The sequence below is a fragment of the Cibotium barometz genome, chromosome 29 (assembly GCF_041138505.1).
Source record: "Cibotium barometz isolate CiBa-2024 chromosome 29, ASM4113850v1, whole genome shotgun sequence".
Taxonomy (NCBI): domain Eukaryota; kingdom Viridiplantae; phylum Streptophyta; class Polypodiopsida; order Cyatheales; family Cibotiaceae; genus Cibotium; species Cibotium barometz.
In genome coordinates, this window is record NC_141074.1 from 16,398,412 (window position 1) to 16,542,590 (window position 144,179).

At 46.2% G+C, this 144,179-nt stretch overlaps 1 protein-coding gene across 3 annotated transcripts; it reads right to left on the reverse strand.

Moving 5' to 3' along the window:
* Positions 1-9,796: 9,796 nt before the first annotated feature.
* Positions 9,797-110,042, reverse strand: LOC147621904 (Nucleolar histone methyltransferase-related protein). Of its 3 annotated transcripts, none has more exons than XM_086822923.1 (16): positions 109,955-110,042; positions 71,106-71,248; positions 70,911-71,009; positions 16,510-17,317; positions 15,443-15,759; positions 15,160-15,220; positions 14,303-14,356; positions 13,253-13,312; positions 12,279-12,329; positions 12,007-12,060; positions 11,617-11,673; positions 11,255-11,311; positions 11,068-11,118; positions 10,920-10,976; positions 10,811-10,840; positions 9,797-10,705 (listed from the first exon to the last, which is right to left on the reverse strand). In XM_086822923.1, exons 2-16 carry the CDS (start codon positions 71,214-71,216, stop codon positions 9,948-9,950), a joined length of 2,625 nt encoding a protein of 874 aa, XP_086679049.1. In that variant the 5' UTR covers positions 71,217-71,248; positions 109,955-110,042; the 3' UTR covers positions 9,797-9,947. The 3 variants fall into 3 exon arrangements, with proteins under 3 accessions (XP_086679049.1, XP_086679050.1, XP_086679048.1); XM_086822924.1 differs by lacking the exon at positions 109,955-110,042 and adding an exon at positions 103,593-103,732 and having other exon boundaries at positions 15,160-15,217; XM_086822922.1 differs by lacking the exon at positions 109,955-110,042 and adding an exon at positions 103,593-103,732.
* Between the last annotated feature and the right edge of the window lie 34,137 nt (positions 110,043-144,179).

Here is a 144,179-nt window from a genome sequence, read left to right on the forward strand (position 1 = left end):
AGAGCTATAGGCAGATAGGAAAGTCATTATCCCAGATTTATGATGATGTATTCATTCGCATTATCATTATAGATTTATGATGATATATTCATTCGCATTATCAATATAGATCATGATTCATTTGATGTATTCATTTCTCATCATACTTCAGACCGGGAGTAGCATCAGACACCTCAGTGCTCGTGGTCAGTCCACCTACTAGCATGGTAGTCTGCTGGTGCTAGGCGCAAAAAAGGGCCTCTACTACGTGAGTACTTAATTGCTCTTAATTTCATTCTCTTAAATTGCTCACTCATGCCATCTTCAGTTACATAACTCATTGTTAATCTTAATACTATGCTCAAAAATTCACTTACAATCCCCTACCCTATACTCATTGCTACTCTCTTTCAATCTCATTGCTAAAAAGATTATCATGATGTCTATGGCATAAGATTAAACCGTGGTGGAAGGATCACTGTGTAGAGAATCAATGTGCATTATATAAGAGCTCAACATAAGAGGAACTATCAAAACAGGACTTATGAGGAACTATCAGATCTCCAGACTCCGACGGACCATAAAGCAATTCACTCTTCTTTCATGTGAGGTTGACCATGCGATAGAACTTGTACTACGAGCTCACCCAGTTGCTAAACGGCCTTATAAGATGTCAGTTCCCGAGGCTATTGAATTGAAAGAACTATTAAATCGACTTCTCAATCAAGGATTTATACAATCGAGTGTATATCCATGGACTACACTGGTTCTGTTTAACAGGAAAAAGGATTGCACACTGAGACTATGTATTGATTATCGTGGTCTAAATCAATTTACAATTAAGAACAAGTACCCGATTCCAACAATTAATGAGTTACTCCTCCATAGATTGATTGACTTAAAGTCCGAGTACTATCAAATGCACATAAAGGATAAGCATATTTTGCAGATGGGATTTAATACACGTTATGGGCACTATGAATTTATGGTCATGCCCTTTGGACTCACAAATGCACCGGCAACTTTTAATCGGCTAATGACGGGCATATTCAAAGAACACTTGGATGACTTTTTTCTCATACTCTTTGATGATATTCTTGTGTTCTCAAACAATGAACAGGACCATGAGAAGCATATTCGCCGTGCACTAGAACTACTCAGACACAATAAGCTCTATGCAAAGAAAAGTAAATGCACATTTATCACACTGATCGTGTGGAATACATTGGGTTCGTAGTCACTAAAGATGGTGTTACCACCAAACCCACGAAGATTGAGGTTGTTGTCAACTAGCCTACACCTAAGTCAATATGGGAAGTGCATAGATTTTTGGGACTCACGGGTTGGTACTATGTGTTTATTAAGAGTTATGCTAAGATTGCTTCACCTTTAACTGGTACTCTCAAGAAGACTAATATATTTGTTTGGACTGATGATCATGAGGAAAGCTTAAGTATGCTTTGGTTACCGCACCAATTCTCAAGTTACATGATTTTACAAAACCATAAATACAATCATACCACGGATGCATGTGGTCAGGATATTGGGGGAGTGCTTACGCAAGAGGGACGTCCGATTGCATATACGAATCTTGAAATCTTAGGCCTCATGAGCTAAATTATCTCACACATGATTCGGAGCTACTTGCAGTTGTCCAAGGTTTGAAGATGTGGCAACATTATTTACTGGGAAGACAATTTGAGTTGCATACAAATCACAAGAGCCTAAAGTGCATTTTTACTCAGCCAGATTTAAATCTGAGATAGCAAAGATGGATGGAGCTTTTGCATGGGTATGATTTTGTTATTGAATATCGCCCTGGTAAGGAAATGTGGTTGCAGATGCGCTAAGCAGGAAGAGTACCTTAGCATCTATTTCTTTCTCGTCGCAAAGTTTATTATTAGATGATGTAAGGAAAGTAATGGACACTGATGCACATTTCGATAAGATATGGAAGTTGATATTATGCGGCGTGATGATCTGAACAACAAGATAATATTATGGATGGATCCCATTTGGAAAATGGCATTCTATATTTTAGACAACGCCTTTGCATACCTAATAACAAGGACCTTAAGACTCGTATTTTAAGAGAAGCCCATGATATTCCCATTGTTGGGCATCCATATTACATTAAGACTTATGCAGTGATGCGCCAGAGCTTTTATTGGCTAGGGATGAAGAGGGATGTATTACAATATGTGGTAAGATGCTTTTGACTTGTCAAAAGATCAAAGCAAAACGGGTGCGCTATCCAGGTAACCTACACCCTATAGAGGCACCGTAGATGAAGTGGGAATCCATATCGATGGATTTTATTACTGGCCTAGCTAAATCTAATGACTATGATTCAATTTTTGTGGTGGTTGACATGCTCACTAAAATGACTCATTTATTTCCAGTAAGGAAGGATTATTCAGCTAAGGACGTTGCTCACGTGTTTATGAAGGGTGTTTTCTTACATCATGGATTGCCTAGATGTATCAAATCTAACTATGACTCTAAGTTTACTTCCAACTTTTGGAAAGTGTTGTTTCAAGCTATAGGGACTCAGTTGGAATTTAGTTCAGCCTATCATCCTGAGACGGATGGTCAAATAGAGAGGGTAAATCAAACCATTGAGGACATACTCAGAGCTTATTGCTTGCGAAGTGGATAAGATATTTATACTTGGTCAAATTCGCTTACAATGCATCGTTTCAGCGTAATATTGGCATGCCTCCTTTTAAAGCACTTTATGGGCAAGAGCGTTTAACACACCGCTGCGATGGTTTGACTCGTTAATTAAAGTACAAGTATCTAAGGACATGCTGTATGAAATGCAACAACAAACTAATTTTATTCGTCATGAAATTAAAGCTGCACAAGAAAGACAGAAAAGCTATACTGATTTAAAGTGCAATCTTCGAATATTTCAAGAAGGAGATATGGTATTTCTAAGAGTTAAACCCAAGCATAGCTCTTTATCATTAGGAAAATATCACAAGCTAAGCGCAAGATCGTGTGGCCCATATGTTGTTACAAAGAAGGTCAATGACCAAGGTTACGAGATACTTCTGTCACCGTACCTTAAAGTACATAATGTGTTTCATGTCAACTTGCTCAAGAAATATGCGCTAGATCCATCTCATATACTTGACGACCAACAATTAATCACATCACTCGATGGCACTTTCGTTGTCAAACCTAAACAGATCCTTCAAAGTCGTGTAAGGACTTTACACAATCGTACTCTCAATGAGCGCCTTGTGAAGTGGTCTGCTTACCCAACCGCGACATGAATGTACTTGGGAGGGCAAAGAAACCCTGCTCACAGAGACTACCCCTTGTTTATGTCGAGGTAAGGACACCTTGATTTCTTTAGGTGTGGAAGGATGTAAGATTCGTGTTTCTTCGGCCTACCTGTGTGGGAAAATGGCTATGCTACTCAAGATAGGTTTGTCCATGTGAATCTACCCCTAGCAGCTTTTAAAAAGTGAATTCACTTTTCCTAAAAAGAGTGGCACGAGAGAAAAGTGAGAATGCTTTTTTTTAATATGTAAAAAGTATGCATGGAGGGACACGTGTGTGCGTCCAGAGAGGGAGCAGCGTGAGAAGGATAGCAATGGGAGGGAAGAACGCAAGAGAAAGAGCGGGAGGGTGAGTTGGTGTGTGCGTGCCATCGGTAGAGGAGGAGGGGCGAGCAAATCAGGTGCACATGTGTGTGGGGGGGTGCACAAGCGCGTGTGCGCTAGGTAGCAAGGCGGTAAGAGAGAGGGAGGGTGTGTGTGGGTACGTGTGTGCATGGGAGTGTGAGTGTGTCGCGTGCGCTAGGATAGCCGGCAGAGCAAGGCAATAGTAGAGAGACCGAGGCAAACAGTAGGGGGAGGGAAGAGGTGTGTGCCTATAAGCGGTAGGTACATGGGGTGTGTGCATGTGGGGGTGCGCTGAAGAGTAGGGCAGCAGGAGGAGAGAGAGTGATCACGGGTGTGTGCATGGGCACGTGTGCATGTTTGCACGCTGAATGCACTGCGCGCACAGTTGGGAGGACAATAGAGGAGGAGGGGTACCTAACAACCAAAAGAAGCGAGAGAGAGAGAGAGAGAGAGAGAGAGAGAGAGAGAGAGAGAGAGAGAGGAAGAGAGCACATGTACATGGTCACTATCAGGGTAGAGAGAGAGAGCGAGCAAGAGAGAGAGAGAGTGAGAGAGAGAGAGAGAGAGAGAGAGAGAGCAGGCACGTGTGTGTGTGTGCATACTTGTAGGCTATGATCGGATAGCGGTACCGAGAGGGAGAGATGTTGAGATGTCAAGCTTAACATGAGCTGACACTCACGAGGCGCCTGCATGACCGTTTGACAATTACATCACTGGTGGGTTTGGTAGTTGGCACCGACATATCTTCGCCAGAGATTCTACAGTTGGACTACACCGACTAGTCCACACCTGCCCACTTCACTTAACGTGTTCACATTATGGACCGCTTGTATATACTCTATTATATGTGTTATCCACTTTATCTTCTTTGTAAACCTCTTTTGTTGTGTGAAGAAGAAGAATTTTCAGCCTCTCATCTTGTGTGTTCTGTTCTAGGGTTTGTATGAGTGTGTGTGCTTGCAAGAGCTCAAGTTCTCTCCTCCCCTGCATCTTTTCATGGTATCAGCGCGTCTGGTTCATGCTAAGGGTTGAGCAGCAAGCAAGAGAAGCATAGGAAGCGGTGCGAGGGTAAGAGCTTCATCTACTCTTCCCCCGTTATGTTGACCTACTACACCCTTGTCATCGGGATCTCTTCGGGAGGCACCGACAAACGAACTCTGATCTTTCTTTGCGCAAGCAAAGCTATAGGGTAACTATAGTGTCTGTTGTTGGACAAACATTTTTGGGCCGAAAACATATTTCGACCACGTCTGGACCTCTGTTTTTCAGTTCGCACACGTTCACGGGCACTACGGGTAAGTTTTGATTCTATGTAGAACTCTGTTTTTGGAACTACAGGAAGAACGATTGGTTGTGAAGACATTGTGTATACTACAAAAAGGTCTCAAAGTTACTATTGGGTGTATGTATGCAAATTGAGGTAGCTGGCTGTGACAGTTTGGGTGCAGTTTAGTACCGCTCCAGAAAATACAGCAGTTTATGGTGTAGGTCAAACAAGAGTGTTGTTTTTGGTGCAGACAATATGTAAAATGATGGAATAAACCAGATTGGTGTAGAAAATCTTGACAAGAACAACTTCCATGCTTGGAGTTTTAGATTGATAAATTTCTTGATGGGAAAAGGATACTGAGACTACATTGAAGGTGAACATGAGGAGACACCAGAGATACCGGAGATTAATCCAACTGGTGCAGATGTTAAAGAATTCAAGGATTGAAATCAAGAAGCAAGGAAAGTCATGTATTGGCTTTCTATTAGTATACAGGATACCATGATTGGGCATATACAGGATGCCAAGTCACCTAAGGGGATGCATGGGACACATTGGTGAAGCTATATGAAACCAACACCAAGGCATGAAAGATTCAATTGAAGAATGAGCTTCATATTGTGAAGAACAAAAATATTTCTATGAATAATTATGTCTTGAAGAACAAGAGCATTGTGAAATCCCTTACATCAATTCGTGTTTCTGTTGTTGATGATGATAAGGTGGAAGTGTCGTGGTCTCGGGGCACAATACAAGGCATTCAAGACGCCTATTCAGACTCGATAGAATATTCCCAACTTCACATATTTGGTGTCAATGAAGAGAAGAACTTGGGAAAAGATCAACAGTCTTCACAAAACAAAAACAGTTCAGAGCAGCAGACCTTCTACACAAGTGCTGCAGGTGGAAGACGAGGTAGAGGTTGTGGATGTGGCCAAGGTGGTGGCCGAACAGGTAATCGAAATTATGGTGAGCAGAGCAGCAACAGTCCCAAGATTCACAACAACACACATGTGAAAGAGGCCAGTTTAGAGACAGGGAAAGTCAATATTGGCAAAGGCAGCATAATGATACACGAGGGTGTTTTTATTATGGTAAGCCTGGATATGTGCAGGCAGTTTGCTATAAGAAGCAGAGTGACATGTAAAATAAAAAAGTGCAGCAAAACAACTATGCATCCTCTAGCAGAAATAATGAGGATAATGAGAGGTTGTTTGTTATGCAACATGTAGTTAATGTTGTCTTAAAATGATGTAGCAGCATGTAAGGATGATGTATGGTATGTTGCTTCAGGTGCTTCGAACCACATGACAATTTATGATGAGTGGTTCAAGAAAATAAAGAGTCTTAAAAAACCAAGTTTTGTTGAAACAAGAGATGACACTGCTCATCCGATTGTCCATGTTAGAGATGTGCCATTGTCTATGCAGGATGGTAAGGTGAAGTACCTTGCAGATGTACTTTATGTTTCGAACATTACAAAGAATATGATTTCTGTTGGCCAGATGATTGAGCAAGGTTTGCAGATCCAGTTTGATGTGGCTGTTATGTAGAAGATTTTAAAAATAAGTGTAGGTTGATTGCAAAAGAAAATAGAGTGGACAGAATGTTTACATTAAATGTAAATATGCCTGAAGTGAGTGCTGCAATGTTTGCAAATGGTTGCAGATACAAATATTTGACATAAGAGAATTGGACATATAAATGTGCAAAGAATAAAGTCTATGCAAACTAAAGAAATTGTGATAGAGCTGCATAAGTTTAAAGTTGAAGATATGCAGAAAGTTTGTGAAGCATGTCAATTTGGAAAGCAAACAAAACATATATTTCCACATGACAGAAATGTGAGCAGAAATGTACTAGATGTTATGCATTCAAATGTACGGAATCCTGCGAAGACTATGTCTATGGGTGGTTGCAGGTACTACGTAACATTCATTGATGACCACACGAGGAAAGTGTGGGTGTACTTCATGAACGAGAAGAGTTAAGTGTTCACTCATTTTCAGAATTTCAGAGTGATGACTGAAAAACAGAAAAGTATGTGAAGTGCCTAAGGTATGAAGCATGAGCCATTACTCCATCTTGACCTTAGGCACTTCACTGCCTTTATGTCAGATGGAGAGGAAGAATACTTCTCTAATGAGTTCTCTGAATTCTTGCGAAAGAATGACATTCAGAGATAATTTACATGTAAATATACTCCGCAGTAAAATGAAGTTTCTGAGCAAAAAAATAGATACATCGCAAAGATAGTATGAGTATTGATGGTGACAGAGAAGAATATGCCGCATAGCTATTAGGCTGAGGCTATGTCTACAACAGTTTATATCATGAACAGGACTCCTACTGCAACCATACATAATGTAACGCCAGAGAAGAAGTTTACTGACAAGAAATTTGATTTGTCTCACTTGAAAGTTTTTTGATGTATTGCATATGTGCATGTGCCATATGAGTTGCGTACTAAGTTGGATCCAAAAGCAGAAAAATGTGTGTTTATTGGGTATTCCCTTGAGTGAGCAAGAGGAATATAGATGTTATAATCTTGCTACACAAGAATTTAGGATAAGCAAGGATGTTGTATTTGATGAGATGAGTTGCTGATAACAAAAATAAAAATTAAAAAAAAAAGCTTAATAGACACTCGAGAAAAAAAATAGTAATAATAACTTACAAAAATAGACAAATACATAACTAAATCACACAAAAACAAATTCTTTATTGAACCACAATAAAAGAATTTCTAACAAACAAGCTAAATAAATTTTTAATAACTAATTAGCAAAAACAAACTTTAAATAACTAATTCACTATAACAAAACAAGTAAAGACAAGAATACAAAAAATGTAAACTTTACCTCAAAGATTGTCCAATCATGAAGTATAAGATCATCAACTTCATCATGCATAGCATGGACTAGGTGCTACGACATCCCTACTCACATCATTAGCGCCCTAGAGTAGGGACACGTTTACATATACAAAATTTTGTCCTAACCAAGAGGACACAATTTTTATATAGAGACCAACGAGGTGAGTTTCTATCACTTCTCCGAAGATGAAGGACAGACTCAACCATGATGAAGGCTAGCACTTACAACTAGACTAGCAAAAACAAATCACTACTCTATTAAAGCAATGATTAAGCAAGACTAGAAGCAACGATAAATAACAACTAAGAGCTAAAATGATCTAAACAAAAAATGGTCTTTTAAGCTGCCCATTTTTGTGAAACTTATTACTTATAATCTTAAACATTCCAAAAGAAGAAATCCCAAAGATATATCTGCTTCGATTCAAAAATCAGGTAACTCTGCGTAATATCTTTTTAAAGCAATAATCCTTTTGCACAAGCGAATTGATGAGTTGGCAAACTTGAGTAATAAAAGTAAACTTGTTTGAACAAACAGGAGAGAATCTAAATAACTGAGAAGAGACACGAGTGTGTGCGATCCGCATAGGCGTGTGTGAGTGTTCAAACGTGCATGTGGGTGTGTATCGGGGGTATATTTAGATAAGAGGAGGAGATTTGGGCCTCTAAGTGGGTAGTTCGATTGCGTGTTCCTCTGGAATCGTAGTTTTCGGTCCAGACCTGTTTTCTTTGAAGTGAGGTCAATGTTGGAGGCAGGTGAAGAGAAGATATATTAGCATGTCTCCTCAACGTAAATGATGTTATCTTCAAGGGAGGGGGGAGGGAGTTGCATCTTCTTTGATGAACAAAGGGATGAAGTATATTTCTCCATCTTTTTCTTCAATATTTGGAAGAACCCTTTGTTAGGTCTGCCTGACCTACCAACCCACGAGTTTTTTATGCAAAGTTTCAAATTGTATTTCTTCATGTCTTATAATCTCTCTTTTAACTTGTAGGAGCTTGTCAGCTAAAAAATTTCAAAGGAGACTTTTCTCAAGGGAGGTTAGTATCTCAAGGTTTTTCTTTTGGGTGTGGGCTATAATGGTTTGGGATTGTTTTTTTGGCTGAAATCAGAATTTTTTGAGAGTCTCTAGTAGTGCAGTTTCCAACTTTAAGTTGGATAGATGTCAGGTTGGAGATGAAAGTTCCAACTGTCAGGATCAGCATGGAACTAGGCAGAGCAAACTTTGTTCAGATTGAATGATAGAGAAAAGAGTGAAAAGGTGAAGGAGAAAGAATCTAGAATGACTTTGGGGATACATAATCAATCAAGCCAAGCTTTTCTAAAGATGATTGAATGTTTTCTTTTCAGCATCATAAAGAGTTTGTCCTGCATTGAGGAACTTTCACTAATATCTTCAACCATGCTGAAGTCTCCAACTAGAATGGGAAGATTTAGAGGGAGAATATAAGTCCAAATGTTTTTCCTATCAATAGCCGAACCAGTGTCAGAGACAAACTACTAAAAAAGTCAAGTATTCAATTTATGTCAGAGACTGAAGTGAGTGGGAGGATTTTGCATACCATCATAACCACTAGGAAGCATAACATTGATATACCTAACATGAACACGTGTGTGATTTAAAGCAGATAAGTGATTGTGACACAACTGTTACATAAAAGTCACTTGCGTGCAAATAATCAGTTCAGCTTATGAGTGCTACAGACATAAGCTTATAATCATATTCTTGTGAGTTTATGATGCAATATCTGGCCAACTTTGCAAGTGTACTTTTGCGAGCTGTCCCATACCGAGAACTCTTCATGACCACACAAGTTTACAAGTATATGTGAGCTAAGCGCTTGATCACAAGCTCACATATTAATGTGAGCTGGTGATGCATTCTCTGCAAAACTTTGCACAGATAAACCTTCGCATATTGTTCCAAAGCATGAACTCTTAGTGACTACTTTGAGCAATACTTAATGTGTGTAGAGTATGATCTCAAACTGAGAATGTGTAGAGGATGATTTCAAACTGAGACAATGGCTTATCCATTTGGTTTGATTTCATTGTTTAAGCAATTCGTGACATCATATTTTCTCTTCTTACACTTACCAGCCATTACATAAGTCAGGTTGTCCCATCAAAACTTTGGCACAGATTTTGTACACAGGAGCCGTATTCTATACAAATTTCTGGCTCAATCTATGAGCCAAGGCTCACTTGTGCTGCTCTAGGCAAATATGTCAAATTTCTACAGACAAAAAGAGAGGCACTAATTTCCTCCAGATGCTCCCTCTCACTAAGGCACCTAAGGAAGAATGTCTCAGCAAGAAAGCTGGATGAAATGTGGACATACACATCAGAGAAGTCAGGAATGGTGTAGACAGAAAGTGTTTTGGAGGTCAAGGTGCTCTCCCGCTCCAACAGAGTGGAGATGTGAGATAACAACTTTTTCTCATTCTGCCACTCGGGCGGAACATTTCCAAGGTAGAATACATTGTGGGGATCTAGCGCCTGACCCCTAAGCCTGTCAGTAACAGCACGCCTCAACTGAATGTCCATCTTCATCAGATGCAAGCTCCTCGCAGCAAGGAGTTGCTCCCCATCAATCCGCAAGACCGATGCATTTGCATGATAAGCATCCATAAAAATGCCTGCCATTGCCTCACAACAGAACTCAACGAAGGCATGATCTTGTGTGACCTGTATCTTGCGTGGAAGTGTTGCACTTATGGGCACAGATTTAAAGCCTCCTAAAATTTCTCTAACAAGGCTGTATAATTTTTGCTCAGCTCCTTCATAACCGCTTGGAATGTTTGCTATGAAGACCTGCTTTGGCGGCGTACCTTTGCTCTTGGAATAGTTTCCAAAGCACTCCTTTCCTTCTTGACGAGCTTTTGCTGAAACTTCAGGACTGCTAGTCACCCATAAGCTAGTTGTTTTCCGGACCGTGCATTTTGCTACAGTAAGCACCATTAAATTCATTGGTAAAACCAACCTACTGGTTTATTTTTTCAAGATAAAATTCCACCATACGCAAAGTTTCAAGACACAAGTTTACAAACCTGAAGGAAAGTTGAGGCCTGCTGCCCTGTCTGCGGATAGCAAGCAAACAACAAGCAATTTGTCAAGCCTAAGAAACATGGCAAGAAAGTTTTAAGTTATGAGCACTACCTGGAGACTTCCAAAATCCAGGAGGCACATCAGGGGACAATCGTGATGACATTCTTTCTGCAGCTCTTATGGGCTCAGTTAGCACACATTATTGCCCTAAAAATGATATGAACACTGCTCGATGAAATAAAACCAAATCTATTCTTACCTTCAAAATTGCAAGCGTCGAAGCCTGGATTGTCATGTGTTGGTGCAGAATCTACACAGAAAAAGATTGGACTTCAAGGAACATTCCCTCTCTAGTAAAAGTGGCAGGCTACCCAATGGAATTGGCAATTTTAAGCATGTTTGTTTATGTGGGAATGTCAGGTTACGATGTAGAACAAAATTCTCACCAGGCAGCTCCCAAAACCCTGGAGGCATTGTAGTGGACTCTTGAAAAGAAAATGGATCTGCACAAACAAGCCAACGAAAAATAGCAAGCATTCATGAGACATTATTAATCCAATCGGAAACAGCTACCAGTTTGCTACAAGGTTTTTTTTTTTTTTTTCAACTGGCCTTTGGCCCAAGATCCTCCCATAGTTACCAATTTTCACCCCTCCCATAGTTACCAATTTTCACCCGTTCGTAGGCGCTTATTTGCCACCAAGGAAGCACCAAGGGGGGTTTTGAACCCAGGACCTCTTGGTCCTAGGCAAACACCTTCACCACTTGAGCTATCACCTCATTGGCCAGTTTGCTACAAGGTTCTTACCATATAGCTCTGAAAATCCTGGAGGTAACCTGGGGGACTCGTCTGATGAAATTGTATCTGCAAAAATAGACCAATAGAGAACAGAAAACGTCAATAAAGCAGTTTTCATCTATTAATAACCAGGCAGAGAGATAGGATACAGCACGATTGGCTGATTAAAACGAGTCCGAATACTTGTCACCGGAACACTGCTAAGAGTCAAATGCTTAGATGAATAATATGCATGTATTAAAAACAAGTGTTCTATTACAAACATAAATTGAGCATGTTTACAAAGTGAAATGATCAAACAGATAAAAAACATGTCAATAAATTGATGATGCAGACCTCTCATGTCACTTAATCCTTGATAACTTACAAAAATAACTGTGTTGTTAGGTGATGACTGACCTCTAGTATCTTCATCTCTACCATCCAAAGCAGGCTCTTGCGATGCACATCTACCTGAAAACATGTTCAATGCATTGATCAAATGGCATGTTTGTATGCAAATATTTGCAAACATAGCCACCTTAATATGGCAGTAACAAACAAATCAATAGGAAAAGTGCAATCACCAAACTTTGAAGGGATTGAGGGCTACTTATCCCTCATTGTCTGAATTCACCACATTATTCCTGTATGAATCTTTGTTAATTCATAGTATAATCCAAGGCTCTCACCGCATGGCTTCCAGAATCCTGGAGGTAGTCTAGGCGACTCTGGTGATGAGACTGGATCAGCACACAGTTGGACAAAAGTTAACAACTCAGACTAGTCGGTGATAAGAAAAACACATCAGACAAAATTTAACAAAGAAAAATATGTCAATTGAACGTAAAAACTCCCAAAATATCATTACAGTCCCAGCACAAATCGTCAATTTTCTCTTTCCCTAGTGGGTTATTTTAACTACAAATCTTGGGTTCTGAGTTTAAACCTTGGCACCTTAGGTGTGTGGTGTGTGGTGTATGGTTGTAGTAAGGGAAGAATTGCAAAAAAGACCCAACACATGCCAATGTTAGAGAACTATATCAAAGATGGAGATAGATTTGCATTTACACCACTATAGACCTAGGGCCTGCACAGTAAGGGTACTAAATTGTGTGGAAAAACGGCAAAAACAGACAGACAAGAAACACCTGTTAAGGCAGCTATCCATGTGCCAGCAAGACTTAATTACTTTGAAGTGGCAGACCTGCCTGGTGACTCTTAAAAAGGTCTCTACACCACGTGCATTCAAGCCCCTACATTAATACCCCCTTTTCGAGTTTTGAAACCTCCACTGTATATCTCTTTAAGACGGGAACAAATGCATATATACATGTATCCTCACACCCCATATGTATAAACACTACAAAGGAGACCTATATATTCGACCCCACTATACAATGTATATTGCACGTTGGTTAACTCACAGAATGTTATACATTCCTAAACAATGACCATTCCAGGGTGGTGAAATGCTTTTGTTTGTGAAGAGAAGATTGAAGCCATGGGCTACTACATGAACTGCGGTAATCTTTCCGATCCATAACTTTATACATCCCATAACTCTCCAACCCACAATTTTATCTGAAGCCTTAAAACGTGTGAGTTTGTCAAACCAGCAGCTGAAATGTTTGCAAAGTAAAATCTAATCGTCGACGGTTCTCACCAGATGGCTCCTCAAACAACTCAGGAGGTAACTTGGGAGACCCTTGTGCTGGGGTTCGATCTGCACAAAACCAAGTAAGAATAAGAATTCAAATATTGAGTTCAGCAAGAGCCTTTCAGACAATATTGACTACTTCACCACTGGAGCCCCTACAGTATGTGTAGACTGGGGTGCTACGCACACAGAAACACATGTATGCTACTACGCGTGTATGTTTTTTTGTCATGTGTACAGAAAAACACATGGATGCTACCATAGTTGTTTCTCGTACCGGTACGAATGGGTTCGTACCGTACGGTACGATACCGCACGATATCGTACGGTACGAGCTTTTTCCCCTTTTTTTTTTTCTTTTCCAAAAAAAATTTTCCTCGAAAAAAAAAATTCCAAATGCTAAAAAAAAAATATAGAAACCCTACTTTACGAAGATCCCAAATGCTCGCAATGCTTCGCAACTTTTGTGTCCACTCAGTATTCCATATGGGGTTGTTGAGAGACCTAAAAAATCTGGCGAGGTAGACTGGTAGTGTACACTTGATTGGTAGGATGAGAGAATCTTGCTACATCACTTGGGGATCCCTGGTATAGGTAGGCTAGACAATTAGATTCTCAAGTTATGTACGAGGGAGAAGATTTGGACATGGCCATTTTGATCTAGAGAGGAGTCCCTAAACTTATCACCCTAGATGCACTCCTTGTATTTGTGCAAGGACGGTCCCTTGGTCATAAACGCTACATTGGGAGACCTTTGGTATTGCATTACCCATCTAGGTTCTTTTTTGGAGACAATCGGGAGATCCAACCGGGAAAGACACATATCCATGTTCTGGTTCCTCAAGCACTGTAGACTCCTCCCCAACCTTCCCTCACATTCAAGCTTGAAGCTCCATAGGTTGTAAGTGTAAAAAATAAAAACCATATTTTTTCATACGGTATCCGAAAATTTCATATCGTACCAAAAATTCCTGTACGGTATCGTATTTTCGTACCGTGACAACCATGGATGCTACTACACAGAAAATGTCTTATACTGGGATATTGAAAACTTGCCTTGAGTTTCTTCTGCTCCATCTGGTATGCTGAGTGCTTGCGATGTACGTGTAGCTGCAATATAACGCAAGTTAAACTTACACATTTTAACTTACCTCATCTTTACAATCCTTATGGTACAAGTATTGATTGCCGTTCTATAATTCTTTGCTACTAGTACAAAAGAGTTGTTTAAGCTGGCACTTGACTGAGCATACTTGTTCTTTACCAAGTCAATCAAGGCATGTAGCTAATTTATTGCATTTACATGTTAGTCTCCCTCTCACTTATATATTTATTCTCTCCCTCCTGGTGTTGCAGAAGTTAAAATGGCTATTAAAGAGTAGAAGACATGAACTCTAGTCCAAGCCATAGTCACAACAAGGAAACGGAAATGTTTTGGGGAATGGGCGACTGTTTAGAACGGATTCTACATGATGATACACAGTTCACTTAATTCCTTACACGCTCCTTGGGGCTATTTTGGAATGGGGTCGGGAACGGCCATCTCTATGGAACACATTCCCCCGTTCCAAGAGCTTGTAACGGCACCTATGGTCCAAGTACACATGCGCACTTACATTTTGCATTTGTGGGGTAAAAGAGGAGAAAATTTATAAAAGAAACAGGAAAGGAGGAGGGGGAGGGGGCGTGCTTCTCTCAGGATAGATAAGCAAAGAGGATTGTTGTGATCTCTGTGATAGCACTGGTTCTGTCCAGTAACAAAAGAGACGTAAGTTAACATCTCTCATCTCTTCATTTGTGTTTCAGGATTCACTGAAAAAAGGATAGACAGGAAATGAATTACACAAAACCTCCATAAAACTTTGCAGGATAAAAAAAGCATTTTACTGTGTTTAAGAAAGAAGACACTCTACCTGTCAATGAATCCGATAGTGCTTCCCCACATTGACTTGAATTAAAAACTGAACTTTCCTGCTGCATTCAATATATTGACTAAGTAATTTTCAAGGTTCAGAAGAGCATTGAAATATCTTTTATTCTTCAAAGATAACAGATTTGATCCCCCTCTATTGGGCAGTTCAAGTATATAGTCAAGCCACTGGCAAATTAAACACCCAAACCACTTATATCCAAAACATACGTCTTTGGAAAATTTTCAGCATGATTAGTCAGCCTTGTGTTCATTTCTCTTCTTACTTGATTATTATTTTGTGAAACACTTGCTCCTGTGCCCCCTTGTTTAAGCTTTTGCAATCTGGAAAACATAGGATTGGGGCCACCATCCCTCCTCCGGGTTAATTTAAAAGCAGACATCCTAGCAATGTCCAATCTCTCAGCTGCCTCGAAAGTACTTTGCAGGTTATTAGCTGTGTGTGTTGTAGACTCTGTCCTTGGTCGTTTGGTTTGAGCTGCAGTCGCAGGTTCAGAAGTTCTCTCACAACATTCTTGCGACACGAACACCCACTTTCTTTTTTTCAAACCTTTTCCTGCAGTACCTTTTCTTTGTTTGATGCCTAGACAACAAAGCCATAACTTAAACTCAACAACAAGAAGATATCTATGATGCACTTTAAGTTAACTGGGTTGAAGCTTCAAAAAAACAAGGAACCAAGACTGTGCAGTGTGTGTGTGCATATGGCTGTTTATGTGTGCCTGGGTGTGTGTGAAAGTATGTGTGAGTGTCTATATGGGTGTGTGTGTGTGTGAATATATGTGTGAGAATGCACATTCATGCCTTGCTAGGGTTTGGTTATGTGTGTGTAAGGGTGTGTATGTATGTGTGGTGATGTGTATATGGGTGTATGTGACCTGTGTGTGTGGGGGGGGGGGGGGGTGTTCACAAAAAAGAACAGTTTATGTGTGTATGGCATAGACACAAGGGAACAGGGAGCGGGCGACTGTTTGGAATGGAAATGGGAACGCCACATCATCATATAGATGTGTTTATAAAGCCACTTCATATATGAGCAAATGCTTTGGAAAGAGACACAATAAGGAAAGAACCTCAAACTATCTCATTAGAGATCATGGTGATGCATAAATGTGTTCTACATGATACATAGTTCACTTACATCCTTACATGTTCCTTGGGGCCATTTTGGAAGGGGAACGGGAACAACATTCCCCCATTCCAAGAGCTGGGAACTGCATTCCCTTGTGACTATAATGTATGGGTGTGTGAAAATGTATGTGTGAGTGTGCACGTTTGTGCCCTTGCTAGGGTGATGTAAAGTCAGCTAAATTCAAAAAAGTAACAAGCTAACCTGTTGGATCCAAAGCAGCATGATTGATATCGTGCTGTGTATGAGAAACATCCGCCGACTCCTGAGCTTTGAGCACTTCTGGAATCGACTCCGGTTGTGAACACAAAGTACTCGTATTACAGGTCTCTGCAACATGTGTATGTAAAACCTCTGCCAGCTTCTGAGCCCTCAATATTTCTGAATTTGACTCCTCCTGTAAACACCAAGTAGCCATATTACCGGTCTCTGCACTGACATGTCTCTCTTTGGGACACTCGCCTATGCATTCTATTTCCTCATCCTTTACGACCTTGCAATCGCAAGAATTGGCGTGTCCCTTTTTGAGACACTCTCCTATGTATTCTATTTTCTCATCCTTTGCAATCTTGAATTCAAAAGAATTGATATGGTAATTTTCTGAGTTCTCTGCCTGTTGAGTGCTATCCTTGTCAAGACTCTCGTTAAGTGCACGAAGATGAGAAAACTTTTGCTGCGCCCCTTTTCTGGATACATTCAATATTTTTAGCCATGGAGGTGTTGGAAATGATCCATTTCTGGTCCATGAATTTCTCTGATGTGAGTGTATGTCAAAATTTTCTACATCCAAAGTAGGCTCTACGAGCAAAGATGAGTCTCTGCTTATATTTGCAACAGGGTGCCCAATCAAAGTAGATGTGACAGGCAAAGATGAGCCTCTGATTGTATCTACAGCAGGGTTTCTGTTATCAACGCCCCCTCTATCATCTGCAGCAGGATCCAGACTGCTTGTTTTTTCTTCTTTGTCATGCTCACCATGGCCTCGAGTCTGCATGCCATCCTTTCTTTGGGACTAAGAAACATTTTCCATCCAAAAGAAAAAACGTCAAGTTCAAATCAAGAAGAGCATAATATTTGAAACATCTCACAAAACCTGCGGCCTAGTTTAGACTGCAAGAGAAGAAACAGACTGAATTATCTCAAAGCAAGACTGTATTTTACATTTAAACAGAATCCACTCAAGAAGGCACCCAGAGCATCTAGAAGAATTTTTCGAATGTTTACACCTTACTCTTTTCACCCCAAATCCACCCATTCCATGTTGGTTCTCAATGCTCCACCCTCTTCAGGTAACTATGAAGGTACTGGCTAGCTCAACTTTGTAAGCCCCCCTTTATGAGGAGAAGGCATTTATGAGTAGCACAGTTGCCTGGTAGGTCTCGGTTTTGACACCGGATGGTGGCTGAGTGTGGCCAGATAGCATGAGACGATTCTGGAGAAAGCTGGCAGCCACTTTGTGGTTCGCAAATTATGGGTGTGTTTAATCTCGGCCATAAATTTGCAGACCATAAAAAGTCATTAAAAGTCTTCATATTGTGTCCAAAACCTGTCTCAACTATTGGTCCATGTCGTGGGCACCTTTTGGCACTTGTAGGGCTCCAAAAGAGGCTCCAAACTGGCCATATTCTTCCACGAACTTTGCTCTTCAAGCGGTTGAAATAAATAAGAATGTCTACGTGGCACCAAAGCAGAGTGTGCACGTGACATGTAATACAAGGGGTGTAAACTCTGCAAGAAAGCTAGGGCGAAGTGTTGAATACAGGCTAAAAAGAGGCCTCGCTTGATATAGCATCCATGCATGCCTTTTCTGGAAAGTTGCCATTAAATAACCACGAAAGGAATGGACGGGGGCTGGAAGGTTATGGTTCCAATGGCGCACCGTGACGCTACAAGCCATGTGCGGTAGGTACAAAGATAATGCACCGCACATGCATATAGTATCACCACATGAACTCTGATAGGTGCTGGCTCATGGGGGCCCTCCGCTCCAAATAGACGTGTAAAGGAGTAGTCGAAAGCCTCCGAGCGCTGTCTAGTGTCGAGACTACTCAGCCGACTGCAGATAGAGGATATCCGTGAAGCACGAAACGGCATGGTAGGTCTCCTCTGCGGTACACGAGCAAGGTCGGTGCTCAGTGCCCGCCGGGACTACAGGTGAGCGCCACGGCCCTGCTAGTGCCTCCCGGGGAGCTGAGGCGAGCGGAGGGGGAGGAGGGGGGGGAGAAGGGGGTGGGGAAGGAGACGCTGAAAATGCGGGAGCGGGAGGAGGCGAGGGTGGAAGCGAGGTGGGAGGGGGGGACGGGGGAGGGGGGGTGGAGGTGGAGGTGAAGGGGGGAGGCGCTGGCATCTCCTAATCCTTAGTCTGTGCTGGGGTCTCCTCCTGGAGGGGAGCGAAGCTGTTCCGCACTGGAACCCAATGATGCTAAGGCTGTGTCTGTTGCTGCGTCGATCTCGGGGCATGCTGCTGTGGCTGTCTCCCTCTACGGCACCCTTGTCCAGGCTGCCAATCAGAGGTCTCTGCGGGCTGAGCAGGCTGCTTGCCAAGCCACATCTGTGGACGGGCCATCGGAGGTCTGCTGCTACGGTGAAGGTCGGGGTCTCCTGCGAGGGCAGGCTTTGGCCAAGTGGCGGACCTGCCTGCATATAAAACACTGGTTCGAGAGCCCCGAAAACTCCACTCTCTGATCGATCCATCCCCCCCCCCCCCCCCCCCCATCCTAGGTAACTGAATGACCTTCGGAAGGGAGGAGATGTCAGGAACCAAAACTCTAACCGAAGGCAGGCCCGCTGCTCTAGCCACCACTGAAGCTGCAATGGGGCCAGTCTCAAGCACCGAGCCCACCAATGATCCTATCCTGGAGAGGAGCGGAAGGTACTCGGGCGAAGTCCAGGAAAGCAAACTGTGACATGGAATAGGCGCTCTCCCTGTTCGGCTGCTGCTGGGTCGAAACCATGTGGCCAATGTCTGAAGAAGGCTCGAGCGCCCCTGATGTCAAGGGGACTCATGGCTAGGACCTGGGCCACGCTCTGGGCTGTCTCAAATTCAATCTGGTAATGGCCGCGGCCCAGTAACTGAACGTCCGGGATCTTGCCCACATCTGCAAGAAGGCGGGCCTGGAGAAGATGCCAGATCTCCCCTCTGCTGGGGCGGGTGCCAACTATACGGCAGATGGTGGAATGTGCTTGGAGGCATTCCACCTCCGCGGCGAGGCTCGCTTCCTCTTCTGGTGAAAAAGAAAGCCTGATGGGGGTTATCCTCAAGGGCGGGCGAGGGGGCTACGAAAGAGTCCCTCTGAGGTGGGGCGGGAGGGGCCTCCATCAGAGTCTGAAGCTAAGTCGAGGGCGAAGCGGGACGGGGGGAAGCGCGGAGCGGGGAGGGAAAGACCGAAAGCGAGGGGGGGAGGGGCGGATGACAGAGGAGGGGGAGGCGAGGGGGAGCGAGAGCGGAAGGGCGCGAGGGGGGGGCGGGAGGGGCGGGAAGGGGGGGGCGGGGAAAGGGCGAGGGCAGGCGGGCAGGCGGACGCGAAGGGGGGGCAGGAGCAGGCGGGCGCGAAAGGGGGGGAGGCGGGCAGACGGGTGCGAAGGGGCAGACGGGCGCGAAAGGGGCAGGCGGGCGCGGGGGGCAGGCGGACGCGAGAGGGGGGGCAGGCGGGCAGGGGGCGGGACGCAGATGGGGCCGAAAGGAGGGGCAGACGGGTGCGCAAGGGGGCGGGGGGGCAGACGGGTGCGCAAGGGGGGGCAGGCGGGCGCGAAAGGGGGGGCAGACGGGTGCGAAAGGGAGGTGGGCACGACAGGGGGGGGGGGGGGGGGGGGGCGACGGCGCGAGCAAGCGGGACGAAGGCGCGAGCAAGGGGGGAGGCGAGAGCTTCAGCGAGCGCGAGTTCTAATTCTCTATATTCTCTATGTAATCTCTTGTCTATTAAGCTTTTATCTTCCGCAATCTGTAATTCTTACATTCCAGCCCTCCCTAGTGAGAACTACCATCAAGAGAGCCTCCCCCCATATAGGGGGCATGCCCATACAATCTTTCAAGATATTCAAAAACCTTTATTCTTATGAGGCGTATAGAGATACCATTATAAGGTATACTCCTGAATAACAAGGGTCATCCCGTGCGCGAGCTACTGTGTATGATAAACCCTGTACAGTCCCCCTTTCCTCACCCTCGCTCCCTCAGCCTGCCTCTTCCTCGCCTTCGCGCCCTCAACCCGCCCCTTCCTACTCCCCGTCGTGCTCTCAGCCCGCCCCCCTTCCCTTTTCCTGTTAGCGTTGCAGCCCCCCCTCCCTCCCCTCTGTCGCGTTTTCAGCCCCTCAGCCCGCCCCCTTTTTTTTTCGAGAAAAGATCCTTTCATTAGTTCTATAAAGACGCCCATAGGGCTACAAAAGATCCTCTCCTGCTCGCAAGAAAAACAGAGCAGTGGACAAAGCAAGGCAGCTCGGGAGACTCTCCCTAGGTGCTGAAAAGTACAAGCATCAGTACAAAGAACTAAGGGGCTAAATCATACAATAGGAGGGCGGAAAAGCCAAACAGGTGGCCTGTAATGCCAACGGGGGGACCCCGCGTATAGGGTATAGAAGGGGCCGCTGCACCAGGTGGTGTGGAAGGCCTGGCGTCGCAAGAACGCCTCATCCGAGTCACCCCGGATGCGGTCATACTGTCCTCGCAGGGTGTGGATCAACTCCTGCCAAATCCCCCATACAGTCTCTGCTGGTGGCTCCAATCTCCCCTCAAAGGCCCTGAAACATCGGGCCCTCCAGGTGAACCAGATGGTGAGGTTGCTGAGGAGCTCCCATCGTAGATCCCTCTCCTGTGTCCAGCTGGCGGACGAGAAATCCGGTGAAGGAACAAGGCGAGGCTGGCCCCTAATGAATCTGATGGCCTGGTTGTCCTGCTCCGTCTCATAGCCCATAGCAGGCCCTGACGCAGTTGACCAAGCAGCGGCACCCCACGTATACAAACCCTCTGGAGAGAGAGGGGCCAGAATACGCAACATCCGTAGCCAAATCTGCTGCGCCTGAGGGCAATCCCAAAGGCAATGTCTCTGTGTCTCCATAGGGTGGCCGCATCGGACGCAAGCCGCCGGAAGACCGCTGTAGACAAGCCAAGTGCCAACTGCTGATCCCCTGTGGTGGGCGACCAGCCACTGGAAAGGCGAGATTCTGCGGGCCTGTCGACTAGCCCAGAGCCGGGCCGAAAAATCCTCCAAGAACTCCTGTGAAAGTCCCTGTAGCCGCTGCAGCTGGAGAGACCATCCTCCTCGCCGTCAAAATATGCCGCCCCAGCGGAACAGTATATTGGAAAAAGGTGATCTCTGTGGCCTCAAGGGCTGCATAAGGATCATGCCACTCGTACTCACCAGGGTCCCACTGTAGCCGGGCCAAGGGGCGCGCTGCATATGCCCATATGCGCCAATCCGGGAGCACATCTGCAGGGTCTGGGCCAATATGCCACTTCCGAGAAGCGGCGGCCACTACCCGTATCCTCTGAAAGGTGCACTCTGCAACCAAAGGCGACTCCACCTCCACTCTCTGAAGTCTGCCCTCATCCTGAATCTCATAGTAGAGGCAACTGCCATCCTCAATGCAAGCTCTGACAGCAATCAGGATCTCCAACTGTGTAAAGGCTCCCATCCACCGTGGGGCCACTAGCTCGAGAGGCGTAAACCACTGCTCTATGAGTGCCTCCTGAATGTCATCCCTCATAATCAACCCCCCTCTGAAGTGACTCAGCATCTCCACCTGTATCTCCTCTGGGAGACTGCAAAAGGCCTGCCAGTCTCCAAAGCTACGTGCTGGGCCTGCCGCCAAAGGTCCCCAGGCTAGACGAGGCCGAGAACCCAGCACATGACCCTCAGCCCGCCCCTTCCTCCTCACCGTCGCGCCCTCAGCCCGCCCCCTTTCCCTTTTCTTGTTCGCGCTTCAGTCCCCCCCTCCCCCCCTCTGTCGCATTTTCAACCCATCCCCCCCAACCCCCTTTTTGTTCTAAGTCCAACTCCCCCTGGTGCAGCCCGTCCTTCCATCTCCACCACCCATTCTTGGCTTCTACAGGTTCCTCACCATGGAGAATATTGTTCTGGTCTTGGAGAATCCCAATGCCGCCGAGATTGGCGTTCCTCCCAGAGGAACTCTTCCAGACCCCAATGTAGCCCTCCGACCCTCCCCCTCCATCTCGGCACTCGGCATTCGGCTCTCTCCAAACACTCTACACACCATTCACGGATCGGTAATGAGCCTCGAGTCTTACCCTTCAGTTTGGAAAGTGGTTGGAAGCTTATGCTCGTGCAGACTAGTGAAGAACAACACACAGGCTTTGCTTCTAGTTTGCACATTCAAGATCATGAATGTCTCCCCCAAAAGGGAGGGTACTCCAAAGTGCAAGTCAGGCTAGTGAGGTTCTAGCACGGAGCCCTATGGACTTTCACTTTGCCATTGGATTCTTCTCGCCAAATGGACACACGGCATGGACGCCACTGACCTGGATGGTGGACTCGTAGTGACTGTCAGGTTTCCAGGGCTTCTCCTAGAGTTTGCTCCGCATGTAGAAGAGATAGGGAGATGTATGCGATGTGGTTGGGGATGGATGATGCAGACCGCACTATCTCCCTTAGGATGGTCCTCTACCCATCCTTGGTGAAGAGCCCTCCTCAGTTTATTTCTCTCTCGACAATTCATAGTGAGTGTTCTATATTGGTCTTCTTGGCCACTGCTTTGTTTGTGGCAGGAAAGGCCATGTTTCTGCAGAGAGTACCCAACACGGTAACTCCAGACCAGAGGCAACAGGCAATAGAGCACTAGGCACAGCAAGCAGGACAGGCAGTCAAACAAAGTTCAGATGCAGAAAGAAAGAAAGATATATTAAGCGTCTACTAAAGACCCATGGGCCTATGAAACCAAAGTGATACAATAATGTCCATGGCATATCTCATCATGGAATGGAAAATAAAACAGAAAGAAAACATAAACATAGCTATCTCATTGGGGTGATACAAAACTGCCCATGGAAACTCATCATGGAATACTAAGAACATAGAAACATGAGAGCAACATCAGCTCCGAGTAGATGGTATACCACTCTCCAAAATATCAAGCATGGGACTAATGAGTATAGCCGAGAGGTCTCCCTCAGCTATGTCACATGGAAAGGTAGCTCGATGGCGGTGGAGCATGTCCTGGATCTGGAGTTGATGAGGTGATCGTGGCCGACGGGGGGGGGGGGGGGGGGGGGGGGGGGGTTGGGCACGCTAGAGTGCAGAGGTTCGGTCCAAGGTAATTCCTCTCGGGCGAGGTAGGCCAGAGCAGCTCATGGAGGGTCCACAACATCCACAATGTCGGTGTCCTCCACCTCCTTTTTCCAGAAGAAACTGGTTATGGTGGGCTGGCGAGGGAGGGGGTGGGGTGGCTGGGGCCGAGGCTCTCTCAAGAAGGTGTCCTTGTGTCTGTGGAGCTCAAGTAGGAAGAGGCCCAAGCAACGCTAGTCCTGGAAGTCAATGATCCTAGAGAGCGAGAAGAAGTGAGGCAAAGACGAGACAAAGACAGGCTTAGAGGATAGAGGCCTCCAAGTTTGTCTATAGATGCAAAGCTACTCTTCCCGACATCCCTTCTTCTTCTGCTCACCCATCGCATCCCCAGACCCTGAGACAGAGATGCAGAGTTGGAGTTCAGATTTTTCCATTAGTAGCAGCTCAGAGGGGATTGACTCGGCTTATGCGAGGCATTTCCCTTCCCTAGCTGAAGCTTGTAAGAAAGCTCCACAGGAGCTTAGGAGATCTTCTAGGCTCAAATTTAAAACTTAGCCTTGTAATCAAGGCAATCCCGTAAGAGCTATGAGCCTGGGATTGCCTTTCCCGCCCACCCCTTTTTAGGTGATACCTTTTGGTTACACACCTCTATTGCAATCCCATCATTTTGTATCTTGCCTTGGGGTCTATGCCCCTAGGGTGTTTTTAATAGAATGATCTCTTTTTGAAAACAAAAAAGATACCATCATACAGTCTGTGAGCCTATGAATAATCATAATGAAGAGGAGTGAGAAAAAAGAATAAAAATAAACAAGTGAACATAAATGAGAAAATAAACGTATCCTCCATCTCACATGAAAAGCACACAAAGGAAAGTTTTTGGGAAAAAACACTAAACCAAATCGACAGCTTCATTAACTATGTTGGATATATCCAACAAGCCTAGCTAGCGTGGGTGTTGAAACACCACCTTCCAGGGGTAGTGCAATGATGTCCATGTCTTAACGTTACGAGGTGTGTGTAGTTTCTTGACTCCAAAGATGAGGCCATAAACTCACAAAAGTAGGTACTTAAAGCTCAGCACAATGCAATAAAGCTAGAACATTACATGCAATTCTATGGAGTCTTAGTCCAAGGATAAGGTTTCGCTCCTCGTAAAAAGCATATACACAAAAATAACACATCACAATCTGATAGGTAAGATTTCAAGGCTTTCATAACACATCACAATCTGATAGGTAAGGTTTTGCAGCTTTGTTTTACAGGGCTAAAGATATTCCAAAATGCACATGATACAAATGCTTCCATAACTGTTACAGCTTAATAAGCTACCACAGTGCTGATGCAACCAAAACCTGGGGTACAAAAACTCAATGTCGCGTGGAACCATCCAAGACAGAAAAGAAAACCTCATTTCTACCTTCGGTCCTCAAGAACTGAAGTCTCCTACTCTCAAGTCTCTACAGCCCTAGAGAGCCTTGCATCTGATCCCAAGCACCCCTCAACACATGAACTGTATCACTCCAAATGTCCACAAGACCATGCATCCTGGAAGGTGTCTCTCCTCCGATAACCTGAGAGCGTCTCGCCTTCCAGATATGCAATCCCACTATGTTGCTCAGAATGGACCACGTCTCATCTCTACTGTGTAAATCCTCCTGAATCACTGGTAGCAAACTCAAAGAACATGTACCACTGTGTATGTGGAAAATAACATCCATCCCCTCTGCCTCCTATAGTTTATGTCTCTCTCTGCCAGTAAGTTACCAGCAAAACGTTTTGCGACTCATAAAAGCACATACTTGGGAAGGTTTGTTGACACGTCACAATCAGAAAGGAAGGAAAAGGCCGTTTTGGTTGTACTTTTTGTGCTCTTCTTATTGAAAGATCTACTGCATCAAAAAAAATTATTTTACTGGTTTAAGAAAAGCTGATGTCTCTTGAATACTTTGTGTAGTTCTTGACTAAGAACTTTGTTTTGGACAAGAAGGTCCCAGAGGGCTGGCGAACCCTCAAACAGCTTAAAAGGAATCTTGAAACCATGGATTCTCAACTAACTCGTGGCCCATGAGTTCAGAGGTCTTGCGTTTGGCTTATCGTCAGTCACACCATCAGTCTCTTCAAAGATAATAACACAAATACTATCTCGGTAATGGGATAAGGGGCCCTTCAGTGGGTAATTCGAGACCCCATACGGTGTACAGTTCTCATCTCTCTCTCTCTCATATCTCTCTAAAGTTTGAAGTATTAAAGTGGAGTGGATTGCTAAACTCGCGAAACTCAGGATACAGAAGACGGTGTGAGCATTTGTGTGACGAGATCCTCCAATACGAAGACTTCTGCTGCATGTTACAATTCTTCGGCTGCTTTCTGGGCCCCGAAGGGGCGACAGAATGAATAAAGAGTTCTTCCGAACTCACGGCCAGAGGAAAGGAGGAGAACATATTAGAGTTTTGAGAGATCCCTCTGGGGAGGTGAGATCGGATCCTGAGGATATTATGTGCATTGCCTGTGACTTTTATGCATCTTTATTCTCAGCAGAGACTTGTACGGAGAAGGTGATGAGAGTTAGACAGATGGTTTGGTCTTGCATGCCTAGCATTGTTTCAGCTGAGATGCGGATCGCCTTGATGGCACCTTTCACAGAGACAGAGCTTGCATCTGCTTTTCACTCTCAAGGCGGGCAGAAATGCCCAGGATAGGATGGCTTGTCTAAGGCTTTCTTTATTACCTTTTGGAAGGAGGTAAAGAAGCCTTTGTTGCTAACCTTTCAGAGGATCTTCAGTGTTGGCAGGATGCCTGAGAGCTTGTCTGCTGGCTTAGTCTATCTCATCCCGAAAGGGAGAGATAAGCTAGAGTTGAGACAGTGGAGGCCTATCACTCTGTTGTCAACCGCCTATAAGGAGTTGGCAAAGATGATAAGCGCCAGATTGAGACCATGGTTGCCAGAGATCATTCATGATACGCAGACTGGCTTTGTCCAGGATCACAGTATTTTGGACAACATCTTCACCTTCTTTGAGGCTGCAAAATGGGCACAGCATGAGAGACAGCCTTAGGCCATTATATTGCTCGATTTCAAAAAGGCCTATGACAGAGTAGATTGGTCTTTTTTGGAGGGCACTTTGTTGAGGCTTGGTTTTCCACAGGAGTGGATAGCACACATCTCAGCCTTGTATAGATCCGCCTCTAGCAGATTAGTGATTTGAGGCAGACTGGGAGATGCCTTTTTCTTGGAGAGAACTGTGAGACAGGGATGTCCCCTGGCACCCTATCTTTTCATCCTATTTGGTGAGGCTACGCCTTACTTCTTGAGGGATAGAGCTACGGGCATTCGTGGATTGAGACTACCACCGGGAGTAGAGGAGGATTTACTTGATGCGGAGTATGCTGATGACACGTCCTTATATGTAGAGAATAGTGAGGAGACTTTTGAGACTGTTCGAGTTGCCTTGGACACCTTTTGTCTTGCGGCAGGTGCCAAGATCAACTTGAACAAGTCACTTGGATTTCTCACGCATCCAGACTCGACTTTGACTTGGGGGCATCGGTGGGGATTCTCTTGGATTGAGAGGGGATGTACCACCAGATATCTGGGTTTCCAGGTTGATTTAGATGTTTCGCCGAAGCAGCATTTCATACCGGTCATTACTTCCATCAGGAAGAAAATGGCCTTCTGGAGCGCTGCGCGATTCTCTCTTGCTGGTAGAGCATTGGTGGTGAATCAAGTCTTGCTTGCAATGGCTTGGTATGTCGCTTCCTGTTGGTGTTTCTCCCGAGCTTGCACAATAAAGTTACGAAGGCTCATTCGTAACTTTCTTTGGGCAAGACCTCATGGCACTAGAGATACGAGGGCTAGTGTTTCTTGGGATTCTATCATTAGACCTCAAGCAAGAGGGTGGTTTAGGGATTCTGGATCCTGAGATGCAGAAAGTCCTGTTGGGAAAATTGATTCTCAGAGGACTTACTCCACGAGAGCATCCCTGGAAATGCTTGTTACAGGAGGGGATCAGTCATTGTATGCCGAGATTAGGAGGGGAGTGCAGACCGTCCACCAGATGGATCTTTGCTTTGGCCCGTTTGAGATCCCCCAGATCTCAGTTTCTTAGATGTCTCATCGGAGTTTGGTTTTCGTTGTGACCCTGTCACGCAGAGGAGTCCATCCTTACCAAAGGAGATGGATAGACAGCCTCTCATTTGGAATCCTTTGATACGGGATTCTAATGGACACATGCTGGGAGAGCGCTTTCATGTAGGATGGACCAGATGGGTGTAACACACGAAAGCTCTGGGGGTCTTCTTTCAGCCCTAAACACTCCTGGAAACATGCTGATGCAAAACGGAGATATGAAGAGAGAGTAGAGAGAGAGAGAGATGTGCTGGAAATTCAGTATATTAATATAGTACAAAAAGGTACTCTTCTACAACCCTAGGCTGCCTCCTTGGAAAAGGTGAACATCACCAAAATCTGTCCCTATCTGGGACCCTAAAAACCCAACTCCTAAGTGAGTTGAATGAATCAATGAGGAGCACCACATGTCTATTTATAGTCTACTTAAATACATGGCATACTGGCCGACTGCTGGTCGGCCAGCCTACAGTGCATAAATGCTTCAACGTTGTCCGACTCGCATTCCTCCACATATCTGAAGCGCCCCTACATCTAACAGCCCTTCTGGTTCAGCCGACTCCAATTTTTTTTTTTCGAGAAAAGATCCTTTCATTAGTTATGTAGAAAAAACGCCCGTAGGGCTACAAAAGAGATCTCTCCTGCTCCTAACAGAGAGAAGAGCAGTGAATACATCATGGCAGCCCGGGAGACTCTCCCTAGGTGCTGCAAAATACAAGCATCAGTCTAAAGGACTGAGCGGCTAAATCATACAATGGGGGGGGGGAAGAGCCAAACAGGTGGCCTGTAGTGCCAACGGGGGGATCCCGTGTGTAGGGTGTAGAACGGGCCGCAGCGCCAAGTGGTATGAAAGGCCTGGCGCCGTAAAATCGCCTCATCCGAGTCTCCCCGGATGCGGTCGTACTGTCCTCGCAGGGTGTGGATCAACTCCTGCCAAATCCCCCGAACAGTCTCTGCTGGTGGCTCTAATCTCCCCTCAAAGGCCGTGAAGCACCGGGCCCTCCAGGTGAACCAGATGGTGAGGCTGCTGAGGAGCTCCCATCGTAAATCCCTCTCCTGTGTCCAGCTGTCGGACGAGAAATCCGGTGCCGGAACCAGGCGAGGCTGGCCCCTAATAAATCTGATGGCCTGACTGCCCTGCTCCATCTCATAGCCCATAGCAGGCCCTGACAAAGTCGACCAAGCAGCGGCACCCCACGTAAACATACCCTCTGGAGAGAGGGGGGCTAGAATACGCAGCATCCGCAGCCAAATCTGCTGTGCCTGAGGGCAGTCCCAAAGGCAATGTCTCTGTGTCTCCATAGGGTGGCCGCATCGGACGCAGGCCGCCGGAAGACCGCTATAAACAAGCCAAGTGCCAACTGCTAAGCCCCTGTGGGCGACCAGCCACTGAAAAGCCGAGATCCTGTGGGCCTGTCGACTAGCCCAGAGTCGAGCCCAGAAATCCTCCAGGAACTCCTGTGATAGTCCCTGCAATCGCCAATGCCCCGCTGCCGCTGGAGAAACCGTCCTCCTCGCCGTCAAAATATGCCGTCCCAGCCGAACAGTATACTGGAAAAAAGTGATCTCTGTGGCCTCAAGGGATGCATAAGGATCATGCCACTCGTACTCTCCGGGGTCCCACTGTAGCCGGGCCAAGGGGCGTGCTGCATATGCCCATATACGCCAATCCGGGAGCACGTCAGCAGGGTCGGGGTCAATATGCCACTTCCGAGAAGCGGCAGCCACTACCCGAATCCTCTGAAAGGTGCACTCTGCAACCAAGGGCGACTCCACCTCCACTCTCTGGAGTCGGCCCTCATCCTGAATCTCATAATAGAGGCATCTGCCATCCTCAGTGCTAGCTCTGACAGCAATCAGGATCTCCAACTGTGTGAAGGCACCCATCCACCGTGGGGCCACTGGCTCGAGAGGTGTGAACCACTCCTCTGAAAGTGCCTCCTGAATATCATCCCGCATAATCAACCCCCCTCTGAAGTGACTCAGCCTCTCCACCTGGGTCTCCTCTGGTAGACTGCAGAAAGCCTGCCAGTCTCCAAAACTACGAGCTGGGCCTGCCGCTAAAGGTCCCCAGGCTAGACGAGGCCGAGAACCCAGCATATGACCCTGCTCTGTACGAACCGCTGGGCTCCAGATGAGCGGCTGCCTGGCCCGCTCCTCAACACAAGACGGAGGCCGCTGAGAGAGCCCCGGTCTCAGCAACTCCCAAGCTCTCAGGATACTCAAAGCAAATCTGTCCTCCCATCCTCTACTGAGGCCTGTCCTCCTCATCTCTATGAATATCCAGCGAATCTCTGGTGCCCAAGTACCCCCTGCAGGAGGCGCCCGGGCCTGCAATCGCTGCAAGAGGAGCTCTTTCCAAGGCTCAGCGCCTGGAAGCAACCCCCGAACAATAAGCTTCCCCAATAAGGCTCTACTCTGATCGACTGGATCTATAATGCCCAAACCGCCCTGAGCCAGCGGGAGTGTAATAACTGCCCATGCAACCTTTGCCCGAGCTGGCTGACCGTCCCGCCCAGACCACAGAAAGTTCCTGATCAGCCTCTGTACCTGGCTGATGCAAGAGCTCGAAAAAATCCAGCAAGACGTAATGTACCACATGGTCGCTAACAGCACCTGATTTGCCACCACCACCCTCCCAGCCAAGGATAGTCGAGCTGTACTCCAATACAATAGCTTCTTCCGAATGCTCAGAAGAAGCGGGGCAATCTGCTGCTCAGGTGACAAATCGAGGCCAATCTGGCATCCCAAATACCGCACTGCTGTGCCGGGAGGAATCCATCTAAAACCGGGGTCCGGACTCCATGCCGGAGTGGGAGCACTACTGATCCAAAAGGCCACTGTCTTGCGCCAATTGATCAATGCTCCCGAAGCTGCACTAAAAACCTGGAGCGACTGCTCTGCCCGAATAAGATTGGCCTCTTGGCCATGCAAAAATAAGCCCGTGTCGTCTGCAAACTCAGCATCAAGCAAATCCTCCCCCCGGACTGGGAGCTGAAGTCCTCTCAAACCAACCTCCTCTGCCGTCAAATACATACTCATAGCCTCCGCAAAGAAGAGAAAAAGGAAAGGGGCGAGAGGACACCCCTGACGGACTGATCTGGTCAGCTCAAAACTCGGCCCCCGACCTCCTGCAATCAGCACCTGGCTGCGAGCTGTGGAATACAAGGCTGCCACCCCTCTGATCCATCCTGGCTCAAAGCCCAGGCGTAGCATAGTGCCCTCTAAGAATCCCCAATCAACTCTATCGTATGCCTTCTCAAAATCGAGAAGCATCACGACCAAGTCCTCGCCAAGAAACCTAGCTCGGGCCGTCGCCTCCCAGAAAGTAAAGATGTTGTCAAGGATATTGCGCTCCTTGACAAATCCTGTCTGAGTAGCATGAATCAACTCCCCCAGGAAGGGCTGGATCCTCAAACTCAAGGCCTTTGCCAAGACCTTGTATACAGTATTGAGGATCGTAATAGGCCTCCAATGCCGAATGTCATCCGATACTCCCTCCCCCTTGGGGATAAGATAGATCAAGCCCTCTGAAAAGCTCTGCGGCATCACCCCAGTGTCCAAAACATGCTGAAAGCCCCTGCGGAGGCCTGGCCCCAAAAGGTCCCAATAGCGCATAAAAAAGGCCGGCGTCAGTCCGTCCTCCCCTGGGCAACTATGTCGCGGCAGGACCCTCAAGGCCTCGGCAAGCTCAATCTCTGACAGAGGCGCACCTAGAACTGTGCGCATATGGTCTGTGACCCTCCTCTGCACATGGGCCCACACAGTCTGTCTGCATACATCTCGATCCTCAGTGGCTGGCTCCGCTGAAAGCAAGTCACGATAAAAAGCAGTGGCAATGGCTCTGATCTCCCCGAGCTCAGTAGCTATCGATCCATCCGGTCTAGCAAGCTGGCGAACCCCTGCTCGCGCATGACGGGGTCCAGTGATCTCAAAAAACTCCCCAGTCACTCTATCACCAAGCTGCGTCCACTGAGAGGCCTGACGACGATAGTAAAACTCATGTCTCTGCTCCTCTGCCTCTCTAACCTCCTGGCGTGCCTGGCTCAGCTGGGACGCCACCCACTCACATGCAGGCTGCTGCTCCTGAAGGCGCTGTAGCGAAGCAAGGCTGCGTCTCAGCCGTTGCTCCCGCTCGCGAATCTCTCCCAGTCGTGTCAAAGCTGCAGCGTGTAGAAAAGAGCTAAGATCAATGAGTCCCTGGGCACACTGGCCCGCTGCATCCTGGTCAGAGCACTGACTATCATGCCAGATCCTCTCAATGTCCTCAGCGAGACTGGGGTCTGCAAGTACCCTCTCTGGGATCCTCAACTGCAAGCTGGGCTCCCGTGTCCCCTCCTCCAAAGTCAGTATAACTGGCGCATGATCTGAAAATGAGGTGCCAGCAAGAATGCCGACGGAGCCCCCTCGCTCCCCCAACCAATCGCCCACATAAAAGCGATCAATCCGAGATAGATTAGTCCCTCCCTGCCGGCGATCCGACCGAGAGAAACTAAGACTGTCCTGAGACCGGGAGAAAGCCCCATGCTGCCATGCATCAGTGATCCTCAGTGTCATACAAAACCGGTCCCAAGCTGCAAGCTCCGTGCCGTGCACTGTAACATGACTGCCTCCCACCCTATCTGCCGGGTCCTCAAGCATGTTGAAGTCTCCCCCAACACACCAATGTGCGGCCTCTGGCAATGCATCTGTAACCTGAGTCCAGAACTCTGCTCTGGCACTAGCATGATTGGGCGCATAGATGTTGAGCACACCCAATAGCTCATCATGCATCCTCAGAATGACATACTGTGCTCTACCAGGCACAATGATCCCTCGGTCCACAATGGCCTGCCGCCATGCATCTGCAATAACCATGCATACTCCTCCCTGTCCACCCAACGGACCAAACCCTGCAGACCAGAAAGTGTCCCATCTACCAGGCATCACCGAACCATATCTCCGGATCCTGCTCTCACCCAAGTGGTGCTCCTGCATCATCAGAATGTCAATGCTGCCACCAACCAGACATCTCTGTAGCTCCTGCCTCAAGCAGCCTCGATAGCGTATAAAGTGTGCTCCGCCAAGGCCCTGTACATTCCATGAGATGATCCTCATGGATGTCCTACTGAGGTGGATGCTGTCTCAGCCGTACGGCGGGCCTTCGCAAGCGGCTTGGATGGAGAGTAGTCCCCATCCGAACGGCTGCGAGTCTGCCCACCCGGTGTACTGCAAGAATCCCGGATCAGGCGCCAGTGGCTGTGACCCATGGCGACTGCCTCCTTCTCTGACATAGTAACCTCGTGAATGCTCACATATCCTGGGTCGCGCGCCAAATCTGCAACTATGCGCACGACCAAATGTCGAATCCCGGATGTATCCACACCCTCGGGATCCAAGACAAAATGAGCCAACTCCCAAAGTCGGCCTAGCACATCTGTAACCTCCAAATCGCTCATGTGATGTGAAAACTCAACTGCCTGAGTCTTCAACGTGCTGAGAGCGAGCTCTAGAGTCCACTCCCGGTCACAAGGTCCACATAGAGGGAACGAGAAGGCCACTGCTGAGTCTAGTGCCTCCTCCCCGCGGGCCGGAGGTATCACTACATGCACTCGGATGGGTGCTGGCTCATGGGGGCCCTCTGCTCCAAAAAGCCGTGTGAAGGTATAATCAAACGCCGCCGAGCGCTGTCGAATGCCGAGGCGACTCAGCCGACTACGAATAGAAGAAATCCGTGAGGCCCTAATCGGCATAGGTCTCCTCTGTGATGCTCGAGCGAGGTCAGTGCTCAGCGCCCTCCGGACTGCAGGTGAGCGCCAGGGAGCTGCCAGGACCTCCCGGGAAGGCGAGGCGGGCGGAGGGGGAGGAGGGGGAGGCGAGGGAGGAGGAGAGGGAGCCGCTGCCGAGACCGGAGCGGGGGCGGGAGGAGGCGATGGTGGAAGCGAGGCGGTGGGAGGGGATGGGTGTGGAGGAGGTGAAGGAGGGGGAGCTGGCATCTCCTGGTCCTCGGTCGCTGCAGGGGTCTCCTCCTGAAGGGGAGCAAATCTGTTCCTCACGGGAACCCAGTGAGGCTGAGACTGTGGCTGCTGCTGCAGCGGTACCTGGGCGTGCTGCGGTGGCTGTCTCCCTCGACGGCGCCCCTGTCCAGGCTGCCACTCCGAGGTCTCTGTGGCCTGAGCAGGTGTCCCTGAGGCAGCCTGCCGAGCCGAATCTGTGGGCGGGCCATCCGTGGCCTGCTGCTGTGGTGAGGGCCGAGGTCTCCTGCGAGGGCAGGCCTTGGCCAAATGACCGACCTGCCTGCAAATGAAGCACTGGTTCGGGAGCCCCGAGAACTCCACTCTCTGATCTATCCACCCCCCCCCCTATCCTAGGTAGCTGAATGACCTTAGGAAGGGAGGAGATGTCAGATACTAACACTCTGACCGAAGGTAGCCCAGCTGCTCTGGCCACCACTGAAGCTGCTGAGGGGCCCGTCTCAAGAACCGAGCCCACCAGTGCTCCGAGCCTGGAGAGGAGCGGAAGATACTCCCGGCGGAGACCAGGGAAACAAACTGTAATATGGAAGAGGCGCTCTCCCTGCTCCGCCGCAGCTGGGTCAAATCCATGCTGCCAAGGCCTGAAGAAAGCCCGAGCACCCCTGATATCCAGAGGACTCATGGCAATGACCTTGGCAACGCTCTGGGCGGCCTCGAACTCGATCTGATAATGTCCCCGACCCAAGAGCTGTACATCAAGGATCTTGCCCACATCTGCAAGAAGGCGAGCCTGAAGTAGATCCCTGATCTCCCTCTGCTGGGGCGAGTGCCGACTATACGGCAGATGGTGGAGTGAGCCTGAAGGCGTTCCACCTCTGCGATGAGGCTCGCTTCCTCTTCCAGCGAAAGAGAAAGCCTGATGGGGAGGACCTCGGTGGCGGGCGAGGGGGCTGCGGAAGAGTCCCTCTGAGACGAGGCGGGAGGAGTCTCCATCAGAGTCTGAAGCTCAAGCGAAGGCGAGGCGAAAGCGGAAAACCTGCAAGAAGCGGGCTGCACACCAAGAGGCGGAAGGATGGAAGACGAAGAGGGAAAAAAACACAAAAACCCCCAAGGGGTGAGAAGCAGGGAAGGGGGGGGCGGCGAAAAGAGGAAAGGCCCAGAGGGGGGGGGCGGCGACAACGCGAGGAGGAGGAGGGAGGCGGGGCGCTGCTGATAGGAGGCGGCGAGAGCAGGCGAAAAGGCGGGGGGGCGACCAGGCGGCAGCGGGGGGGGGGATGACAACAGGCGACAGCGGGGGGGGGGGAAGGCGAACAGGCGGCAGCGGGGGGGTGAGGCGAACAGGCGGCAGCGGGGGGGTGAGGCGAACAGGCGGCAGCGGGGGGAGGGTGGCGAAATGGCGAAGAGGGGGGGCAGCGGCGAGGAAGGAGGGGGGGCGGCGCAGCAGCGAAGAAGGAGAGGGGGGGCGCAGCGGCGAGCAGAGGGAAGCAAGCGGGGGGCGGAAGGCAAACAGGCGCGAGGAGGGGGGGGGAGCGACGGTGCGCAGAGCAGGGTGAGGCGGGGAGCTTCAGCGAGCGAAATTCATGAATTGAAGGGGCATGTGTATTCTTTTGTTCAGCCGACTCCAATTGGCTCAGCCGACAGCCTCTTCCACAACTGGCTCAGCCGACAACCTCTTCCAACACAGCCGTCAGGTCCTATGATAGCATCGCCTTTGTCTTCCATGCTCCAAGTCCACACTACTGCCAAATCAGCACTGTGTGCTCCAGCTTGTGGTTCTATCTGGTTCATACTCTTTATTTGGCTGCCTCTTCTGGACCAGCATCTGAGAATGTCCATGGCATCTTTCATGAACATGACAATGGGAGAGGGGGCCCGCTAGATCTATCAGTTCTTGGAGATGCTCCAGACTTTTCTTATACTCCCAAGATCGGTGCAGCAGCCATCTCTGCTCAAATGATATCATGGGGGACTGATGGCTTACTGCATATGCAATCATCATAACAAGAGGTCTCTCCATCAATCCTCATCAATTGTATGCCTCTCCTGTGCGGTGGTGGTGGCGATCCAAGCTCGGTCCCCAAATAGGAGCACCATATAGTAAAGTGGGGGAAACCAAAGTATTAAAAAGCCATAATTTGGTCTTGGGCTCCTGAAACTGTACCTGTGAACACATCCTCTCCAGCATCCCTAGGGCTACATATCCTCGTGTCAGCCTTGCCTCAGCGGCTGCCCTCATGGATAAAGCTCGGCCCCTAAATAGGACTCCCAAGTAAACATAAGAGGTAACATGCTCTACAATCTCTCCTCCATAACTGAAAGCGGGGCCTGATCTGCTAATCCACTGCGCTGAGGTATTAAAAATCATAACCTTGTTTTGCTAAGGTTGATTGTGAGATCTTTGGCCTCTGCATAAGAGTGTAGTGCCTCCAATTGTCTATGCAACCCTTCCAGAGAGTCTACTGTAAGGACTAAATCGTCAGCATAGATAAGCAATGGTATCCAAACTCCTGCTAAAGAAGCACCTCTCCCCCCATCTCTGTCAATGAAATCAAAAACCTCATCAATATATAGACCGAAAAGAGTTGGAGATAGAGGGCATCTTTGTTTCACCGCTATGGTGCTGCGAATCAAATTTGAAGCTTCCTCCACAGACTTCACTCTACCAGTGATGACTGACTCATATTAAGTGAGAATCCCCCATGTAAGCTCTATCACTACCCCAATGTCACACAACCTTCTCATCAGCCTGGCCCATGGCACCGTATCAAAAGCTTTGTTGAAATCCATAGGACCACAAAGCAACAGTATATCCTCCGACCATGTGCTATGCTCTCCTCAATAATAGCTCTGAGCGTAAAGATATGGTCCAGTGTCGAGTATCCCCATCTTGGTGAACGCAACCCCTGAGTCTCTGCCCAGATTCTCAGCTCATGCTCGAAAGCTTGGCCAAGGTGTGGCCAATCATAATGGTACGGTAGTTACTGGGGTCTGTGGGATCACCAAACTTCAGTATGGGCACAATGGTGTTCTCTCTCCAACTAGCAGGAAAACCCTCACACAAAGCCTTGTTAAACATCCGAGTCAATAGGGGTGCCAAGAAGTCTCGCATATGCAAAATGCTGCACAACTAGGCCATCATGGTCCTGAGCCTTCCCTGATTTCATCCTGTCAATATCATCACATACCGTGCCCAACCGAAAGAAATCAGAGGTCCATAGCCGGGGCTCCAAAGGATATGGGAGATCATGCTGGTCAGGCACCTGGTAAAATGTAGTGGCATTATGCATATTGTCTCCAAATAGCAGGTGAGGTAATGGGAATAGGAGGGCGCTACTCTCGAAATAACCTCCATGCCTCTCTAGAATCTTGCCCAAGGAATAACTGATAAAGCTCTTGCTCTAGCTAGGCTAAATATGCTCTCTTCTTTCACCGTATGAGTTGACGAAAGACAATGCGCGACTGCCAGTGGGTAATGACTCCTAGAGAGAGAGAGAGAGAGAGAGAGAGAGAGAGAGAGAGAGAGAGAGAGAGAGAGAGAGATTTACGTCTTCTCAAGGCCAAAATGACCTATGAGACTGAAAAGGCTACAATCAACGTCTGATCGATACATGTGTCACTAATGTGAACAAAATGAAGTAAAAATGGATACAAAATAAGATCGGATAGGGTCAAAGCTAGGTACAACAAATAACTGAGCATCCTAACAATAGCAAGAAGCAAAAAGTAAAACTGATGCATCTGGAAGAACTCAATAGATGAAGCCCCGCATAGGTTGCTCAAGAAATGTAACAATCTCCTTTGGAATGAGCTGCCGAGAGGGCCTCCGCTGGTGTTTGGTGATGATCTCGTGGATCCTCCCATGCCATCTGGAACTGTGACGTGGACCACGAGGGCAAGGGCATCTGGTCTGTCTTAGTTGGATAGTGCGCTCTAGAGTAACCCCTCTGAAAGTGGATGGGTCGGGCGCTTGGGTAGGATCTAATGCGGAAGTGGTGGTGGTGGTGGAACATGAAACGCACGCGCACACGTGTGTGTGTGTGTGTGTGTGTGTGTGTGTGAGAGAGAGAGAGAGAGAGAGAGAGAGAGAGAGAGAGAGGACAAAGTTCGCAAGGAAAACGCTCTTGACATAGAGAAGTTGAGGATGAATCCTCGAAAGATGTCTCGTCTCAAGACCCCTCATCAAGTCCTTTTTCCGATTGTGATAGAGGAAACAATTGGCGTGGTGATTGATGCCCACGAACATGAACCGCTTTCAAGATTCTCTCAGCAATCTGAAGATGTTCCACACTCTCAACACTCACCCTGACACGAAAGACGCTCCGCTGCATTGCTAGATCTCACATTGGGCAGGAAGTCAGCTAAGTTCACCTCTTTCAATGGAGCCATCAGACGTGATAAGTGTGAGAATGCACAATGCGGAAGCGGTGGTGGTGGAGCATGAAACGCACGCGCAAACACATGTGAGATGAAGAGAGAGAGAGAGAGAGAAATAAAGAAAGAAAGTCATATTAATGTCCACGGAATGCCTTGAAGGCATATGGGACCAAAAACCGGTGCCTCACAGTCATTACAATCCGCATCGGGGTGCACTTAGGCACAAGCAAAAGATTAATGAAAACCCTAGGATGATAAACAACTATCTGTGATACAAAAAATGCCAATGGCATATTAGAATGCTAGTCAATTGGGTTTAGGCTTACGGAAGTCCTCGATTGTTGCCCTTCCGTCACGGTAGACTGCCCACTTTCCAGCTTGGCGGGCTGCTCGGACTTTGGCGAGTTCTGCACTCTTGTTTTTAAGCTGTAGGGGAGTGAGTTCATCAGCTAACTAGAGCCTCGTGCCCTGTAATGATTTGGACTGTCGGAGAACTTGGATCTTGTCCTGTTTATTGTGATATTTCGCAATGGCATTCTTCCCTTTCTTGACAATGGTCCATGGGTTGCCTATATCAATGAGGGGGAGGGCCTTACTAAGTCGCCTCCTCATAATCTCCATGTCTGAGATGCATTCATCTTCATCAATTTCCATTTGCTCTTTGACTTCTTGCTCGTCCCAACCCTCCGGGAGTCCACCTACTCGGAGATGCTCAGCAATGCTTTCTCAGAGTTCTTCCTTGATGGTTGACTCAAGAATGCTTGCGGGGAGGGTGAAGGGTCTCCTCAGTGGGCGACAGATACACTAGTAGATGATGGAATACTGAGAATGAATAGTGCAGGTCCCATTTGTAGGCACTTGCCACCAGCACACATCTCTAGAAAACTCAAAAGAACCAACTGGACTAACTGATCCAACTGGACTAACTGGACCTCCTAGGATAGGAAAGACATGGGTGGCCAACCGAGACAAAACTAGCCGATACATCAGTAAAAGGCTAAACTAGGACACATGCTAGACAGCAGCAACAGGGGATGAAAACACTGCTCAACACCCCCTCTCAGCGCCTGATGTTGAGCAAACAAAAAGAAGTCGGTGATGTGACGCAAGGGTCGCCTGGGGGACTGCATTGGTGACGATGTCCACTTTGTTGTCCGCTGCAGGACAATACTCCAATCTCAGATTGCTTGCAAGAACACGCTCATGAACATAATCGTACTGGACCTCAATATGTTTGGTGTAGGCATGAAACACCGGATTCTTCGCTATGGCAATGCAACTTTGATTGTCACACCAAAGTAGAGTAGAGCAAGGCTGTGCAAAGCCCAACTCCAATAGCAATCTCCGAAGCCAAATAGCTTCACAAAAGCAGCATGGCTTGCTGCCCTGTACTCCGCCTTTGTAGAAGATAGCGCAACCGTGGGTTGCCGCTTGCTGCTCCATGAAATGGCTTCCGATCCTAGCGAAAAACAACTCCTATAGTAGACTGCCAGGTACCCAGATCACTAGTCCAGTCAGAGTCACGCCAACCAACTTATGCACACCATTGCCATAAAAGATGCCATAGTCCAATGTACCCTGTAGATACCTCAAAGTTTGGTTTGCTGACTGCCAATGTCACTGCCGAGGCTTGGTGCAGAAACTGCTAAGAAGATTGACGGTGAAGCAAACATCTAGCCAGGAATAAGTATGCCATACCAGACATCAAACTAGATTACGGTACTTTCCTTGATCAAACTGTGGAGAGGGATCATGCAGAGAAAGCCTCTCACCCAGATCCAAGGAGTAGAGATCGGTCTACAACCGGACATGTGAAATCTGTTGAGGATCTCCCTTGTGTACGTCCTCTGAGAGAAGAAGATACCATCTTTTGTCTGCCATATCTCGAAACCAAGGAAAAAATGGAGTCATCCCAAGTCGGTCATTTCAAATTCTCGCTCAAGAGAAGTCTTGATGAAACAGACCTTCTCTGTCCATGAACCCGTGAAGATGAGGTCATCTACATAGACAATGACAATGGCTACCATCCCCCTTTTAACAATGACAGAGGTTGGAATCTGCTGAAGTGCGACGTAGGCCAATCCTGATGAATTAATCATCAATCCGCTGATACCACACACATGGTGCCTGCTTCAAGCCACAGAGGGCTTGCCTCAATCTGTACACCTGATCCTCCTTGCCTGGAACTGAGAATCCAGGGGGCTGCTCAACATACACCTCCTGTGTAAGTTCCCCATTCAAGAATGCACTTTTGACGTCCATTTGAAATACCGGTCAACTGTCATGTGCTGCCAGTGCTAGGACCGTCCTGATGGTAGTCGTCCTCGCCGTGGAAGCGATGGTCTCATCGAAGTGGACACCAGGGCGTTGTGCATAGCCCTTGGCAACAAGGCAGGTCTTGTACTTCTTTAGTGTGCCATCTGCTTTGTACTTCATCTTGAAGAGCCAACGGACACCGATTACCTTCTTCTTTTTAGGCCGTGGTACTAATGACCAAGTGCCATTCCGCTCAATGGCGTCTATCTCTGAATGCATAGCACGCCACCATGGCTCATATCTCATGGCCTCGTCCACCATTGATGTCGGATCAACTGGGGCAGACTGAATCTGCACCATCAAAGCGAAGTTAACAAAATGATTACCATTTGTTATCTGTCTCTTGGAAGCTAACTGGGTGGACCGCCCCGGCTGTCCAGTCTCATGAGATTGTGGTAACTCCAACAAACCTCATGCTGAGTAGAAGTCAAAGCCTTGTTCTCATCCTCGGATGAAGAATCTGCTGAAGAAGCGGAAAATAGGGTTGCTGATGTGAAAGGGTAGCATGTGGAGAAATAAATGATGAGGTAGAAGGAGTGGGTGTAGGAAGGTTGACATGGGCTGCCGGAGGTGGAGCCAATGTAGCATGCTCCAAGATAGCCCCCTCTTAAGAGGAACTGGTGGTCTCATCAAAGACCACATCTCTATTTACCACAACAGATTGGGTACCTGGATCGGAAGGCCTTGGACTTTGAACTGTATCCAAGGAAAATCATCTTCTGTGATTTGGCATCTAACTTCTTCCACTATTCCTTCAGGACATGCATGAAGGCCGGGTACCCAAACACCCTGAAGTGAGCCACAGATGGCTTTTGTCCATGATAAGCCTGAAAAGGTGTAGAATCCTCCAAAGCCACAGTTGGAGACCTGTTCTGAATATAAACCACTGGTGAGTTCACCTCCAAGAGCTTTCAGTAGTATTGCAAGTCAAATGGCATTCGACACCAGTTGACTACGTCATACACTCCATCCCAGAATGGAATTGCAGAGCGGAAGAAGAGGACTATCATAGAGATGGCTCAAGTCATGCTTGAGCATGTTAGTCTTTCACGGGAGTTTCGAGCTGAGGCTTGTTCGACCCCTCTGTCTGTGCGAAGAGCTAGAACCTGGACATCCTTTTCCTTCTCCACTGAGATCTTCCAGTCCTTGAAGACCTCAAATGCATCCGACTTGGCCTTTAAGAAATAGACCCAAGTGTACCTGCTGAAATCATCCACAAGCACAAACATGTACAAAGATCCACTGAAAGAAGGTGTGGACATAGGACCACAAATTTTGACGTGTACAAGTGCAAGTGGTGCCGAAATTCGATGTGTCGCGTCCTTCAGAAATGTGGCCCGGTGTTGCTTGCCCATCTTACAGGCTGAGCAAATAGCCTGTGGGTCACAAATGGTTGGTAAGCCATCGACTAAGCGATCCTTAGCCGCCCGCTGCAGCAATCCATAGCTCAAGTGGCCGAACCAAGCATGCCAAAGAGCTGAGGGAGTAGCACCAGTGATGTCAACTTGAAGAGTTTACCATCATGCTCACCCTCTGCTAGGATGGAACCAGATTTAGCATCCCAGATGGTTACTTTCCCATGTCCAAAGATAACCTCAGGCCCTTGGGAATCCAAGGCACTGCCTCAACTGTGGAATACTGTGGATCAGAGGGAGATTAGAAGATAGGAATAGTACCTGTACTGAGTGACAGCAGTCACCAAGAGTAATTTCATCCTCTTGGGTCAGGGTGAGCATCCTGAACCAGTCCTTTTGCAGCGCCATGTGGGCGGTAGCACCGCTGTCCATGATCCATGCTCTAGAATGAGAGGCTAAAAGAGAGAGCTCCTGGGATGCAACCAAGAGAATGCCATCCTCTTTGACTGCAACTGCCACCAAATCCTTGGTCTTGTTCTTATCACCCTTCTCTGCGGCCTCGTCCCACTTCTTCTTGCGGCACTCATGTTGTTTGTGCCCTAGCTTGTGGCAGTAATGACACTCCACCTTGCTCTTGCCCGATTTGGACGATTCATCTGATTGGGAAGGTGTAGAAGCCTTGCCCTTACCTTTGTCCTTCGAACCACCCTTTGCTACCAAGGCACCATCTGCTCCAACTGCACCACCTGCCCATGTTTAGAGTGGCTCTTAATCGCCATGAGCTGGGGAAGCACCTCTTCGCAGGTTGGGGCAAATCAGACTCTGATTTTAGGTATCAAAGCTTGCTGGTAACTTGAAAAGACGATGAGATGCTATATGCTGGGTTGTGACTGTAGAACCCGCTGCAACAAGATCATCCCAGATCTCTCGCATCTTCTTTGTCAACCCGCTCAGCGAATTAAACTTGCTATACTCCAAAGTATACAAGTCTCCTTCCAAGTTGAGGATTCGAGCAGCCTTCTTATTCTCGTACAGGTCAGTATTCCTCTTCCATACTGCATGCGCTGCCTCAGCCACACGCACCTCCTGGAGAACGGAATCCCAGCAATAAGGTGTAGACCTTCTTGTCTTTGTCGACCCACACATTCACTTGATCGTGTGTTGACAGTAGCACTCACAACAGGCTTCGTAGCATTCGTTGTAGCATCATTAAGCCAATCCCATACATCATTGTATCGAAGGATTGTCTTAACCTTCATCTTCCATAGACTAGCTGGAGCCATCCAACTTGTGGGCAGATGGAAACACAGTAAAGCTGTAGGAGCTGGCCACGGCCATGACACCTACCTCTCAATCTCGAAGAAGAAACTCTCTGTAGATGGATCCAACAGTCCGCAGACCTGCTGGATGTGGATGCCCACCACAGGTACCAGAAAACCGGATCAATCGAGCGGCCTGGATTCCGAGAACCGATGTTGATCGATGTTGGGACGCCTCAAATCAGCCACCAAACGGCCAAGAAACTCCACGGAATCTGCTACAATCACCGAAAGATCGCTGGATTCAGCCGAGAGAGGGCTGCCCGAGCAGAAACACTGATGAAGGAGAGTTGCCGGAGGGGGGAAAGCTGAAAACGCTGATGAAAAACGCTGCTGAATTTGTGTTTTTCTGAAAACGCTGCCATGCCCCTGCGTTCTGCTGAAAACACTGCTGTTTTTTCAGAAAACACTGGCGTTTTGCTGTCCGGAGTGCGTATGCGCATGGGAGGTAAAAACACAGCAGTAGTTGATGAAAATGCTGATGTTCTGGGCTGTAGCAGGCCGAAAATGCAGAAAATTCAGCGCTGAAAACGCTGAAGAAACGCTTGAGGAAGGCTCCCAGTTGAGTAACGTCGGTGATGATACCATGTGAGAATGCACAATGTGGAAGCGGTGGTGGTGGAGCATGAAACGCACATGCACACACATGTGCGAGATGAAGAGAGAGAGAGAGAGAGGGCTGCGAGAAAGAGAGAGAATGCTGATGAAGAAACCACCAATGTGGGTTGATTCAAGAATGCTTGCGCAGAGGGTGAAGGGCTCCTCAGTGGGTGATAGATACACTAGCAGATGATGGAATGCTGAGAATGAATGGTGCAGGTTCTGTTTATAGGCACCTTCCACCTTCAACACACATCTCTAGAAAAATTCTAGAAAACACTGATCCAAGTGGACTAATAGGACCTCCTAGGACTAGAAAGACATGGGTGGCCAACCCAGACAAAACTAGCTGATACACCAGTAAAAGGCTAAACTAGGACACATGCGAGACAACAGCAGCAGGGGATGAAAACACTGCTCTAGCAATAAGGTGGACACGACCCTTTCTTTCATCGACCAACTTCACTTTGAGAAAAGAAGTGCAGCATTGCATCTCAGCATCAAATGTTGGCACTTCACATGACGGGAGCAACTTCCACTTGGTGGAATGCCCTAGGACTGAAAGAATCAACGACCAAACACTTGGGAAGAGTTCAAGCAAATGTTCTTCAAGACTTTTCTTCCTGCACAATTTCAAGACAAGGTCTGACCACTTGGGAAGCCCCGCATTAGTAGAGGCTCTTACCAAGTCAGTATCTTTCATCCACAGTTTATGGGAGCTACCTTGACATAGATATGCAAGGCTAGCACTGGAGTCATCATGACAACTTGCAAAGAGGGGAAATGAGACATACTGGTATGTACAGATGACTACATGGTTTGGTTTGCATGGGATCTCAATGGGTAGACTGCCACCCTTTCAGTACTCTCTAGATGCCCCTTCCTCGTCTCTACATCACTCAGAGGTGAACAGGATTATCAGACAGGATATTATTAGATTGGATACCAAGAGGACATGGGTATCACCAGTGACCCCCTTGGGGCCAAAGATGGGTTTCTACAGAGACCATCTTCTTCGCCTCACCAACGATGGATTCATCACTCGCCCGCGATACATGGACACCACCAGTCACATGGCATCAAATGCGCTATCGGTTAGATCCGCACTTCTTCACATCAGTTGAGGATTGCGACAGGTAGATATAAACCACAGAGAGTGCTAGCAGAGCAGCATATATGTCAGTTATGCCATTTAGAGCCAGAGACAGAGGAGCACTACATCTGCCAATGCCCCGTGTACTATGAGATCCGAGGGAGATTTCACTGGCTTTTCAGAGAGGATTTTGGTCCTCTTGCCAAAGTGATCGACTACAATGACCAAAGATGCCTAGGACTCTTTCTGCTAGAGATTCGCCGGCATAGAGAGACTCTCATACGCAGAGTAGTAGTACAAATAGGGCCTGTGCAGAGACAGTTGTTAGAAGTCATCTCCTATCTAGATTTATACACCAGGGCCTTTGTTGTGGGTGTGCCCGCCCTTATCAGGTGTTTTATCATTTTTCCTCACTCCCATTTTTCCCCTATTTTTCCCATTTTTCTGTGGCTTGGGAGGCAGCCCTGAGTTGGCAGGAGGATCCATTTGCTGGCCGACTACATCAGATGTGTGTACTGGAGCTGGCCGACTGTACTTGATGCAGTCGTGGACCCTCAGAGCTGGCCGGCTGGCTGCATGCTGCTGGCCGACTGTAGATGCAATCGTGGAGCTTTTTTTCAGCAAGCCGACTGCACATGTGGGGGCATATAAATAGGCCCCCACCCCCATACCACTCATTGTATCATATCGGGATCTTCTTGTGTATATCAGAGCAGAGTTACACGCCTACATCTATCTCTCTCTTGTGCTGTTTTTCTGCATGCGTTTTTTGCTCTTGTGTTCCCAGATCTAGTCATCATCTCCGCTGCGTATTCTGACATGGTATCAGAGCCTTAGGCTCTAGATAGGTCTTGGGATTTGTGTGAGCAAGAGGGGGACTGTTTTTTGTGGCTGATTGGTGGACTGTTTTGGACTGTTCGGGAACAGGAGAAGCAAGAGGACGGCGGGCTGATTTGCTAGACAGCCACTTGCAGGTTTTAGTTCTTCTCTGTTCCCACCCACCCACCCTATTCAAAGTACATCCCCGCAATGGCAGATCTGTTTGAGATGGCCGAGAGGCATGTGAAGATCCCGACACTCCCCATGTTCCCGGTGGACCGTCAATTGGATGGGAGCAACTACGGCATATGGAAGGTTATGATGGAATCTGTTCTAGAGTCTTACGACCTCACTGATTTCGTCGTTGTTGGGGTTCCACGGCCGGAAGTAGAGGAAGGGGAGTTACCGTCAACCCGAAAGGACCGGGAGGCTCAGACACAAATGTGGGATCGTGTCAACGCCAGGGTCCGTTCGTTTATCTTTCTCAACTGCACACCGTAGGTAATCAATCATGTAAAGCATATGACGCTGGCCAAAGGTATATGGCAGCATTTGACCTCTCTTTACAACAGGGTATCGCCCATGAAGAGGATTTCCTTGGAAGTACAGATGCGGGTTATGAGCCCTGCAAAGTCGTCGACGATGCGGGAGCATACGTTGCTGTCGCACTTGCCCTCTTCGTACTCAGCATTTTACTTTACTCGTCTTTGATTACCAGTGGCAGCCTCAGCACCATCACGTGGGAGGAGCTTGTGCCCATGGTCTTGGACCAAGAAGAACGATTCACGAACCCTCCTCAGGGTGGAGGTTCGGAGGCCTTAACTGGCCAACGGTCGAAAGGCCGTAACTCGGGCACATAGCAGCCAGGTACGGGACGGGACGTATAATACGACAAAGTATAATACGCGTATTATACGTCTTTTTCGCGGGGTCAAAATAAAAAACGCCGTTTTTTTTAAATAAAAAACACTAGTTTAATTACATTTGGTCGAGACATGTCACATACATGTTTAAAGTTGAAACTTGAAGTGTTGAACTTTAAGACTCAAGAGAGAGAGAGAGAGAGAGTTATGTTGCTACCTTGGGGGCCTGAGCAAGGGTGGGTGGGGAAAGGGGGACGACCAGCACAGCGAGGAGGCGAACAAAGGGAGAGAGGGGGAGCAGGGTGGGTGGGGAAAGGGGGGCGACCAGCACAGCGAGGAAGCGAACGAAGGGAGAGACGGGGAGCGACGAGCAGGGGCGAACGAGCAGAGATGAGAGAGAGAGTACCGTACCGTGTGAGGTTGGAACTTGGGCGTGCAAGTTCGGGAAGCAACGGAGCGCACCAGAGCGCACGCGGATCCCAAAAAAGCCCAAGCATAACATTAAACGTTAGCCTGGCAAATTTTTTAATTAAAAAAAAACCTCACGTTTTTTTTCAAAAGGACGTTTTTTATCCAAAAAGACGTCTCGTTGAGTATTTTTTATAAAAAACGCGTTTTATAGCTCCTATGCTCGGGCAAAGGGAAGGCTTCATCGGAGAAGTCTTCTGAGAAGAAGTCCGACGCTGACCGCGAGAAACTGAAGACAGAGAGGACCTGTAATGATTGTGGCGAGAAAGGCCACTATTGGAGGCAGTGTCCCAAGCGGAAGACCGAGAAGGGTGAAGATTCCTTAGTAGCAATCATGAAGACTCCGGCTTTTCTACACCTGGAGGTGATGGACACCGATGTTTCATTTTCTTCAGGCAGGGAGGAGATTGGAGGACTCTCCGCAACGGATACTCGGGAGTGGATTCTCGATAGTGGTGCTTCCAAGCACATGACTCCTTCCCGTTCCGGTTTACAGGATCTCTGTAGGTGTTCTGGTCATATTGTTACTGGTGATACATCCACTATCCCAGTTCACAATGAGGGCAGGATGGAGATAGTTCCCAATGGCAGAGGGGGGAAGCATTCCTCCCAGGTATTGTATGTTCTGGCACTTGGTTTTCATCTGTTGTCAGTGCATCAGGTTTGTAAGACTGGTGTACGGTTGGAGTTTGATGAGCATTTTGTTGCTCTCCGGGACAAAGCAACAGGCCAAGTGGTTTGGGAAGGCGGAGTGGAGAATGGAGTTTACAAGCTTTCAGCACTCTCTCTCCCAGGTCCTCAGGTTTGTGATGAGTGGCAGTCTAGTAATGGCCACTTAAGTGTGGATACGTTGCAGGTGCGGGCTTTCCGGGACCAGATGGTGGATAGCTTGCCAGTAGATGGCAGCAGTTGGCAGGAACTTTCCAGTACTGATGTTGGTAGTTCTTGTGTTCGTCAGTCAGAGGAAACTGAACAGGTCACTTATGCTCTGATGTCTCGTCGTGTTCGAGACAAAGAACCTCCAGTAGTTGAGGATGTTCTTTCCACGGGGACCTTTCGGAAAGCCAGGCAGGTGGCAGGTGATTACTTGCAGAAGGAGGTGGTTTCGTCAGGCTTTGTGGTTCCGGATTCAAAGGGGGTGGTTGACAGGAATCAGAAGGCCTTGCGTGGTCTTCAGCAGGTTTCCAGGACTTGCTTGTGCACCGTAACAGGTGTTGATCCTTGTGAGCAGTGTGATGCCTCTTTGACTCAGAAGCAGAATGGTTCATTGATCTAGTTGATGGGCACCAGTTTGGACGAGAGCTTCCTGATGAGGCAGTTGAGCTCATGGTTACAGATGTCTCTTTGGGAGGCAGGATTGCGCTTCTTGTGGTTTCTGCGGCATGCGAAGGATCATGGACTCTTGTACACAGGAGGGGGATTGATTGATGGAGTCCGACTCCACGGTTGGAGTGACTCAGTTTGGGGAGGAGATCCGGACACGAGGAGATCTACTTCAGGCCCAGGAGCAGTTTTACGGAGCAGTTGGAGACAGTCTTCTTTTGTCTTGTCGAGAACAGAGGTAGAGTACCGGGCTGTTTGTGATGCTATTTGTGAGGTGGCGAGGATGCAGAGGCTGCATAGCAGGTTTGGGCTTCCACTGGAGGAACCCATGGTCATCCAGAGGCACTTTGTTCGTGAACAGATCGTTGCTGATGACATCTTGCTAGAGTTCTGTTCAACGGAGGACAGTACGGTGGACCTCTTCACGAAGTCGCTCTCTCAGGATTTGCTCAGGCGGCACCCCAGCTCCATGTGGTTGGTTTCCCAGCCAGGAGCTGAGAGGGGGTGTGAGAAGTCATCTCCTCTCTAGATTTATATGTTGGAACATGAAGTCAAGGTGTCCTAGTGTGTACTAGGAACTAGTCTTTGTGTGTGAGTTGCCATGTGGCACTCTTTCTATTATCCCATATAGTTGGGTGTCATTGTAACACTTGTACTTCACTTCTATATAAGTGAGGTCTCTATCATGAATAGATTATCCAGCAAGCTCTCAAGTCTTTTTATGAACACAAGTCTCAATCTTGTGGCCTAACTGAACTTGAGTCTATGTCTGAGTAGTTAGCTTCTTCATCATGCTTGTCTTTGTGTTCTTTCCGCCTTAGCTTAGCCTTGCTCAGTTCTTCCTGCTTTCTAATCTAGCTTAGCAGTAGCTTCCATGTTCCTTCAAAACTCTCTCTCTCTCTCCATCTCTGTGCAATGCCATAGCCATGTTCCCCTTTAAGCCACCATAGCTCACAGCCTATATCAGGACAAACACACAAAATATAATAGATACCTCTGAGAGGTTCAAACAGATAAGACAAGATACCCTTGCATACTCATAGCGGTTGCAACAGGTTTACAAAAATCCTTTTTGGAAACATGATCCAGGCAGGGAACCCTAGAAACAGAAATCTTTATCATCTACCATATATGCTTTTTCATCACTTGTGTCCTCCACCATATTTGCTGAATTTTTCTTTGAGAAACAGTTACTTTCAGAGTGGCCATTCTTGCCACAAATCCCACATGGCTTGATGCGAAAACAATCTTTCTCATCATGATTGTTTTTGCCACAATGTCTACAAGCTTTAAAAGAAATCCTTTTGAACTTGGTTGCCAAAGCTTGTTCTCCCTCCACTTGGTGATCCTTTCGCTTCTCCCGCTTCCTTTCTTCTTCCTGCAATGCACTTATGATCCCTTCAAATGAAGGATTGGGACCATATTTCAGTGTCGTGACCAAGTTGTCATAATCTTCAGGCATGCTTGTCTTTGTGTTCTTTCCGCCTTAGCTTAGCCTTGCTCAGTTCTTCCTGCTTTCTAATCTAGCTTAGCAGTAGCTTCCATGTTCCTTCAAAACTCTCTCTCTCTCTCCATCTCTGTGCAATGCCATAGCCATGTTCCCCTTTAAGCCACCATAGCTCACAGCCTTGTACCAACATTATACACCAGGGCCTTTGTTGTGGGTGTGCCTGCCCTTATCAGGTGTTTTATCATTTTTCCTCACTCCCCGCATTTTTCCCCTATTTTTTCCATTTTTCTGTGGCTTGGGAGGCAACCCTGAGTTGGCAGGAGGATCCATTTGCTGGCCGACTACATCAGATGTGTGTACTGGAGCTGGCCGACTGTACTTGATGCAGTCGTGGACCCTCAGAGCTGGCCGACTGGCTGCATGCTGCTGGCCGACTGTAGATGCAGTCGTGGAGCTTTTTTTCAGCAGGCCGACTGCACATGTGGGGGCATATAAATAGGCCCCCACCCCCATACCACTCATTGTATCATATCGGGATCTTCTTGTGTATATCAGAGCAGAGTTACACGCCTACATCTATCTCTCTCTTGTGTTGTTTTTCTGCATGCGTTTTTTGCTCTTGTGTTCCCAGATCTAGTCATCATCTCCGTTGCGTATTCTGACAACAGCTTACTGATTTCTTGGGAGGCACGTCTTCAACACAGGGGCGGGCCCAAGATACAGATGCATCCACATCCAGAGGAATCAATCTTCAGCCAGCTATTCAATTGTGCCAGGACCGACGTCCTAGACCCCGAGGTATTCATCGTCGCAGATCAAGATGGCTTGGGAGGATTAGCGAGATCATCGAACGTCACCAACAGACACCTCCCAGACAGTTCATCCCGAAGGAGATTGTTTCCTTGCTTCGGCGACCTATGAGGGAGTCTCCTTTCAGACACCCAGTATAGTCTATAACCTAAAGATTATGATGCCCCAGCTTTTATTTTATTTTATTTGTACCCTTTTATTTGTTCAGATCACTGACACATGTATCCATCAGACAATATGTTTGTCACCATTTTGGCCTCTAGAACACATAACTCTAACTCTAACTCTCTAACTCATAGGCCGAGTTCGGTCTTTTGGAAGACGTTAATAAAATCTTTCTTTCTTTCTTTCTACTCGGAGCTGATGTTGCTCTCATGTTTCTATGTTCTTAGTATTCCATGATGAGTTTCCATGGACAGTTTTGTATCACCCTAGTGAGATAGCTATGTTTATGTTTTCTTTTTGTTTTATTTTCCATTCCATGATGAGATATGCCATGGACATTATTGTATCACTTTGGTCTCATAGGCCCATTGGGTCTTTAGTAGACGCTTAATATATTTTTTTTCTTTCTTTCTAACTCTCTCTCGGGAGATCATAGCAGAGGATGTTGGGTTGCAAAGCTCAACACAAGATGAGGGGGAGATTACAGATTATGGCAGGCATTTTCTCACACTCAGGAATGCACATGGGTTGGTCATATACAATGGCCTATCGAGATGGCACGGATCAGATGATCTCACATGCTGGAACTCAAAAGGGGGAGCGAGCACAGTGAACTACTTGATGGGATCTCCTTCATTGATACCTGATGTGCGGGATTTCACGATTTCCAGTCGGCCCATTGGCATAGCAGCCGATCATGCATACCTAAGTTTCAAACTAGTAGGTAGATCCCCGAGAGTTGAGCCAGCCACTCATCTACCTAGGTACCCGAGATATCAGTTTACAAGTGAGATAGCTGGGGTTTACCGAGATCCAGTATTTGATGGCTTGTTTGCCTTAGACCCGCATAGCCCTCTCAACGAGATTACAAGAGGATTGGCAAGTGTACTACATGCATCTGCCTCATATGCGTTTCCCTACACTATGATCCCCCCCCCGCCCCCCCGCGCAGCACCGCCCCACAAAACAGTTGGTATGATGATGAGTGTCATGAGACACGAGCACAGCTACAACGTGAGATTGCCATTGGGACTCACACACATAGACAAGCCAGGATGATCTTTCGGCCCCTTGTGAGCAGGAAGAAACGAGCCAACCAAGCTAAGTTAGAGGAGGAGATCTACCAACTCTTCCTGGGGAAGGACAACAAGAGGGCATGGAAGATGTTTCAGGAGAGACAGCCTAGTACTCCGATTATTGCGCCTGAGGCATGGCATGCTTATGCTAGAGAGCTATATGATGCACCAAGACAGCCCCCCACCCCCCCTCCACTGGGAGCTAGACCAGCTAGCAGCACCTTTTTTACTATACGGATGGTGCTAGATGCGATAGACAGGTTACAGAATGGAAAGGCACAGGATCATGATGGGCTAGTTGGAGAGCACTTCTCATATGCGCATGACACTTTGGCTCCACTGATTGTACATGTGTTTAATCGTGCCATTTGTGAGGGTTTCCTGGCAAGCTGGACAGAACATACAATTGTACCACTCTTTAAGAGTGGGGACCCCATGGTACCAGGCACCTACAAGACGATCATGATTGGTCATTACTTGGCCAAACTATATGGCTCTATATTGGAGTCGGAGCTGAGCCGCTGGGCAGAGAGGCATGGTCACCGAGCACAAGGACAAGCTAGCTTCAAGAGAGGATTTACTACCTTGGATCACATACTTACACTTCGGGAACTTATTGAAGAGGGCAAGGCACAAAAGAGAAGGATATACTACTGCTTTGTGGACTTACGCAAAGCCTTCGATACCATACCACGTGCTAGGCTTATGCACAGATGGCATGACATTGAGGTACCTGAGGATATGCAGTGGGGGATATATGCTTTGTAAGAGTCTGTGACAGGCAAAGTCCGAGCTCCAGGCGGACTACCCGATATGGTTACCAGCACGATAGGGGTGAAGCAACGATGCCCGCTATCACCCACCCTCTTTGGACTGTACATGGACTGTACATGGATGAGATCTCCGATTATGTAGACAGATTGGGAGGCCCAGGGACATGCCTAGCAGGGGTGTTGATACCCATCTTGTTATATGCAAATGATATTGTTCTAATCTCACACCCTCCAGAGGGATTACAGAGACATTTAAATGCATTACAAGCATTTTGTGCAGATAGAGATCTGACAGTGAACCTTGGGAAAACCAAGGTTATGGTGTTTGACACCACACAGGCATGGGTGACGACATCAGAGTATCAGTTCACTTTCCGAGGGGAGCCGGTTGAGTACGTCAGGTTATATGTCTATTCGGGAGTTACTTTCACAGGACCGCGTTTCTCCCTGAAGGAGGCAACAACAGCTAGATGAGCTCGAGGGCATGCAGCCTTGGGGGTACTTGAGAGGTAGTTTGCACACATGGTTTCAGGAGCCGCGCACCAAATTGTGGCTATTTGATACACTTGTCACACAGACCCTCCTGTACGGAGCTCCAATTTGGGAGCCCAGCATACATCACAGATTTCAGAGAGGGATGGATGAGGGATGGAGGCATATGTAGAGACCATTGATTATGATGATTGCATGCATGATCCAGAGCAAATCATCGGTACCACATGAGATTGTTCGGGCTGAGTTGGGTGCCGCACCAGTAGAGTGACCGAGGCCCTATTCCAGGCAGTTACCTTTTTACAACGGCGATGGGAGCTTCCTCAACAGAGGTATACCTAGACAGAGGATCCTGACAGATTTCTTCAGCACCAGCACCCCAGCCCACACACTTCTTGATACCTCCTCCATCGGGCCATCAGGACACCAGCCACGCTCCCAGGGAGTCACCATTGATAGAGCAGTCGTCTTATGTCGTGCTCGTCAGCCACGCCCACCAGGATCCCGACCACTGCATCCTCAACATGGCCAGATCAGAGCCATTATTGCTCGGAATCGGAGGTGCCTACCTCGTTTCTACGACCTCTCCATTGTAGACAGCCCCATGGCAGAGATATTTGATCTGAGGAGAGGGTAGCACTTCAACTGATCAGCATACATGGATCTACTTGATATACATTTTCTAGTATTTTCTACTCAGCATCATCTAGGAGTCTTACTTACAGTTCTTATAACTGTAAGATAGTCAATTTATTGTACTTTTCAGTTTCATTTGGTTGGAGTCTTACTTACAGTTCTTATAACTGTAAGACAGTCAGTTTATTGTACTTTTCAGTTTCATTTGGTTGTTCTCTTTGATGAGACACCAACTTCAGATGTACTCTCAGTTTTGGTCTCATAGACCATCATGGCCTCTTAGAGACGTTAATATATCATTTCATTTCTCTCTCTCGTATTGGTCCCGCTTGAGGAGGAGGGCTTGCATCATCAAGATGGGATCCTAAAGGCTCCAAAGCAACAGCCCAATGGGGACACAAAGAAGACATTCGCGGACACACTCATCACCTGTCCCTCACCGATGCCTCACGAGAAACCAACCCCATGGGAGAAATACCTCCTGCAAGAACTCTAGAAGATGCACTAAGGAAACACATCGTTGAAGGAGAGCCTCGCCCTTATAGAGCAACATATAATCAAAATCGAAGCACGGTTAGCAGTACTCGAAAGCAAGGAAGGAGCAGCGGCCCCCCGCCGCCTACAATATAGGAGGAGACATATACTCAGGTACACAATGAAGCACCTATCATAAACAAAGAAACCCTAGTCCAAGAAGTGATCTCAGCCATCAAAGAAAAAGACGACATAGCCGGCATAGCAAAGTGCATTCGAGTTGGTGGGCTCCAAGAAGATTGGTCCGTTACCGATGTGGTGGAACCCGAAGAAATGGAGGCAGACATATACCTCACAGAGATAGAGGAAGTGTGCCGGAAAGTCACCCGAGCCTTACCTTTCGTGAACATTGGCGAACCGCTAAGAGTCCAAGCTAAAGGCCGGCATGCTCTTATATTGTATGGTACTATGAAAGACAAGCTTGAGGTGATGAAACAGTCAAAATTATTGGAGGGGACTAATATATGGATGGCACATAAGCTCACCTCTCAACAACTCATAAACAGGAAAGAAGAACTAGCAAAAGTAGCTGAAGCAAGGAAAAATGGGAAGTGGGCAATCTACCAAGGAGGGAAAGCTATCATCGAAGAGTTTCACAAGCCCAAGAAATATAAGGAGTCCCAATGACACCCATAGCTTTAATCTATAATCCCACCTAGTACATCATTTTCAGTTATATTTCAATTTTTCAGCTTCAGTGCTTAAATGCACTCCAGCTTCCCGAAGTGGAATGTACAAGAACTATGTGGATGTAATGTTTTGGTCCCATATGCCTTTTAGGCATTTCGTTGAAGTTAATATGAATCTCTCTCCCGATTGAGGATCCACACACATGGCACACATATGCAAAGAGCCTCTAGCATATCCCTCAGCAACCGCCCATACCACAGCCACCAGAGCCTTGCCCTACCACCTCTACTTTCTTTACCGCCTCGATGGTAGAGAGAGCTATCCGCCGGTTACAGCATGGGAGATCGGCTGACCACACTGGTATACAGAGTAAGCATCTTATTTATGCAGCTGACACACTGGCACCCTTTGTTGCTCACCTCTTTAATAGGGCACTAGTGGAGGGCCTACCAGCTGAGTGGACTATGCACACCATCGTGCCTCTCCACAAAGCGGGAGAGATGCTAGACCCCAGCAACTACAGGACTATCATGATTGGTCATACATTGGCCAAACTTTATGGCACAGTGCTCGAGGCAGAGTTGAGCTCATATGCAAAGAAGGAGGGACTGCGAGCACCAGGGCAGGCTGGGTTCCGACGAGCTTTCTCCACTATTGACCATATATTCACTCTGAGATGTCTAATTGATTAGGCTAGGGCACGGGAGAGGAGATTATACTGCTGCTTTGTGGATTTCCGCAAAGCATTTGACACGGTGCCACGGGAGAGACTCTTCCAGCGCCTCCAGTCATTGGGGATCCCATCAGAGATGGTTTGGGGCATCTATGCTTTATATGAGCAGGTCCTCGGGCGCATACGATGCCCCGAGGGGCTATCTAATGTTATTGCTAGCACCATAGGTGTAAAGCAAGGATGCCCACTCTCTCCTACACTATTTGGGCTATACATTGATGAGGTGGCTGACTTCATTGTTCACGGTGGTGAGGACGGGGTAGATATCTCAGGTACCACAGTCCACATTATGCTATATGCAAATGATATTATTTTGGTCTCTGAGTCGCGGATGGGACTACAGCATCATCTCCATGCACTCGATGACTTCTGCACATAGAGGGGACTTATAGTGAACCTTGGGAAAACCAAGGTCATGATTTTCCACCTCTCACGACCAGTTCAATGACAGGCCATCTTCACACTAGCACAGGAGGACAAGTAGACGTGGTAGACTCATATGTGTACTTGGGGATTACATTTGCGACTCCGCCAAGAAGATTTACCATGGCACAGGCAACCAAGGATAGACTCACACGAGGGTATGCAGCTCTGGCCATGCTAGAGAGACAATGTCACCAGGCACACTTCCAGGAGCCCCGCACGAAGGGGTGGTTGTTTGACACACTAGTCACCCCTGCTTTGATGTATGCCGCAGCAATATAGGCACCTGGGCTCGCCACCTCCACATGGTCTCAAATAGAGAGGCCTTAGATTCTCATGCTCTCACGGATGATCCGCAGCAAACCCTCCGTCCCAAATGACATTGTTTGAGCGGAGTTTGCTGCACCTCCTATGCTAGTAGAGGCCCTCTTCCAGACGATCTGCTTCATACAGAGGATCAGAGATGTAAGGCCCCCCGACCCGAAGGGCGGGGGAATCCTTTTGATAGGCGGTGTCTCGTGCTATTTTCCGATTGACGACACCTCGATCTCGTAGAAATACGAGGTTACGAGCAAACGGACGGACCTAACTCTATCTCGCAGGGGAAACGTAGTCATCCTAAAGGAAATTCTAATCCCCAGCACGAAATGTGCGTGGAGATGGAACAAGACCCACACTTGGTTCAAGGAAGCCAACGCCTTTTTCCCCCGTATTCATGAGGCACGGCCGCTGGCTCGGTCCCCTAAAACAAGTCTTGTTCATGACTCTACTATTCCCTAAGTATCGTAGGTTACGACTAGTAGAAAGCTACCCGACTGATCGGGTCCACCCATCCTTAGAATGGTACCGTCAGGGCATCCATTCTCCCACTTTCCACACACTCACCCGTTCAATTGTTTCCTAATTAAGTCCTACCACACTGTGAAACACTTAAAAACAAATTCCTTTGTTAATTAATTACACTTGATTCCTTAAAGAAAATCTTTCTTAGCACAACATTGAAATCAACGAGCATACTTACAGTGAAAAATATTTACAAAGACCCTGAAACCGGGCCGATATTCCAATCCAAACTCATGTCCAAACCATAACCATAACCACAACTACATCGATAATCTAGAATTCGATCTTCCAGCCTCAACCAGCTGGGTAAACCTCACGGACCGTCTCCCCTCGTCGTCAGCCAGCCGATGAGGGCCAAGCCGTCCTGTCACCCCCTCAGGTACTGACGCTTGTACCAAACCCTCTCGCTCTTCGGAGGGGACGTCTCCTCATGAGGTGGAGGTTAAGTCACCGCACTAGCCTGGACCCACAGAACTGGCAGCATATATTCATCACCCTGGTGGTGAAAACCAATTCCCAGTGGCATAGGAGGGGATTACCCTGGGCCGACTCCCGGCCTCGCTATATCCTCCGCCCGGCTACACAGGCAAGCACGGAGTTAGCTAAGGGGGGGAGAAGCTGTACCTGCATGTTAGCAATAAACCAACAGTATATCCAATAAAAAGAGACATAGCCTTAATTCAATGAATTCACGCATTAACAAAAACCATCGTTTCGGAAAGACAATGATTCAAAAGCAAGATTACTTTCCTATAACTTTACTTAAGAGTAACCATAAGGTACTTTAGGCCATCTATACTAGGGGTTTAACCTTGGTTCCTTTCCTATTATTACGAATCTTTGCATTAAGCTTCATAAGAGAGAATTTTACTTAAACTGTTTAAATGACCAACCTGGTTATCGTTTTCATGCCTATTCACTTCAAGAGGGGCGAAGTCGATTGCAGGGACGCGATTTGCTTCATTCCCTCCTTGGGCAGCGCGCGGTTCTTCAATTCGGCGGCGTTTCGGCGCCATAGGAGCGCTAGAGTTTTAAGAGGATAGAGAGAAAACGAGGTGAATATAAGAGGTTGGGAGCGTGGAGAGAAAAGAGAGAATTCTACTGGTTCAAACGGATTCGAAAACGGAGTCCGTTTGGGGTAGGAAAAGCTTGTTGGGCTTATGTGCAGGAACGACCTCTTAGCCTAAGTTTAAGTCGCCACATATGGGGGGGGGGGGGGGGGGGGGGAATTGAGAGGGTGTCCTTAACTTGGAGAGCTCTTGAGAAGAGTGTACGTCTAGGGAGGCCTAGGGAAGAGTAAGGCAAGGGTTGGAGGAGAGGCGCACTTTAAGTCTATTCACACGGGGGGGGGGGGGGACATGTCCTAGAGCTTGAGAGAGGGCTTGCGCGTAGGGGCTTGCTGGGGGCTTGTCTGGAGAAGGGGGCTGGGAGGGTCCTTTTATAGGTGCTGGAGGGTGGACGTCCGGGTGCGGGAAGGTGACACCTGGGTGGTGTAGGTGTCCGGGAGAGAGTGTGGGCGTGAGACACCTAGGGGTGGAGGTGTCTCGAGGAGAGAGAAAGTGTGACACATGGGGGTGGAGGTGTCCCCAAGAGAGAGAGCGCGACACCTGTGGATAGAGGGTTCTGGGAGGAGGGGGTACGTGTAGGGGTGTGCTGGAGGGTGCATCTAGGTCGTGTACACGCTTGGGTGTCCCGGGCGGATTGTCGGTTTTTTCACGGGCGGCGCCCGTGGTGGGGCCCACGCCGGCCGCCCGCCGTCGTCCGGGGGGGTCAAAAAATATTTTTTGACGGAAATGTCCGGCCTTGCCCCGTGACCATGGGGGCGTATTCCGTTCGTTGATTAGACGCCTGGATAGTTACTATTTTTGGTCGGAAGTTCGCAGATTAAAGGCTTAAAAGCTTAATTAAACCCATTCCGGGTGCCCGTTTTTAGTTCAGAAAAAACTATTTTAAGCGTAAAATTACGCGTAGATTCCAAATTTGGATTCAGAATTACAAATTTCTAAGCAAAAATGGCTCATTTTCCAAAAATAGAAGTTTTTTTGATCGAAAAAATGACAAGCTAAGTATATATTTTCAACTCTGAAGCAAGTATATTGTTATTTACAATGGGTATGTTACATCCTTCCCTACTAAAAGAACTCGAGATGTCCTCATCTCGGCACGAACTCTGGGTAATTCTTTTGGAGGGTTGACTCTTCCTCCCAAGTGGCATCCTCCTCAGGGTAATCTTTCCATTCCACTAAATGTTCCCTAAGGATTCTATTGCGAAGCACTCTTTCTCTAGAGTCAATGATTCTATTAGGTCTCATTTCAAGGACTCCCTGAGTTGGCATTACAATTTGTTCATCATCAAGAACATGATCAGGATGAGGCACATATGGCTTTAGTAAGCTTACATGGAATACATCATGGATCTTGAGGTGGGTTGGGAGGCGAAGTTTGTAGGCATGTTTTCCCAAACATTTGATGACTTCATAAGGCCCACAACACCTTGGACTCAGTTTCCTAAATTTTCCAAGAGATAAAGAACTTCTCTTTGGCCGCACTCGAAGAAAAACTTTGTCTCCTTGCTGAAAAATTCTTTCAGATCTTTTGGTATCAGCATAATGCTTCTGTCGATCCTGGGCGGCTTTAATATCCTTACGAATAGCTTTGGTTTGTTCTTCCATTTCTTCAAGCATCATCCTAGAGGCTTTAACCTTTAGTGTGGGGTCAGAGAAATTTAAGGGAGACAAACATTCCTGACCATAAAGAGCTTTGAATGGTGACATCCCTATGCTTTGGTGATAGGATGTATTGTAAGAGAATTCCACTAGAGGGAGATACTGAATCCACTTCTTTGGTTCACGCCCACAATAGGCTCTCAGGATGTCTTCTATAATCTGATTAACTCTCTCAGTTTGACCATCTGTTTCTGGGTGGTAAGCTGTACTGAAACAAAGTTGTGTTCCAATAGCCTGGAATAATGATGTCCAGAACTTTGAAGTGAAGTCAGAGTCCCGGTCACTGACTATTCTTTTTGGCAATCCATGAAGCCTAAAGATTTCCTTGATGAAAAGGCGGGCAATATCAGAAGATTTAAATGTCTTCTTTACTGGGATAATATGGGTGACTTTGGTAAGCATATCCACAACTACTAATATAGAATCATACCCTCCTTGTGTTGTGGGAAGACTTGTGACAAAATCCATACTGATACATTCCCACTTCATCTGAGGAATGTCCAGAGGTTGGAGTTTCCCGGGCATTTTGATTCTTTCAGCTTTAATCCTTTGACATGAAAGGCATTGTCTGATGTATTGAAGGATATCTCTCTTCATTCCAGGCCAAAAGTAACTTCTCCTTAAGGCATTCAAGGTTTTTGCATAACCTGGGTGTCCTGCTACGGGGCTATCATGAGCTTCATACAAGATCATCTTCTTTAGTGCAAGATCTTTGGGGATACATAACCTATGCATGAAGTAGAGGCATTCATCATCGAGGGTGTATCCCTTGATCAATATATTTTCCTTTTCTGTGGGTGCCTCCTTGTGAACCAGGCTTACTAGCTTTTGGTAATCAGGGTCATGAAGTGAAACCTGCTTTACCTTCTCTAGGATGGGGTTATTTGGCATAGAGATTGCACTTAGGAAGGATTTGCGACTGAGGGCATCTGCTACAACATTATCCTTTCCAGGACGAAATTTGATATCAAAATCAAACTCTTGCAGAATCTCAATCCACCTTCTTTGCCTCATGTTGAGATTGGGCTGGGTGAAGATCCACTTTAAACTCTGGTGGTCAGTTACAAGCAGAAACTTACGGCCTAGGAGATAGTGTCTCCATAACTTGAAACAATGAACAACTGCAAGGAGTTCCAAATCATGGGTGGCATAATTGACTTCATAGATTTTAAGCTTACGAGAAGTGTAAGCCACAGGCCTTCCTTCTTGAATTAAGACACCACCAAGTGCAAGGCCACTAGCATCAGTGACAACCTCAAACTCTTTGGTGAAGTCAGGGAGCTTCAGAACTGGTGCTGAGGTGAGGATAGCTTTAAGTTGGCTAAAACTGATTTGGTGGATTGGTAACCATACTATCTTGCATTCCTTCTTGAGGAGATCAGTTAAGGGTGCGGCTATCTTGGCATAATCCTTGATGAAGATCCTATACCATCCTGTGATGCCTAGAAACCCACGGATTTCTCTGACTGTCCTAGGGGGTGGCCATTCCAATATATCCTTGACTTTGGCAGGGTCTACTGAGATGCCCCTTGAGGAGACAATGAACCCTAGATATTCAATTTGGGAAGTGAAGAAGGTACATTTGCTTTTCTTGGCATAGAGCTTATGTTCGCGCAGTATTTGCAATACTTTGCGTACATGCTCCTCATGTTCCTCTTTTGACTGAGAATAGACCAAGATGTCATCGAAGAAGACAAGGACAAATTCATCCAAGTAGGGTCAGAAGATATCCTGCATCAGGCGGTTGAAGGTGGCGGGAGCATTGGTTAATCCGAATGGCATGACTGTAAATTCATAGTGGCCATAGCGGGTATTGAAAGCGGTTTTAGAGATATCTAATTCCTTGATCCTAATTTGATAGTAGCCAGACCTTAAATCCATCTTGGAGAAAACTTTGGATCCATAAAGTCTGTCAAGAAGTTCGTCGATGCGAGGAATGGGGTATTTGTTTTTGACAGTGACCTTGTTTAGGCCTCGGTAGTCAATACAAAGCCGAAGCGAGCCATCCTTCTTTCTCTGGAAAAGAACAGGCGCTCCCCATGGGGAATTACTAGGGCGAATGAATCCTTGCTCAATGAGCTGCCTAAGTTGTTCCTTGAGCTCTATGGCTTCGGGAAGAGACATTTTGTAAGGTCTCCTTGAAACTGATTCAGCACCAGGGATTAACTCAATCCCATGATCTACTTCTCGAGATGGGGGTAGTTTTGTAAGTTCCTCTGGAAAGATATCTGAAAACTCCTGGAGCCAAGAGGGTTCTAAATTTGGGTTGCTTTCTTCTACCTTGTTGAGTTTGACAAGGAAGATCTGTTGGCCCTTGCGCACTCCCTTAAGAAGACGATTAGCTTTGACCAAATGAAATTTGGGTTTACCTGTTTTTCCTTGGGCTGATACTACCTGCCCTTGACTATTCTTAAAGGTGATGCTTCCTTCAGCACAGTGAATGTCAGCATTGTTTGCAATTAACCAATCGATACCAAGGATTCCATCATAAATCCCTAATGGTAAGCTTCTAAAATACCCATGGGTTGATTCACCATCCAATTCAAATTCAAGATCCCCCACACAATGTCGGGATACTTCTTCTTTTCCACTAGCTAACTCAACAATCATTGCTTGGGCTGGTTTTTGATCTAACTGTAACTTACGCAAGCATTTTGGAGAAAGAAATGAATGCGTACTACCACAATCAACCAAAAGCTGGAAAGATCTACCTTGATAAGTAGCCGGAGCTTGGATAACAGAAAACTGCTGATTAGGTCCTTGATGTTCTATAGCTGCATGAATGGTGGCTTGCTTTTCTTCTTCCATCTCTAAAGTCGGTTCACCAATCATAGAGCAAACACGGGCAGTCACTCCACGACCTCTACCACGTCCACCACCACCTCGTCTAGCTTGGCGGTTATTAGGAATCCCACGACCTTGAACTACCTGGCCGCCTTGTGGAGCAGCAGTGACACTAGGATTGAGAGAGGGTCTTGCAAGTTTGGGGCATTCATTCCGGAAGTGGCCAACTTCATTGCAATAAAAGCACCTTTGGTCCCCATAGGATTCTGAAGTGGAATTAGCATAACTGCGGGGGACAAAATTATTGGGATACTGACCAATAGTGTTGTGGCGGAAATTCGATTGGTAATTCCTCTGAAGGCGCCCCCTTGGGTTAGACTCAGGATAGACTCTCTTCTTTGCTTGACCACTTTTTACTTCTTTAGCTAGAGGTTTGGCTCGGGTAAGAGCATCTTGTAAGGTAGTTGGCCTCATTGCTTCAAGGCGAGAATCCAAAGGTTCATTCAGCCCTTGGCAGAATCGGGCCACTTGTTGAGTGATCGACATAGGTGGAGCATATTTGCCAAGTGTGACAAATTTTGAGTAGTATTCCTCCAAGGTTAAGCTAAGCTGCTTGAGGCTGAAGAACTCGTTCATCTTAATAGATTCATGAGATGGGGGAAGATAACGGCCCTTCACAGCTTGCTTAATGTCACTCCAGGTTTGGGTATCTTCAGTGACGCCCTTATCTCGGCACCATTGCTTCCACCAAAGTTTGGCGTCCCCAGTAAGACGGAATCTGGCAAGCATGGATTGATTCCCAATTCCTGTACCAGCAGCCGAAAAGTAATCGTCCATGGCTTCTATCCAAACTTCTGCATCCCTTTCAATCTTTGAACCTGCCCCATTAAATGAGGGAGGTTGCATTTGTTTGAGGAGAAGCTTCTTCTCCTGTGTATCTGTATATAATGCATTGGGAGCAAGAACTTGACGATCCTGGTTATCAATAAGAAGCTAAATTTAGAATCATGTCACTTAGGCGGTTTAATACACATAAGACAATGAGTGTGAAAATCAAAACCTTTTATTCCAAGCTTTAATATTTACAAGTAAACCAAGCCATTTACAAGGATTGGACTAAATCCAATCTTATTTATTTACATGGTAGTCCTCTAGGGAACCTAATAAAGATCTGCGGTGGTAGCATTGAAAAAGTAGGGGGGTTCTCCCATGCTTTCAAGAACTCGATAAGTCTCTGGTAGGGGAGGTAAACCTCGTCTAGAAAGACGGGTAACGGCTACTCTATCAGGGGATACAACTTGAGTCACCTTATCATAAACCCAACGATTCTGCAGCATGCGATTCCCATCGATAGTGACATAGGTGTTACGAGGAGTGCCAATAAACCAGAACAGGCGAACCATCCGCAACATCTCGGCATATCGGATCCGCCTCAAGTCGTTGGTGAGATTGCCGACGTGCTCAGCTCGAATGATGAAGTAGGTAGATCGACGATGCCAATACTCAGTTCTGTTCCATCCCCTTTCAATGCGAGTGTAAAGAGGAAGGGTTAGCTTGTCTACAATGTGCATCATAGTGTCACGGAACTCGAATTCGGAAGAGCGACAAGCAGTCATGAACATGCATTGGAATACCAGGAAGCGAGAATAGGGATCCATCTCGTCCTCCTGCATCCAGCCGTAACTAGATTAGTTTAACAAGAATTCCTAGAGCAACAAGAGAATACAATATAAAATCTCCCAAGTCTAAACCTGCTCTGATACCACAAGTAAGGCCCCCCGACCCGAAGGGCGGGGGAATCCTTTTGATAGGCGGTCAAGTCTCGTGTTATTTTCCGATTGACGACACCTCGATCTCGTAGAAATACGAGGTTACGAGCAAACGGACGGACCTAACTCTATCTTGCAGGGGAAACGTAGTCATCCTAAAGGAAATTCTAATCCCCAGCACGAAATGTGCGTGGAGATGGAACAAGACCCACACTTGGTTCAAGGAAGCCAACGCCTTTTTCCCCCGTATTCATGAGGCACGGCCGCTGGCTCGCTCCCCGAAAACAAGTCTTGTTCGTGACTCTACTATTCCCTAAGTATCGTAGGTTACGACTAGTAGAAAGCTACCCGACTGATCGGGTCCACCCATCCTTAGAATGGTACCGTCAGGGCATCCATTCTCCCACTTTCCACACACTCACCCGTTCAATTGTTTCCTAATTAAGTCCTACCACACTGTGAAACACTTAAAAACAAATTCCTTTGTTAATTAATTACACTTGATTCCTTAAAGAAAATCTTTCTTAGCACAACATTGAAATCAACGAGCATACTTACAGTGAAAAATATTTACAAAGACCCTGAAACCGGGCCGATATTCCAATCCAAACTCATGTCCAAACCATAACCATAACCACAACTACATCGATAATCTAGAATTCGATCTTCCAGCCTCAACCAGCTGGGTAAACCTCACGGACCGTCTCCCCTCGTCGTCAGCCAGCCGATGAGGGCCAAGCCGTCCTGTCACCCCCTCAGGTACTGACGCTTGTACCAAACCCTCTCGCTCTTCGGAGGGGACGTCTCCTCATGAGGTGGGGGTTAAGTCACCGCACTAGCCTGGACCCACAGAACTAGGCACCATATATACATCACCCTGGTGGTGAAAACCAATTCCCAGTGGCATAGGAGGGGATTACCCTGGGCCGACTCCCGGCCTCGCTATATCCTCCGCCCGGCTACACAGGCAAGCACGGAGTTAGCTAAGGGGGGGAGAAGCTGTACCTGCATGTTAGCAATAAACCAACAGTATATCCAATAAAAAGAGACATAGCCTTAATTCAATGAATTCACGCATTAACAAAAACCATCGTTTCGGAAAGACAATGATTCAAAAGCAAGATTACTTTCCTATAACTTTACTTAAGAGTAACCATAAGGTACTTTAGGCCATCTATACTAGGGGTTTAACCTTGGTTCCTTTCCTATTATTACGAATCTTTGCATTAAGCTTCATAAGAGAGAATTTTACTTAAACTGTTTAAATGACCAACCTGGTTATCGTTTTCATGCCTATTCACTTCAAGAGGGGCGAAGTCGATTGCAGGGACGCGATTTGCTTCATTCCCTCCTTGGGCAGCGCGCGGTTCTTCAATTCGGCGGCGTTTCGGCGCCATAGGAGCGCTAGAGTTTTAAGAGGATAGAGAGAAAACGAGGTGAATATAAGAGGTTGGGAGCGTGGAGAGAAAAGAGAGAATTCTACTGGTTCAAACGGATTCGAAAACGGAGTCCGTTTGGGGTAGGAAAAGCTTGTTGGGCTTATGGGCAGGAACGACCTCTTAGCCTAAGTTTAAGTCGCCGCATATGGGGGGAGGGAGAGAGGAAATTGAGAGGGTGTCCTTAACTTGGAGAGCTCTTGAGAAGAGTGTACGTCTAGGGAGGCCTAGGGAAGAGTAAGGCAAGGGTTGGAGGAGAGGCGCACTTTAAGTCTATTCACACGGGGGGAGGGGGGGGGGGACATGTCCTAGAGCTTGAGAGAGGGCTTGCGCGTAGGGGCTTGCTGGGGGCTTGTCTGGAGAAGGGGGCTGGGAGGGTCCTTTTATAGGTGCTGGAGGATGGACGTCCGGGTGCGGGAAGGTGACACCTGGGTGGTGTAGGTGTCCGGGAGAGAGTGTGGGCGTGAGACACCTGGGGGTGGAGGTGTCTCGAGGAGAGAGAAAGTGTGACACATGGGGGTGGAGGTGTCCCCAAGAGAGAGAGAGCGCGACACCTGTGGATAGAGGGTTCTGGGAGGAGGGGGTACGTGTAGGGGTGTGCTGGAGGGTGCATCTAGGTCGTGTACACGCTTGGGTGTCCCGGGCGGATTGTCGGTTTTTTCACGGGCGGCGCTCGTGGTGGGGCCCACGCTGGCCGCCCGCCGTCGTCCGGGGGGGTCAAAAAATATTTTTTGACGGAAATGTCCGGCCTTGCCCCGTGACCATGGGGGCGTATTCCGTTCGTTGATTAGACGCCTGGATAGTTACTATTTTTGGTCGGAAGTTCGCAGATTAAAGGCTTAAAAGCTTAATTAAACCCATTCCGGGTGCCCGTTTTTAGTTCAGAAAAAACTATTTTAAGCGTAAAATTACGCGTAGATTCCAAATTTGGATTCAGAATTACAAATTTCTAAGCAAAAATGGCTCATTTTCCAAAAATAGAAGTTTTTTTGATCGAAAAAATGACAAGCTAAGTTATATATTTTCAACTCTGAAGCAAGTATATTGTTATTTACAATGGGTATGTTACAAGAGATATGCCATCAGATCGACTCTCACATAGAACTTTTGAGGCATCCAAGCAGCTCGCAGAGAGTGGAGATAGGAGATCATGGTATTCCAGTGGCTCACTCAGCATGGTCTCAACATAGATCACCTGCCACCTTTCCAGTATGATATACATGCACCACACATCCAGCTCTCTCACAGTGAGAGGAATAGAGTCCTTCGGCAGAATTTATGGCAGCGATACACTCAAGAGAGATGGATTACACCCAGTCAACCTCTACCGCCGAAGATGCTATACTACAGAGATCAGTTTATGCATATCTCAACGGATGGATTCATTCAGCGACCCGGATATATGGATGTGTACATGCCTCACAGTGCCCGAGTGGCGATTGGCCAGCTCAGAGTGTCATCACACCAGCTTGAGATTGAGGCAGGTAGGGCAGCACAGATTCCCAGAGCAGAGAGGATATGCAGACTATGCCGGGAGGAGGTTGAGAGTGAGGAGCATTATGTATAAAAATGCAGAGCATATAGTGACATTAGAGAGAGATACACCACCATCTTTAGTGGACATTCCTCACTCCGCCAGATCATGGAATCCGCAAACCAGCGCAGATTTGACCAGTTCTTGCTAGAAACACAGCGCCACAGAGAGGCACTGCTACGGACTCATACCACAGGGAGAGGTGGGCGACAGCTCCAACTCACTGATTTTTTCCAGAGATCTATCCCAATGCCTACCCTGACACAGGAGGGGGTTACACTTCAGCGCGCTGCAGACCGAGAGCCAGACGAAGACCGAGAGCACCAAGCTACCAGACTCCCAGACTACATCAAGGGAGATTGCAGAGATACGGGCTCGACATCAGCACCATATCCGGGAGCGGCTAGCTCACTTACACTCACACTCGAAGATCATGCTCCGAGGGATTTTTGTCTCACCATCGCCTATGTATCACATATTACACCCCCATTATGGTACTGGTTGAAGCTAGACAGATCTACATTGCATTCTTGTATACCCTACGCATATAGGTTACATACTAAGCCTTTAGCAGTAGTGCTCCATCCATCACACCCCCCCCCTCCCCCCCCACTAGCTTAGTACTTTCATAGTTTATTTCATGTTTATTTTGTCCTTTTTTTTTTGGAGATCTAGAGGACATTGACAGATGTACATTGATTTGTCTCATAGGTCGAGTTCGGCCTCTAGTAGACGTTAATACAGCTTTCTTTCTTTCTTTCTTTCTCAGAGAGGGTGCGGAGCGACTGGCTCGCTTCAGAGCACACCCAGGCATGTTCTTCAGGGAGCTGTGGACACCCCCTTCACTGATGTATACCATTTTATACCCCCAGTATGGTACAGGATGGAGCTAGCTAGGTTGCATATCATGATTGTATACTCCATGCATATAGCTTTGCATTCTCCTAGTAGTAGAGCTCCATCCCCTGCACACCCAGATTCAGCTTTTTTTATTCAGTACTTTTTCATTTTGTTGGGATGACAGAGGATACCCCATACAGGTACTCCGATTTGTCTCATAGGCCGAGTTCGGTCTTTTGGAAGACGTTAATAAAATCTTTCTTTCTTTCTTTCTTTCTCTCGTGTCTAGGAGCGTTGCACCTCCGCTTCCCTCATTCCACGAGACATGTTCCATGTGCTTTAAGCGCTTCCTCAAACCATTTAGGTTCTTCATGAAAAGTGGTTATGGCACTCGTTTCTTCCCATTCTTGAATCTCCTGATCTTCACTTGGATCGAGGATATATCTATATGAACATGATCTTCATAGAAGAAAGGCAGTGACCTGCTCTAATACCACTATAATGGGCCTTCACTTGGAAGACACGTGAATTAAAAATAATAAGCAAGCAGGGATTTGATAGTACTTAGATACTTAGGAGAGAATATATTTCAAATAGAGAGAGACGTTAAGCCAAAGGAATCCTTGCAGTCTAGCGCCTCCCAAAGGAAATGTCTTTATTCTTTGCCCAAAACTTACAAACAGTTACAAGGCTTGATTACAACTGGCCCAAGGGCCTTACCTTTATAGGCTGGCAGCCTGGCACCCTCTCTCAACTCTTTTTTTTGTCTCTAAAACTTTTGCACAAAGCAAAAGCAACTTGCATGTTAAGAAGCACTCTCCAAAAAAGACATCTCACAAGTGCCATGTCATAAGCGCATACTTGCCACGTCATTACTTTTTTTATGGCAGATAGCACAATGAAAGGTTCACCCAACTTTGTCCATTGAGGCTATCCACGTGGCAACCCTCCTTTTCCTTTCTTCTCTCTATGTTTCCTTTTCCTTTCTTCTGTCTACTTTTCCTTCTCCCTCTCCTTTTTCCTTTGTGGTTTTTCTTTTCCTCTCACATGCCTTTTTTTTTTAGAGAAGCAGGTTTGATTATAATATGAACTTGTGATTGTCGGTGGAGCTAGAAACATGCATGGTTCCTCGTGTAAGTGAAGTGTCCTTCTGCTTAGCTTTTGGTACTAGTAGATGGACAGCATGCATGGAAGATTCTCCTAGCGGAGGAGGCGGAGCTATTGCTACTAATACTGAGGCGTCAGCGGCTTGTCTTGCTTAGTGGCTTTCTCTTCTTGCCATTTTGACAATCCTTCTTCACATGCCCAACTATTTGGTAGAAGAGCCATTTGTTCTTTGCCTGGTACTATTTGGGCTCCTCTTTGGCAGAAAAGCTCTCGTGAAACCATCCGGTGTCTTCTCTTTTGGTGTCTTCTAAGGCATGTCTACCTTTTTCTTAGAGGACTCGTTTTCACTGCTCCCGGCGTTCTTAAGCCCTTCACACTAGGTTGCTGTGAAGAAGAGGCTCCTGGAAGCTGTTTGGCTTACTACCACTCAGCTAGTTTCCTTGTTCTGAGCTAGAAACAAAGCATGTGCATAAATTCTTACTCGAATCGCAAACCTATATTGTCCATTCCCTCGCCTAAAGTATCGAGTTTGTCATCCTTAAAAATTTTCAAGTGGAGAGGAGGGTGTGAAGCTTGCTGGAATAAATGAGAATTGGGTGGTTTGGCAGGTGAAGAGCCGCAAACACATCCTTAAGGTTGATTAGATATTGGGGTGGAAGAAACCACAATTGAAAGCTGGATCTAACCATATCGGTCATCTAAGGAGGCTAGCTGCTAGAGGGCTAATATATGCAAAAATCTTAGATTGTGGCCTAGCTGCCTGAAACCAGTCTTCTCTCTCATACATGGTGCAAAAGTGGGCTAGGGTTAATGCCACCAGATTGGAAGGCAGCAGGGCAGTCAGCAAACCAAAAATCTAGGGGTGAACAGGTAGCATGTGAGAGTTGTATTGAGTTATTTAGCATTTTGGCTAGTATCACAGGATGGTGCATCTAGAGGGCCAGGTGTGGGCGGGTTCTCGGAGCTCAACATCACAACAGATTATAGCCGAGTCTTGGGTGGTTGAGACCATTCATACTCTTCGTGGTGAATGGGACCATCTCTTGACGCTCTCTTCACGAGCTAGAGAGGCGAGAAGGGAGCCTTTCCTGCACATATAGAGTGGGCAGCAGATCTTCCTCACGGTGAGGGATGGCTCTCCCCGTCGGGAGTACATGCCCCCACGTTGGCTGCTTGCTCACCCTGATTTACCTCCCTGAGAGATTGTACATAGCTTGTTGAGCGTCAGCCCTTTCTAGTGCGGTTGGACACACTTGTATCTCTGGTGCTGGTAGCGGGTCCTTGTACTGGGGTTTTTTGGTTGTTTGGTACACACAGTTTCAAAGACGTCAACACTCCTCCGTTAGCATAAAAGGCCGTACCATAAAAAAACCCTTATCACTTAATTTGGATGGATTTACTCTACGAGTCCCCAAATCAGTCCCACAGTACTACAAATTTAATTTCAAGTTCAGCAGATATCATTTCACCAGACATTCTGATTGCTCCTGGTATGATATGATATAAGACATCAAATGGTTTTACACTTCCTCAATTGAAACCAAACCCCTTCACTCTTATGGATATTCGCATGAGCCCGTCAAGATTCACACGGATTGGAGTAATTCCATTAGTCCTTGAATATCTTGCTTGAAATCTTCACCGCTTGAAACTTCAAAAGTTTTCGTCTATCCTAGTGTTCCTAAGATTTGATCAGTTTTGTAAAGCCCCTAGACGCTCCCCTAGCAAATACCCACAGGAGGCAACAATGGCTTTAGACCTCTTATTCTACAATCATTCATATAAACAAGTCCAAGAAATCCAACTTAATTCCGAAATCCAAAAACTACTAACGACCTCAGAGTCACAACATACTGACCTATGATTTTAGACTTCTCATTCTACCTATGCAGAGTTAATGAATACTAGCTCCAAATGAAAAAAGAAAGAAAGGAAACTGAGAAAACTGAAATTTGCTTTCAAAGACAATCTGTTTTAAAAAATCAACATTAACCTTGCGTTGTTTTGGCCCTTCATCTGAAATGAGCCTCTCTATCACCACTTCATAGCCATTCTCCTTTATCAATGGCCACCCCTCTTTACCATTATAAACCTTCAAAAGGTGAGCAGCCCACATTTGGAATAAGTTGATAATGCACATTATTGCTTTGAAATATAAAATCAGGACCTGACTAGAAGAATGACTCACCCTCAAGATGTCCTTGAGTGTGCGCTTGATAAGGACTTTCGAGAAGCCATAGTCTGAGAGTGTGGCTATGGCAGATTCAAACTCCTGTTTGCTAGTGTTCACCTCTGTCATCAGGAGCTTTGCAAAAGCTTCCCGTATACAAGCTGGAAAACAAATCATTAAAGTTGTTCTTGTTAAAAACTTACTTGAGAATGTGCAATAGCAAGAAAAGCATAATTTTAGGCCTTTCAAAACTATACAAAGAAACAGGCTGGACATTCTACATAGGATAAAAGCATGAAAAAAGAGAAGAGTAGAAATCTAGACACACTCAATATAAGTAACCCATCTATGCTAGATTACAAATTGAAGGCAACTACAAGAATAGTCCTGCAGCCAAGGGGTGTTGGTGCGAGTGATTTATCTTCAACGTTCATTGCCAACTACGATTCCTAAATATTGGGTCCTGAGTTAGAATTTGCCATCCGTGATAGTGGAGGAGAAGAACCCATAAAGAAAATAAGAATAGTCCTGCCTATAGCATGAATACCATAACTCACAAACATTAAAGTGAGTCCATGCATGCTGTATTTATGTGCCAGGCACCCATTCAACAATCCTGCATGCAAGTGCATCTGCAGTGCTACAAAATGTGGTGCGTGTTGTTAACAGTCATTTCCGGATGTGTCAGGACGTTTGGCGCATTGTCTTGGCGGCTCTTTTGGTCCAGTTCAGAGATCTCGAGTCAGTCCGACCCTTGGTTTTGGTTTGGCCACCCGTCTGGTCATTTTGCCCCATTTTTGGGCATTTCTCTCATTTTATTACAGCAGAGGTAGGTTGTGTGCACATTTCTAGGTTTGGGGGACTCACTTATTGGTGGCCTATAAATAGGTCACCGCCCCCTCACTCTACCCCCACCTGAGTTAGTTCATTGTTCACTTGAGCTCTTACTCACCAGTCCCCTTGCACCCACGCGAGGGCTCACTCTTGTATGCATCTATTCTTGATATAGATTGGCGTTTTTGGTCTTCTCTCATATCTCTCTCTCTTTTACTCACGTTCATTCTTGATCATATTCCGCTGCACATTCTGACATGGTATCAGAACATGAGGGCTGCCCGCACTCGGAGAGTTGATCGCGTGGAAGGAGCATCCGTCTGCGTTCTTCTTGTACCTGTGTTTTCAGCAAAGGAGGACCCAGGAGAAGCGCATGTTTTCAGCCGGGAAGTGGAGGCGAATTGACTGCGATGTCAGTCAACAGCAGGAGGTGAGATTTGGCTGCATTTTCAGCCTAGGAGGCCACCTTGGACCTGCGTTTTCAGCTTCGGAGAGGACGGTGGTGGCTGCGTTTTCTTCATCAACATTGGGAGGTTTGTTTGTGGCTGCGTTTTCAGCTCCAGGGAACCCCCTTGTACCTGCGTTTTCAGCCATCACGAGAGGTACTTCATCTGCGTTTTCTCAGCCCTAAAGGCGCCTACTCAGGCTGTGTTTTCAGCGAGGGAGGAGGGCATTTTCAGCAAGGACGGCGTCCAGATCAGTGTTTTTCATCAGAGGTACACATGTCAGAAATGGCAGCGGAAATGATGACAGTAGAGAGAGAAAGTGAAAACGCAAAGCAAAGGAGAGAGAGAGGGAGAGAGAGAGAGAGAGAGAATGAAAAAGCTGATCAAAACTCAAGGTCGCTGATGAAGCATACAAGGCGAGAGTCCACGCGAGGGTGCAGGGGATGACCCGTGGGTAAGGCTCTCAAATGACACGATAACCAAGTGGGGGGGGACCCCTAAGTACCCATGCAGGGGTCTAGTCGGGCAACTCACTAACCCACGACCTACAAAAAGGGGGGAAAATATTAATAAATGGTAAAATGGCCAAAACGTGCCAGAAGTGGGCAGCCAAAAATACCTAAAGGCTGGACAAAAAATAACTGAACACTGGACTCAAAAACAGGACACTCTGGACATACAAAATGGGATGACACAGCCACTGATCTGACTGCTAACATGAGGGAAGCCAAGATCCCCACATAGTAATCACCAAAGCCAGACTGCTTCACATACACCTGTGCATGCCATTCTATATTCCATCTCCGTAGAAGACAACGCCACCATTGGTTGCTTCTTGCTGCTCCAAGAAATAGCCCCAGATCCTAGAGTAAAGCAGTAACCTGTAGTAATCTCCGCGTCTCCGGATCACCTGCCCAGTCTGCATCTGTCCATCCCCTCAATCCAACTTTGTCGTCTACCCCCCCCGCTGGCATAGAAAATGCCACGGTCTGGTGTCACCTGCAGATACCGTAGGATGCGCAATCCTGACTACCAATGCGACTTCACTGGTTTATTCATAAAACCAACCAACAGCCCAACCGAGAAGCTTATATCCATCCGGCTGTTCAGAAGCCAGATCAAGGATCCCACTAGCTTTCGGTACTTCGAAGCACCCGCTAGCTCACCATGGTCATGAGCTGATAGCTTCGTGTTGGGATCCATCGGAGTTGAAATAGGCCTACAATTTTCCATCTCAAAGGCTGCCAGAAGCTCCTTGACATACCGCTGCTGGGAGACAAAGATCCCCCTATGAGTCTGCCAAATCTCCAAACCTAGAAAGAAGTGGAGTAGGCCCATATCCATCATCTCAAACTCTGACTGCAAGGCATCTTTCGCTCTTCATGACTGCGTGAGATGATCAAGTCATCTACATAGAGGACTATCGATGTGGTGAGTCCCCTTTCCCTAAAGATGTAAAGATTTGAGTCGGCGGAGGAACGGTTGAAACCTATTCTTCAGAAGAATGAATCTATCTTCTTGTTCCAAGCCCTAGGAGCCTCCTTGAGTCCATACAGCTCCTTCTTAACCTGTAAACCATGCCATTTGATCCGCGGAGCTGGAAGCTGGGAGGTTGTTCCATATAAACCTCCTCCTTCAGATCGCCATTAAGAAATGCCGACTTCACATCCATCTGATAGATTGGCCATTTCTTCTTAGCAGCTACTACAATAACTGTCCGATTGGTCGACATCCGCACTGTCGGTGCAAAAGTATCTTCAAAGTCAATCCCGGGTCTCTGAGCATACCCCTTGGCAACAAGCCAGGCCCTATGCTCATCACGAGAACCATCGCTATGATATTTGGTCTTGAATACCCACTTGACACCTATCACCTTCCACTTCTGTGGTCGGGGAACAAGTTCCCAAGTCCCATTCTTCTCTATAGCATCTAACTCTGCTTGCATAGCTTGCTTCCACTTGTCCTGTCGGAGAGCTTCTCCAACATGAGTTGGCTCTCTTTCCTGCATGGCTTTACACATAAGGCCATAATTTACCTTTAAGTATTCGCCCATCAGTTCCTTATCCCGCAAGTGGAAAGTATATATATGGCGAACTCTCGAGAATTTGGGAGAGATCGAGCAATGAAACAGGTTCCTACGTGGTGAAGACATGTATTTCTCATGCGGTGGAACACAAAGAGATCATCTCCTAAATTTTAGGGAAAGTTGCTATTTTTAGCAATCTCCAATGGAATTTCTGTTCGCGTCATTACCTCTAGAATTCAACAAAGATCGAGTATTGCCAAAGCGCCATTGTGAAATAAGCTATCATCTGGGATATTTTTAGAGCTAAAGATTGTGGAATTTTTGGCCTTCAGATTTGGAACATGTGGCAGATAAAAGGATAAAAGTGAGACAAGTGTCCTCACACTTGTCAATTCAGCTCTACACACGGCATTGTAGCATTTTCTTGCTTATTTGAACATGAGAGAGTTCTCTCTTGGGCGAGTTTGAGCTTCAAGCAGGTTTTTGGAGGCTGAAAACTCTGATTTTTCTCCATTTTCTCTTCATTTCTAAGTCCACCATAGCCATATCCAACTTGGGGAAGATGATTTTCACTACTCTACACCATCTTGTGTCAAATCGCCAAGGATCTCCTCGTGATCGTTCCTGGTACGAGACTCGAATCCTGCAAACAAACGAATAAACAACAAGGGGGTGCAGGCCTGACTCACCTCCCAACCATGACAGCCGTGGGCAAGCCCATAGTCTTGGCTGTCCCCACCGAGCCACAAGCTGAGCTAACTAGGTTGACGTACCGACCAATCTCCTCCTCGCAACGTCCCATACCACCACGAAGCTACCCTCGCGGGCCTCGAGATTGCTACCGGCCTTGGCTACGTAAAGCAAGTGCACGTCTGCACTAGATCCAGGCTCCAAGACCATAGAGCTCTCACAAACTCGCGAGACTCTCTATATCCCAATAACTAACCTTGGCCACCCTTTTATAGGATCTTGGCCGGTCATCGTGGGCGCCCGCCTGTCCATACTTGGGTGCCCGCCTGTTAGTTTACCCTAACTCAGCTCGTCAATCAGCCTGCCTACCTCCAAGCTTCCCCAAACCTCGAAGCTAGTCTTGCGTGCGTGTAGCACACGGTAGATACACACTATGCACATGACATCTTGCACTCCCAGGATGGATATTTTTCAGCAAAACAGTCCTAAAGCTTGCTGAAATTTCTGGTTCTATGCGGTACACAGGCTGTTATACTAGTTTATGCGCTCATGGATGAGCCACATGGGCTGAGTTACAGGTTTTGGCACTCATGGTTGCGACATACAGACCGTTATACAGGTCTATGAGCTCATGAATGAGCCACATGGGCTGGTTTACAGGTTTATGAGTTCATGGATGAGCCACATGGGCTGGTTTATAGGTTTATGTGCTCGTGAAAGAGCCCTATGGGCTGTCGTACAACTTTATGCGCGTATGGAAGAGCCATGTGGGCTGTTATACATGTTTGTGCGCCTATGGAAGGACATGTTGGATAGCCATATTGGATGAAGGACAGGTTTATGATTGTATATGGATAATCCGGCATCTCCCATTCAAGAATTTTTGAACCTCGTTCTCTACTTCAATCTCAGACATGGCTGTAGATTACCTACCGGGTCGGGGTGGATGCAAGTGAAAACGCAAGAGCAGAAGCACGAGAAGTCTTGCTAGTCCCTCAGGAATGTGCTGATGGTCTTCACCTTCACCTCCAATGCTGAAAATGCTGCTGTAGCAGAAAAAACAGCAAGCTTCACGTCTCCAAAACGGTCCCAAAATGCCCCGAAAACGCAGCCGATCACCCTCCAAACGTGCTACACAAGTCTACTGCAGCCGGTACTAGACGAGGCTCTAATACCATGTCAGAAATGGCAGCGGAAACGATGACAGGAGAGAGAGAAAGTGAAAACGCAAAGCAAAGGAGAGAGAGAGAGAATGAAAACGCTCATAAAAACTCAAGATCGCTGATGAAGCATACAAGGCGAGAGTCCACACGAGGGTGCAGGGGATGACCCATGGGCAACGCTCTCAAATGACACGATAACCAAGTGGGGGGGAGAGTGCCCCTAAGTACCCACCCAGGGGTCTTGTCGGGCAACTCACTAACCCACGACCTACAAAGAGGGGGGAAAATATGAATAAATGGTAAAATGGCAAAAAAGTGGCAAAAGTGGGTGGCCAAAAATACCTAAAGGCTGGACAAAAAAAAACTGAATGCTGGACTCAAAAACAGGACACCCCGGACATACAAAATGGGGGCCTGGATGACCCAGACACTAATCTGACTGCTAACAACACACATCTATTTGCTGCCTTTTTCAGCAAGGTGTAGGTGTTGTTTTGGCTGCTTTTTTTGTACCTTTTGGAGGTGGTTTCAGAGACACTTTGCTGCTGCGTTTTTCCACCTATACGGTGCCATCGGGTGGCTTGTTTGAGGGAGTGCTCTTCTTCCTTGAGATTTTCTAACATCCCCTCCTTGGAGATCACACTTCGCTGGTTCATCTGGTGGGCATGATGAAGGTGATGATGTCAGAATGCACAGCGAAAATGAAGACAACTGCTGTAGAGAGCAATACATAGATGAAAGAGAGAGAGAAGCTCTATAACTCTGCTATATACACCAATAATCCCGCAAAATATACATAATGGAGTGTGGGGGCAAGGGGCCATTTTATATGGCCCCTGGCTGCTGGTCGGCTGTCATGTGCATGAGAGATGCCATGGACATTCTCAGATGCTGGTCCAGAAGAGGCAGCCAAATAAAGAGAATGAGAACCAGATAGAACCAGGATTATGGAGCACAGAGTGCAGATTAGCTAGTGTGGACTTGGAGAAGGACTAGGATGCACTGTCAGCTGCATGACAGAGCTGTCGGCTGAGCCAGATAAGGATCCAGGAGCTGTTGGCTAAGACGACTGCAAGCGCATCTATATTTATGGATTTTATGATTATTTTGTCTAGTAGGCTGGCCGGCTGGTCGGCCAGCACTCCAAGAAGTCCAATGAGACTACGAAAGGCCAAGGTGCTCATTGTGTTAGATCATTCAACTCATTAGGAGTTGGGTCCTAGTTAGAGACTGTTTTGGTGATGTTCACCTTTTCAAGAAGGCAGCCAAGGGCTGTAGTTTGTAGGTACCTTTTTGTACCATCAGAAATATACTGAATTTCCAGCCATATCTCTCGCTCTCTACTCTCTCTTCATGTCTGTGTTTTGCATCAGCATGTTTTAGTAGTGTTTAGGGCTAAAAGAAGACCCCCAGAGCTTCCGCGTGTTACATAGGCGTTGGAGTCGAACTCCTTCCTTCGTTTCACCTCCAGTGGTGTAGAGTCCAAGATCCTTCATACCCTGCAGATACCGCAAGATCCGCAATCCTGCGTCCTAATGAGACTTAAACGGCATCTGCATAAACGAGCTCAACAACCCCACAAGAAAGCTCAAGTCCAATCTGGTGTTCAACAACCAGATCAATGAACCAACCAGCTTCCGGTACAGAGAGGCATCAACTAGCTCACAAGGATCATTCACTATAAGATTCATGTTCGGGTCCATCAGTGATGTGATAGGCTTGCAGTTCTCCATCCCAAAGGCCTCAAGCAACTCATGGACATACCGCTGCTGAGAGACAAAGAACCCCCTCTGGGTCTTCCAGATCTCCAATCCCAAGAAGAAGTGGAGTAAGCCTAAATCGGTCGGTCATCTCAAACTCCTTTGACAAGGCAGCCTTCATCGCTACAATGCTATATGACCGCAAGTGAGAATGAGGTCATCCACATAAAGGATGATCAACGTGACCATGTCGCGTTCTCGAAAGAGATATAGGTTGGGATCTACAACCGATCTCTGAAATCCAGTCCGTAGAAAGAAGGAATCAATCTTCTGATTCCAAGCCCTGAGAGCCTGCTTAAGACCATACAAGGCCTTCCGCAACCTATAAACCATCCCCTTTGATCCTGGAGCCTCAAAGCCTGGAGGCTGCTCAACATACACCTCCTCTTGCAGGTCACCATTAAGGAACACAGATTTAACATCCATCTGAAATATGAGCCACTACTGAGAAGAAGCAAGGGCAAGACCAGTCCGAATTGTGGTCATCCTCGCTGTCGGTGCAAAGGTATCCTCATAGTCGATGCCAAGCCGCTAAGCATAACCCTTAGCCACAAGTCTGGCTTTGTGTTTGTCCACCGACCCATCTGACGTATACTTGGTCTTAAAGACCCACTTGACACCAATGACAGACCGTTTTGACGGCCTCGGAACCAACTCCCAAGTGTTATTCTTCTCTATGGCATCCAGTTCCACCTGCATGGCTTTCCTCCAAGTATCCTGTGCAAGGGCTTCCTTGACGGAAGTGGACTCTTTGTCCTGCATGATACGAGACATCAAAGCATAGTTTACCTGTAAAAGCTCCGTTGAATGACTTTTGTCACGAACTCTATGCGATCTTCGAGGTCCGTCCTCTGTGGTCCATTCGGAGGGAAGCTCCGTAACACCTGACTCCTGAAGGGTGTCAACCAACCACCTAGGTACTCAAACAAAACGCGGAGCCTCCCGCTGCAGGAGGCAGGGGCTCATCTCCAGCTGCGGGCTCAACCTCCTCAACTGACTGAGGCTGTCCAGCTTGAACAATCAACTAGGAATCATCATCAGAATCATCTCGGTCCCCAAGAAGTGGCGGATCATCAACAGTGGAAACTGGAACATGCTCATCAAAAACCACATCTCTGCTGACGACAACCTCGTTCCTCTCTAGATCATACAACCTGTATCCCTTGGAAAGAGAGTTATATCCCACAAAGACAAGCTTTTGGGACTTTGAGTCGAGCTTCCCCCTCTACTTCTTTGGAATGTGAACATATGCATCACTCCCAAACACACGGAAATGGGACACATCTGGTTTCCTGCCAAAATACGCTTCAAAGGGAGTCATGTTCGGTACTGAAGTCATCGGAGAACGATTGAGGATATGGACAGCCGTAGCTACAACCTCTCCCCAAAGTGGACGAGGAAGATCACGATGCTCCAGCATCGTCCTCGCCATCTCCACTACAGTCCTGTTCTTACGCTCAACTACTCCATTCTCTGACGGCGAACCTGTATTGGCCAGCTCCCGCTTGATGCCATGTTCCGCACAAAACCGCACGAATGCATTGGAAGAAAACTCTCCTCCTTTGTCAACCCTAAGAGTCCTTATCTGCAAGCCAGACTCTTTCTCCACCATCACATGCCACTCCTTGAACCGAGCAAAAGCTTGGTCCTTCTGTGAAAGAAAATAAACCCAAGAGAATCTGCTACAATCATCAACAAGAACCATGAAGTACAAAGACCCTCCCAAGGATGGCGTCTGCATAGGTCCACACAAGTCAGTGTGTACCAACTCCAAAGGTTTCGAAGCCCGCCTAGAAGCCTGCTTCGAAAAAGATTCCATGTGCTGCTTACCACAAATGCAAGAACTACAACGTCCCTGCCTGCTGCCAACATCTGGCAAGCCAACCACCATCTCGTCCGGGAAAGCTCGCCGTAACGCATCCACATTCAAGTGGCCAAACCGAAAGTGCCACAAATCACTAATTTGAGAACCTGTCAAAGAGGAGAGTACTGAGAGTTTGTATATACCATTCTCCACTCCGCCTTCCCAAACAACCTGGCCAGTCTCGCGGTCCTTGTAGAGCACCAAAATGCTCCTCAAACTCCACCCGGAAGCCAGTCTTGCACACCTCATGCACTGACAACAGATGAAAACCAAGTGTGGGGAACACGAGAGGAATGCTTCCCCCCTCTGTCATCGAGAATGATCTCCATCCGGCCCTCACTGTGAATTGGTATGGTGGAATTGTCGCCAATGAAAATGCGACCTAACTGCTGTTTCAGATCCTGAAAGAAGTCATGGGAAGGAATCATGTGCCTGGAAGCACCACTATCAAGAATCCATTCCCGAGTATCCTTGGCGGTGAAGCCAACTGCCTCCTCGCTCAAAGAAGATGAAGCATCGATGTCCAACATCTCCAAGTGCACAAGGCTTGAGTCTTTGCAGCTAAAGCTGAAGAATCAGCACTCTTTCTAGTCCGCTTGGGACACTTCCTCCAATAGTGGCCTTTCTCGCCACAATCATTACAGGTCCTCTTAGCCTTCAGATTCTCACAATCTGAATCAAGCTTCTGTTAGAAGTCATCTCCTGTCTATATTTATACACCAAGGCCTCTGTTGTGGGTGTGCCCGCCCTGTATAGATGTTTTATCATTTTTCCTCACTCCTCGTATTTTTTCCCTATTTTTCCCCATTTTTTCGGTGTTGTGGATGGATGCCAGATGTTGGCAGGAGCTTTTGGTGGCTGGCCGACTGTCCATTCAGCAGTCGTGTGGCTGGCCGACTGCCCAATCAGCAAGCATGGAGTATTTACTGATGGCCGACTTGCTTTATGCAGTCGTGGAGGTGTTTTCTGCTGGCCGATTGCTTCATGCAGTCGTGCAGAGCCACCAGCGCTGGCTGACTGCATGCATGGGGCATATAAATAGGCCCCATGCCCCCCACCACTTATTCATTCAGTTATTTGCAGGATCTTGTGTATAGAGAAGAGTTTACACACCTATTTCTCTGTGTTTCTTGTGCTGTCTATTTTCTGCACTCTACTTGCTCTTGTCAACCCAAGTTTGGTTATCATTTCCGCTGCATATTTTGACATGGTATCAGAGCCCTAGGCTCGTGATAGATCTTGGGAGTTTTTTGAGTAAGAGGGGGAGGGGGATCGATAGGTTGCTGATTGGTGGACTGTTTTGGACTGTTCGGGAAGAGAAGTTGCAAGAGGAAGGCGGGCTAAGGTGCTGGACAGCCACTTGCAGGTTTTAGAGATTTTTTTTCCCCACCCACCAACGCACCCTTTCAGTTTACTGCCCGCGATGGCAGATTTACTAGAGATGGCTGAGAAGCACGTGAAGATTCCGACTCTCCCCACGTTCCCAGTGGACCGTCAGTTGGACGGGTCCAAATACGGCATCTAGAAGGTCATGATAGAGTCTGTGCTGGAGTCATATGACCTTGCTGATTTCATCATCATCGGGGTTCCACGGCCGGAAGCAGAGGAAGGGGAGTTACTGTCGATGAGGAAGGACCGAGAGGCACAGGCACACATGTGGGATCGTGTCAACGCCAGGGTCCGGTCATTTATTTTCCTCAACTGCACACCACAAGTGATCAATCATGTAAAGCACATGACGCTGGCGAGAGGCATATGGGAGCACTTGGCTTCTCTTTATAACAGGGTATCACCCATGAAACGGATCTCCTTGGAAGTGCAGATGCGGGTTATGAACCCCGCAAAGTCCTCAACAATGCGGGAACACATTAACAAGCTGCAGGCCCTTCAGCAAAGCAAGAAGTCCTCCAAGCTGGGAAAGAGATATCATAAGAAGACATGGCCATCACTTTGCTGTCCCACTTGCCTGCTCAGTATTCTGCTTTCTACTCCTCGTTGATTACGAGTGGTGGCAGGCTCAGCACCATTACCTGGGAGGATCTTGTGCCAATGGTCTTGGACTAGGAGGAACGTTTCACGAACCCTCCTCACAGCGGCGGTTCGGAGGCCTTAACTGGCCAACGGTCGAAAGGCCAGAATAACAACAAGGGCAAAGGGAAGGCTTCACCGGAGAAGTCTTCTGAGAAGAAACCTGACTCAGAACGAGAGAAGCTGAAGACCAAAAGATTCTGCAATGATTGTGGCGAGAAAGGCCACTATTGGAGGAAGTGTCCTAAGCGGACAGGGAAGAGTGCTGATTCCTTAGCCTCAGCTGCAAAGACTCCGGCATTTGTGCACTTAGAGATAATGGACTCCGACGCTTCATCATCTTCGAGCGAGGAGGCAATTGGCTTCACCGCGAAGGATACCCGGGAATGGATTCTTGACAGTGGTGCTTCCAGGCACATGACTCCATCCCGTGACTTCTTTTTGGATCTCAACTCCACTATTTCGATACATAGTGAGGGCCGGATGGAGATTATTCCCGACGGCAAGGGGGACAAGCATGCTTCCCGTGTTCTTTATGTCCCTGCTCTGAGTTTTCATCTTCTGTTAATGCATGAAGTATGCAAGACTGGCTTTCGGGTGGAACTTGAGGAGCATTCAGTTGCTCTACGGGACCGTGAGACTGGCCTGGTTTTTTGGGAAGGCGGTGTGGAGAATGGTATCTACAAGCTCTCTGCACTCTCCTCGTTGACACGTTCTCAGGTCAGAGATTTGTGGCACTTTCGTTTTGGCCACTTAAATGTGGATGCATTAAGGCGAGCTTTCCGAGACCAAATGGTGGTTGGCTTACCAGATGTTGGTAGTAGGCAAGGGCGTTGCAGTTCCAGCATACGTGGTAAGCAGCACAGGGAATCCTTTCCGAAGCAAGCTTCTAGGCGGGCTTCGAAACCATTAGAGTTGATTCACACTGACTTGTGTAGACCTCAGCAGACACCATCCTTGGGAGAATCTCTCTACTTTATGCTGCTTGTTGATGATTGTACCAGATTCACGTGGGTCTACTTTCTTTCCCAGAAGGACCAAGCTTTTGCACGGTTCAAGGATTGGCACGTGATGGTGGAGAAAGAGTCTCGATTTCAAGTCAAGACTCTCAGGGCTGATAAAGGAGGTGAATTCTCCTCGACTGTATTTCTCAGATTTTGTGCAGATCATGGCATCAAAAGGGAACTGGCCAATACAGGATCACCTTCGGAGAATGGAGTTGTCGAACGCAAGAACAGGACTCTGGTGGAGCTGGCGAGGACCATGCTGGAGCATAATGATCTTCCTCGTCCACTTTGGGAAGAAGCTGTGGCAACGGCTATCCATACCCTCAACCGATCTCTGACGACTTCAGTACCCCATATGACTCCATTTGAGGCATACTTTGGCAGGAAACCTGATGTCTCGCACTTCCGTGTTTTCGGGAGTGACGCGTATGTACATATTCCGAAGAAGCTGAGGGGAAAGCTTGGCTCCAAGTCCCGCAAGCTTGTATTTGTGGGGTATAATTCTCTTTCCAAGGGATACAGATTGTATGATCCAAACAGGAACAAGATTGTTGTCAGCCGGGATGTGGTCTTTGACGAGCATGTTCCAGTATCCACTGTCGAGGAGCCACCACTTCTTGGAGATCCAGAGGAGTCTAACAATGATTCCCAGACCATTATTCCAGTTGATCAACCTCAGTCAGTACAGGAGGATGAGCCCGCAGTTGGAGCAGAGCCCCCGTGACCACAAGAGGCTCCACGATCTGCTCGAGTACCTAGGTGGTTGTTAGACACCCTTCGGGAGTCAGGTGTCACGGAGTTACCCTCCGAGTGGACCACAGAGGACGGCCCTCGAAGATCACATAGAGTTCGAGATAAAAGCAATACAGCGGAGCTTCTTCAGGTGAACTATGCTTTGATGTCTCGTATTATGCGGGACAAAGAGCCCACTTCCGTAAAGGAAGCCCTTTCACAGGATACTTGCAGGAAAGCCATGCAAGTGGAACTTGATGCCATCGAGAAGAACAACACTTGGGAGTTGGTACCGAGGCCGTAGAAGCGGTCAGTCATTGGTGTCAAATGGGTCTTTACGACCAAATATGCGTCTGATGGGTCGATGGACAAACACAAAGCCAGACTTGTGGCTAAAGGTTACGCTTAGCGGCCAGGCATCGACTACAAGGATACCTTTGCACCGACAGCACGGATGTCCACGATTCGGACCGTTCTTGCCCTTGCTTCTTCTCAGAGGTGGCCCTTGTATCAAATGGATGTAAAATCTGCGTTCCTTAATGGTGACCTGCAAGAGGAGGTGTATGTTTAGCAACCTCCAGGCTTTATTGTTCTAGGATCTGAAGGGATGGTTTACAGGTTACGTAAGGCCTTGTATGGTCTTAAGCAGGCTCCCAGGGCTTGGAATCAGAAGATTGATTCCTTCTTTGTTCGGACTGGATTTCAGAGATCGGTTGGAGATCCAAACCTGTATCTCTTTCGGGAACGCGGCATGGTCACGATTATCATCCTTTATGTGGATGATCTCATTCTCACTGGCGGTCATGTGGAGCACATTGGAGTGACGAAGGCTGCCTTGTCAAAGGAGTTTGAGATGACCGACTTAGGCTTCCACCACTTTTTTTTGGGATTGGAGATCTGGCAGACCCAGAGGGGGTTTTTCGTCTCTCAACAACGGTATGTTCATGAGTTGCTTGAGGCCTTTGGGATGGAGAACTGCAAGCCTATTACTTCGCCGATGGACCCGAACACAAAGTTAACCGTTACTGATCCTTGTGAGCCAGTTGATGCCTCGCAGTACCGGAAGTTGGTTGGTTCATTGATCTGGTTGCTGAACACCAAATTGGACTTGAGCTTCTCCGTGGGGCTACTGAGCTCTTTCATGCAGACGCCATTGAAGTCTCATTGGGACGCAGGATTGCGGATCTTGCGGTATCTGCAGAGTACAAAGGATCTAGGACTCTTTTACACAGGAGGGGATGGAGTCAGCTCCAAGGTTGGAGTGACCAGATTGGGGAGGAGATCCAGACACTTGTAGATCTACTTCAGGATACAGTTTTACCCTCGGCTCAAGAGCAGTTTCTTGGAGCAGCGAGAGGTAGCCAACTATTGCCCTCTCTTCGACAGAGGCAGAGTACCGGGCTGCTTGTGGTGCTGCTTGTGAGGTTGTGTGGCTGCGGAGGCTGCTAGGCGAGATTGGGTTTCCACAGAAGGAGCCCACAGTCATCCAGTGCGATAACCAAAGTTGTATAGCTATTGCTCAGAACCCGGTCTTCCATGCTCGGACCAAGCACATAGAGATACAGTATCACTTTGTACGTAAGAAGATCTTGGCTGGTGACATCTTGCTACTTTATTGTTCGACGGAGGACAATGCGGCGGACCTCTTCACGAAGTCTCTACCTCAGGCTACGCTTAGGCGGCACTCCAGCTCCCTTGGGTTGATTTCAAGGCCAGGAGCTGAGAGGAGGTGTTAGAAGTCATCTCCTGTCTATATTTATACACCATGGCCTCTGTTGTGGGTGTGCCCGCCCTGTATAGGTGTTTTATCATTTTTCCTCACTCCCCGTATTTTTTCCCTATTTTTTTCCATTTTCTCGATGGTGTGGATGGATGCCAGATGTTGGCAGGAGCTTCTGGTGGTTGGCCGACTGTCCATTCAGCAGTCGTGTGGCTGGCTGACTGACCCAATCAGCAAGCGTGGAGTATTTACTGCTGGCCGACTTGCTTTATGCAGTCGTGGAGGTGTTTTCTGTTGGCCGACTGCTTCATGCCGTCGTCGAGAGCCACCAGCGCTGGCCGACTGCATGCATGGGTCATATAAATAGGCCCCATGCCCCCCACCACTTATTCATTCAGTTATTTGCGGGATCTTGTGTATAGAGAAGGGTTTACACACCTATTTCTCTGTGTTTCTTGTGCTATCTATTTTCTGCACTCTACTTGCTCTTGTCAACCCAAGTTTGGTTATCATTTTCGCTGCATATTTTGACAGCTTCTTCTCAAAAGACTTCTTCGATGAAGACTTCCCTTTGCCCTTCTTGTTGTTGTTACGGCCTTTTGACCGTTGGCCAGTCAAGGCCTCAGAACCTCCACCCTCTGGAGGGTTCGTAAATCGCTCTTCCTGGTCCAAGGCCATGGGCACAAGCTCCTCCCATGTGATGGTGCTGAGCATGCCACTGGTGATCAAAGAGGAGTAAAATGCTGAGTACTGAGAGGGCAAGTGTGATAACAACGTTATGGCCATATCATGTAACGATATCTCTTTCCCGGCCTGGAGAACCTCCTGCTGAAGAGCCTGCAACTTGTTGATGTGCTCCCGCATCGTCAATGACTTTGAAGGATTCATCACCCACATCTGAACTTCCAAGGAGATCCTCTTCATGGGTGATATCCTGTTGTAGAGAGAAGCCAAATGCTGCCAAATCCCTCTGGCCAGCATCATATACTTTATGTGATTGATCACCTGTGGTGTGCAATTAAGGAAAGATGAAAGAACGGACTCGGGCATTAACACGATCCCATAACTATGCCTGTGCCTCCCGTTCCTTCCGTATAGAGGGTAACTCCCCATCTTCTCCGGCCGTGGAACCCCAACAACAATGAAATCAGCCAAGTCATAGGACTCCAAAACAGATTCCATCATTACCTTCCATATGCCGTAGTTGTTCCCGTCCAATTGTCGGTCCACCGGTGGGAGCGTGGAGAGTGTCGGGATCTTCACGTGCTTCTCAACCATCTCAAGCAAATCCGCCATCTCAAGGGTTCACAAGGTCTTGTGAAGGGAGGGTGGGTGGGGAAAAAGAAGAAGAAGAGGCTGAAAATAGAATGCAAGGTGGCTATCCAACCATGATGGCCGCCTTCTACCCGATCTCCAAGTCCTGTATAGCCCAAACAGTCTCCAATCAGCACCTCAATCAGCAAACCCTCGACATCCCATTGTCTCTAAGCTTCAAGCCACCTGGGGCTCTGATACCATGTCAGAATGCACAATGGAAATGAAGACAACTGCTGTAGAGAGCAATACACAGATGAGAGAGAGAGAGAGAGAGAGAGAGAGAGAGAAGCTGTGTAACTCTGCTATATACACCAATAAATCCCGGAAAATATACATAATGGAGTGTGGGGGCAAGGGGCCATTTTATATGGCCCCTAGCTGCTGGTCGGCCAGTCCATAAACAAGCCGAAAGCAGCTTGGCTGCTCACTGACTGCCACCTAGACCAACAAATACCTGGTCGGCCATGTGCATGCAACACTGCAGAACACATGTCGGGCAAAGAAGACACAGTCGGCCAGCATCTGGGGTAGCCAACAGCCCATACGCAGCTCCAAAAAAATAGGGAAAAATACGGAGAGTGAGGAAAAATGGGAAGACACTAAATACGGGCAGGCTTACCCACAACAAAGGCCCTGACAGTGTGTACAGGCAGGAGATGACTGCTAACAGATGAGGCTTTACAAGCATTGCTAGAAAGGAAGATCCCGGTTCTTCCTGCTTTTCCAGCAGATCGACACCTTGACGGCACCAACTATAGCATCTGGAAGGTCGTGATGGAAGTGGTCTTGGAGACCTATGATCTAGCCGTGATGGTGCTAACGAAGTTGGATAGGGCGAGCTTCACTGAGCACAACAAACTCTCTTCAGAAGAGAAGGCTCAGGTTACTAAAGAGAGCAACCAGTGGGATAGGTTTCATGCGCATATCCGCTCATTCCTATTCTTAAACTAAAATCCATAGGTGATCGGACATATAAAGCATATGATGTCGGCTCGGCAAATCTAACTCCACTTGGACCAGATGTACAATCCAATGACGCCCATGAATAGGGCCTCCATGCTTCCGAAGTTCCATGGAAGATCAGGGACCAGCTTTCGATGTACAGGTCATTTCATGGCTCCTATGGCTGTCATGATGCACAGGTTGACCACTCCAAAGTTGGTGCTGCTCTATGGTGGGAGGACTTTGGTTCAAATGGACCAGAGCTGCAGCAGCTTACCATCCGCATACTTAGCCAGGCCGTCAGCTCCTCTTGCTTGGAGCAACTTTGGAGTACCTACAGCCACATTGCCTCTAGGAAGGAACCGACTCGGGGTAAAGCGTGCCAATGACCTTGTCTTCATCAGTGCGAACTTGCGAATGCTTTGCAAGAGCGTGACCAAGAAGGTAGATTCCTTCACCGAGTGGGAGATGAGTCAACAAGAAGAGCAACAAGAGGATGAGGTGCAGGAGCAGCATGCCAGTGAGGATGAGACTAAGGATGAGCTTGATGCTTCTTTGGCACAAGCTACCCATGACCATGAGGCGAGCACTTCACGTGGATGATCATTCATGCATCATGATTCATGGGCCTTACTACTTAGCTCTAGCCTCTAGCCTCTAGTCTTCAGCACTTTTTTGTCATTGACTCATTTGAGTCCGTCCATGTATTCTGCCTCCTTAAGGCTTAGTCCGGACTCCTGACTCTTGAGTCATGACTCATTTTGTATCTACTTAATTATTAATATGACTCAAAAGCTTACCATTTTAGTGTAAATTTGTGCTCCTTTTGATGTACTTCCAAAGTAGAATAAGTGTAGATAGAAAATTTTTTTTAAAAAAGTATTTTTTGAGTGCCATTCCCTCCCCCGTCCATGTTCCCCGTTCCCTACTTATGGCCGTCCCCCGTCCATCCCCGTCCCCGTCCCCCGTCCCTTGTGACTATGACAAGGAGTCCATAGAAACTGGTGCTATTGCTCGTCCCAATGCATATATACATCTGGACCTACTTAAGAGCGATGAGTCCTCTTGCGACGACGAGGTGGTTTTGACAGTTTCTTCAGCCAGGGAGTGGATAGTGGATAGTGGACAGTGGTGCTTCCAAGCACATGTCTCCATCAAAGGAAGGCCTTCAGAATCTTCGGAACATGAAGGGGAAGATCTTCATTGGCAACAAATCGACTATTCCAATTCATGGCATTGGCGACCTCATTCTTATCCCGGATGGTAAAGGAGGTACTTTTAGTCTTTTACATCTTCCAGATCTTGGTTTCCACTTGCTGTCAGTTAAGGAGCTTTGCAAGCTTGGCCTTAGAGTGGAATTTGATGAGGATCGTTTCTAGGTACGGGACAAGAAGACTAAGAAATTGGTCTCTGAAGGGAATGAGGAGCATGGGGTGTACAAGTTGACAGACCCCAAGGCCCTTTCTCTTTATCTTGGTTCTTGTCCCATCAGCGACTTATGGCATGCCCACTTCGGGCACCTCAACTATGATTCTCTGCGACAAGCATTCAGGGACCACATGGTGACAGGCCTGCCAGATGTTGGGGTGAGAAAGAGCGAGTGTAGCTCTTGCGTCAAGAGGAAGCAACACAGAGAGCCTCTTCCCAAAAAGGCTACCAGGAGGGTAACCCAACTACTAGGACTGCTACACATAGACTTGTGTGGGCCTATGCAGAAGGCTTCACTTGGTGGTAGTGAGTGTTTTATGCTCATTGTTGATGACTTTAAAAAGTTGACTTGGGTTTTCTTCCTTCAACGGAAGAGTGAAGCTTTTCTTAGCTTCAAGGATTGATTGACCTTGGTGCAGAAGGAGTCTGGACACTCAATCAAGACAGTCAGAGCTGACAAAGGTGGGGAGTTCACTTCTGGAGAGATGGCACAGTTGTGTGCTAAGCAAGATATTAAGAGGGAGTTTGCCAATACAGGTACACCATCTGAAAATGGTGTTGTGGAGCGGAAAAACAGAACTGTGGTGGAGATGGCACGGACTATGTTGGAGCACAGGAGTCTTCTGCAGAAGCTTTGGGCTGAGGCGGTTGCTACAGCGGTACATATCCTCAATCGGTCTCCTACCGCGGCAGTTCCAAGAAAGACTATATGAGGCCTACTTTGGTAAGAAACTGGATGTCCCTTATTTCCGTGTTTTCGGATGTGATGCATATGCACCTAAGGTCCAGAGGGGGAAATTGGACTCCAAGTCCAAGAAGCAGATATTCGTGGGTACAACTCCGTTTCGACCGGATACAAGTTGCATGACCCTGAGGCAAATGATGTGGTGGTCAACAAAGATGTGGTCTTTGATGAGACTAGTGTTCCAGAGGGGTTCCTACTCAGCCTACTCGGGTTGAGGATCCTCCGCTACTTGGAGATCCGAGTGACAGTTGGCTTCCAGCACCATTGCGTGCTATGCAGCAGGTTCAGGCAGAGGAGATTCCTGCCTTGGAGGAGCAGGAGGAGCCAGTTGAGATCTTTGAGGATGATACAGATGATGTAGTGCATGGACAAGATGTACCAGATAAGGCAGAGGTTAAGCAAGTTCGGCATTTTCGCGCCCCCCAGACATGGGCTTGTCAGACAGTGAAGGATTCTGGCATAGAGGGCATCCCTCCAGAATGGGAATTGGAGGATGGCCCTCGGCGTTCCCATCAGATTCAAGGACGGGTTGGCTAGTGAGTTCTCGCACGTCAACTATGGGTTGATGACCCATGCTTTGGAGGACACAGAGCCTACTCCTGTAGGTGAAGCTCTCAGACGCGAGACTTGGAAGAAAGCTATGGAACAGGAGATTAATGCCATTGAGCGGAATGCACCTGGTAACTCGTACCTCGGCCAGCAAAGCGGAAGGTAAATGGAGTCAAATGGGTCTATAAGACTAAGTATAGCAGTTTGAGCCCTTACCGGTCCCCTTGGACCCACGCGAGGGCTCACTCTTGTATGCATCTATTCTTGATATAGATTGGCGTTTCTGGACTTCTTTCATCTCTCTCTCTCTCTCTCTCTCTCTCTCTCTCTCTCTCTCTCTCTATAGATTGGCGTTTCTGGACTTCTTGAGGAGAGTAGGATGAGCTTTATGAGAAGACGGGCTATCTTGAGGAGCTTGCCAGGGGACCCCATCTACTTCGATGATGACCTCACATGGATGCAACTGGAGCACAGAAGATTATGCATGCCGAAGATCAAGGCGGCACGCAAAGAAGGGAAGAAGGCACATTATAGGGATGGTCACATCTACATTGATGGGAAGAGGGTCGAATAGCGCCATCTGGCCTATGAGACACGGAGGAAACAACATGAAGACAAAGAGATACACATAGCAATCTAGAACTGTAATGGAGTCCTATGGACACATCCACGGAGACTTGAGGAGGTGATGGAGGGCCGGGATATCATCTTGATGACAGAGACACATGAGAGCCCAGAGAGGGGCTTACCACGGGTTGAGGGTTATCAGTGGGAGTCAGCTCACCAACACGAGATGAGACAGGCCACCTCCCGAGGTTCAGGAGGTATTGTAGTGCTTTTCAGGCATGGGTTACATGAGCATGTTCGAGTCGTAGCACGAGACTCGGAGGCGAGATACATGTGGATTAGCTTACGCCTCTCGGAGACCAGATGGATTTATATCACCCTTTGCTACTTTCCTCCGAAGGGGTCGCGGTTTGCCACCACCGAGCCGCCGGGTGGAGGAGAGGCTAGTGAGTCTCCATACTCTGTCTTATCTGAGGAGATCTTACACTATTCGACACTGGGAGAAGTCTTCTTGATGGGGGACTTCAATGCACGGACTCAGAGCAGACAGTGCGAGATCTATGACTTTGAGGATCCCCTGAGACTAGAGCCGCTAGCTACAGAGGATACAGGGACCACTCGGATCTCCGCTAATGGAGGAGCTGATAGCACTGGATATGGGCAACATTTGCTGGAGCTTGGGACCCGACACCATCTCGTTATTTATAACGGGATGACTCAATGGCCAGATTCAGGTGGGTTGACTTGCTTTCCAGTGGGAGGCGGTAGTAGTACAGTCGATTATGTGATGGGATCCCGGGAGGCAGCAGATATGGTGTCTCACTTCACCGTACCACCATGCCCCATTGGGGCGGATCATACATACCTATCCCTCACTTTCAGGAGCTTATTGGAGACCCACCCACCCATCATACAGCCACCACGCACTATTTTTCACTTCACTCAGGACCTAGCCGAGGTGTACGACTATCATGTTCATGATCAGCTATTTGCCTTAGATCCATCGGCACCCATGGCCATGCTCACCTCCCAGCTCTCACATGTACTGTACTCCGCAGCCGCGAGGAGTTTCCCATACCACATACAGACAGGACGGCCACCTACATCTAGGAGCATGCCCCAGAACTGATGGTATGATGATGAGTGCAGAAACCTTTACCGCAGTCTCCGAGTGCAGAGGGCTCGCGGGGAGATCACCCAGAGGCAGGCAGGCAGGCAGGAGGATGCATACTCTCACCCGCCGTAAGCGGCGAGCTTATGAGGAGGCTCAGTACTGGGACACATATCACATGCTCATGAGCAGAGATGCTGCTGCTGCTTGGAGGAGACTCAGAGAGCCCCGTCCTCCCACACCTATTGCCGATCCTCAGACTTGGCAGACATATGCAGAGAGACTTTATGATGTGCCTGCACAGCCCCCTATACCACAGCCCACAGAGCCATGCTCCACAGTCTCCACCTTCTTCACCCCACCTATGGTTAGGAGGGCCATATGCCGACTCCAACATGGACGGGCGACAGATCATACAGGATTACAAGGAGAGCATCTCATCTATGCTATTGATACATTGGCACCATTTCTTGCTCATCTCTTCAACAGAGCTCTGTCAGAGGGGTTTCCGGCTGAGTGGACGATGCACACTATTGTGCCGATCCATCTCGTAGACGTTAATATATATTTCTTTCTTCTTTCTTTCTCTCATGCTCTTGCGTTCATTCTTGATCATATTCGGCTCCACACTCTGACACGTGTGCCTCTACATTTGTTCCTGACCTTTTATAAGAAAATGAATAATTTTGTTGAGCAAATTATGCATGCTCAAGCCATTATGGTTAAGCACATGTCCTGCATGCCCAGGCCCTCAAGACTACAATATGTTGGGCTCCAAGCCTCAGTGAGAGACTAGCAACAGATAGAGCGCCCAAAGATACTCATGTTATCATAGATGATTCACAGCATACCATCAGTTCCACACGATATTGTTCGGGCAGAGTTTGCTCCACCTCCGATGGTGGAGGCTCTTTTCAAGAGAGTGGCTTTCATTCAAAGAGTGCCATGGATCCAAACCTACTGTCCAGACAGGCCCTGGAGTCATCCAAGAGGATTGCAACCTCAGGCGGACAGAGGTGCTCCATTGGTTCTCACAGCACGGGCTTGATATGGTTAGACTTCCCCCTTTCCAGTATGATGAGGACTGCTCATACTCCCGCCTCTCCCGAGTGGAGAGGAACCACATCATGAGAGATGATTTGTTACAGCTATACATCAGAGGGACATGGACCGACGCTGCACGCCCGCTTCCCACCAAGATGCAGCACTACATGGATCATTTTCTACAGCTGACAAAGGATGGTTTTATTTAGAGGCCAGGCTATATGGATGTGTGTATCTAAGTTGCCGAAAACGTTTCCGAACAGGAAACGGCAAGCCTTGAGATAGGTAAGGAAACGGCCTTAGTCACAGGGGACACGGGACGGGACGTGGTAGGAACTGGGATGGTCTGGGACAGTCAGACATCCCCCCTAGAGGCGTCCCTTACAAGGGACAGGGGGATGGGAACGGATCTGGGCAGACGGTGTGGGGTCTAACGGTCACTTCTATGACTGTTTTCTGACCGTTGGGGACGTCCTCTTGGGGGCCTTTTTGGGCAGTTCAAGGACTTTGGCCCATAGTCACAAGGGCCATAGTGGCCCTCTAGGCCCTCCTTTTGGACCTCTTGCCTTGCCTCTTCGAGTCTTCAAGACTCTTGCCTATCTATATAAGAACAAGCACACACACACCTTCAAGCCTCTAGAGTCAAGAAAGTTCAAGTCTCATTGCTCATTGCTCAAGCTTCAAACAACACAAGTTCCCGTGTCTTTTCGGGCGTGACATTCGTGCAAAACCGCACCTCATGCCCACTCTCATGCAAGAGGTGGGCTCGCACTTTGTCGGCGCCACCCGTTCGCGGGTACGGGCAAAGCTTGCATGCCCATGGCTGAGAACCGCCTCCATGAGCGGATGGCTGTAGTTAACCTCATCCCACCATGTCCATCCCGTCATCCTTCTATGGGATGCCCCGGCACGTGAGGAGGATGCCATGGTTGAAGATGGCTTCACTTGAAAGTTGATAGCTTGAGAGGGGGAGAGAGAGTGTGAGGCTTGACTCCTTGAGGCTTGGAAGTTGGAAGAGGCTTGAAGGAGAATTCTACAAGGCGGTCGAAGCAGCAAGGACACCACGAGTGGCCGTGGATGGGGAGAGGAACTCAAGCCTCTACGATGGAGTCATGTGGTGGATAGGACCGATCGGCATCATGCACACCATCGCCTTCACGATCGAGTCGAAATGTTGCTCCATCCATCACACCGGCACCCTCCATCTCCACGGCCTCTCAACCCTTGCGCGGCCCATGGCGACAATCTACACTTGGGGAGAATTGGAACCCCAAGTTGAAGGAGAAGGTGGATATGGTGGTGGCCCGCTTCTTCTCCCACAACCACATTACCTTTCAAGCGGCTAGGTAAGTGCAATCGCCGATTCATCATTCATGTTTTCATCATACTAGTCCCCTTCTCATTAGTAAATTGCTTTCACCCTATTCGAAGGCTCCCCATCCGCAATAAAGCCCACTACATGCTTGGGGCCAACGATCTCCATGGTGGTAGCCCACTCCGCCGCAAGCACATCCGCGCTCTTCTCGGTGCCGGACGCATCATGAGATGAGATGAAGTACATCTCTCCGCGGGAATATGCAACCACGCCATGAATACTCCTCTTGTGGGTGTCGCTCCATCCATCCACAATGACGTTTCTCTCCCATTGCCGCTTTGTGTTGTCGGCCGCTTGCTCTACAATGCACCATGGCCTTGAAGTATTCTAGGCCATGGTGCCATGATGATCTACTCCAATGCTGATGTAAGCCATGATTTTATGCAAGCTATACTCTATGGAGGACTAATGCTCTAAATGAAATCATGGGTTTAGCTTATATGCAAGCTGGAGTATTTGCTATGCCGACAACCCATAGGGAGGCTGTAATGCTGGCCGACAACCAATGGGCATGTGTAGGGCAATAGAAGCTATCCTCCAAGGTGTGTATGGACATGTCACGGTGTCCTTTTGTATGGCTCATTGCCTAAACAACTTCCTCAAGGACATAGGGGCATTGCCATGAATCAGCCCGCTCATTGAAGAGACCAACAACATGGTCTCCTTTTTCCTCAAACACCGACGACTTCGGCATGAGTTCAACAAGTGGTCCTCTCTCTCTCTCTCCTCAAATAATCTGACACCCGGTTTGCCTACAACTTCCTCATGTTGGGCCGGTTGAAGGATTGTAGTGGTGCTTTGAGGGGGCTTTTCCTTAGCAACGAGTTTGTCGACATGCAAGAGTCTCGTACAAACACCGGCCAGGAGTGTAGGTTACGGACGGATGACGCCTCTTGGTGGGAGAGTGTGAAGACCACAGATGCTATGGTGAGGCCCATAGCATCCGTGGTCTTCACACTCTCCCGGCCGGGAGTGTGAGTTACGGACGGATGACGTCTCTTGGTGGGAGAGTGTGAAGACCACGGATGCTATGGTGAGGCCCATAGCATCCGTGGTCTTCACACTCTCCCGGCCAGGAGTGTAGGTTACGGATGACACCTCTTGGTGGGAGAGTGTGAAGACCACGGATGCTATGGTGAGGCCCATAGTCCACCTATTGAGGATTGTAGATGCTATGCAACCATGCATAGGCAAGGTCTACGAGGCCATGGATCGCATGATAGAGAAGTTGAAAGACTTCGTGCCTAACCAAGACAAATATGAGGAGATCCATGCCTTGTGTCTAGGAAGGTGGAATTCCCACTACTCTCCATTGCATGGAGCAGCTTATGTGGTGGACCCTAAATTCCAAGGCAACAAGCAGGAGAGCGACCAAGAGGTGAGCGTTGGGTGGAGGATCATCTTGGACCATCTTGTGCCTGATGTATCAATCAGGTGCAAGATTAGGGACCAGCTTTCCATGTAAAGATCATTTCATGGCTCCTATGGTTGACATGATGCACAGATCGACCGCTCCAAAGTTGGTGCTGCTCTATCGTGAGAGGACTTTGGTTTGGATGGACCAGAGCTACAACAGCTGGCCATTCGCTTACTTGGCCAGGCCATCAGCTCCTCTTTCTTGGAGAAACTTTGGAGCACCTACAACCACATTGCCTCCAGGAAGAGAAACCAACTTGGGGTAGAGCGTGACAGTGACCTTGTCTTCGTCGGCGCGAATTTGCGAATGCTTTGCAAGAGCATGACCAAGAAGGCAGATCCCTTTACCGAGTGGGAGATGAGTCAACAAGAAGAGCAACAAGAGGATGAGGTGCAGTATAGCAGCATGCCAGTAAGGATGAGAGTGAGGATGAACTTGATGTTTCTTTGGCACAATGACCATGAGGCAAGCACTTCATGTGGATGATCATTCATGGATCATGATTCATGGGTCTTACTACTTAGCTCTAGGCTTTAGCACTTTTGAGTCTTTCCATGCTTAAGCCTTTTTTGTCCTTCCATGTATTGTGCCTCCTTAAGGCTTAGTCCTGACTCTTGAGTCATTTTGTATCTACTTAATACAATCAACCATCAACACCTTCACTCTTTGATCGGCATATTTTGTTAATATGACTCAAAAGCTTACCATTTTAGTGTAAATTTATGCTCATTTTGGACTCAAACTAGTGACAGAGTTACTGGAGACTTCTTTGAGATAGCCGACCATCACAGGTGAGAGACGGTATTCGCAGGCTACGTGGCCAAGATGGAGTTATTGTTTCCGATCCCCCGCAGGTGAGAGCCATCGCCACGGATTTCTTCCGGTCTCTTCTCACTGGTGCCCCATTATCCCCCCAGGTGATGGATACACGCGAGAGAAATTGGAGACACACGAGAGAGGTGGTTCCCCCCTCCCTTCGGTCTTTCTTGTTGACCCCTTTCACTGCAGAGGAGCTAGCGGAGGCGGTGAAGGCATGACCCAGGGGCAAATGCCTATGGGCAGATGGGCTTCCTGCTTCTTTCTTTCTTCGCCATTGGGACCTCATGGAAGGTGGCCTTCGCGCTACCTTCAATGAGATTATGCTCATAGGTGCCATGCCAGAGAGGCTCATAGAGGGCTTGATACATTTGATTCCCAAGGAGGCTGGTGATAGATTGGAGATCCAACAGTGGAGACCCATCACCCTTTTAGGGACACCCTACAAGATTTTGGCCAAGGCCATCAGCAAGCGACTTCAGCCTTCCCTCCCAGACTTGATCCATGACACTCATACTGGTTTTGTTCAAGATCAGAGTATTCTAGACAACATCTTTACCTGTTGGGAGGCGACAGCTTCGGCCAGGATGGGACAGCAGGACCTCATTGTGCTACTCCTTGACTTTGAGAAAGCTTATGATAGGGTGGATTGGAGCTTTCTAGAGGGCACTATGAGCCGGATGGGTTTCCCCATGGAGTGGATTCACGGAGTCTCGGGACTTTATGTAGCATCTCACAGCCAAGTTCTCATTCAAGGAGCCCGAGGCGACAGATTCCCTCTTTCCCGCTCGATTCGACAGGGCTGTCCTCTGGCACCGTACCTTTTTCTATTTGTTGCCGAGGCCATGAGTAGTTTTCTCTCCGCCCAAGAGACCGGACTTCAAGGATTGCGCCTTCCCCTCCGAATGCAGGAGCTGCCGAACTCAAAGTTTGAGGAGGACACAGCAGCCTACCTTGCTGGAGATGTTGGGAATCTCCAGAGATTTGCGGAGGCGATAGAGATTTTCTGTCGTGCATCAAGAGCACAAATCAACTGGCACAAGTCGTGTGGTTTTTGGGTAGGCTCAGCACTCACCCCGACTCGGCGGCCAGTTGAGGCTTTCCAATGGATCTCGAGGGGCACTCCAGTCCGATACCTCAGCTGCCAAGTTGGCATTGATATCTCTCCCGAGCAGAAGCTCGCTCCGCTTCTTCTGAGTATTCGAAAGAAGCTTCTATACTGGAGCTCGACGAGGCTATCCCGAGCAGGCAGAGTGATGGTGGCAAACCGAGTACTGCTTGCCACCATTGTTAGAATTGTGCATCTCAGTGTTCTGGGGCTTTACCATTTCTCTAGGTATTTTATTGTATTTCTCCTATTTATTTGTCCTGTGAGCAATCGGCCAGCTCACTCATGCACTATATAAGGAGTTCCCCATTATTCACTCCATCATACATTTTCCTTGCACATAGTTCAACATCAGTTGCTGGCCATTGCCATTGTAAAGCTTTACTACTGTTATAAAAGGTGATCTTGTCCAACTCTCTCATTCTCCTTTGCACTCTCTCATATGTTTACTATTTATGCTTCCGCCTGTGCTATCTCCTTCATGGTATCATACGCTTAGGTCCAAGCTGCTCCAAACTCTACAAATCTGCCCACCTTTCCCTCCTTTTGATGTGCGTTTTTCTCCACATCTCTCCCGGCTGCAGATCTGTGACAACAATGGCTGCATTTCCCCAACAGTGCTGCATTTTCAGGTCCAGCCAGCCGGTTGTTTGCTGCAGGCCAGTTTTGGTGGCTGCGTTTTCTCCTACAGAGGCAATCCGGCCAGTTCACTTGGCTGCATTTTCTTGTACAGAGGTAAAAGGTGGAGTTGTGGCTGTGTTTTCTGCACCAGCATCTGTTTTGTGCCAGACAAGTGGCCCTACATTGTCTTCTTCCTCCATGAGTCCCTGCCCTTCCGGTAGGAGGTTCCCAGCGGATCTTGGACTGTTGTGCTGCTGTCCCGCCTCTTTCTCTCTACGGTTTGAGAGGGGGCTGATTGTTCCTGGTGCCTCGCTTCGTTGGAGAGCACTTGAGAAAAGTGTTTGAAAGCTGAGATTTGTTCTTTGCTGCTGTGGATATGGCTCCCCCTCTGTACGAACAAAGATGACAAGTTGAAAGGACCCAACTATGCTCATTGGTAGCTTCAGATGCGGATCTGGTTCATCCACAAGGGTTTGTGGGACATTGTTCAGGGCACTGAAAGGAAGCCCGAGCGTCCTCAAAACTCTAGGCGGTGGACTCAGGAACAGGAGGATGAATTTACTGTGGAATTACAAGACTGGGAGAATCGGGACTCGAAGGCACATTCTGTGCTTGTGCGGACCATCACCGAGGAGGTCTCACTGGCAGTGCAAACTCTCTCCAGTGCTCATCAGGTGTGGTCAAAGTTGCAGGATCTCTTTGCACGAGATTCATCGATGAGAGCAGTTACCTTGCATGGGCAGCTCTACGGTTTGTTATTTCCTAAAGGCAATTTCATGCATTCTTTTCTCATGAAGGCCAAGGTTATCCATGACCAGTTACTGGCTATGGGTGCTGCTTTGTCCTCTTCTCAGCTGGCTGCTCTTATCCTCACCTAGCTTCCTCCGGACTATGATGTTATTTCTCAATCTTTGCGGTGCCAACAAGTCACTTCCACTCAGTTGGACTTTGATGATCTTAGCTCCCTACTTTTGGAGGAGTCGTCCGTTCTCATCTAGCAAGGTAAGTTGAAGGTGTCGGTCAACGATTCTCACCAGGCACTTTCCTCAGTTCAGAAGAAAGGTCGGAGTCGCTATTTCTCTTGCGGGAAAAGAGGACATCTGTCCAAGGATTGTTTGTCCAAGAAGAAGGACAAGACCAAGGGCAAAGGCTTCATCTCAAAGAAAAGGCAAAGACATGACACAGGATAGTGATACAGATTCCAGTACCACTTCTAGGACTCCCAAGGCGCTTCTGGCTCAGGAGACCCCAGATGGTGTGCTTCTCTAGTACACATGCAGTTTCCCCCTATGTGCTTCAAGCCAGAAGAGGCTTGTGGGTGGGAGAGGGGGCTGATTACAACTCCATTTACTGGTGCATGGGGACCGTGATTCAGAGTTCCAAGCATTAGACATCTAACAGGACATGGTTATCTTTGGTACAGCAAAGATTATGAACTGGATCTGTTCCAAGTTCATTGTTCGAGGCTTTTAGGACGTGATGTGTTCCGTCCACTGTGGGGGATTATGGGCGCAGTATGTCCAGTAGATCATCATCTATTTTTGTAGTTCACTGCACATTGGTGTAGGAATTTGTGGCCAAGCAAAGTTCCTTGCTGTTCGTGGTGGCATCTTGTTTCGAGGAAATAGGTTGGCGGGTGCTCTCTCCGAGGTGATTCCAGTATTCACGGTGCTAGAGGATCCATGGTTACATCTTCATCGACTTATCTTCTTCCGACTCTTGCACACTATGAGCTGCAGAGGGGGTGTTAGAATTGTGCATCTCAATGTTCTGGGGCTTTACCATTTATCTAGGTATTTATTGTATTTCTCCTATTTATTTTTCCTATAAGCAGTCGGCCAGCCCTAGAGGCAGTCGGCCAGCTCACTCATACACTATATAAGGAGTTCCCCATTATTCACTCTATCATCCATTTCCCTTGCACATAGTTCAACATCCAGTTTACTGGCCTTTCCCATTGTAAACTCTATCATCCATTTCCCTTGCACATAGTTCAACAGCCTTTCCCATTGTAAAGCTTTACTGCTGTCATAAAAGGTGATCTTGTCCAACTCTCTCATTCTCCTTTGCACTCTCTCATATGTTTACTGTTTATGCTTCCGCCTGTGATATCTCCTTCAACCATGTGGTACATCACCTCGTGCTGGGCCTTTTCTCGGGCTTGTATTGGCCAGGTACAACATTTGATCCGGAACTTCTTGTGGACCGGAAGTGATGGGAGGCCAGCCAGGGCCAAGCTGGCATGGAGAGTGATCATTCAGCCACATAGCAGAGGGGGGCTAGGTCTCATTGATCCAGTTATACAGAGCCGTGCCCTATTGGGCAAGTTGATTGTTAGAGGACTCCAACCCGGTGGTGAGCCTTGGAAGGATTTCCTCTTGGCCCGGATTTTAGCCCGCACTCCGAGCATTGGAGGCCCGTGGCTGCAGAGTACTAGATGGATCTTCACAGAGATGCGAGCCCATGGTTTTATTCCTGTTTTGAGGAAAGATTCACAGCCAGTCTACTTTGTGCTTAGGATCATCTCAGGAAAGATTCACAGCCAGTCTACTTTGTGCTTAGGATCATCTCAGGCAACCCTCAGACAGATTGTTCCAGTGGCCTCAGAGGAGCAGCTTCGGCAGCCTTTGATCTGGAACCCCCTGATCCGTTTACCCAGTGGCCACATGCTAGGGGCCCGACTGCACATATCCTGGGGTGCCTTGAGCATGGGACCAGCCAAGTCTCTTGGAGATTGGGTTGCACACAGGCAGTTACCTCAAGAGGAGCAAGAGAGATGCCTGGCAGGGATCCGGGGTAGAGACAGGCTCAGCATCGACATTGACTCAACTATTCCTCCGAAGTCGCTGACTCCTATTCCATACCCGACCCCCCCGATAGGGCTAGGTGTGTTCACCATACACGATATTCTTGTGGTAGTCTATGGAGCACATGAGGACAGTTGTCTACTCACTTTTTCTATTGGATTACATGGCATATTAGAGAGATCAGAGCACCCCTTGGAGGATTTCATAGGCTGCACCTTGCAAAGGGTGAGGGTGATTGGTTTTCGGGCACGTGCATGGCACATAGATCTAGCACCGGCCAAGGTGGCCAGGGAGAGATTTTGGCAATTATGGATTTGGGAGTGCCGACCTCTCACGCGGTTGCAATGGGACCCTGGAGAGTGGACCTGGCATGATCCCACAGATCGGGTGGAGACTCTGGATGCCCCTTTCTTTGCATATACAGCAAGGCTCGCTCGCAGGATCCAGATGTCGGAGATAGATGGCACACTGGCAACTACAGCGCACTAGCAATCTTAGGGCCTATCACAGCGCTTCCTTTCAGATTTTTGGAAGAGGCTTTGGGATAGCTTTCGGCCAAGGAAGATCACTCTCTTCCTCTGGTTGACAACACATAGGAGTCTGGCAGTGAGGACTTGGCTGGCAGTCGCAGGGCGGCCAACAGCGTGCCCGAGGTGCGGCCACCCTCAGGAGTCTCAGCGACATTGCCTTTGGGATTGCCCGAAGGCTCAGCAGATTAGGCAACGGATTCTCCGCATCTTTGCTATGGGCAGGGCATCGACTCGGATTATCAGTTCGGGTATTGTCGCTTGGGCCACCGAGGCTAGAGTGGTCAAGACTTATGTCGAATCCCCATAGGATCTCCTCGTAGAACGCTCCTGATACAAGACTCGAAACCTGCAAACAAACCAAACAAACATGAAGGGGATGCTTGCCTGACTCACCTCCCAACCTTGACAGCCGTCGGCAAGCCCACAAGTCTTGGCTATCCCCACCGAGCCACGAGCTGAGCTAACTAGATGGACGTACCAACCAATCTCTACCTCGTGACGTCCCATACCGCCACGAAACTACCCTCACGAGCCTCAAGACTGCTGTCGGCCTTGGCTGCATAAAGCAGGTGCACGTCTGCACTAGATCCAGGCTCTTAACCATAGAGCTCTCACAAAGACACGCGAGACTCTATGAACTAATGACTAACCTTGGCCACCCTTTTATAGGCTCTTGGCCGGTCATCAGGCGTCCACACTTGGGCGCCCGCCCGTCCATAGTCTATCCCTAACTCAGCTCGCCAATCAGCCTGCCTAGCTCCAAGCTTCCCCAAACCTCAAAGCTAGTCTTGTGTGCGTGTAGCACACGGTAGATACACACTGTGCACATGACAACTTACGAGGAGGATGGGGGAGGCCATGCCCTTCAAGTCTCCCACCATGGTATTACAGTAGTACCAATCACAGCCCCACCTGTAGGTGTTCACTGTTTGGCGTCCAGGCTCATGCCAAGGTTGGGAGATTTGCAGTAGCATAGCAGCCTGGCACATCTGGCGTGCTAGATGTAGCGAGGCCATCAAGGGTACCCACACTCTGCCGGCGGGCTGAGACCATCAAGGGCATATGGCTCGACATCATTCACACCTTCCGCGGTCAGTGTGGGAAGCTGTAGGGAGGTTTTGACTGCATGCGGAAGTAGCGAGAAGCCTTCTGGAGACTTTGGAGGCCTGGCCTTTTCCTTACAGATAGAGGCGATGACCCCATTTGGCACTGCAGACCACCTGTGTGGTTGTTTCCCCCCCCCCCCCCCCCCCCCCCCCCCCCCCCCCTTGTATGAGATAGCCTTCTCCTCATAGAGCAGCCACCGGAGGAGAAGCAACTCTCCCCCTTATGATTTTCCCACCCTTACATGAGGCGAGTTTGTATTTAGCCTTTCGTGGTTGTACTTAGCCCTTTGTGGCTGTTTTCTCTTTAATTAATTGAAGGATCTTTTTTCTCGGGAAAAAAAAAAATTTGTGCTCATTTTGATGTACTTCCAAAGTAGAAGAGTAGAAAAACTTTAAAAAAAAGTATTTTTAAAGCGTCTTTCCCTCCCCCGTCCCCGTTCCCTACTTATGGCCGTCCCCCGTCCCGTTCCCGTCCCCATCCCCCGTTACCGTCCCCCGTCCCTTGTGACCATGGAAATGGCAAACATGGTCAATTGGAAACCTCGGGGTTAGGCTGACTTTTAGAAAAGATTCCATGAAGAAAAATAGCAAAACGCAGAATTTCTAATACACAAAGTACACAACAAAAAGAACAAGACCTTCATTGCATGCTTCCATTAATTGACATACACATTACAATTGTTACATGGCAAGTATAGCCTAAATCTGAGAGAGAGAGAGAGAGAGAGAGAGAGAGAGAGAGAGAGTCTCACAGAGATGTTTGTGTTACATAGAGCAACTGTATGCACCAGTTCTTGAGCGTTGGCTTTTGTATGCACAAGTTCTGCCAAGCTACAAAGACCAAAAATGTTTTTTGGCCTGCCTGTCTGTATACAGGCACCCTACTAATCGTAAGTGACTAAAAAACCAAATTTTCCTTCCACTTCTCATGGAGAAATTAAAAATTAGCATTTTCCTCTCCTCCCTTCTATGTTGATCACTCTCAGCTCCTCTCTCTTCTCTGTTCCCCTATTCTTGCCTCTCCTTATCTTTTCTCTCTACGTTCCTCTCTCTCTACCTACATGCTACTTTTAGAAGGAATAAAAGCCAAACCAAATGAGATCAAACATCAAATTTTTTTAAAATGTTATCAATCGTGAATCCTCATTTCATTGAATTTAAAGGCTAGAATGGCTAAACTATTTACAATTTCAAACATCTCTCGTAAAGGCAGCCAGGCCTTAGCAATTCCTCGCCTTGTTTTAATATTAAATCTGCCACGTGGCATTATTAAAAAAAAAGGATTTTTGGACCTTGCCAAAAAAAAAAACAATGTTTCCTAGCAAGGAAACGTGTAAGCCTGAGGGAAACATGGGCTCACGTTTCCTGCAACCTAGGTGTATATGTCCATGCTATGTGAGTTACCGATGGCCAGCTCAGTGTATCCTCTCACACACTAGAGATTGAGGGGCAGGAAATCGAGTACCGAGGGAGGCACACACTTGCCGACTATGTCATGGGAAGGTGGAGACAACGGAGCACTATGTATACAGATGCCCAATATACTATGAAATCCCGAGGGAGATACCACTGCTTGTTCAGAGAGGGCTTTGGTCCACTTAGCAGGGTGATGCGGTACCCCGATCAGAGATGCCTGGGGATGTTCCTTATGGAGATACGCCATCAAAGACAGATTATTATAGCAACAACAGAGCCAGCGTGCTACCTCATCCCAAGCCAAGATTACCAGTTTTTAATAACCAGTGCCTACTCCAGGATTTTCACACCCCACAGCATGCTCGACACACCCACCCGCTGTACAACACCAAGGCATGACAGTGTCTAGAGTTACGTAGGTCCGAGCTATGAGGAGACCGCGACCACCTGGACCTCGTCCTCCAAGGCTCCACCAAGCACACAGATTCGCCCACAGAGCTAGGCAAGAGGCAACATGTCGCTCTCGCTTTGATTTAGCACACATGGGGAGATATCTCGCCACATGCCTGATGTATGAGCTAGCTCTTAGTACAGGATGGAGATAGGTGCATCTACCATACTTTGTATCCCTCTTGGCATACTAGATAGAGATATAGCGCTGCATTGAGCCTAGATATAGATCCCTCTCCTACGTTGCCCATCATATTGGAACTTTTGATTCCATATACACATTTGTACTTTTTTCAGTTCTTTTGTGATGTCGACGGGACATGATCATTGTACACAAGTTTTGTCTCATAGGCCATTTTGGTCTCCAAAAGACGTTAATATAATCTTTCTTTCTCTCTCTCAATCCTAGCTCACCATGTGCTTCCTGTCAACCCTAGTTTACATGCACAAAGCTGAGCGCGCAAGATTCTGTGTGCAACACTTCACGCACGCAGCCCTAGGGACTTCACCTAAAAATATGTAAGTGTAGCACGTGAGTTCATCAGGAGGGGTATATTAATTCAAAAACGTTACAGAATTACATTTATAGGAGGGATATTTTAAACCAATTTTGGAAAAAAACCGTAAGTTTATGAAGAAAAAGGAAAAATTGTGCGCACAGTTTGATCCCATCTATGCATGTGGCCTTAGTCGTGTGATAGCCACCAAATTTTATTAAGCAAATGCTCTTCTAATTGTTAAGCAAGGGAAGCCTTGCTTAAGCACAGGGTCTGCTTCCTAGCAAGCAATGTCCCAACATAGCTTCTCTTACCCACACACACAGACACAACTATGCCTTCCTCCTTTACCATATGGGATTAGGTTGATTTGAGCCTCACTGTGGATTGAAATTGTAGACTTATCTCCAATTTGGATCTTCCCCTTCATTCAACGAAGAGCGTGAAGCCCATCCTGGCTCGGAGTCATGTGCTTGGAAGCACCACTGTCTACAATCCACTCTCTAGATTCTGCACCTTATAGCGCCACCTTTGCTGGAAGAAGACATTTCCACATCCAACTCTTCCAAATGCACATAGGCTAGAAATTGTGCTATCAATCCAGTCTCCTTGTTGGATCTTCTTTGTGGACACTGTCGCCATTAGTGACCTTTCCCTCAACCATAGTCACGTGGAACGAGAACGGACAGATGGAACGGGGGTCTGTTCTGGAACAAGAACGAGAACCCGAAAAGAAAATGGGAACGACACGTCATCACCATATGGCTGCCATTTGCAAGCTAAGGAGATGCAAGGGCATATATTGCCAAGCCTTTTAGATGCAAGGTCATACACCACTCTCATACGATATGATATGATCATTAAAAAATACAAAAAATCTCATTTACTCAAAAATTAGACCTAGAATGCCTTTAGCCAAGGATGCACATTTGCGGAACGGGAACAGGAACGACACAGGTTATGGAACGCGTTCCCTCGTTCCCAAGGCTATGGAACAGCGTTCCATGTTACTATGCCCTCAACACTCATTGCATGTTCTTTACGTCTTTAGGGCCTCTCAGTTCAAGTCAGCTTCGGATTGAGGCTTGAATTCTTTTCCTCCCTTGCTTGAGGAGCCTTCCCTTTTTTGTTGCGATTGCACCTCGGTTATTGCCCTGTTAGGGCTTTCGAGTCCCCTGAAAGAGATGTTCTTAAACCTCTCCTCCTGATCCAAGACCATTGGAAGGAGCTCCTCGCATGTCATGGCAGTGCGCCTCCCAAACATGATCAAGGATGAATAGAATCCCCCATACTTGACCGGAAAATGAGACAACAAAGTGATGGCCATGTCCTCGGATGAAATCTCCTTCCCCACTTGAAACACCTCCTACTGCAATGCTTGCAACTTGTTGATGTGATCCTTCATTGATGCAGACTTCATTGGATCAAGATTGCACATCTACACCTCCAAGGATGCTCTCTTCATTGGGGTCATTCAATTATACATTTACTCTAGATCGAGCCAAATGTTCCTTGCCACTGTCATTTGCTTGATGTGTCCAATTACATGGGGAGTACAATTCATGAAGATAAATTATTGGATGTGTGCATTAAGCCGGTCCCAACACATTCCTTCTCTAACCCTCTTCCTTTTCTGTGCAGGAAGGATTCCGGCTACATCTGGATCGGGTCGAGGTAGATTCTTTTGTATCATCTCGACCAAGTCATAACTCTCCAACACAGACTCCATCATGACTTTCCAGATGCCGAAATTGTTCCTGTCCAACTGCTGATCGGTTGGGGAATGTCAATAGACTCGGTATCTTCCGATAAAGAATTATTGCATCTCGTTCTCCTCACTTGTTTCAGCCATCACCGCTAATTGGTCGTGTGAAAGGGGTTGATGCGAGTCAAACACAGAGAGGGAAGTGTGAGAAATATTGCCAGTCCTCCAAGATCACGCAGCCGGCCCTCTCCTTCGCCTTCAAAGCTGAAAAACGCTGCCATAGCAGAAAAAACAGCAAGCAAAAATCCACCATATTGGTCCCGAACGGCACCAAAAACACAGCCAATTCACCTCTCTTCACGCTTCAGTCTTCAACTGCAGCCGGATCAGCACTCTGCTCTAATACCATGTCAGAATGGGCAGGGAAAATGATGACAGAAGAAGAGAATGCAAATACTGCATGCGCGCGCGCACACTATGAAAACGCTGATGTATAAATCAAGATCTGCTGAACACAATGCTAAAGAGCCCATGCGAGGGTGCAGAGATGGACCTGTGGGTGAGGGCACTCGATCACACAACGGGAAAGTGGGGAGAGAGGTGCACTTACATACCTGCCAGAGGTATCAATAGGGCACTCTCATGACCTCACAACATGAATAATGAGGGGAAAAATGTGAAAAATAGGGAAAATGGCCTAAAACTGCCAAATTGGGCTGCAAAAAAATACCTGTAGACTGGACAAAAATAAACCAAGACTGGACACAAAAACTAGGCACCCCGGACATACAAAATGGGGGCCTTGACTGACACATACACAAATCTGACTGCTAACATAGGAATGCAAGAAGCAGGGGGATATCGGGCTGAATAAGATCTCCTAGGATTTAAACAAGAAGGTGAATGTTGATTCCTCTATACATGAGAGAGTCGGTAGTATGGGGAGTCATCATACTGGAAGGGGGGAAGTATGTCCATCTCAAGCCCGTGTTTGGAGAGGCCCGCATACCATGAACGGTGACAACCACATGGAACAAGCCTCTGTGATGACTCCAGGCAGAGTCGGTCCTGGGTCTCGGTCCTGGGTCCATAGCTTTGACTCTCTGGATGAATGTGATCATCCAAAACAGGGCCTCTATTACCATGGGAGATGCAGCAAACTCTGCGTGCACTATCTCATGTGGTATCGCTGGTTTGCTGCGAATCATCCGGGATAGCATATGCACCTGGGGTTGCTCAATCTGCCTCCACTCCTCCATAGATAGGCTAGGGGCCCACACAGGGGCGGCATAGCTGTTACAGCCAAGGTATCAAAAAGCCACCCCTTCGTGCAGAGCTCCTGAAAATGGGACTAGTAACACTCGTCCAGAGTTGCATATCCTCGTGTCAATCTGTCTTGTGAAGCCAGTCTCATGGAGAAACTGCCTCCACCTAGTGAAGGTAATCCCCAAGTACACATGTGCCCATCACCTCCACCTGACTGCCTCTGTATGTGATCACTGTATCTCTCATCACTCGCCCAAAGGTATGAAACCATAATCTTGGTCTTCCCTCTCCGAGTACAGAAATCCCCCAAGGTATCCATGTGTTCCCTCCTGTGAGTCGACAAGCAAGAATATATCATCAACATATAGCATCAATGTAATCAAAAGCCAGGATAATGGTGGCCCATAACCACCTCCCCTATGAAATCAGAGGTCTCATCTATGTATAGTCCAAACAAGGTCGGAGACAAAGGGCACCCTTGCTTAACACCGACGGTGTTAGCAATCTCTGTTGTCAATCCTGCTGGACAACGGACTCTCTCCACTACCTGCTCATGTAGTGCAATGAATGCCAGATCGTGTGCGCTCCCGTGCCTACTTTATGAGAGAGAGAGAAAGAGAGATGCACAAGAAACTGGCAATACAGATTTGACTAATTAGCAATAAATACAATGGGCTTAGAATAGCCAACATGCAAGCACAAGAGTGTGTTACAAACAAGAGAAGGGGCTGGCCTTACATAGACCAAAGTACTGGTATCATGAGAAAGTCACTCACCTAGTGCGGGCGAACACGCTCCGGGAGCGCGACGGGTAGCATAGGAAAAATAACCAAATTAGTGCATACCTTGGTTCCCACCACAATGAGATGCAAAAAATTCTCACAGCTATGATGCACCCTATTGACAATTTGATGTGGGCCAGCCTTTGTACCAGAGCTGGCATCACCACAGCAACGAATACGTTGAGTGTGTATCTCAAACAGCCCACCGACACCTTCAACATGATTGTTTGTGTGGATGCAGATTCGGCAGGTGATCCATCTAGTCGGCGATCCACCAGAGGCAGTGCCATGCTGATCAACCAGACCACTATCCTCTGGAAAAGCAAGCAGCAACCCATTGTTGCCATATCCATCGTCGAGACCGTGTACATAGCACTTTCCAAGGGAATTCAAGGGGAGCAACGCCATCGACAACAGGCTAAGTATGTGTGCAGGCAAGTGGGAATTTGCTGGAGTGACGCCCACACACATGAATAACACATGGGCCCCATTCAGATAGAAGGATAAGGCAGAACAAGAATTAGAAAACATGAAAGATGAAAATTGTATTGTAGAGACGAGCTGTATGTTAGTGATGTATCTAAGAATGCACATTAAATTTTATTTCAGTCATGGGTGTGTGTGTGTGTGTGTGTGTTTATTCTAAGCAACATGTAAATCATGAAAAGTATGCATGCATCACAACATATGCAGGGAGCTATATGAATGAACAGTGCAGCGAGCTCATGACAAGGTGTAAAAGAGTGCTGAGCTACGTAGATGGTAAGTTAGCGCTCGAATCTATCCTGAGCCATCTCCATCCTCGTTGTGTACATGGCTATGGTAAGAAGCTCAGAACTCTTATCAATTGCATTGTTAAAATGATGTGCATGAGGCTGTTAATATGATGATGATGTTTAATCTCTGTTACCTTCTCTCTCTCTCTCTCTACACACACATGCAGACAACTCTCAATACACACAATGAAAGAACGAGTAGCAGGGTATTGGAGGACTTACATCTATTTCTCTTCGATAAGCCCAGCTACCAAGAGGGGAGAGAGAGAGAGAGAGAGAGAGAGAGCAGTGAGCAATGATAGCGCACCCCGCCACATTCGCACATTAAATTTGCACATTCCCGCCTCACTTGTGGGCCCATGGCCAATTTGTTATTCATTTTTCTTTTTTTTTCTTTTTTAGTGGATATAGTTTTTATATTCTAATATATTATTATTATTTAGGGAGTTTAGGGAAGAAGGGTTAGGAGTGCCGGGGGGTTTCGAACCTACGCACCCACACAGACACACACACACACACACCGGAACCACCCGACGGCGGCTCTTTTGGCTTGCCATATGAAGTGTGAATGAAGTGTTAGAAAATGTTATTCATTTTTCTAACACTCCATTCACACTTCATATGGCATTTAAAAAAAACACTTAATATGGCACCAAAATGTTATTGACTCCCATATATATTAATTACTGCCCGTAAACGGGCATTAATTTGATGAAAAAATGCTAAGGTTTAAACCTTAGTTAGTTTTTAAAATCGATGTCGTCTCCCTCTCTCTCTCTCTCACAGGCGTTCAACCACACAACCACACATATGGAGCACATATGTACCCTGGCTTTCGCCTCTCTTTCTCTATTACGTAGCCTCTCTTTCTCCCCATCCTATCTAAAAAAAATAAACAAAAAACTCATCGATGCCCCTCATACGAATTGCCCACCAGTGTTCGTCATCTTGTTCAGGAAAAAAAAAGTGTTCATCATACGCACCATAGTGTTCACGCTCTCTCTTTCTCGCAAGCCACAGCGCAACCTCAAGACATGTTTAGAATGCCTATTTATAGGCTTCCTAGAACCCTCCAGAACCCTGCAGGTCCATTAGCCCCACGTGTCATCTTCCCCGATTTTTTTTTGAACATTTGGTCTAAGGTCCTCATGCTACGGTCCCAACCTAAGGTTCCCTTCTTTTCAAGTAATTAATTAATGTAAAAAAGAATTTTGGTCCCATATTCATACTTTTTTTGATGGTATATAAATTAATGCCCATTACGCGCGGGCATTAATTAATACAATGAAGGTCTCATTATTTTAGCAATCACCTGCTTTCCTTCCACCTTCTCCTCCTCGTCAAGCACGCCTCCTACTACCGCTCCACCCTTTGTCCTCCTCAAAAAAAGTCGAGATACCTATTCAACTCTCTCGAAGCTTCTCCTCTGTCCATCCTCCCCACAACTCCTCTCTCCCAAGTCTAGCATTAGCTCCGCCTTGCTGAGATACAAAACTAGAGAGAGAAAAAGAGGTCTCTTTTTCCTCGTAAGAGAAAGGCAGTAACTCTTATGCCTCCTGGCATCAGCCAGCTTTAGCTCGAGTACTGTATGATGATCGTGCTAGTGGGAAAATAAAAGTTTGCATCATAGAGAGCACAAGTGTAGTGGAAGGAAAGAGAGAGAGAGAGAGAGAGAGAGAGAGAGAGAGAGAGGGGGGGGGTCCCAAAAGAGGACACATAGCGAGATTCTATATAAGAAATACATGCTATTTATAGCTAAACATTAAAAAAATATTATTTTGAGAGCGGCCAACATTTCAACCTTAAACAAACCTTGGAGATTTTGACCTCTTCTCTTGCACCACTAACTAATTAATTTATGGCATGCACAAAAAAACCTTTTGGGTGCATATTAGCACCAAAATGTTTTTTGCATTTCCATTAAATATATTATGTAAGATTTACAAGAATAAGAGCGTTTTTCTAAGGTTTCCTTTTAGTAATAATTCTTTTGAAACTACCCTCTCACCCTTTTTTTTTCTTTCCCTCTCCTAATCTGAGGTATAACATCTCTCTCTCTCTCTCTCTCTCTCTCTCTCTCTCTCTCTCTCTCTCTCTCTCTCTCTCTCTCTCTCTCTCTCTCTCTCTCTCTCTCTCTCTCTCTCTCTCTCTCTACTACCTGTTATTTAAGTTATTTGTGTGCATATAGTTATGGAATAGGACTCACCCTTCATAATTAAGTTGCCTAAGGAATAGGTTCTAGAAAGTTTTTTTGGTGCTTTAAAAAAAAATAGTGTCTCGTAAATTAAAGCTCTTTCCCTTACTTCTAAAACTCTACTAGTCTACTTACACTGTGTTCATTTGTATACATAAAGTCTACTTACACTGTGTTCATTTGTATACATAAAGTCGGGACTAGGCTTACCTCTCGGGTGCATTTACACTACACCGACATACACACCACACACAATGCCATCATTAGGTGGTGGCCCATAAGAGTATCGATGTTTCTTGTTAGAGAGGCTTATACCATATGGGATAAACCCCATTGTACTGTAATCGATACATGACAATAAGAGATAAAACATTGAAAACAAAGAGAGCCATCATACTATGACAGTATTTTCTTCTTTTACCCCAAAAAACAAGTTGGTTTCCTACTTTGTTACACCATTAATGCGTTGTTCTTTTCAAATTCCAACACTTACCACTACTCTAATTTCTTGCTTTGGATAGTTCCTAATTAGTTTATTTTTGTATTTAGACCATGAATGATATTTATAATCACCACTACCTTTACTCAAGACTCAAGTAAAAACGCACTAAATAGTGTTAAAACTTCAGTGTAGATAAGTATGATGAAGTTCAAAATTCAAAAATCACTTCTTCCAAAAAGGTACAACTCATGAGACAAAAGCATACGTAATGCCTCAAGACTAACTTTGGTTTGGTTTCCTACTTTGTTACACCATTAATGCCTTGTTCTTTTCAAATTTTAACATTTACCACTACTCTAATTTCTTGCTTTAGATAATTCCCAATTAGTTTATTTTTGTATTTAGACCATGAATGATATTTATAATCACCACTACCTCTACTCAAGACTCAAGTAAAAACTCACTAAATAGTGTTAACACTTCAGTGTAGATAAGTATGATGAAGTTCAAAATTCAAAAGGCACAACTTCCAAAAAGGTACAACTCATGAGACAAAAGCTTACATAATGCCTCAAGACTAACTAGCAAGGGGTGTTAAAAGACATTATTAGGGAGGAATCTATGGCTCGTATGAGGCATCAAGGGGAGAGATGATCATAGACAGGTGATTCAAACAATTTCAAGAACAAGCTTTGGCAAGTTCTTCGCAAACAATCAAGGCCGTAGATGATGAATAATGAGAGAGCTAGAGTGTCACCATATAGCAAGAATGTCGCAGCAAGAACAAGCTTTGGCAAGTTCTTCGCAAGGCCGTAGATGATGAATAATGAGAGAGCTAGAGTGTCACCATATAGCAAGAATGTTGCAACAAGAACAAGCTTTGGCAAGTTCTTCGCAAACAATCAAGGCCGTAGATAGTGACTTCAAGCGTAGAAAAAGGAAGAGAGCCAACTATTCTTCCATCTTTTGATGAGGTTGTGCTTGAAAATGAACCGCAAGGGGATGAACCACACGAGCCATTGGCTACGACTAACTTTGGGGATGAAGTGCCTGAAATAGAAGAAATGGTAGCAAATGAGATGTGGGAAGCAATGATGAAGAAATAAACTGAGGAAATGTCTCTTCTAGTTGAATCTCCACCCCTTGCTATGTTGTGTCAATCAGGCCTATGAAATGGACAATGCGTCTCTACCAAAGGATGTGCAAACTATGGTTTCAACACCTAGTAAGCTAACCCTCTGGATAATTCCATCATACTTAGGAGAATACAAGAATCATTCCCAAGTAATGTGTGTACCGTTAATGCAAAAGTTGCTTCCAAAAGAGAAGGATATGATGAACTTACAAGCTCTAACTTGTTGTCCATGACAACGGAATTAGTGGGAGCCTGACCGTCCGCGCAAGGCACGGACGGGGTTTAGGGGAGCCAAAAATACCAAGTGTGGATCCAAGAGTGGCCGGACACTATTGAGAGACCGGGCACATGTGAAGAGCAATATGCTATAAAAAAGTTGGGGTCCAATCTTGGAGGTGTGTCTCTTTTAGCTGTGGTTGGGTGGAGTAGAGAGCTCTCAGCACCCCTTGTGGTGAAGAAGAAGAAGTGCAGTCGTAGGCTGCCTTACATTGGTATCATAGCTTGAATCCTCAACATGTTGATTGCTGCGAATCATGGAGCAAGGAAGCCTTCATATATGTTAATTGTGGAGCAACCCGTCTGAGAGTCGACACCTGTACATGTTTATTGCACCCTCGAGTTGCAGTTGTAACAACACTCACGGCCGGCAAAGGCCGACTCGTTTGTTGGCGGGCGGGTAAAGCAGCCATAGCCACTGTTGGCTATTGGGGCCAACAGAACCAGCCAAACTAGCTCTTTAGGCCAGCGCAACCAGCCGATGCACCTAGCCAGCCAGACCCTCGTTGCTGGTGTTGGAGAGTAGCATCCACCAGTCGCCTGGAAATTCAAATATTTGGAAAATTCAGAAGCATCCCCCAGACGCTTGAGTGCTGCTGCGTTGCAGAGAGAAGTTTCTTGGAAATTCAGAAATTTCTCTTTAAAAAAAAGAATAGAAAATTTTCAAAAGCTTTAAACTTCAAAGGTCAATTTCAAAGGGTTTGGAATTTGGAGGCCGTTCCCACCACGGAAGAATCTTCTAGAAGATTCGAGGCTGTTTTCACGGACTATTGAGAGGTGTTTTGCTCTACAACTACTCTCTATTTTTTTTTACCGCACCGGTGATTCCGCTTCAAGTTGACAACTCGATTGCTAGCCTAGACCTTGGAATTGAGGTTGGTGCTTGTGTTATTCTTTTGCATCACATTTAGAGGGTTCACATGGAGTCTAATAACCCTAATGAATCCATAAGTGGAGATCCTAGTCATTTGTCGGACACGGAGAAGGCAGTGGCTAATCCTGATGTCGCGATGACTGATGATGATCTTCTTGATAATAATTTGGTCAGCACTAAACAGTTTAAGACTCTAGAGTTCCTTACTTTGGACATTGAGGCCAAGTACGATAAGATACTCCTCTTTCTTCAGGAGTTAAAAGATAATATGCAAGGTTCTACCACTGTAAGTACTTTAGTGGGACGGATGCCAGTGGCTCCCGCTCAAGGAGGCAACAGGAATGTCGGTACATCTCATTCTAGAGATACTGGTGCTATTCTAAAAGATTTGAAACCTCCGACCTTTAATGGAGAGGAGAAGGAATGTAATAAGGATGCGATCAACAATTTCTTACAAAAGTGGTAGGACTTGCATTGATTGCATCATACTCTAGAGGAGATACACCTGCTTCAAGCGAGCTTAACTATAGGAGGTAAAGCATATAAGTGGTGGATGAGCTTAGAGTCCGGAAATCGGTCCACTATATGGGTTGAATTTGAAAGTGCATTCATGAAAGAATTTCTTCCAGAGAATGAGATGGATCGTAATTGGGAAGCATGGGACAATTGTGAGATGAGAAATCTCACATTGACTCAGTATATCTCCAATTATCGGGAAATCATTCTCAAGTTGAACAATATGAATGATTTTCATAAAATTTGTGGATTAAATTCAAACTATAAGAATTAAATTAAACAAAATGAGCCGAAAAATTTAGAAGAAGCAATTAAGTTTGGTCAAATTTTCGGCGACACTGTCGGAAAGAGAAAGCGTGTGAAGAATGCACAACGGACATCTAGTGTGTCTGAGGATTCCAAGCATCAAGGTCAAAATAAAAGAAAGGGACCTAACCAAAAGAATGGCTACTCTAAGAAGTCTAAAGGACCACAAATTTTTTTGAAGCATGAAGATTTTGAAAGAGCTAAAAAAGAAAATCTATGTTTCACTGCATGGAAAAGGGTCATAGTAAACTACAGTGTCCCAAGTTTAAAAAAATGAGAAAAATCAGCGTGATCAAAGTAAAGTAAAGCAAGTGCACTATTCAAGTGCTCCCTCTAGAGACTTCTCGTAAGCTTAAAGAGGTTCAAGTTTATCATGCTGATTCTACTCATGCGTGTTGTGTCACGTCATCGATGTGGGTGCCAACATTTGGACCACATGAGTTGGTTCGAATGCATGGTCATGTTAAAGGTCACAAAGTACGAGTTATGATTGATGATAGTGCCACACACAATTTCTTGAACTATACTTTAGTCAAGAAATTAAAATTGTTGCAAAGTCCAAGTGATCATAAGTATGTGATTTCTTTGCTTAACGGCTATGATAAAGATGTCTGGGATACAGTAGTTCATGATGTTCCATTAGTCATTCAAGATCATGAGATGCATTTGGAATTTCAAGTTATGCATATCACTCGAGCGCATGTTATTCTAGGTTAAGAGTGGTTATATAACATTGGTCCATCTTTGTCTAGAAGTTATTTGCATAATTCTTTTGAGTTTGAAGTAGATGGTAAGAAACTGCGCTTGCAAGGTGAACATGATATGCCTTCCCCGCCTCTTATATGCTCTATGGAACTCAATTGCCTTGTACAAGCTAATGAAGTAGAAAACATCTTTTTGTGCTACATGCTTCTTGATGATGTCATTTCTTTTTCCGCATGTGAAAACATAAGTCATTTAAGTGAGCATAGTGTTTACATGACTTCTTTTCAATAAAACCATGTTAACAGTAAAAAAGTTAATAAATCCTTAAAGCAATTGTTACAATAATTTAAAGATGTGTTTCCAAATAAATTACCAGAAGGATTACCTTCTATCCATGATGTTGAGCATCCTATCAAAGTGATGCGTGGCTCAAAGCTAGTAAGTAAGTCTCCTTATCGGCTTAGTTTTAAGGAAGCATAAGAAGTCGAATGACAGTTAAAGGACTACCTTAAAAGTGGATTCATTAGACCAAGCGCTTCGCTTGGTCTTCACCAATTCTCTATTGGTGAAGAAAAAAGATGGGTCTATGCGGTTATGTGTAGACTATCGTAGTTTGAATCAACTCACGATTAAGAATAAGTACCCTTTGCCACAAATAGATGAGTTGTTTGATCAACGCCAAGGGAAAAAGTAATTTACAAAAATTGATTTACGATCCAGATATCATCAAGTGAGAATTCGAGAAGCAGATGTCCAAAAGACAGCTTTTCGAACTAAGTTTTGTCACTATGAGTTTTTAGTCATACGCTTTGGTTTGACTAATGCTCTGGCCATGGGACTGGATGGGGTTACGCTAGACTGATGGATCCATAAATCGAGACTCAACCATATTTAAGAAAATTTATTGTGGTTTTCCTAGAGGATATCCTGATCTACAATCATACAAAGAAAGAGCATCTTGAACACTTATGGCAAGTATTTGAGTTACTTAGGAAACATTCACTTTATGCCAAAGAGAGTAAATGTGAATTCTTTGTAAAGAAATTCAATATTTAGGCCACATTATCTCGGAAGATGGCATTCTTATGGATCCAACGAAAGTGGAAGCCATATTGAAATGGCCACATCCCACAAACCTAGAAGAATTACAAAATTTTCTTGGTTTATCTGGATTCTATAGAAAGTATGTCTGAGATTATGCTAAGATAGTTGTTTCGATGACAGATCAGCTTAAAGGAAAGGGAAATACCTTTGTTTGGCGGGGTTCCCAGCAAAGAAGTTTTGAAAAAACTTAAGGTAGCTATAGCTACAGCCCCCATTCTCCAAGTTGTCGATCTGAATCAACCCTTTGTGGTAGACGGATGCGAGTAACAATGCAGTAGGAGCAGTCCTCTTACAAGGGGGAAACCTATTGCATTCGAAAGTAAAAAGTTGGACAACATTCAATAAAATTATTCAGCTTATGAAAGGGATTTATATGCTATTATTCATGCCTTAAACAAGTGGAGGCATTATTTATATGGTGCCAGATTCGAGATAGTCTTGATCATGAGAGTATCAAATGCCTTAAACAAGTGGAGGCATTATTTATATGGTGCCAGATTCGAGATAGTCTTGATCATGAGAGTATCAAATGGCTATTTAGTAAAAAAGAGTTGAAAGGATGCGAAGCTCTATGGGCAGAGTTTCTCCAAGAGTTTTACTTTTAACTAAGATATAGAAAAGGACGTTACAATGTGGTAGCCAATTCATTGAGTCGCATGCGCATGGTTAACAAGTTGAGTTTTACTCAAATTAAGAGTGATTTTTTGGAATCACTTAAGGGGAAGTGTGTTGATGATCCACATTATGCCTACGTGTGGAGTGTCATAGAGAAGAGGGATCCCTTGACTATAAATAAAGTAGCCCCGTTCACGAAACAGACACTTCCACCAACGGTGAGTCTTAAGAGATGTCTCAAGGAGACATGTCACTTAAACGAGTGATGAAAGAAATCGTTGAAATAACTTTTCCATCGATAATGGTTATTTACTTTACAAAGGTAGAGTATGTATACCTTCGGACTCAGACATTAGGCGTCGAATTTCATATGAATGTCATGATAGTCTGAATGCTGGTCATCCTGGAATACAGAAGACATGTGCACTAGTTAAGAGACAATTTTGTTAGTCTGGCTTAAGTAAGGATGTCCAAGAGTATGTCTTAAATTGCCAAAAGTGCCAGGTCAATAAAGCAGAATTCCTAAAAGCAAGTGGTTTACTAAGTCTACTAGAGATCCCAAATGGCAAGTGGGAGAGTATCTCAATGGAATTTATAGTTGGATTACCTAAAACTAATAGAGGCCATGATTTGATTTGGGTGATCGTAGATAGGTTGACTAAAATATTTTATCTTAACAAAAACGATAGTGACTACACCTGAGTTAGCAAGGCTATTCATTGAAAATATCTATCAACTATATGGCTTACCTGTGGATATAGTTAGTGATAGAGATACAAAGTTTAATAGTCATTTTTGGTGTGCTATGTTCAAGATATTGGACACCATGCTAAGTATGAGTATGGCTGATCCTCCTCAAAATGATGGTCAAACTGAGAGTCAACTAAGTCTTGGAAGACATGCTACGAGCATATGTTAGTAAAAAGCAAACCAATTGGGAAGAATATTTACCCATATTGGAGTTTGCTTATAATAATGCCAAACATTCAACCATGGGATTTAGTCCATTTATGTTGATGTATGGTTTTCAACAACGAGCTCTAGTGGCCGTTGGACTCGAGAAAGAAAAAATACAAAAAGAAAGATTTTCTTCAGGATCTCCAAGAGACGATGAAAATTGCAAAAGATAATGTTAAGAAATCATCTTTGAGGAAGGTGATAAAGTGTTTTTAAAGGTTCTTGCACATTCTGAATCTTTGAAAACAGGGAGAAGTCCGAAGCTATCTCCAAGGTATTGTGGTCCATTTATAATACTTAAAAAAGTAGGTAGTATTGCTTATAAGTTAGGTTTACCAGAAAGCTCTAAAGTTCATCCAGTTTTTCACGACGTCAGTAGACTGAAAAAGCAGTTGGGTGATGACAATAATCTCGTCAGTCTTAAGAGATCCTAGTAGAACTTATCGAAGCCCCATCCTTACCACATGAACCAGAAAAAGTATTGGATTTCGAAGAGAAAAGAACTCCACACTCTGTAACAGGAGTGATTAGTCAAGTGGAAGGATAGACCAGAAGAAGGTTCTACCTTCGATTTTTTTTTTGAGGACAAAAACTCTTCTTAAGGGGGGAGTAATGTCATGACAACGGAATTAGTGGGAGCCTAGAGAGCTCGACCATCCGGGCAAGGCACAAGTGGGGTTTAGGGGAGCCCAAAAGACGAGGTGCAAACCTAAGAGTGGCCGGACACTATTGAGAGTGGCCGATGGGCACATGTGAAGAGCAATATGCTATTAAAAGAGATGGGGTCCAATCTTGAAGGTGTGTCTCTTTTGGTTGTGGTTGGGTGGAGTAGAGAGCTCTCAACACCCCTTGTGGTGAAGAAGAAGAAGTACAGTCGTAGGATGCCTTACCCTTGTACCCTTTCGCTTACAGACTTATTGAAGGTCAAGCTAGAGTTGTGGAATGAGGTAGGAGCTTGTTTGACAGGGTAAGAATCGATAGGTAAGTCTCTCGGACTAATTTAACTTTTGGGTGGATGAGCACTCAACAGCAGCTGTCTCAAAGCATCTTACTCTTGTACCTGTCAACGAAGTTGGTGAATATAGTTAAGTTGATGTTGGTAATACTACACTCTCCGTACAAATCAATAAGATCAAATCTATAGCTATTCTAGATAGCGGGGCAGGTATTATTATAGCCACTAAAGACATATGAAAAATATGGGGAAAGCCTGCACTCAGGGGAACACAAATGAATCTACAAACGAGCAGATGGTAATCTTGAGAATCCTATAGAACTGCTAGAAAATGTCACTATTGAATCTTGTGGCATAGAGTACTAGCATACTTTTGCCATAGTCGACTTTGGCAAGAACACAAATTACGAGGTGATTCTGGGGAGACCATTTATGAGACAATTCAAAATGATACAAGAATGGGGTTACAATTTACCTCAGGCATGAAGGTGTCATTACTAGGGTCAACCTCAAGAACCATGCCTATCAAGACGTTACACACTCTCCTATAGAAGAATTTGATTCAGCTTCATCAGAAGCATTAAAGCAGACCTATCAGAGTCAAGAGATGATTTGTGGATGTGCAGAGCATCCACAAAAAGCCAGTGACCGTATGAAGTTGATGCTAAGAGAAGCGTATTGGATGAGGCTTATGTTCCGATACCCTTCCCTAAACATCTGATAGATCCACAAGAATGGCCTCATATTCTTGCCACCTTCAGCATTTGTGCTCTACCAAAACAAACCAAATTTTATGATCATGATGGCTATGATATTATACACCCATACGCATGATCAGAGTGTATCTCGATTCGGATGATGAAAGCTCTCAAGAAGAGTACTATGAGAATGAGTCACAATCTAGCAGAGTCTCATTAGAGGAAAACTATGCAATGGACTATAATCCTAATGCATTTGGAGATTTCTGAACATGAGAAAATTAGAATGCTAGTGTGCCTTATAGAAGACAAGCTTGAAGAGCTAAATCCCTATAGTTTAAATCTTTGTGCTCAACAGCCTCCAAGAACAATTAGCATTGAACACAAGCACAATCCTATGATAGAAATTGAGAATTTAGTCAATGAGTTAGGAATTGAGCCCATGTCATTGAAACCTCATCAAGGTATAGAACAGCCAGGAAGGGGGGGGGGGCACCCTCTTCAACATTACCTCGAATATCTCCTAGAGTCCCACTAGGCTTTGAACACATAGAGACATCGTCCTCTAGTGTCAATCTTGAAAGCAAACTTCTCCCTGTTAACTCTCAAAAGATACCATGCATGGACAAAAAAGGGAATGAAGTGGAGCCAACCTGCTACGATGGTGGTAGTGAACACCTCATTAAAGATTACCCCTTTTACAAACCACCGATTGACCACAAGCACGTAAGCTTCAATTTTTTATAGAGATGAAAAAATAGGTTAACCAAAATGTGGAACCTTTCCACGTGCAATTGACTCTCCTTTCAGAAAAGAAACTTGTGCGCTAGTCTCTGCTAAAATAGATTCTAAAAGTGACTTGAGTGTCTTGCCATATGAAGTTTGGAGAGCATTAGGTAAACCAAATCTGACTCCTACAAGATGTTGTCTCTCCAACCTTTCATCCAAAGAAACACAATGCCTAGGATCTATAATTTTGAAAGTCATAATTCAAGAGCAACCAAGGTAATGTCAATTTTATGTTGCTAACATGGGCCAGACAATTGAAGATGCCATTTTCGGCTGGTTTTGGATGTACCGTACCAATTGTCAACAATTGGATCGAGCGACCAACATGTACTCCATTAAGGTAAATTCTCTAGTCCTTACAGGAGAGAGGGATACTAAGAATATTAAGGTAAATTCTCTAGTCCTTACAGGAGAAAGGGATACTAAGAATTCTAGAGAAGCTCTAGAATTTCTACCTTCCCAGGAAACTTCTTTGAAGATCATTAGCAGAAGAAAAACCACCTAAGAAGAAAGCTACTTTCAAGGAGCCATCAAAAACGTCAGAGACAGCGGATGAAGAAGTCAAGAAGCCTACAGGTCATAGAAGAACATACCAAGAATAAGGAAAGGCCAAGGTGAAGTCAACCGAGCTACCACAACCTCACAATGCATACATGCATTGACCTCAACAATCAACTCATTAAGAAGTCGCAACCATCTTCCTCACAGATGATGAAAAGCTCACAGGGGACAAAGCAACAAAGTTGGCAGCAAACCAAGGTATGTTAGCCAAAATGCCCATCACCAAAAGCATGCCAAAGACAAGTTCTAGTGCCAAAACATTTTGTAGAAGCACGCAGACTCTGTGATGGTGATAAAATTCAAAAGCCTACAAGAAATGGCTTGCGCCAGAAGATCTGCTCAAAGCACAAGGCTGTTATGAAGGACAATCTAAACTGTGGCTACCAAAGACTTCGCTGCAAAACCAAGAATGGAGGAGCACCCCTTTGCAGGAACATAATCCTCAATAAACAAAGCCAAAGAAAGAATGGAGGCCAATAAAAGCTTCTCCAAGCACCAACCCTCATGACAATGAAGCTATATTAGTTAGACAAGAACAACGGTGGGTCTTGAAAAAAACTCTCTACTATAGAAGAACCCCAACCCTCTTCAAATCAACAAGAAACAGTGGGTGCCAAAAAGATGTTCCGCAAAAACCAATATCAAGGCCAAGGCCCAAGAAACCAAAGAAGATGGGCCACAACAAGTAACGTCTTCACAGTTTTTCACGATCATAAATCATGTGTTTGACCTACACCCATTTCTGGAACTAGATCAAGAGATGGAAGACATACTTTGCACTTGGGGTGTCTACTAATCTTCAATCAGTAGAAGCAAGAGCTCTAAACAAAGGGAAATCAACTACACCAAGTCTCTATCATAAAGATTCCCTCAACAAGGTATGATAATTTTCTATTTGTGTACTCCACGACAGACAAAAAATAAGTCCAAGTCGCCACCAGCCAAAATGTGTTGGTAGGCATAAGAGTAAAGAGTTGGGCATCCAAAGCCAAAACGCACTTAGGAATTAGTCCCAGAGCTTCATGTCTAATTAACTTTTGTGAATATGAGTTGTAGTTACAAGACTATTGCTCAAGCCGGAGAGTTGAGCTAAATATGTCGTCGCTCATGCTGGATGAGGTGAGCAAAAAAGTCGAAGTCTAAATTTACTTAAGAGTTGGCAGACATGGGAGTTCCCACAAAGCACAATGGCACTATGAGATGAGTGAGTGTGGTACCCTCTTCTACAAAAGCCAAGTTGAAGTAAAAAAAAAACTATGTTTCTTGCAATGGAGGGAATGATGGTTCACAAGCTAAGTGGAAGTAGTGGTTTGACAAAATCAACTTGCACTTAAGGAAGATAAGCTTCAATCACTTGGGGTTGTCTAGTAAACCATGCAAGTCTATCCAATGTAATGTTGGTGGTGCAAGTCTAACCAATATGAGGGTGTTTGTCAACACCTCCAAAATAATTAGAAATTATTTAAATAATATATGTACCATAAAAACATATACACGAGGAAACAAATGGTTTTGTAGCACAAAGAGAATATTTTGCACATTATCAAGGTAGTTGATAAAAATTTTGAGTACAAGTTATGCTCAATAAGTGAAGAAATTGTGTTTCTCTCTACCACCCAAAAAAGATATTTTGACCTTGTAATATGTTCACATTTTGTAGCGTTTTATGGGCATCGCAAATTGAGGGACAATAAAATGCAGATGAGAAGATCTTTACTGCATGTCAATTCATCAATTTTCTCCAAGAAACAAGGGTGTAACTTGGGTCTTGTAGATGAAGCTTTCAAAAGTGGGAATTTCCCACTTTATCTAATATTGTGTTAAATTATATGTATAACAACTTGCATATATTATGTAAGATCACCATGCAATGGAATGTGCTCACTATTACAAGAATGTCGAAACAAGTGCTAAAACTGCATGAAAGTGGGGTATATACTATTTTTAGCCTCCAACGGGAGTCAGATTGGAGCGATCATGTTAGCGTCTCCATTTTGAGCATCTAACCTCATGAAATAGACATACCAGTTGAAAAGCATAAAATTCTCCCAGTGCAGTGTCAATCCTCCGGGATCGAGAAATATTGATATGTGATTTTCCATAGGATTCCCGTAGCTTAAATTAAAGCCAAAATACAATGTGATTATCCTTTGGATTTTCCTCTATTTTTGGTCGGCTCACTGGAGTTCTAAGTTGTAATTAGCGTGAGCCTGTAAGTTTTTAGTCTTTTTGGCTGGACATTAAAATGTGAACCCTAGAGTGAACTCAAGAATGCTAAGAGATTAGGTTAGCTTGTGTGAGCATTCTATTGAGTAGAGCTTTGCAAAGAGCACTTTAGAGCTCCAAGCTATCTCCTTGCTACTCCATCTATATCATCATAGGTTCATGAGCTCAAGCTTCTCTATGCTTGATGCTACTTTAGCAATGATGAATTCTCTTTCTCTTGTTTTAAATCTCTATATTAGTTTATGCATTGTCGAATTATCTTAAGATTCATCGATTTGTGTGTGTATGTGTCGCTTATATGCATGCTTGAATCATTGAAACCCTATTCTCTCTTCTCCTTATGCTTGTTTAAGCTTTGAATCATGTGTGGGTTTGATTAGTGTTTAACTAGTTAATTTTGCTTGCCCATTACATTGGTTTGGCTTGCTTGCATTGAGTTGATTGTATGCATGAATCATTAGTAGAAATTAGTTGATTTTGCTTGCCCATTACATTGGTTTGGCTAGAGTAGAAATTAGTTGATTTTGCTTGCCCATTACATTGGTTTGGCTTGCTTGCATTGAGTTGATTGTATGCATGAATCATTAGTAGAAATTAGTTGATTTTGCTTGCCCATTACATTGGTTTGGCTAGAGTAGAAATTAGGTGATTTTGCTTGCCCATTACATTGGTTTGGCTTGCTTGCATTGAGTTGATTGTATGCATGAATCATTAGTAGCTTTGAAGTAGTTGATCATGTTGGATTGCTCTTTGCTTTAGTTGCTTGTATTGAGTGACTTTGTTTGAGGCTAAAAATAGTATATACCCCACTTTTATGTAGATTTAGCACTTGTTCCGACATTCCTGGAACATTCCCCCCTTCCGCACTGAATTCTGTCCTCAAAATTGTCTTTGTGTGTTGTGCTGTCATTGTGTAGGACCTGAGATTGAAGCTGCAAGATCCCTTTATTGTTGTTTCTATTCTTGTGTCGATGCAGGCTGCACTGGCATAACCTAAAGCATCTCAGCCTCTTTATAAGAAATCCATCTTTGCTGTATTGGCCATCATCTTGGATTGACACACTTTGGGGTAGGCCTGTAAATTCTGTGGTGTGTGCCTCTTCCCAATTATTCATATAGTGAGCTGGTAAGAATTGTAGATGGATGAAGTATCCCCACTCACCCTCATCGTATTGTTGTGAGTTGGTTTTCTAATGCTTAATGTCTTCAAAAGCCATAAGGCATGTGATGAACATCTGCATAAATTTGGCAGTCATCTGACATGCTAAATCTGGCACATCTGTATACATCTCCTCTAACACTCTGTACTTCGTGGAAAACCAAGACTCTGCTGGTGATGGTTGCCCATGAGGTCTTTCTGGCAGCTTTGGATAGTTTAAGGCCCTTGGATTCCTTGCTTTGATTCTTTTTTAGGCTTCCCAAGAGTGCCTCCACAGTGTAGGACACAAAGTTGGATGCACACATAGTTCTCTTGGTGCCTATCTGTAGTGCTTTATGGCATATTTATATTTGCCCAAAAACTTGAGCCTCCAATTAGGCTGATCTTGGTATACAATATGCACTTGCCAAGCTCGGAAGGGTTACTTACAAATATGTAGGTGGGTTCAATAGAAGGGATTTTTAAAATCCTTTCTTTACACATCTTTTACATACAGAAAGGCACCAATTAAAGGGCATTTTCACAGGTTGAATAGAAAAAGAGTATGTTTAATTCATGAAAAATTCAAAGTAGGCCTTGAACGCACGTGATACATAGGGTTTACATATAGTGAACCCCATGAGTTGCCAAGCCTCTACATCAAAGTCTTCATATCCACCTCTTTTAGATTCATCAGAGTTTTGTGCTAAAAACTCGAGATGTCAGCCTTTACCTTTGCTGCTAGCATGTACATTGGTAGCTCAAGTCCCGGGTACGTCACTACATTTGGCCAAAATCTTTGCGCGATCTTGTATGCCTCCGCTTCATGCTGAGCCATTCTTTCATTATGTTGGTTGATGGCCACATTGATCTCCTCATCAAACCATTGTGGTTCTTGAGTAGGCACTTCCGCCTACTCCCAAGAATCTGGACTTGAAAAGTCAAAGAACTCCTGGATTGGATCAAGTGGTGTATGATGCAATGTTGGCTCTTCAAGAGCTTGGTCCTTTTCCTTCTCTACAGGTGCTGGACTGGCAAGCCTTGCTGGGAAACTCTCCTTTTCCTTCATGGTTTCTAGAAGTTCTTGTGTTAATGCCACATTCTTTGCTGTATTTGTAGAGAGTAGAGCTTTAAGCTTTTCTATTTCTTGAAGTAAGATTCACCAGAGATGACATGGCATCGTGCATTTTGAAAAGTTTCAAGGCCATCCTCAAGCAAACGTGCATATTGTCTTCCCATTCTTTCTGTCTTGTTAGCCCTTCTAGTGGCTCCTGTCAAATCCTCAACGAAATGATAGGCTCTGTCATTCTTGCTCAAGTACACGGGTCCCATCCTTCTTGGCAATCCTTTCGCATCTCTTCATCTTCTTCAATTTCAATTTCTTCTCTTGGTGGCAAATCTACTCTATCTGGTAGTAGTGGCTCAGTAACTATTGTAAAATTGATCTCAGGTTCCACCATAGGTTCTTTCCCAAGTTGATGAGATACAACTTCTGCAGGGATGGAATGGGTAGAGCAAATTGTTGAACGTGAGGAAAGTCTTGTGTATTTTTGGTCCTCTACTCTCTGTGAAGCCGATTGGATTTTTTATCTCCTTCCTCCCTAGCAAGCCTGTGCTTGCTCTTCAGCCCTTAATCTTTACTCTCTTTCTTGAATATCCTCTTCTTGCTCCGTGTCAGAATAAATCGACTACCACTTCTTCTTCTCTCCTTGGTAGCTCTTCTTCAGTTCTAGCTAGAGATGGTAAGGTTTCTGCTGTGTCCTCTTTAGGGTAGGCTTTTTGCTCATTATCATAACTGTCTAAATCAAATTCAGACAGGATTGGAGACACAGATTTCTTTTTCTTACTTCTGGTTCTTGGCTTCCTTTTTGCTCCCCCTCTCATGGCCATCTTCTTCCGAGGAGCTTTTGGTGGTCTTTCTTCCTCAGATTCGGATTTTGCACTCACTTTAGTGAAGCTTTGGGCCCTGTCCCTCTTAGGCCTTGCCCAATTGACTTTATAGAGACTAGTAGTGGGCTCCATGGTTGGGTCTTCAGCAACGGGAGGTGCAAATTGATCTGTAGGATCTAATGCCTTGTAACCAATCCTTGTCAGCACTAGTGGTGCTCCCTCAAGACTAAGAGGCACGGGGTCTTAATTGCACGTCTTTTTTCAACCGTCGAATAAAGTAAACTAGGTCGAGTAAACTAGGGGTGAAAAACAATATAATGGCTTGAAACCACATGGTTTCGTTGCTTGAAGGTATAGTGTAGTGGTAAGATGTTTCCTATGTTGACCCAAGGTCATGAGATCATATTCTCTTTTGCACATAACATCTTGCTCCAAAATTCAAACGCACCCTCATTCCTGGATACATCTTGGATCTTTTTACTGTTATAGATTTTGCAAGCAGGTGTCCCACCACATCCGGTTTCTCTTCCAATTCATTGAGATGAGCTTTAGTGACACTCGAGGTTATCCTGACATCTGAATGAGTAAAGTGATGAGGATACGCGAGAGAGACGTGCTGCTGCCTGCATATATAGCTTTAGAGCTAAGGAAATCTCTGGATGGTCCAGCGAATCCAATGTCGGAACCTCCTTTGTAGCCATAATGTTCCTCTGGGTCTCGCGTATTTTGTGGTCATCATAATACTTCTCCTCCTTCCTTAAAGATAAGGCTTCATAAACTATATCCGGAGTGAGTGTGATCTTTTATAGATGCCCTTGCAAATTTGTTATGGTGCATTCACTTTTATTGTTCACTGTGGCAAAGTATCTCCCATGCTCTTTTGAGGTCAAGTTCCCATGGCTTTAAACAATCACCAGCTTGGCAGGTGCTTTTTTTTTCGCACATTTTTTAATGCCCGCCTTAGAAGTCTGATTTTTAGGTTTTTTTTGACCCCCATCTGCCTTTACCTATTTGTTGTGCGCGGCCTTGTTTGCCTGCTCAATTTTGCCCTTTTTTTTCCTGTTTGTGCAGCCTTAAACTTGTGCTAGAATCTTTCGTCCCCTCCCAGACTTAGCTAGTTTTGGCCCGGTTGACTAATAATGACTTGTCTTGTGCCAAATTACCCTAATTCTACACTCTCGTTCGAATTCTGGGCTTAAAACGGCCACTTTTTCGGCAAGAAGCGATCGATCCCGAACCGCAATCTGGTTCGCCAAATCGCTGGTTTATCCCATGATTCCCACATTGCTTTCGTTGCAATGCCCGCTCTTGTTCTGCTCACCAAAATCCGCAGTTGTCAATTTTTGTTTGTCTTTTAGCTCTAGCTCAGTAATTCCCTTAGAACGCTGAGATGGCTTATCTGTAGAAGGAATAACCGGCTCACTTCCACATTCCATGCTTGAGGTGCGTTCTGGAATCGTCTCTAGTGTCGGTTTTGGAGGAGCTAGTCCTCGAGTTAAAGTCTTCGGAGGTCCCTCGAATCATCTACTGACAAGATTGATCTTTTTTGCTCTAGGATCCGTATACTCTTGCAATTTCTTTGGAATGTCAGTTTGAGCGGTAATGCGGCTTTCCTATGCTTTTCGTATGGCATCAAAGTGTGAGAACTGTGAGGTTGGTGAGAAGAATGTGTAGAGAAGACACAAAGAGAGAGAGAGAGAGAGAGAGAGAGAGAGAGAGAGAGAGAGAGAAACGTGTATGTGTAACACCTTGCAAATTTGATTGTATTTCCAAATGAGAGAGTGTGTCACTTTATACAAACCAAGGTTACTACAAATAGTAGTGGCCGTTTGACAAGGAGTTGTTACATTTGAAATATAATAGCAATATGCTTCCTAAACTATAGGAAAGCATCTTCCTACAAATAAGGAGAGAACATTCTAATCTAAACATATGTCCACTCAAATGGACAGCTCACACCTTATCCACTTAACATCCCCCCTTAAGGTAAGAGAGGTAGACATTTGAAACAAAAAAAACAGCATCAAGCATCTTCGTTGGAAGATTCCTCCCTCAAATGAAGACTGGGGAGAAGGCCAACACCAAGGCGGGAGAGGCACGGTGCTTCTCATGTGGTACAGGCTTGGTGAGAAAGTCTGCCATATTGTCTTTGGTGGGGATGAACTGCATGTCGATATATCCTTCTTCGACCACCTACTTCAGAAGATGATAGGCGATGTTCACGTGCTTGAGCTTGCTGGATACTTTGGGAGATTTGGCGATGGTGATAGTGGATCTATTGTCACAAAACATTGTGACACGCGGCACATCATAAGGGAGCTAAAGTTCATTGATGAGTTGTTGAAGCTAGAGAGCCTCGCGTGCGGCGAGGGAAGTTGCTGCATGGAAGTCATGCATGAAGCTCCTATCTACATGAGTGTAGGGGAGATCTTCAAGAGAAAGTTTTGCATTGGTGACCATGGGAGTGGGGGCAAAATATGAATGCAACATGTTGGTATAAGCTAAGATCTCTTCAATGTACTTCTCTTGGGAGAGAGAAATGAAACTACCATGTGGGTCACGGATTAATTGGATACCAAGGAAATATTCCATGGGTCCATTATCTGTGATGGGAAATTCACATTGGAACATGCTCTTAGTAGTTAAATGCATCATGTAGTCATTTGAGGAGAGAATGCAAATGTCATCAACAGACAGTCCTACAAGTGCCCAACCTTGACCATGATGCAAGATGTAAAGATTGTGATCAGTGTGATAAGCCTTTGCCAGCCCCATGAGAGAAGTGCATCATGCATTCTACGATACCACTGTTGGGGTGATTGTATCAAGCCATAGATTGGGCATTGAAGCTTGCAAACAAAGTTGGGATGTGTGGGAGAGATAAAATAAGGAGGTTGATGCATATAAATATCCTCTTCTAATCTACCATGAAGAAATGCAGTTTTGATATCAATGTGATGAAGAGGTAGATTATAATGAGCGGCTAATGCAACAATTAAGCGAAAGGATGCCATACCCAAGAACGGTGAGAAGGTCTCAGTGTAGTCGATGCCGCATTGCTCGTGAAGCCACGAGCAGCAACGAATCACGCCTTAAACTGATCTAGGCTCCCATCAGCTCTAAACTTCTTCTTGAGAAGCCATTTGCATCCCACGATGTCGTGGTTGGGCGCGTAGGGGCACAGGAGCCCACGTGTGTTGGTCTTGAAGAGCGTCCATCTCTTGAGACATGGCTTCTATCCATTCAGCCGAATGGGTGCTTCCGAGAGCTTCAGAGACCAAGGGGCATTGTGGGTCTTCAAGGAGCTCGAGTGGAGTGTGAGGAGACACTTTCTCGGCTTGGAGGATGACCGAGAAACAAGTTGAGCTGTAGATGTTGGCTAAGCTGTGAGTTTTGCCTCGTGGGAGAGAGATGCCATCATCATGGAGACTAGGTGTATTGGCTTGAGCTGAAGAGGGAGGTGGGGTGGTGTTTGAGCTGGGTGTGGGTGAAGAAGAGGGATATATTGAGGAGGATAGATAGATAAGGCTATCCATTGTGAATCCTAGTGGAAGAGAATGAGAAGAGGGCAGCGCGGCCTGAGAGGAAGCACGAGGGACTGAAGACAGAGGGTGAATGACTGAAGCTGCCATGGTAGAACGTAGAGGGGAAGCACTAGGTTGCTGTGGGTGAGGATGTAATGGCGAGGCTGTTCTGCTGTTGATGGAGGGGACAAGCGGCCGTGTATGTGGGGGTGTATGTGGTAGATATAGGCTGGGCAATGGGGAGCTTGAGTGAAGTTGGACTGGTCGTTGTGGCACTATGCACTGGATGGTGCCCAATTGTTGCAGGTGATGGTGGTGGTGGGCCGCCATGTGAGGAACACCTGGCTGGTAGCATGGTAGTTAGCAGTAGTCGATGTGAAGAGTGTGGATGAGGAACTGTGCTTGAACTTTGCACGAGTCAAGTGGGCATGGCGGTCGTGGGACGACGGTGAACAGCCATGCGTGGTTGTGGCTTGCACATGGTTGGAGAGGGGGCGGCGACCCCACTGGGTGTGATAGTATGGCGCGCTAGTACTTAATTGGGTTGGCATGGCAGCGCAGGTGCAGTGTTGCCTGGGGAGGTGGAGTTGCCTAAGGTAGATGGCAACAGAGTGGACGAGGTGCTGGGTGATGAGGTGTCGAGGAGGCTGATCGTGTAGTGGAACACGTTGCCTAGTAAAGGTGAGTTATCAACCTTATAAAGGTTGGGGGTTTGGGTGGGAGTGGATTTTGTTGCCCTCCTATTTGGGCGAGGTGGTGTGGGTAGGAGAGGTGGCAGCCAAGAAGAGGTTGGGGAGCTCGATGAAGACAAGGCGAGGTCATTGAGAGCCGTGGTGCTTGTGGATTGATACAAGGAGGGGCTCTTGATGAAGGCAAGCTCGTGAGTGCATCCTCGTTGAAGATGACGGAACGGCTAAAGGTGAAGAGATGCTCCTTGGGATGATGAAGCCGATAAGCTTTGTGATCGAAGCGATCACCGTAGCCCACAAAAATGGCTTTCGTGGATTTGCTGCAAACTTGGCTTGATGGCCAGTGTGGAGAGGATATGTGTTGAAATATACAAGTGTCGGGAACAAGCCCTTCGCAAGAGGCTGTAAAAGAGAATCTATAAATGAGAGAGAAGCTGTGAAAAGGTGAGAAGTATCTACTGGGAGAGAATAAAGGGTAGCATGAGAAGATTTAGGAGGTGTGGAGATATTATGGGAAGAGGTGGAGAGAATCAAGCAAAAGAGGTGGAGTGAATCAAGGAGAGATCAGTGGGATTAGATGCCTGGATGTAAACTCTATAAATTGAGGCATTGGCCTAATGAGAATTTGCTGGTTCTTGATTATCCATGCCTACATTAAGCTATCAGTTAATTGCTCACTAATCACGTCTTAATTGCTCACTAATCATGTCTTAATTACTCATTAATCACGTCTTAATTATCATCTAATCTCCTTTTTAATGATGTTGATTCTAGCATTTGATCCACTATAGCTCATCACATTGTTGCAAATTTAACATGGTATCAGAGCCTAGCTTAGAATCCATCAAATTTATGAGCCCATTATCTTGCTAATCACCTAGTTAATCAAGATTTGTAGATAATCAAGTTTTTACCTCTTTTTTTCAAAGAGCTTCTGTACCCCCAGCTGGTGGAGGGGCTTGATCTCCCTCCAGGCTTAATGATAGGCTTCAAGCCTTTAGCCACACATAGCCACAAGCCCCAAGCTTCAGCCCATCAAGACAAATCATTAAACGGCCATGTAGGGCTACAGATTTTCGCGTTTTTTCAAGCGCCTTTTTTCTGAAGGGAAATGGAGATCTTGTCTACACCAGATACAATGGGTCTAATTCCTCTTGGCCTCACGGGTTTTCAAGGGTGCTCTACAAGCTGGTGAAGACAGTTTTGATTTCATCAAGTCTACAGTGAGATCCAAGCTCTCCATCAAATCTCCAGGTGACTTTGGTAAAACAGAGATTAAGCATTCAATGTTTGGTCAAATCTTATGTTTCTTTACTTAATCCTCTACTAGACTAACTGCTATTGATGGCCTTGAAAGGGATTGAGCTCATTTGAAATTTAAGGCCCCAGATCTGGACTCCCTGCATACTCTGTTTTCTGCACACAAAATAGAGGATTATTTTACTAATCAGTGATTAATTAGCACTAATCACTATATTTTGGTACAATTGAGGATTCAAATTAACCATTGGGTATCTGATATAGATCCCTATAACTTCAGATTATAATTCGGAGATGGTTTGGTACTCCAACCATTCAGTACAGATTTGTTACCCTTGGTTTAATGTAATTTCTAAGTGAATTTATGCTGATAAATCTGTTATAATCATCACCTAAACACCAGATTGAGTTGTAAAAGGATAGACATTGCCCTTGAATCTTGAAATTAGATCAAGAGGTAAGACTCCCTTCACATCATCATGAGCATGGCACAAGAGAGCCAAATTTAATGGGGAGCAGTTTTATACAAACAAAAACCATGTATTTGCTCATGAGGAAAAATCTGTGGGGGCTAGTTGAGGGAAGAGATGAATGCCCAGAGGTGAGTGGAAAAAATGAGTGGAAGAGCAAGAATGAGAAAGCATTAGGACTTATCGCACTTAGTTTAAATGATGAAATCATTCATCACATCGCAGGGATATAATGGGCAAAAGATGCATGGGATGAACTCAATAAATTATTTGGCACTCAAGAAAAACATTCAAAGATAAATTTGTTAATGCAATTCTATAAACTGGATATGAAGGAAAGTGAACCTTTAATCACACACTTGAACAAATATAAAAGCATTAAGCAACAACTGGCAGCCATTGGCAAAAAAAAGGTAGCAGATGATGAGGCACCAGCAGTGCTTCTGAAGAGTGTGGACAAAGGTGAATATGAAAACATTGTAGCAACCTTAAAGAATGTACCTGAATTGAAGGTGCACGAGATAGAAGGAGCTCTACTAGAGCAAGAGACCAGAGTCAAAGAGAAGAAATGGCTGGACTTAATAGCTGGAGAGGAAAAAGCATTCTTCACTCGAGGAGGATTCTCTCGAGGACGAGGACGAGGAAGGGCCTTCACTTTTGCCACAACTGTGGAAAGCCAGGACACATGGGAAGAGACTGCTACAGCAAACCAAGTGGAGAAGGAACGACATCGGCAAACTAAGGGGAGAAGGAACGGCATCGGCAAACTTCATGGAGGCTCTTATAAAAAGGAAGTGGAGTCAGATCATCTTTTATGAGAGAGAGAGAGAGAGAAACTCCACAGCCCAATGTAACCTGCCCCAATAGAGTAAAACCGCCTCTGAGCCACCGATGATGTAGGCCATGTGGTAGATGTATGTGTGAGCACTTTAGTCAAGGTTACAGGCACTTGTAGTAAGCCTTGGACACATAGAGAGAGAGAGAGAGAGAGAGAGAGAGAGAGAGAGAGTCAAGGACTATGAGTTTAGGGACTTGAGGCACTGGTCGTCGCGGGCTACCAAGTAAGAAGGAAACTTGGTATAGGGTCCAGGAGTGCTAGGATTATTCACTTGAGGGGAGGTGTTGAATTATACAAGTGAATAGGGTGTGTGCGGCGGGAACAAGCCCTTAGCAAGAGGCTGTAAAAGAGAATCTGTAAATGAGAGAGAAGTTGTGAATAGGGTGTGTGCGGGAACAAGCCCTTAGCAAGAGGCTGTAAAAGAGAATCTATAAATGAGAGAGAAGCTATGAAAAGGTGAGAAGTATGTACTGGGAGAGAATAAAGGGTAGCATGAAAAGATTTAGGAAGTATGGAGATATTCTGGGAAGAGGTGGAGAGAATTAAGCAAAAGAGGTGGAGTGAATCAAGGAGAGATCAGTGGGATTAGATGCTTAGATGTAAACTCTATAAATTGAGGCATTAGCCTAATGAGAATTTGCTGGTTTTTTATTATCCATGCCTACATTAAGCTATCAGTTAATTGCTCACTAATCACATCTTAATTATCATCTAATCTCTTTTCTAATGATGTTGATTCTAGCATTTGATCCACCATAGCTCATCACATTGCTGCAAATTTAACAATATGTGGAGGCACCAAAAATGCAAAGATGAGCAAGATTTGGTGCATGTCCACCATACCATAGTGTGTATGGTGTGCTCCCATGGAGAGTTGAAGTTGCAGATCGATTTTGAAGATAGCATGCGATGGCGATGGCCTCTTCCCAATATTCATGAGAGAGACGAGCCACGACAAGCATTGAGTGAGCGGCCTCCAGAGTGTTTGATTCTTCCTCTCTGCCACCCCATTTTGTTGAGAATGATCAAGAATGGTAAATTCATGGCGTGAATGCCATGTGCATGGCATTCACGCCATGCACATGTGAATGCCATGTGCATGGCAATGTTCTTTGAACACATTTAAAGTGTATTCACCATCATTGTCTGATCTGAGAACTTTGATCTTTCTATCATGTTGATTATCCACTTGCTCTTGAAAAAATGTAAATTTCATAAAAGGAGATGATTTTTTTGAGGACAGAAATTAGACATATGTGTACCTTGTGAAATCATCTATGAATAAAAGCATGTATTTGTTGCCTGTGAAGAGAGAGGTGGTTTGCATGGGGCCACAAAGATCTGTATATGAATTAAGGCAAGGGGCTCAGAAGCTCTTGAGGTGGATTTGGGGAAAGGAAAATGTTTGGCCTTGCCAACTACACATCCTTCATAGAATTGGATTGGGGTAATCTCCTTGGGAAGCCCAATTGCAAGCTTCTTGTGCTTCATTTGATGCAAGGAATGTGCTGAAATATGGCCAAGCTTGTAGTGCCATAGCAAGGTTTCCTCTTTTGAGGGCTATTGATAGTGGTAGAGAGGGCTTTTGCTGATGTAGAGGTATTACCAAGAGGGTAAAGCTTGCCGTCTTTAGGACATACTAATGTGAGCTTCTTGCCACCATGATTATCTTTGGCTATAATATGACAGCCATGTTTTAGGAACTTGAACTCAATTCCTTGATCAATGAGCTCACTAATAGAGATGAGATTTTTCTTTAGCCCTCGGACATAGTAGACCTTCTTAACTAAGGTAGATTGGCCATTAGGTAGAGAGATGATCACTTCACCATAACCTTGAGCTTGTTGTATGCTATCAACCTTGAGCTTGTTGTATGCTATCATCCCCTAAGCATACATCTAAGGGGTTGTTAAGAGAAGTAACATTAGATAGCCAAGAGAGGTTAAAGGTCATATGATGGATTTCACTAGTATCTAAATACCATATAGTAGAAGAAGGAGCTTTATGTGAGATACTAGTAGAAAATAGGTGAAGAGGTTAATCATGAGAAGTGAGAGGGTTATAGGATTGGGGATTAAAATCTTGATTACCTTCTTGAACCTCAGTGAAGTGAGCTCTTCCAAATGGCCTCTTGTTGTGGTGATTGTTGTTGTTGGAGAGTGCCCTTTGCTTCATGTGGCAGTCCTTCTCTTCATGCCCATGACAGTGGCAATATGTGCATTGCACATTTGAGTAAGGGGTATGTTTAGCATAAGAATTCTTGTGGTGTCCCCCCTTTGGATTGAAGTGATGAGGCCGCTGAGAGTGGTGAGAACCACTTTTCTGATGACCATGTTTATGAGCATGGATAGAAGTGGCTAGAGCCATTATTTTGATGTTGGAGTGGGATGTTTGATCCCTTAAGGCCTCCTCTTATTGAATCTTTGCCACCAGGCTTTGAAGTTTGAGCTCCGTTGTTGAACCATGAGTTGTAATGAATTCCCTCTATGTTGATGGTAAGGCTGCCAACAAGAACATTAATTGCAAAGTCTCTGGGATTTCAAGACCAGAGAGAAGGGTTTCATCTAGAAGACCCTACCAAGAGTCCAAGAACTTGGCAGTTGCTTGACCTTCTTGCATGTTGAAATTGACAAGTCTCTTCACTAGATACACTTGATAAATCAAGTTAGCGTGTAGATAGCAATCTTTGAAGAATTGCCCTATTTTTTTCGTGAGGATTTTAAGCTTCTCACCATTTGCACTTGCCAATCTCCACAGTGAAATTATGATCTCCATTTGCGACGTGATGTCTTGTTGCTTCCAAAGCTTGAGTGCTTCGGGTTGCTCCTCAGTGGGTTTGCCCATCAGCCTTGATGTACTTCCATAGTTGGAGTTGCTTGAGATATAGCTTCAATGGAGAACAACCTTGGCTTGGTTGTTGTGTAGCGGAAGATGAGACTACCTCCATGATACTTGATTGAAGGAGAAGGAGCTTAAGCTTGGAGGTAGTGATGAGGAGTGAAGCTAAGATGTGAAATCTCAAGATGAAAGAGGCTTGTGAATGGCTAAAGAGTTATTAAAGGCTCTACTGATACCATGTGAGAACTGTGAGATTGGTGAGGAGAATGTGTAGAGAAGACACAAAGAGAGAGAGAGAGAGAGAGAGAGAGAGAGAGAGAGAGAGAGAAACGTGTATGTGTAACACCTTGCAAATTTGATTGTATTTCCAAATGAGAGAGTGTGTTGAAAAGATGCAGGGGAGAAGAGAGCTTGAGCTCTTGAAAGCACACACACACTCACAAAACCCTAATAGAGAACACACAAGGTGAGAGATTGAAAATCTTCTTCTTCTTCACTCAACACTCAACACACCATATACAAAGATAAGAGTACACACATATGAAAAGGTACTCAACCAAATACATACTAGGGTTCTCTATAGTGTGAACCCAACTAAATGAGCTGGTGCTATAACTATGCCAGTCTCTAGAATGGCTGCCGCACGACCTGTCATCCCACTGGCTGCATATCACCCATGATCTCACCAACCATGCTAGTGGTGTAAGTGTGGGGCTTATCCCCCCCCAGGCGCGGGTCATCAGTGTCCACCGCCTCATTAGATAAGCTCGATATCTCAACACTCCCCCTCGAGCTCAACTCCATCTCATGTACACCAAGCGAAGCCCTAAATTTGCGGAGCTTGTCTGTATACCCAATGCTTTGGTGAAGATGTCAGTGACTTGATCCTGTGTGCTGACATAAATGAGGTCAATGTCTCCTGCCAAGATCTTCTCTCTGACAAAATGGTAGTGGACCTCTATATGCTTCGTGCGAGCATGAAAAACAAGGTTCCTGGGCCAACTGTATACTGCTAATGTTGTCACAGAAAATGACAACTTGTCTATCCCACTGATAGACCCAAATCTGCAAGTAGCTTTCTCAACCAAGCTACCTCACATGCTGCCATAGCAACACCTCTGTACTGGATAGAGCAATTGTAGGCTGCTTCTTGCTGCTCTGAGTCACAGTAGCACTCCCCAAAGAAAACATGAACCCACTAGTAGATCTTCTATCTGAGATACTACCAACCCAATTAGCATTTGTGTACCCATGTATACATATCTCTGTCCCAGTTTCATAAAATAGTCCACAATGCAAAGTAGACCTCACATACCTCAGTATAATGCGTCTCAATGCATCCAAATCTGGCTTTCGAGGAACCTGCATAAACTGACTCACCAACCCAACAGCATAGCTCAAATCTGGCCTAGCGATCGTCATGTAGATCAAGCTTCCTACTATGCGCCTATACATAGTAGGATCCTCCAAAATCTCTCCTGAATCTGCACTCAACTTGCCATTCTGATCCAATGGCACTGAGATAGGCTTATAGCCTGTCATACCATACTTGGACAACATGTCCAAGCCATACTGTCTCTGCAGTAATCCAATACCATGTGGTGACCTAATCACCTCAATGCCCAAGAAATATCTGAGCTCCCCCAGATCCTTCATCTCAAACTTCTGTCTAAGCAAGATCTTTACATCAAAGATCTCTGCATCATGGTCCCCCGTAATGATCAAGTCATCTACATAGATGACAACAAGCACAACCCCTCTATCACTGTGTCTCACATACAGCGAGAAATCTGCCTTGGCTACATGAAAGCCAATAGTAGTGACAAGATATTCAGAAATCTTGTCAGACCATGCTCTTGGTGCTTGTTTTAAGCTATACAAGGCTTTCTTCAACCTACAAACATGCTCGGGGTGACTCACATCCTCATAACCAGGTGGCTGCAACATATATACCTCTTCCTGCAAATCCTCATGCAAGAATGCATTCTTTACATCCATCTGATGTAAAGACCATTTCTTCGACGCAGCCACTGTTATCACAACTCTCACAGTTCCCATCTTGGCAACTGGGCTGAAAGTTTCCTCATAATCAATGCCATATGTCTGTGCATATCCTTGGCTACCAATCTAGCCTTGTATCTGCTTATGCTTCCATCACTGTTATGTTTTACTTTGTATACCCACTTGCATCCAATGGTTTTCTTACCTTCAAGCAATTGCACTAAATCCCAAGTCTCATTTCCATATAGTGCATCCATCTCCTCATCCATAGCTTTCTCCCAACACACATTTCCAATAGCCTCATCAATGCATGTGGGCACTACAACCTGCACAACCTTTGCCATGTATGCATAGTGATGTTGCACATAACCATCATAGGTAAACCTCTACATAGGATTCTTCACTCTCCCAGATCTTCGCAGCTTTGCATTCATGGCTCCCATAGCCTGGCTCCCATAGCCTTCTTTACACCAGGTGCTCTCATAGCTGGGATCCCAAGCTCCTCTCATCAAGGCTCATCTCTGAGCCACTAGACTCTTCATCAACATGAGAATGCCCTGCAGAAATGTCAGGCATACTAAGGGGCTCAACCACTTTCTGTTTGCCTTTATGTGATGTACTAATCACATTTGCAGGACGACTGGTATTATGACGCAACCTGCCACTCCACGGTCTATCAATTGAACCACTAGATGAGGACTCTCGTGGTCCACACAAAGACTATGATTGCTGACTTGCATTCTGTGAAACCACACTTCCACTCACATCAGCCCCAATAGCTTCTTTTTCAGCAGTATACCAGCTGCTCATCTCATCAAACATGTCAGACTTTCACATACTAAACCTGTCTCTATATACTTGAGACTACATCAAGGAAGCCCAATTGCAAGCTTCTTGTGATTCATTTAATGCAAGGCATGTGCTGAAATATGGCCAAGCTTGTAGTGCCATAGCAAGGTTTCCTCTTTTGAGGGCTATTGATAGTGGTAGAGAGGGCTTTTGCTGATGTAGAGGTATTACCAAGAGGGTAAAGCTTGCCGTCTTTAGGACATACTAATGTGAGCTTCTTGCCATGATTATCTTTGGCTATAATATGACAGCCATGTTTTAGGAACTTGAACTCAATTCCTTGATCAATGAGCTCACTAATAGAGATGAGATTTTTCTTTAGCCCTCGGACATAGTAGACCTTCTTCCCCTTAACGACACCCGCTTCTTTTGTTACAGGCCTCCTACGCACGTTGTTACTCTAGGATTAAGATGAAGGTCTCTTCACTAGATACACTTGATAAATCAAGTTAGCGTGTAGATAGCAATCTTTGAAGAATTGCCCTATTTTTTTCGTGAGGATTTTAAGCTTCTCACCATTTGCACTTGCCAATCTCCACACTGAAATTATGATCTCCATTTGCGACGTGATGTCTTGTTGCTTCCAAAGCTTGAGTGCTTCAGGTTGCTCCTCAGTGGGTTTGCCCATTAGCCTTGATGTACTTCCATAGTTGGAGTTGCTTGAGATATAGCTTCAATGGAGAACAACCTTGGTTTGGTTGTTGTGTAGCGGAAGATGAGACTACCTCCATGATACTTGATTGAAGGAGAAGGAGCTTAAGCTTGGAGGTAGTGATGAGGAGTGAAGCTAAGATGTGAAATCTCAAGATGAAAGAGGCTTGTGAATGGCTAAAGAGTTATTAAAGGCTCTACTGATACCATGTGAGAACTATGAGGTTGGTGAGGAGAATGTGTAGAGAAGACACAAAGAGAGAGAGAGAGAGAGAGAGAGAGAGAGAGAGAGAGAGAGAGAGAGAGAGAGAGAAACGTGTATGTGTAACACCTTGCAAATTTGATTGTATTTCCAAATGAGAGAGTGTGTTGAAAAGATGCAAGGGAGAAGAGAGCTTGAGCTCTTGAAAGCACACACACACTCACAAAACCCTAATAGAGAACACACAAGGTGAGAGGCTGAAAATCTTCTTCTTCTTCACTCAACACTCAACACACCATATACAAAGATAAGAGTACACACATATGAAAAGGTACTCAACCAAATACATACTAGGGTTCTCTATAGTGTGAACCCAACTAAATGAGCTGGTGCTATAACTATGCCAGTCTCTAGAATGGCTGCCGCACGACCTGTCATCCCACTGGCTGCATATCACCCATGATCTCACCAACCATGCTAGTGGTGTAAGTGTGGGGCCTATCCCCCCCAGGTGCGGGTCATCAGTGTCCATCGCCTCATTAGATGAGCTCGATATCTCAACACTCCCCCTTGAGCTCAACTCCATCTCATGTACACCAAGCGAAGCCCTAAATTTGCGGAGCTTCTCTGTATACCCAATGCTTTGGTGAAGATGTCAGTGACTTGATCCTGTGTGCTGATATAAACGAGGTCAATGCCTCCTGCCAAGATCTTCTCTCTGACAAAATGGTAGTGGACCTCTATATGCTTCGTGCGAGCATGAAAAACAGGGTTCCTGGGCCAACTGTATACTGCTAATGTTGTCACAGAAAATGACAACTTGTCTATCCCACTGATATACCCAAATCTGCAAGTAGCTTTCTCAACCAAGCTACCTCACATGCTGCCATAGCAACACCTCTGTACTGGATAGAGCAATCGTAGGCTGCTTCTTGCTGCTCCAAGTCACAGTCGCACTCCCCAAAGAAAACATGAACCCACTAGTAGATCTTCTATCTGAGATATTACCAACCCAATTAGCATCTGTGTACCCATGTACACATATCTCTGTCCCAGTTTCATAAAATAGTCCACAATGCAAAGTAGACCTCACATACCTCAGTATGCGTCTCAATGCATCCAAATCTGGCTTTCGAGGAACCTCCATAAACTGACTCACCAACCCAACAGCATAGCTCAAATCTGGCCTAGCGATCGTCATGTAGATCAAGCTTCCTACTATGCGCCTATACATAGTAGGATCCTCCAAAATCTCTCCTGAATCTGCACTCAACTTGCCATTCGGATCCAATGGCACTGAGATAGGCTTATAGCCTGTCATACCATACTTGGACAACATGTCCAAGCCATACTGTCTCTGCAGTAATCCAATACCATGTGGTGACCTAATCACCTCAATGCCCAAGAAATATCTGAGCTCCCCCAGATCCTTCATCTCAAACTTCTGTCTAAGCAAGATCTTTACATCAAAGATCTCTGCATCATGGTCCCCCGTAATGATCAAGTCATCTACATAGATGACAACAAGCACAACCCCTCTCTCACTGTGTCTCACATACAGCGAGAAATCTGCCTTGGCTACATGAAAGCCAATAGTAGTGACAAGATATTCAGAAATCTTGTCAAACCATGCTCTTTGTGCTTGTTTTAAGCTATACAAGGCTTTCTTCAACCTACAAACATGCTCGGGGTGACTCACATCCTCATAACCAGTGGCTGCAACATATACACCTCTTCTTGCAAATCCCCATGCAAGAATGCATTCTTTACATCCTTCTGATGTAAAGACCATTTCTTCGACGCAGCCACTGCTATCACAACTCTCACAGTTCCCATCTTGGCAACTGGGCTGAAAGTTTCCTCATAATCAATGCCATATGTCTGCGCATATCCTTGGCTACCAATCTAGCCTTGTATCTGCTTATGCTTCCATCACTGTTATGTTTTACTTTGTACACCCACTTGCATCCAATGGTTTTCTTGCCTTCAGGCAATTGCACTAAATCCCAAGTCTCATTTCCATATAGTGCATCCATCTCCTCATCCATAGCTTTCTCCCAGCACACATTTCCAATAGCCTCATCAATGCATGTGGGCACTACAACCTGCACAACCTTTGCCATGTATGCATAGTGATGTGCCACATAACCATCATAGGTAAACCTCTACACAAGATTCTTCACTCTCCCAGATCTTCGCAACTTTGCATTCATGGCTCCCATAGCCTTCTTTACACCAGGTGTGCTCTCATAGCTGGGATCCCAAGCTCCTCTCATCAAGGCTCATCTCTGAGCCACTAGACTCTTCATCAACATGAGAATTCCCTGCAGAAATGTTAGGCATACTAAGGGGCTAAACTACTTTCTGTTTGCCTTTATGTGATGTACTTATCACATTTGCAAGACTGGTATTATGACGCAGCCTGCCACTCCACGGTCTATCAATTGAACCACTAGATGAGGACTCTCCTGGTCCACTCAAAGACTATGATTGCTGACTTGCATTCTGTGAAACCACACTTCCACTCACATCAGCCCCAATAGCTTCTTTTTCAGCAGCATACCAGCTGCTCATCTCATCAAAGACAACATCCCTGCTTACCCTCAACTCACGTGTAGCAGGGTTATAATACCTGTATCCCTTTTGCTCAAGGGAATATCCAATAAACACACATTTTTTAGCTTTTGGATCCAGCTTAGTTCTCAGCTCATCTGGCACATGCACATATGCAATGCTTCTGTTAACCCATGGCGGACATTGCGACGTACTATATTTTACGTCATTAATTTAAATATTCTGAGTCATGGGTCGGGCTTGTCGGCACCATATGTTAAGGATGAAGGGATTGGGTGATCGCCGATGAGAGGCGCACCTTGGATATCAGTAGGATAAGGGTTAGGGTCGGCCGGCCATGTATGGGCGCCCAAGTGTGAACGGCCAAGTCACCTATAAGAGTCAAATGTAACCCTAAAATCCTCATTCTCATGTGTTGTGAATACAAGAGTGCTCTTGCCTTATCTCTTTGGTTTCCTTCTCCTGCGTTTGTGAGAGAGAGAGAGAGTGAGTGAGAGAGCGATCGAGCACTGTGTAGCGGCACGGCGGCGGCAGAGAGGCGGCGGCTCCTCCTTCACGGCTGCGACGCGGGAATCCTTCAAGGCGGCGGTTGAGCGGTGAGTGACACACCCTTTGGCATTCTGTTTGAGCTTCCTTCCCTGGTTGTATGCTTGCAGCCATTCGTGGCTCGCATACGGTGTCTGGCAAGTCCCCAGCTACGACCTGTGCGGCAAAAGCGCACATTTTTGGCGCCACTGCCGGGGAGTTGCCCTGCACCAAGCTCCAGTTGCAGCTCGGCTGCTGCGTGAAGTTTAATCTGCACTGCAGGAAAGCGACTGTGTGTTTGTTGTTGAGGTGTTTCTGTGTTTTGCAATCTCTGTTTCTGCAATTTGTCTTCTGCATTTCTGTTTCTTTTGTTATTTTTGCGCTCCGCGTGTGGGCGCACGATCGGTTATCTGGTTTACTGCGTGTGAGGGGGTTTCTGAATCCCCAGATCTATGCTGTGTGCACGAACTGCGCTGCGGCCAAGGCTAGAAACCCTAGAAAACTTATCCAAAAAAAAAACAGAAAATAAAAATTCTAAAAAATAAAAAATAAAAAATAAAAAATTAAATTTTATTTTGAAAGAAAGAACCAAACGTGTGGAGAGGAAAGATTTTCTAATCAGAGAAAAAAATTTTGAAAAGAAAG

What these genes read in the sequence shown, in the direction of transcription:
- LOC147621904 (XM_086822923.1), bottom strand. Translation starts at nt 71,216, where the DNA reads ATGACAGAGGTGAACACTAGCAAACAGGAGTTTGAATCTGCCATAGCC. An exon ending in GTTGTTTGAGGAGCCATCTG is followed by an intron (nt 12,330 to 13,252) that starts GTGAGAACCGTC and finishes GTGCTGATCCAG; the next exon opens with TCTCATCACCAGAGTCGCCT. An exon ending in AGGCCTCAACTTTCCTTCAG is followed by an intron (nt 10,706 to 10,810) that starts GTTTGTAAACTT and finishes TGCTTACTGTAG; the next exon opens with CAAAATGCACGGTCCGGAAA.